Source organism: Folsomia candida, unplaced genomic scaffold (assembly GCF_002217175.1).
Source record: "Folsomia candida strain VU population unplaced genomic scaffold, ASM221717v1 Fcan01_Sc013, whole genome shotgun sequence".
Lineage (NCBI taxonomy): Eukaryota > Metazoa > Arthropoda > Collembola > Entomobryomorpha > Isotomidae > Folsomia > Folsomia candida.
Genome location: NW_019091205.1, coordinates 2,352,058 through 2,471,840, shown reverse-complemented (window position 1 = coordinate 2,471,840; position 119,783 = coordinate 2,352,058). Strand labels below are relative to the sequence as shown.

Below are 119,783 nucleotides of genomic sequence, written 5' to 3'. Positions count from 1 at the left end.
AAGCATAATGCTATAGAAATAGGGTCCAGTTATGTTGTCCTTTCGCGGTATGGAAAAACGCATACCAATTGAAAAACGGAAGAAATCTATCAAAGTGGCTTAGTGCATCTCCATTTGTTGTAGCACGATAGCGGCGATCTCGAAGTAGGCACTACAATTGGCTGTCCTGATTCTGCTAGCGCACGCACTAATTCCAAAGACAATTGCTGAGCTCGACAGATATCGCGGTGCACTGTTTGAGGGTAAAGTTGTCCTTTATTGTTTGATACAGGTATTGAAATTCCGAGTTAACCTGGACGTCTGGTTTTATTCGTTGGATATTTGAAATATCAGATAAATTATCAAAGTTTTCGATTGATTGTACATCCTGTTTCCATTTTAAGTTAGCTCTTTAGTTTTGGACACCTTGGGGTCAAAGTCATCTTTGTCGGGGCTGAGATAATTCCTTGCCTTGAATATCCAATATTTAAATTACACATTGGCTGGGTTGTCATATGGGTTGTATTCAGTTGGTCTCCAGAGTAGAATTGAATCATCAGAATGACATATACCAGTTTTATACATATACCAGTTAATCTTGACGGGCTTATAATTGTTATGTCAATATTATTCACGGAAATTTTTAGTTGCACATAAGAATAATACGTCAATTCCTTAACAATAGTTTTAGGCCACGAATACTCTACGTCATCTGGTAGTTCTGTTTTAAAGAATTCTTCAGTGTATTCTACTATTTTTTCATTAATTAGAGGGGTTTGCTTCCAACCCATTAGACCACACTCCGCTTCACTTACATCTTCTCTTTTAGTTTCTCTATCAGATGAGTAGGAGCCCGGAAATAAATAAGATTTGCGAACTCTTGTGATTATCTTGAGGCACTCATAAGCATTTAGGGAGTCTTGAGTTATTGATGTTCGCCAGAAAGTTATTTGATGCAGGTTTGAGCTAGCTGTATCTTTAATCAGTGACCAATCGATCGAAGGAGGAATTTTCCAAAGAACTCCTGATGAGTAGCCTTTACATATGCAGCAAGGCGTTGATTTCTTATCGAGCGTCCGAAAAAGGTGGTGGATTGTGGATGAGATCGAGTTTTCCTGTGAGTTTGCAGGGACTTCGGTGGGATTGAGGAGGACTATAATTAGGAGGACGAAGGAAAACAGTATAACTGCTGCCATGCTGGCTTTTTCTTACTACGGTTAGATTTCCTAGTATTTTCTACATTGTGAAAAATGTCATCATCACCTTCGTCTGATTTCGAATCGGTTAAAAATTGTTGTTGGGGATAACATAATATAAAGTCCCTCTTTAAAATATTCACATGTTGCAATATTTCAGCCAATAAGGTTTGTAAGTTTGGAATGAAATTTACCAAATTTAAATAAAAATTGCAAGCAACTTTCTCCAAAAAGCCATATATTTGGAAAGCGATTAGTAATATGAATAATAAAGTTGAAAGTGTCCATATTTATTGGGTTTCCGCGTGCTGAAGTAGTTATTCTATATGGGTCCTTGTACTTGTTTAAAGTCATTTGTCCAAATTCAGTGGAATATGAAAATTAATTAATTATTATGTACACCGGCTAAAATTGCAAGTCTAATTTTATTTTGAATTAAGTATTTTAACCAACTTGCTGATACTGTTTTAGGAATTTTAAATGTATTTCTGAAATAAAATGAAATATGGTCATCAGGTGGTCTTCAGAAAATTGTACTACTGAGCCAAAGATTAGATTTGATACACCTAATTTTTCTAAGAATTCCTTTGAAGAGACAGTATATTTGGTCCTCATCTACGATATTACTGTGAGTGATTACTCTTATTCGGTTTATGTGTGTCTTAACAATTCTCTCCTAAGACAAATCTTGAACTTCATAAGTTAGTAAAATTCATGTGTTTGTTTAAGGATTTTGTATCTGCTATGAAAAATAGATTCTAGCTTGTTTGACTGGCCATGGCCATCTTTTTGGGATATTTTTATTTCTCAACGTCCCCTTCTTTATAATTTTCAAGTTTATGCCACAAGTCTTCCGCATCCTTAAATGTCAGTTGCTCCTATTCAATTGTAGTTTTTATGCTACTCTATAATTTCGTAAACTCTGGTAGGTCGGCTGCCGACCTACTGTCGTAGTCATACTGTGAACTCTGGCTAATTTAGCGATTGGTTTAGATGCCAAATAAACGCATGAGAAAAATGGGTGTAAAAATGTCTCTTTTTCTTGCACAAAAACGTGTTATGTAAGTAAACGGAGGCAGTTTGGGATTTCTTGGCGTTGGTTAGGTCGACGTAAGTTTATTTCCACACATTCAAATCTCCATTTACTTGTACAAAATGTCCTCTCTGTTGGACAACCCAAAACAGAATATTCATAATTTGAACCTTTTGTTCATCCACACATACATGCCTAGACATACATACAGTATGTAACTTATTTAATGCTACGATTTTTAATTTCAAATTCAACTTCAATTTTCCCAAGAACAGGTTGATATTTCAAAATTGTTTTCATACCAATTCTTCACCATATATTGGACTACATTGAGGCAAATTTTCAGAGGGATGGAGATAAAACTGTAGAATACACAAATATTTTAATGTCAAAATATTGCGAATTGCACGTTACATAATTAATGCTACGATACACAACCGGTACAAATTTGCAGTCTTTCCTAAATACAGAGCAGAATTTCGAACGGATAAACAATTCTATAGTATTTCTGCTACAAATGAAAATAATCTGCCGAATTAAAATAAATAAATAACAAAGGACACCGTTATCAGTATCAAAATATTGGGAAAGTGACCTCCCTCCATTAATAACGCCTAACTTTAAGGAAACTTTGGAAACAATTTAAAATGCACTCAGGATCTGTTCAAAGGCTCACCTGAGAAAGGAAAACTACAGGACCTGTAGCGAATTGCAACCGTCAGGGTCGTAAACCCAGTAAAACACAACACGCGCACGCGACGATTGTAAAAACACACCATACACCTTAGCGAATAATCACAAGAAACGCTTTGCGTGGGCAATGTAAAGAGAAGATGATCCCATGGCTATTGGAAACAATTTTTGTTCTCAGACTAGACCCTAATTCAACTTTTTAGCTCAGATGGAACGATAAGAGTGCGGAAAGAGCCCAAATAAGTCTTAAGAAATTGATTTCTGAGACAAGCTATCAAACATAGCAGAGATAAGGAAATCTAGGCTATTTGTACCGCCAAATCCTGATGTGAAACTTTCGAAATCTTGCAGGGAGATAATGTATTGGGGCAGTTTATGTTGCCTCAGGGTAGTAACATTGACGTGCGTCGCTGGGATCATGACCAAAGAGGTTTACCTTGATTTGTTAGAAATAAATATTGGCCAATTCGCAACAAAGACAGACTTTGGTCAGAGATTTATTCTCAGAAACGTCAGATATTAGACAAATATTACAAAAATCATCTCAAAATGCATCAAGGACAATGATACAAAGGTTTTGCACTGAATTTCAAATTTCTTGACCTCAAGTCGATCTACTATAACCCAAAAATTCTGCAACGTCTGGTGACAACACTAAAGCTAACAAACACGGCTCCCCGGCACACCCGTCATCACAGAAAAGTTAACAAACATCGACCATAGCGTAACCGAAGGGTTGGTGGATTAGATGCCCAAACGATTTCAATCAGTTATTGGGGTCTGACGAAATATTGAACCGCTCATACCCCCGTAGCATTAATTATGTAACGTGCAATTCGCAATATTTTGATATTAAAATATTTGTGGATTCAACAGTTTTATCTACATTCCTTTGAAAATTTGCCTCAATGTAGTCCTATATATGGTGAAGAATTGGTATGAAAACAATTTTGAAATATCAACCTGTTCTTGGGAAAATTGAAGTTGAATTTGAAATTAAAAATCGTAGCATTAAATAAGTTACATACTGTACATCCATAAAATCCTAATTATACGTGCAACGTTGTTGCTCTCCATCCGGTGTGGGAAGGGTCATCGGGCCAAAGTCATAAAAGTTGACTTCTCACCCGAATTTGACGCCTCGGACTAGGATTGACATATCTATTAAATATCTGTTGCATGAATGCATCTTTGTTCAGTCGAGCTCGCTTACAATACGAACAAACGGGTTGTTATACGTATACGACTTTATAAGGGCTAGTTTTTGAAGTCGTTGTAGGGTTAAAATTTTATTAGAGTTCCACTTGGTTGACTCTGTAACCCAAAAGGTCATGGCCCTCAGAACTAGGTAAATGGTCAAAACTGTAAGATAAACGTTCCACTTTTTAATTTTTACAGATGTTTGACATAAAACCTAATATTATAATCAATTCAATTTATGAGAACCTATCTTCTCTCCTAGTTTACATTAATTCTAAAAATATGAAACTCTATGCACACATGTACATATAATTGGTGAGATCATTTGGCATCATTTGTGCTCCTTCTTTGACGTTACAATTTCTTCAGGAAAACTAACTACATTTTTTAGGGTCACTGTAAACTTTGTCCACTTCATTTTTAAACTGTATCCCCACCACGTCCTGTATATTTTGTATAAATACTCGAATTTCGCTTCTTTCTCTGTAAACCTCAACTTCAATATCCTCCTCTTGATCGCCTTCTGAGCAAATTACATATACGACTATTAATTAATTAGGTCAACGATTCATTTGAAATGTGTTAGAGAAAGATCTTTCTTCACCAGTGCAAGTGATAAGTTAAATCTAAATTACAAAAGTTCGTCATTATTGCTTAAACTTGTACTTAAGAAACGTGAATCGTTTTTGTTTTTCAACTTTTTTTCCAAGTAAATTGTTGCAATCTGTCAATTATACCTCGACAAATACGCATTGTTGTTGACACATCCTATAGCGAAAACGTGAATACTAGTGTCTAACTAAAAGTGGGTGAATTTCTACCTGACACCTGCAGTTCTTCATATTAGTTCATATACAGTAAATACAGATATATTTGGGGGATACGCAGATTCTTCGCATACTCACATCAGTGTCTGAAAAATAGAGATTGTAATTTTGTGTTAGGATACGATAAGATAATTATTTATTAATCTCTTCTCAGACTCATTAGCTGATAGAGAAAGTACTTAACATACTTTCTTAGTATTCCTTATTGATTAATTTCGAATGGACATCGAGTTATGCCTGCAAAATGAATTTATTTATTAGTTATTAGCTAAACATACATATTCACGAATTCCTTTCCTTATCCATGATTTCCCTTCTTCCATTATCCATTTGTTTTTCACAAGTGAATTGAAGTTAAAAAGAGTAAATTAAAACTTACTTATAAAATTAGTCACAATTTGACGTGGCTCCAAGTGTGGGTTATCTATCATTACATTGCAAAGAAAAAAGTAAACTATGTAGAATGAACACAATTTGATGACTTTCATGCTGGTAATGTTAAAATAATCTAGCTGCCTGTTTAACTGTTTTGTCACACGCGCGTCTCCCCAAATGTGCTTTCTTTAGGAAATTTTTCATGTATAGCAATGTCAAAGATAATGCTTTAAAAAAATATGATTGTCCTCTCTCATCTCTACAAAAATCTGTCAAATCCTAGTATTGATGGATTCGTGGGCAGATGAGTAAGCTCTTTAAATATCCTTCTAGGCTCTAACCCACTAAATTTTTATGATCAATTCATTTAACTACTAATCGCTGTATCAACCCTAAATTATAGCCGGTCGATTATACTATTTGATGAATAAGTTGACAAACGAAAGTTATTTGGTCGGGCTAATCAATGGCTTTCAATCTTTCTATTTGTCCTCAATGATTTCTTGGGACTCCATTCTGCCTCGTATTTGAGAAGCTGCAGTTTATGGGTAATTCCCTCATCTATCAGCTGGTACTATGACTTCCCATGGAAGCTCATTTCAGTGATGTATTATTTCCCATATATTCGTATTTATTATGGGAAACTATGAAGACGTACTATTTCTTAAATTAGTCTTCTGCTTAGTTCAACTAAGAGATGCAATACTAGTTACCGCCTGCACAGAATATGCATAATCTTCGGGTGATTCGCCCACTTGTTGCTTTCTGGACATTAATTGTTGTTCCGCGACCTCTTTGGAGGCCACGGTCTTGAAGGAATGTTGTAATGCCTCTGTAAATTACTCCCAAAAACTTTTTGCAGTATTGGGTACCCAGGTTGCGGCGGTTGTTGCTTCTAGGTTTCACTCTCTAATATAATTTAAATTCCATAGGTGAGCCGTGTCTACTAAATAGTTTGGAATAATTTTAATTTTGATTTCGTCTGTCCAATTGTTTGAAGTTGCTGCCAAATTAAATGATTGGAGGTACTTAAAGGGATCCTCATTGATCCTACCCGAAAATTTGGTTGGTTGAATCGTTATTTTGGCTGCTTTGACTGTCATTTTGGAGCGGATAATTTTCATGTATTTTGAGTTGTGCTAACTTTAGAATTAACAATAGAACGTACTGTTCCCAAGTTCCAAACTAATTTGGGATATATCTCCTTGTTTGGGATGATTGACGTAGTTTCAACATGCTCATAATGAAATTGCGTTTAATTTGAGCTGGAGGGATTAGCTTTGGCCTGTACTTTTGTCGAAGGGGTTTTCTTAAACATTATGAATTTGTCCTGTTGGCGAATAAAAGTGCACTGGTAAAAGGATTTCGTTTTTTTACTTCCTTGAAGGACAGAAAATATGTTTTTACTTTAGTTATATTTTAAAGCTTTACCACACTCCGATGCACATAACACAAGGTATGGACTTTAGCACACAATATACAATTAAAACTAAAGTAATGTTGTCGAAGATTGTCATGGACGTTATACATAATTTTTGATGTGGCGGTCCTTTGGGAGATTGTAGGTATAAATTATTCACTTAACTGTAGATGTTCTTGAGCAGCTAGTTCATGGACTGTACATTGTGGACTGGTGTGGCTAGGTCAGGACATTTTTTTCTTGAGGTTGAAGCCATTTTACCTATAAACTTTAAATGGTGTAATTTTATTCATTCTAATTAGCTATAATTTTATCAATATGAACTGCGCTTCAGAATATTTAATTAAGATTTTTTCCTATTTTTCACGTTTTTCGCCTAGTGAAAAATTGCTTTCGCAAGTGAGGTAAATTTGCGTAAGGAATATTTACTATATAAAATTATACGGAAAATATTTTGGAACGATTGCACGTTTATAATTTTGCTGAGATATGCATTGGAAAATTTTGAATTTTTATGTGTGTTTATTAGAGCTAGGTTGGCCAAACTTTACGCGTGGAAACTTACGTAGAGCCACCGCTATGATATTAATAATACTTACCCTTCAATATCACATTCGAATAAGAAATTAAAAGTTGTTTTTCATTAGCATCTTGTCCAGTATTTCACACTACAGGAGGTAATAATATATGTATGTATTGACATGGTTGCATTGCATATATGTATGTACATATAATGGATTAGAGATATTGTAAATTTTGAAGCCTTTGCCAGGTTTATAGATACTTTTTCATATAAAATTAATAAATAAATTGCCTTAAGTACATATGTATGTGGGCAAACTTATGCACGCAATTATGCACATATGTACATATTTATATCGCATCTTTCCATTTCCACAAATATGTACATATGCCAGATGAATTAAAAGACTGATGTACTGTTAGTCGCGGCAAGTATTACTAATTGCATGTAACTTGTTTGTTTTTTGATGTTAAATAATTAATTTTGAAATTCGCATAATCTGTTTAGGTATAAACTATACTAAATTTAAATTTTAAATTTATTTAGATTAAGATTAAAATTTCTGTGCTTCTACATATAAATACGTACATATTTACATATTCAATTAACCGAATACTTCTACTTACTTAATGCTCATATTTAATTTAGACTTGCAAAATTTCTATGTATATATAATTTGCATACAAAATTAAATGGAAAACAATTTATTTACGCCATGGATAATAAAGTTCTAGGCTCTCGAATACCAACAGACAAAATCGGGCCAATTATTCCTTACATTGTACAAATTTATGCAAAAAAAGCTTCAAAGAGTGAAAATTATTAGCTAATATTTAAAACATATATGCATTCATTATCCGTGTTATTTGACTAGCCTGTAAAAATATGTACCACATGTAATAAAATTATTTAATTCGAAACAGAATGCTAATTTGCGTAATTTCCTCCGTTATTTGTACTTTTGCTTTGATTATTTTTTATGTCGACAATTTAAACAATAAAATTTGGATTTCTTAATTTATGTATCCTGTCGCTCTCACTAGATAAGTAAAATGGAACTGCATATGGGTCTCTTTTCGTTTTGTACTAAATAAATACAGTGACGCGTTAAGAATCGTGAAAAAAATCAGACAAAAATTCAGGAAAAATTCAACACAAATTTAAAAATAAGCATGATTAACTCAGCCATCACCTGCATTTTGATGATTATTTGTGTCAAGAGCTCGGTAATTTTGCAAAACTTACTTAAACAAAAATTAATTTTCAAAAAAAATATCAAAAATATAATTTTGAAATGTGATTATAGTCCGGAAAGGGGATCGATGTCCAAAAAGAGATTGACGCCCATTCCACATGTAACGGTCAGTCGGTCAGTTTTCCGACGGAAATCATCACCGATGCTCTCTTGGCTGGGATTAGTTGTGCAGATATTGAAGATGAATATGTATTTTTCAGATATTTTTATTTAGTAGAAATCTGATATAATCGCAGAGAAAATGATTTCTCGGCATTAAATTTCTACCTATTGGTATACAAATTATACTGCTAGGTAAAAATTTGGTACAGATGTGCTTAACTTTCAATACTGAAATAAGTATGTATTATCAAACGGTATTAAATATGTACTTAGCAATACCGCTTTGGTAAGGTCATATACGTATTTTGGGTTGTGCATAAATAATGTAATAGATTAGAGACGGTCAAGATTTCCTACTTTACGTATCATAAATGACTTTACCTACGTGATATTGGTACATAAGTATAATACCATGTAGGATTGACAGACAGTTTGGCGAAAGCCCATTTGGCGAAAATAAATTTTCGCCAAAATGGTAGAAAAATTGTCCTGAAAGTACCGGATGGCGAAATTATTGTCACATATGGCGAAAATGAAAAACTCCTAAAAGCACATTTGGCGAAATATAAATTTCGCATTTATTCATGCCAAACACTTTAAAATTAAAACAAAGGCGTATATTATTAGGTGTTATTAATTAATTCAAATTCCAGAAAATGAAGACTTATAATCTGGAGCGCTTCTTGGAAATTTGCAAGCTTGGAACTTGGTTAAACCAAGTTACAAATTTTTCACTCGAGTCCTGTACTTACTCACTACTTCTCGAAAAAAGTGATTGAATCTCCTATATTTTTTCCTTTGTGACTTGGGCAAGACCGTACGGTTGTCAATTTTATAAAGAATATTCTCAATAGCATTTACTCGCGCTACAGACAATACATAAATTTCCAGATGGGTGGTTTAGGAACCCTAATCTTGTGAAACTTGAAGTTTGTGCAAACCTGTCCACACTTTTGCCCAGAAAATATATATCCGGCGTAACTAACCAAAGTATTTTTTCTACTAGTGAACTCAATAAATCCAGGCATGATTTTTGGGTGACTGACTGTGACTGTAAAAGCATTCCAGCGATATAATGATCATTCAAATAAATTAAGATATAAAAATCAAGAGAATATGTAAATTATTGTCCAATTATCTTCATGAATTAACATACTCGTGAAATCTTCATTTTCGCCAAATGTGACATTTTTTTCGCCAAAAGGTACTTTAAAACCCTTCTGCAAAAAATGCCGGAAAGTGGGTGAAATATTTTTTTCGCCAAATGGGATTTTTATTTGGCGAATTTTTTTCGCCAAAAGGGTTTTCGCCAAACTGTCCGACTTCCATGTAGGAATAGGTCGGTATTAAAGGTTACCAGATCAGTAGCAAATTTTTACGGAACGGTATAATTTTAATACAAAAACCAAAAAACAAGTTTAATACCCAGAAATCAATGCAACATTTCTAACCGTATGCAATTGAATTTCTAATTTATGTACCTTATTAGTGTGCCAAATTATGCGTCATGCGGGACATGGGTGGCATTAAGGGGAATAAATTGAACTTGAAATGGTTGAAGGATCAAATAAGGAGAAGTTCCATCGCAGAAAAAAATCAGGACACGAAGGCACAAATAATCAAGGGATTTGATACTTGTGGAAAAGATGGTACATAAAAAACTACGAAATTTTAATTTTTATACCGTAAAAAACGTTATAGGATATTTTCTTTTATGTTATTTAAAAAAAACTATGACAAAAATTTTATTTTTTATTTTTTCCCATAGATTTGGATATGCCATCACCGTCTTCACGAACTCGGTCATGCCCGGCCTGGAAAAAATTTAATATTTGCGCGGATAAAGTTTATGAAATGGCGTGTAAATCGGAATAATGTTTTTTAAAATAATTATTCAATTGGAAATGTAAGACGGCTTGCTTCAATGTAGGACTCGATGCATAAATAAATAATTGCTAAAATTAAAAAAAAATAAATTTAGGTTGGACAAAAACGACGATTCCTTGTGAATCTCGTATGTTGACCAATTGTAAGTATTTGTATATGTACCTCTAGTTCTATGGGATTCATTATAAGTCCTGAAGAAGGGTGTGGTCTGTGAATGGTAATTGTGTGACTTTGGATGAGGATGTTATATGTGTAATTGTGAATAGTGGAAAACTTTGATGTTAATAATGTGTAAAGCACAAATGGGGGCGTTTTAATTTTGATGTTAAGTTACAAATTTAATGGTCAAGAAAAACTAATGGTTTACAGATTAAGACCGAATTGACTCTCATAAATGTATTGAATTAATTGTCGAGGAGTGACTAATATTGGCTTCCGTGCTGGCTGACGGCTGGCCTGAGAGTGTCGAGCAAGTTGAACTTGCTGGGCAAAGTGGGCAAGAGAGACAAGTTTCATAATACATTTACATTATAATCAGAAATATGAAAATAAGACAAAATCATATATGACAGTACTGAACAAGTCCATACCTTCCATCACTCATAAGGCCATCCTAACCAATCATTAATAGGCATATGCATTTTATATGCATAATATAATATAGATGTATATACATACATATATATTATACTATACACATTTTGCAAACGTGCTAAATATATGTAAATATGTAGTACATATTTGTATTCTGCTCTTAATTATTGATGTATACACTCTAAATAAATTTGATTAAAATTTACTCAATTTTGAGTAAAATTGCCACCAAAGCAACTATTGAGTAAAACTCACCCTGACAAAGGTAAAATTTACTCAACGTTGTTCAACGTTGAGTAAATTTTACCTTTGTCAGGGTAAATTTTACTCAATAGTTGCTCTGGTGGCAATTTTACTCAACTTTATTTACAGTGAATATAAATAATAAATTTATTTACACAAATATTTATGTAAATACAACACATATCTGTCACCTTTAGGGATTCCAATCCCGGACGATTTTTTAAATCCCGGGAATCGGGAATCCCGGTTTTAGCCGTACAAAATCCCGGGAAATCCTGGGATTTTTTCCCAGAATTCAAAAATTACCTCATAACTTGAAATAAGTTAAATTTGGGTATACGAAAAAGTACAGACTATAAGCATATTTATAATACTTATGCACATGCATACTTGTGTTTTTTAGAGATCTGTGCATCCATAAGTATTATTATAACATATGGAATTTTCTGGCCTTCTCGAAATAAATATGATGGCAGTACAAATTAGCGATTATATAGTGGTGTGTCTGCTTGTAAATGTAAAAGTTCGGTGCAATGTGATAGTCTAATTTTCCGCCCTTTGTCTTGGGGAGGTGATGAGAAAAATTTTGAAAATTTCATTCCAGAAAACTTAAATAACTAATCAACGATTTGCTAGCATTTTAACCTGACCTGAAATGCATACATAAATTTACGTTTATTATTTGTGTACTATTATAAAAAACTACAATTGGACAATTCACAAATTTCAAGTTCAAATATATGTATGTATGAGCAACCTCGTTCATTCAGCCTTCGACTAAAATTCGAAATTATATATTTCTAACATGTTAGCTTTTTTGAGCATAACTGATTTCAGATTCTATAATTATACCGAGGGTTAGGTTTATTTCTTCCTTCAAATTTAAATCGGACATCCAAATTAGAAAATTTTGAGTTTCATTTTGTATTGCAAATTTACTTGCGAACTATAAGATTAAGATATATGTACGACATATGAAGAAATTTGGATTCCCATGATGCTTTAATCTTGGAGTTGATAATGAATTTTGACAGGTTATGCTCATCGAAACTTTTTCTTAGCACTAATATAACGAAAAATTATGTAAAACCGCTACTAAAAGCAAAATATAAGGAATTTTCAATCCTGAATGAAAAATTGAAAAATCCCGAACTCCCGGGATTTCAATTCTTAAAATCCCGGGATTTCGGGATCCCGTTTCCCGTGAATTCCCGGGAATTAAATCCCGAAAAATCCCGGGACTGGAACCCCTAGTCACATTATTATCACTAAATTCAAAATCTTAGGGACGACAACTTTGCCAAGTAAGTTAGCACAATGCAATGCATTATAGAAGCGAGTAAGACTCACTTTACTTTAAATACCATTCCCTTGCATTTTGTAGACAAACAATTACGAAAAACCATTTTTAATTAAATACAAGTAAATTAAATTGCACGTCGACACGAGTTTGAAATACCGTTTTGACACGTCGCACCATGAAAATTTTGAATATTCTACGCAATTCCTTGGTTTTACTTCAAATCCAATTATCGGCAACTTTTCACATCAATGATATACAAAATCCCAGGGCAAGAGCAAAAATTCGGCTAAATTCCAGTGTTTCAAACTCAATGTAGAGAAAAATATTAAGATTTCTTTCATTATTCGACTCAACTAAATTATCCCACTTTTACAGTTTATCACCCTTTAATGGGAAATGGATTGAATCACATCGCGTCACCAATTGTGGAACTTGGGGTCCAGCTGAATTTTGCCCGAAAGGAACACACGCTCAAGGGGTTATGGTCAAATATGAGGAATTAGGGACTACCGATGACAACACCGGGATTAACGGGATCGCTTTGCTCTGCAGCGAAGGTAATCATCAAACAAGCTTCAGAATTGCAAATGAGACCGGCTTTGAATTTATGTTGAGAAGTTAACCATCTTGATAGTTACATATAAATATATGCTGGCAGCGTGTAGTTTCACAGAAAAACTGTAATTACTTTGAATGCAAACCACCTATGTACATATGTACAGGCTTACAAATATGTAACGTTACCCTTTCGAAAAGTATACACGCTCTGAATTTGGTATGAAGCGATCAAAATCCAAATATAGCAAATCCAGAATAATGTATAGTTGATAAAGAGCAAAGTTTAGTTCTGAATTATTACAAGATTAGCATAAAATTTGTCCGAAGCTAGATAATTCATAAGATTCCTGTTGGATTGACTAACGGACCGTTCATAAATTATGTCACGCGAGAGTGGGGAGGGGGGGGGTCCAAGGCTTAATGATATCATGCGTATGTGACACATGTTAAAGGGGGGAGGGGAAGGGGGTCTAGAAAATATCGATTTTTGCGTGACATAATTTATGGATCTCCCCTAAATACTTTATTTATATTTATACTTAGCGAACGGCCTTCCCGTATATTCCAAGCCATCCAGTAGCGTTGCTCCCTGGGGGGAATGGAGGGATTGTCACTGTCCGACGGGTCTATTCAATCATCTCACAGGATTTAAACTCTGCACTCTGCCGGCACAAGGCTTGACGGACGACGTATCGGGTTTCGGATTTTATACGGAATGCTCAATTTCCAAGGTGCAAACTTGCCTCGTTTCGGAGATTGATATCGTGTCCAAAGCAGTATCCTCGTATTTGTGGGATTCGTACGCAAGTTGAGGCCACGTGGTACCGTAAGTTATCGGAGCTGAAACACAAGCTTGAAATAAATATAAGTAAAATTTACTCAAGGTTGAGTAAAAAAAAGAGGATGACACAACCAAAAGGTAAATTTTACTCGACAATTTGCAAAATTTACCCACCGGTTAAACAAATTTTACACACCTTTGGCCAAATTTTGCAAATTGTTGAGTAAAGTTTACCCTTTGGTTGTGTCATCCTATTTTTTTTGCTAAACCTTTTATTTAGAGTGCATTACATAAGAGTTCTGTAATTGAGCGTGTAAATATGCTACACTTTTATATTTTATATTTTACAATTTTAAATTTTAAATTTTATTTTATTTTATTTTATTTTATTTTTAATTTGATTAATATTTTTTAAATTTGAATAAAATTTGTTTAGTTTGATTAATATTTTTTTATTTGATTAAAATTTGTTTAATTTGATTAATATTTTTTAAATTTGAATAAAATTTGTTTAGTTTGATTAATATTTTTTTATTTGATTAAAATTTGTTTAATTTGATTAATATTTTCTTTCATTGTACCTCCCGGATATGAACTCGTCTCATTCGACGTAACATCTTTATTCACTCGAGTTCCAGTCAACGAAACCCTTAACATCATCAAGAAACGCTTAAATACCTCTACATAAACACTTAAATACCTCTATGTACAACCTGGAAATCAAGGACAAAATTAAGTACAGATGAAATTATGAAATTACTACAAATCACAATAAATACCAACTACTTCACTTGGAAAGACGCTATATATAAACAAAATGATGGTACACCAATGGGCAGCCCAATCTCTGGAGAATTCGCAGAATTCTTTCTCCAAGAACTTGAGAAAAAGGTCATCCTCAAACACCCAGACATCAAACTACACAAACGGTTCGTGGATGACTGCTTCTCATGCATAAAATCGGGAACAAAAGACAGAATCCTGCATGACCTCAATTCATTCCATCCAAATATCCAATTCACCTGTGGATCTGAAAAGGACAAGAAAATCGCTTTTCTAGATATCCTGATCTCGTACAATGAAAATGGCATAATACAACGACAAGTATATCGGAAGCCAACTCACACAGGGAGATATTTAAATTACTCATCTTACCACCACCCATCCCAGAAAATTGCCGTAATTGATGCTTTAGTTTACAGAGCTGTAGCAATTTCTGACGATAAATATCTGGAGGACGAACTGACCTTTGTAACCACTTCACTAGCAGACAATGGTTACCCAAAAAATCTTATACATAAACGAATATTAAGGATGAAACAAAAATTCACACACGTGACACCCCTACCAAATGACGACGAAGATAAAATACCTCCACGGATCATCCTCCCATATATGGGACCACTTACCCACAGATTAACCGGCTACCTACGGAGGAAACTTCAATGCGAATTTGGATATCTCACAGGGAAAAAGATGAAACAATTGATATGTCACTACAAAGAGAAACCACCACCAGACTTAGTAGGAATTTACCAGATTTTATGCTCGTGTAATAACAAATACATAGGAGAAACAAGTCGCCCCCTCATCAAACGCATAAAAGAACACCTAAATGATATCAAAAAGAAGAATATCAAATCAGCGGTGGCGCTTCACATTTTAGAAAATCCAAGTCATCGGGTAACAGAAGACTCAGCAAGTCTTATGATCCCGGAAAGAAGAAATTTTCAACGAAAATTTCTTGAAAGTTTGCACATAAGAAATACTCCCGACGCCATAAACCAAGACAAAGGCATGAACCTCAACCCCATCTGGTCATCATTAATGCTACCGCTTATTTAAACTCCATAACTACATTAGTGCAACAAACATCATTTTTAATTTGAGAAATGTACTGTTTTCGATTTCCAAAAAATTGTTAAAAGTCCTGATGTCCTGATGATGATGCAAGTTCAGCATCGAAAGCTCGAATAAATTGCTTTTATAAACCACACCAATGTATTCCGATGAAGCCTCCTCAAATTTACAATTTTATAGTTGGCGACGATACTGCGCTGAATAATGTGGATTTTTATTGCTGCTAGGTAATAATGCCGTATTTAGTGTGTGTAGTAGGAAAACATAAAATGTGTATGAAATTAATTTGATTAATATTTTTTAAATTTGAATAAAATTTGTTTAATTTGATTAATATTTTTTTTATTTGATTAAAATTTGATTAATTTGATTAATATTTTCTTAATTTGAATAAAATTTGTTTAATTTGATTAATATTTTCTTACTTTGAATAAAATTTGTTTAATTTGATTAATATTTTTTTTATTTGATTAAAATTTGTTTAATTTGATTAATATTTTTTAATTTGAATACAATTTGTTTGCATTCATGACGAGTTTGGATGTTCACATTGCACCCTTTTCTAAAGTATGAACTCTAGATTGCTGAACTAATTCAAGAAAAATGAGGAACTTCTCTCCACAAAAGTAACATCTAATCTTCGCTTCATTGTGTCATATCAAAGTGGTATTGGTAATACATATAATAAATTTTTACGGACCTTCATAATTTTAATATCAAGCGATAGCAACTTTATTACCGAGAATTGAAAACCTGCCTGACCATAATAAATTTCTAGCAGTAAATTATTGATAGGCTGATTTAAAATTAAGTCTCACCTTTCAAAATAAACATATTTACATTTATGCATAAATTTTATTTTTATGAAATTTAACAGGGCAGGCTTTAAAGTTTGCAAAATTACCCACCATTATCGATTTTTTTAAATTTTCTGTTACAGGTAAAATTTATCATTAAGTCGATAAAGGACAGGATGGTACAGATATTTTAAATGTCTATTTAAAATCTTGACTAAATATGTAAAAATAACGAATCTTTAAAGATTATAGTGTGCAAAATTATGCCAGTTGGGAAATTTAGTATTGAAATTGGACGAGTAAATAAAATTGCGGTTTTTGATTCAACAAAAATTTTATTTTCAGAAAATTAGGTACAAATGTACTAAATAATGTTGCATAGTAAAATAAATGTCAAAGAACCACATCATGCATAATTACAGGACGAATTTTATTTTTAGTTCAGGAATTTTAATCGAACTGAGCTCTCACGCTTAATAAATTTAAGTTAATTATCCAACGTCTTTAAAGGGGAAATATGTTTAATAAATAAATATAGCTTATTTTATCACGTCACAGTCGAGACATATGTAAATGCGTAACGAGGGCGAATTACTGCAACGATTGTATAAATATTTATAGCTATTGACAACCTTGCTTAATCGTTCCCATGGCAACGATTCAGACATAACCTGCCTTAATTTCTTGCGTCATTTCCAAAGTTCTTGCACTGCATGAAATTCAAGACAACCTAATAACAAGAAATCATATTAATACCCTCATTTGTAAATGATTCTAATCAAGAATTTTTCTACCTACAGTGTCGGACAGATCTCTACGTCCACATAGTCGCGTCAATTTCATTTTCAAATTGTCACTGAACTACTGAACCAATTTTCATCATTGATATATCAAATTCTCACAAATTTAACGTAATTTCATAAAACATATGAGTTATTTCTGAAAATTCTGGGAAAACTGAGAATCATAGTGCAGAGCGAGAGAGGATGAAATTTGAGCGGACAAAAGTCTACGTCCACTTCACTTTAATTGTCAACAACAAAAATCTCTCCAATTTATAAAATCAGGTAACTTAATAAATCTATCAATAACATATGCCGCATTAATTTTTAAATAATTTTCTTCCAGAAAAATATGATGGCGTCGACACGCAAGGAAATTCCTATCGCTATTCGAGATCTTGTCATTCAGGACTGGAAGGGTGGACAAAAAGGGGGGCTGTCGCAGAGACAAATAGGGACCAAGTATAAATTAGCAAGGACAACCATCCAGACAATCATTAAGAACTTTAGAGCTAATGGTTCAGTCCAAAACAAGGTCAGAAGTGGTCGAAAACCGATTTTAGCTCACCGAGAAGTACGCCACGTGCTCAACAAAGTCAACGTTACACCCTCACTTAGTGCTCCAAAGCTATCTACCGAGATCAAGGAGATGTTCGACAAACAAGTTAGTCCTAGGACCATCCAAAGAACACTGAACAAGGGAAATTTGAAATCCCACAGAGCAGTCCGGAAGCCTCTTATTGTACCGAGGAATGCAACCAAACGAGTGAAGTTTGCCAGAGACCACATTTCCAAGCCACAAACATTCTGGGACAGTATTTTATGGACTGACGAGTCAAAGTTCAATGTCTTTGGGTCAGATGGGCGTCGTAGAGTGTGGAGATATCCAAAAGAAGCATTGAATCCAAAAAATCTCAACCCCACAGTTAAGCACGGCGGCGGGTCGGTAATGGTGTGGGGATGCATGGCTTCAAGTGGGGCAGGAAAAATGGAATTTGTTGACGGAATTATGGACCAATACAAGTACCAGGGAATACTTGACCGTAATATCCAGGAATCTGTTCGAAAACTTGGACTTGGACGACGATTTGTCTTCCAACAAGACAACGATCCGAAACACTCTGCCAAGTCCACCATGGAATACTTCAAGAAAAAAAAATTTCGAAGCTAGAATGGCCTCCCCAATCTCCAGACTTGAATCCCATTGAGCATCTGTGGGACCACATTGAAAGAGAAATAAGAAAACAATCTTTTTCAGGAATTCCGGGCCTAAAATCCAGAATTCTTGAAGTTTGGGAAACCATTTCTGAAGATGTGACCAAGAATTTGGTAAACTCTATGACTCGACGCCTTGAATCCGTCCTTAAAGCGAACGGAGGCCCAACCAAATATTAAAAATTAATTGTTATAACATTCCTTATAAATTACAGTTTTTTTTGTATGTTTTCTCTGACTGGACGTTGACTTTTGTCCATCCAATTGTTTTCATTTTGAATTAAAATACATCTCTGGCCTAAAATAAATTTTTTAGCGGAAAACTAATAATGTGCTATGAAATTACGTTAAATTTGTGAGAATTTGATATATCAATGATGAAAATTGGTTCAGTAGTTCAGTGACAATTTGAAAATGAAATTGACGCGACTATGTGGACGTAGACATCTGTCCGACACTGTACATAAATTTTTGGATCTTTTGTGCATAATAGCAAAATACCTGAAAAGTCGTATTTTTCATTCTCAGCGTCACAATCGCTTGTTTGGCTTAATTAAATAGTATTCATGTTCGTTTTAAGTACGTATTTAAAAGGCGGCGTAGGCTGGAATGGAATTTGAAAAAGTTAAAACCACAACGACAATGGATGATTGTTATTTGAAAATAAAATATGTCACACGTCTCAAATTGGTTATGCATAAGGCATGTGGCAGATTTTATGGTACATTTTACTACACTCTTAGAAAACCGGTATTAAATCAGTACTGACCGGAGTACGTATGCATATGACTCTACCGGCACTGGTATTAACGGGACATTACCGTTCAGTAATGTTGCGATAATGAAAAACTTACCACTCAAAAACAAATCACTACCAATCTGGTAGGAATTTATTACCAAATAAATACCAGCACGGAGTGTATCTGCACTGTAAATAATCTGGCAATAAACATTACCGAAAAGCACAAGTATATGACTCTACCAAAGTGGTAATGATAACTTGTACCGTGTGGTAATGGCTTGGTAATGAAGTTTTACCATTATGGTATTTAATTTTTACTACGTGGTAAAATATGATTAACCAATTTATTACCGAGCAATCATTACCTGGGTGACTTTACCGGAAGTGTGTAATTCTACCAGATTTTTAACAGTGTATTTAATATAAATATTTAACGTGATCCAAGCAGAGGTCGACGCCGATGGTACCATCGGCGGCGGCGGCTTGAATTTCACTAAGGGTCGGCGGCGGCGGCGCGCCGCGCCGCGCCGGTTTTTTGCCGGCGGCGGCGCCAAATGTTAAATAGCTTTCTAAGAGCTTTTAAAGAGCTATCTTGTACTTTTTCGCTCGAAAAAAACGCAGTCGGGTAAAAAACATATGTGCGCAATCTTTTAGGTGTTTCCACATGTCATACATAGGTTTAAACCATTATGTGTACATAAAAGCGTTATGTCTCCCGGTCTGTTTCTGTGCACGTGGGTAGATAAGGGACTACTGATAACGTCAAAGGTAAAAAATGGAAAGCACTTTTTAAGCTAGAATCACAACATCTCCGATTTTGGCAAAAGCATTCTCATTTTTTAACGTCTAATCAAATTTTACCTATTTTTATAAAGCTGTAAGTTCGTTTTGATTATGTCGCATTACTTCAAGACATTGCTCAGAATTATTCGGGGGTTTTAGCACTACCGCGTTTTTCAATCTTTGTAATTTAAATTTAGCATTTTGAAGATTAAGATATCAATTCTTTAATTAAAAAAGATTTCCACCCGCAAATTTGGGAAATTAAATATATTTGCGTAGTAAACTTTGAAAATCTTTGGAAAGCTATTTCGGGTACAATTTCCCAGCTTCGTGATAAAATAAATCTTTATAATCGCGTTTTTAAGCCATTATACAGGCGCGAATTTAAGGTTACGCCAAAATAAGTAACTTATCTTCAAAAACGCAAATTAATTGAAAATGCAGCTGGTAAAAATCATGGAAAATTTCTATTTTAAAAAAATATTTATTCTAATGTTATTCTAACACATTGTATTTGTCATAAATAAGAGATCATCAAATGAAAACTCTAGTTTGGGACAGAAAATATTGTTAAAGGGTGTCTTTCGTAATTATAATTAGACCAAAACAAAATCAGCGCCAATTTTATTCCGCGGCAGCGTCGGCGCGCCGTTAAGTTTTTTCGGCGGCGGCGGCGGCGCGCCTTGAATTTTTTCCGGCGGCGGCGGCGCGTAAAAAAGTACCGGCGCCGGCGGCGTCGGCGGCGTGTGGTCGGCGGCGTCGACCTCTGGATCCAAGTTGCAGATGTTTAATGCTTAAAAGCATGATAGAAATTTAAAATATTGGCCAAATCAGCCCCATAAATTGTGCATGGTCCCTTATTCACCAACTTTCATTGTTTATTTGTCTCATTTAAATGACGAACATGTTTCGCAACACTTACGTCACCCGAAAATTTAAAGGTCTCCCTATTTAAAGAGCATTTTTGATCCTGACCTTATCCACACTTTTAGTCGCTCTCGACACGAAAGTAGGTTCCCAAAATTTTGAAAAACACAGAAAATGTCTCACTTTTCTCAATTCGTCCTTCTTCTCGTGGCATCATTCCTTGTAACTCATTCGGTAAGTTTTGGAAATCAAACTCAACTTCGCAATTCTTGAATCAAAAAACTAAAATTCTTAATTAGCTCAAATTCTAAATTCGAACTCAACCTGAAATTCTTAATTATCAATTTATTTTTTACTAATTATGATTTTTTTCCGTTTATTTTTTAGTTGGCGAGTTTCAACGTGCAAAAAGAATTTGACGACCACGCCGTCTGCAACGGGTGCCAGTCATCTGGCCGGCCGATCTCGTCGCCAAGGCGCTCATGTTGGGACCCATGTGCCTCTCCGTGGGGGACGAAAATGTAAATTTTACTAATAAATTGTTTTTGAAATTTTCCTCTCATTTTTTAAAAATTTGTACAGTGTGCAAAATTATGCCTTCTCCGCCAACTTGACGACGCCGTTAAAAATAACAAAGTAAACAAAGCCTATTTCGACGCCAAAGCCAAGACGGTCGACATTGGGGCGAAAAATGCCGACATCAAGGATAAGCTCGTGGATGGCTTGGACACTTGTGCGGATGCGGGTACGTCTAAATTGTGCCATTTTGAGATGAATTTTTCATTTTTGCTAATTTTCCCAATTTTTTGCACAGATACCGAATTGGACCCGGTAGGAGCGACGACCTGTCCCATCTTCACCAAGGTGCTGAACTGCATGGAAGATAATTATAATAACTTGTGTGGCAAAAAGTAAGAGTAAAAGTGTGGAGGAAATCTGTTTTGATTGAGTTCTGATTAAAAATTATGTGTGAAATTGAAGAAATAAATAAATAAAATTGTTTAGTTTCCTCAAAAATTTAGGAAAATTATCCAAAATATTTTCATATTTATGTACCCATTTAGTTTGAGAATTCATAACTGTTTAATGGGTTTTGAGTAAAATTTACATAGGAAATTATTTAAATGATTATTTAACGAAAATTAACTTAGGCTAGTTTAAATATTTAAATTTAGAAGTATTTAGTACATATGTGGCAGCCTAATTTTGGTACGTCACAATCCAGACGTAATTTTTAAATGCCACGTAATTGTGAACAAGGGCAAATTCATAGACAATGAAATTTAACTAACTACAACCTTCTTGGAATGGAAAAGATATAAAATGCATAATTAATTTTAACATTGATCAAAGCTTAGGCAAGGTTACAAATATAACAATGAGGAGAATGCCGTGAACTATATATTTATTTATGTACGTGTTACTCTCCGTAATAATTACTACATTCTAATTATTGTCAGAGGTATGTATTTACGGATCGTTGTAAGGAAAGACAGAGTGACAACGACTTTTGTGCAAAGTAAAAATAAGAGTGTCAATTTATTACGCAGAGGTTTTTGCTTTTATACATGAATGTACTTAATGCTAAAGGTTTCTACCTGAAAACTAATGTCTGGACAATCTACCTGGAAAAAGGCATGAGCAGGAAATGGCCTCAATTTAAGTAATAAAATCTTGTCCAGTCAAAATTCAAAACATCAAATTCAAAGAAAAGTTATTGCTGGAAAATCATAAAGACATAACAAATTTCCATGACCTAAATAGAGCTTTCTAGAATGTCATAAAATTAGACAAAGCATTTTTTATCCTAAAAACTATTTTCAACATATTTATGTACGTGTTACTCTCCGTAATAATTACTACATTCTAATTAATTTAAAATTATGACAATCTTCTTAAAATAGAATTAATTGATGGATAAATTTGTACGTACTTTTAATAAGCATTCTATTTTTTTGAAACCTTCCTAAAATGAGACAGGTTAATTTTTTTGACAAATTTATTGAATTGAATTTATTTAAATTTATTTACATATTTTAATTAAAAAATTAATTTATTTGGATAAATGACATTTTTCATGGACTTCATCAATCGTTTCCTTCTCACGTCTTTGCGGTATATTCGTACACTCTAAGAAACCGGGTAACTAAATTATTACCAGGCGAAGATTTATGTGACTCTACTGCAAGGTAATTTATTTATTATTGAGTGGAAGAAAATTAGTTACGAACTGGTAATATTTTCAAATTTCGCGATTTCCGCTTTGGGGTAGAGTCACATAGGCAATCCGCCTGGTAATAATTTTGTTACCGGGTTTCTTAGAGTGTAGGTAAATTTAAGCTAATCAAGTGCCAATAATGACGATGAGACTGGTATAAAAATATAAAACACGAATTCGAGACGAGGACATAAAACCAATCTAAAATGAGCAGGCATAATAATTATTTTAATATATGTATGTATTGCAGTTCCAATACGATGCTTATTTATTTAGTACATAATGATATCTTCGGTAGAATATTGTGGATTACTTTTGGCAATCTAAATAATTATTGTGAATATATACCGTCTATCCTACTTAAGTATTAAAACAACCGAGAAAATATGAATGATTATCTACGTACTCTCTATTTATTATAGCAAGTCGTTCAAAATCACAAGTAGGCTAATATTAAACGTCGGCCGTATCGCAAGAAAACTGGTATGGAGACATATTTGTGTAACTACACGGTCAGAAATCTGGCATAGTCAGGCTAGCTTGGTATTGCTTTCTCTACATTATAAATATGTAGGTGGTACCGCTTGGTATTACAATTATTGCGGTATTATTTTTCTACCGAAATTGTAAAACGTTAATACCGAGAAATTTTGTACTAATGACTTATACGTAAGCTATTACTTACTTATCCACAGATAGACTTTGATATATGAATACCGGCTGGAATTATTAAGTAGTGTCAGCTACTTGTTGCGATCGTTTTGTCCGTCCGTCTGTCTGTCTGTCTGTCCGTAGGCAGGATATCTCCAGAACGAGTCAACATAATCAAACCCCGTTCCCGCCATTGTGCTTCTAATTTTTAGTTCTCGGTCGAGTTCGAAAATGGGGTCAATTGGACCACCCCCCACCCCGCCAGTGGGTGTGGTCCAAAATTAAATTCACGTTAATTTTCATATGGGGTATCATTTTAAAGGAAATTTCGCCACGAATTCAACGACATCAATATTTTTGACCTTATGACCTTGAGGACGAGGTCAAAAGTCAAAATATACATAATTGTCATATGGGGTGTCATTTTAAAGGGAATTTGACTGCGATTTCAAGGACGGTAATATTTTTGACCTCATGACCTTTAGGAGGAGGTCATATACGGAGAAACGTTAAAGGAAACTGGAATCGCTCTGACGCTACTTATTTACATTCGTTTGGAGGGTTTATTTATTTTAATACTGGGACTCTGAAAGTGTAAATTACGTGGCTGGCTATAATAGATGTGGAGTACATTAGATACATATGCACATGTAATTTCTTTTACAAGAGAAATGTTAATACGCATATCTAAATAAATGCCGTGCCGAATATAATTGTTCTTTTTTGATAAGAAATGTCTTATAATCGCATTGCTATTGCTTACTCGACATACCGCCATCCTGGTACGAGAAACGTCCCCAAAAGACAAATAAAATGTTACGTACCAAAGAGCTCTTCTTTATCCTAATCTTTATCAATTCTTCCGTGAAAAGTAACCCAAGTTCCTTATCTTTCGCCGGGTTTCAAAAATGTACCATCAACTTAAATCTATTAAGCAGAATCGAATTCAAACTCGACATTGCAGAAAATTTAGTCTCAACTCAAGCAGAAAACATGAACTATTTGAAGTTAACAATTTACCTTGGCTACAATTTCACTGCTTCCTTATCCTTCCACGCTCCCAACAAAATTCATCTCGACGGCAAATTCTGTTCCGTCATAATTTTCATGGAAAAACGAACTCCAGAATTTTACAGATATTTCATAAAAAATAATTTATTAACGTCTCGAACCCTGACGTCATACATTTTCATACGCCATTATTCATTCCCTGAAAAATTTGAGTGGACCCACCCCGCGAGAAAATTTCACTGGGTTATTTCCCTCCTCTACAAAAGAAGACGGGTAGAAATCGCTGGAACCCGGATTTTGATGGAATGTCCGCTTTGTAAAGATGGGTTCATCGACGTCCCAAATTTTACCGAGATTCTAAGAGACCATATTCCCCCAAAAGAATGGGATGTTTCCACCGGTAAAAATATACTGGTAACGCATTGTCCCGCCGAAGAGGAGACCACTTCCCCCAAAAATTGTCCATCCTCTCCATGGATACTTCAATCCCCCGGAACTTCTACGATTTATGTACATGCAGTCGACCTGTCAAAGTGGGATGGTCACGTTTCAAATCATTTCCGAACATGTCAACATAACTCCCGCGCTTCGATACGTTTCCGACTTTGGTGGGAAATTCATACCAATCCATGGTTCCGCATTTTTTCAGGAAACACCCGGCTTATTTGAAACTTCGGGATCAAACTCGTTTCGTTTAATGCATTCCTACAGGATATTTTACTGTTATGATAAGTATTCCACGGGGGAGGTAGAGATGCAAATGGCCATGTGGATTTCCCCCTTCGATCCGTGGGTGTGGGGGGCATTGATAAGCAGCCTTATCACCAGTGGAGTCCTAATTGGACAAAAATTCGATCTAGTTTTCAAAATCTCACACTTTTTAGAAAATGTCTGGCTGCTTATCGCCGAACTATTGATACAACCTTCTTATCGCGGCACAAATGATAAGTACTTTGTCGCTCAAATAGTATCACTCAATTTGCTAATGGTGTCTTTACTTTACGAAAATTTAATTACGACCCGCGTCGTCGCGCCAAATTTGACGCAACCGTATCAAAATATAGTACCGCTTTTTAACGCCGGATTTAAACTCTGCCACTCCTATTGCTCATGGCTTTTCTAAAGAAATCGCGTTCAAATTTAAAACGGGGCCGCTTATGACTCTGCTGCAGGGTACCAGTGAGATTTTTTCTAAGGGCCGTATGAAAACTCAAAACCTACAGTGTAGACTTGATATAGCCCGAGTCAGACCAACGTGATTATCCCTCAATCCCACTTTTTGAATGAAATTTTATCGTAAATGCATATCAAAAAACAATTTAAAAATTTAAATTGACTTACTTTTCCAACTTAAAAATTTAAAATTGATTTTTCCAATTTAAAAATTTAAATTGATTTTCCAATTTAAAAATTTAAATTCATATTCTTCTAACAGTATCAATTAGCAGCCTATGTAGCAAATTTCAGCTTGATACGACGATTTAAAAAATCCGTAAAGGTCACCCAATAGGCTCCCTCCAGATAAAAATTGCCGATTTTAAGTCATATTGTTTAAGCCAAAAGCAACCTCGGCAATTTCAGCTCTATATGACAATTTTGAAAAATACGTATGGGTCAACCTACTCCAACTGGGTTCCTCCTCCTTTGTTACAAAACAAAGAATGGATTATGGGCCAGTGCATACGGCACTATCTGCATATTCACACGATGGTGGTGGTGTATGTACGCAAATGAGTTTAAGCGGTGAAAAACCCGATTTCTTTAGATCTGACAAAAGCAATACACGTACAAAAGCGACGACGCTTACTTTCAAAACGAGACAAATCAAGCCATAATAATTGAGGAGGATTACAAATTTGATTTTGAAAGGAAACAAATTTCGATTAAAAATTTACTAAAATTTGTCTACTTGGGGACAAAAGGTTCGGAATACGGGTCGTTTTTTCAGCAGAGGATGCAAAATAAGGAGGCAATTGTGGACCCGTTACCGAATCGGGCTTTATTCCGTCTCGCCCAGGAAAACGTATCAGCCAGCAAAAAGTGCAGCTTGGTGGACGATTTTTCCTTCAATATGAGACCATTATTTGACCTGTACGAGATTCATGGTTCCCATCATTTTGCGAGATTGAGTAGGCGCCTAGAGGAATTCGGGGTGTATGAGTTTTGGTCGAAGCTGGACCTGTGGGGGGTGAAATTTCGCAATAAGAGGGCTTATCAGAGGAATCATTTGGACAGAAATTTGTACAAGATTGAGTCGAATGATTGCTTAGTTCACCTGAGTAATTTGAAAATGGTGAATTATGTCTGCCTAGTTTTCTTGGTGGGGGCAGATGTCGTATTTATGCTGGAGAGCAGGGTGCCTTATTTGTACGTTATTTTTTGTCGACAGCGAAACTAGGGTAACTCCAGCTTCTTAAGTGGTACCGTAATTACATACTGTACATATTTAGATAACTGTACTTATCCTTAGTACATACGTGAAAAAATCAAACTAAAGTATGTTTGTATATTAATATAATGAATTTGTATAATGAGAGAAAAGTATGCATGCAAAATAAATTAATTGCACCACTCAAAGAAATAAGTGCATACATTTAAATAGATGAAACTATCAATGAAACTAGGTATGAATGGTGAATTCCAAATAAAAAATCAGTAATTTACACATACAGCAGTAAATCTGTCCAAAAAATTAATGAATCGGTACGTACATATTTTTCTACAAATTTAAATATATACATATGCACTGCCAAAACTACATAAATATGTAAGTTATATTTTTGAAAAGTAAATGGATTCTTAATTTTATATTTATCTATGTGGTTTAAACTTTACTGAATCCAGACGTTAATCAAGAGGAAACTTTACTCTGGATTTCGTATAATACGTATTCTTAATACAGAATTGAAAGTATTTACTTTCAACACTATTAAATTTAAAAGTGTTATGAAGTATGTAGATACATATGCATATCCTGTCCCTTATTTTCCCTTAATCGTAGAAATCTGCGGTTTTATCCTTTACAAACATGGAAAGACGCCCTTATTCAAAGCTTCACTTTGTTTCATTCACCTTTTCCCCTTGTCGAAGTGCGTTTCACCACTGATCTGACCCTCGGCTCTTTCCGGGTCTCATTTTGCTTTTGTGTGTACATAGCTATGTACATACATATGTACACACACGCAACACAGCTACGCAATTTTCAGTCAAACATCTGACTACAAAGACAGAATTATTTCCACGTTAAAATTTATATAGACATAATGTCTAAAAACCCATGTAATAAATATTTAAATATACTTATTTCATTTAAATTTGCACATTTTTATGTTCACCCTCTTAAAAAGTAAATGCACCCTGAATGTATTAAGTTTCTTAACTATTTTACTAAATCCTGAGTGAACTTTTCTCTTTATCTAGCTAACGCTACTCTGGGTTTAGTATATTTTACTTCGTTTAAATTTGAGAGTGAATCTACTGTTCATAAGTGTAACATAATTTTTATGGGAGTATATATTTAATTGCTTTTGCTATTAAAAAATACGTTTAATTTGAATTCGCATAATGTAATGTGTACATAACTGTCTTTGCATTTTGCAGTTGTCTCTCTTAAAATATCGGTTAAGCAGTGGCTCAAACCGAAACCCGACAAAAAATCGATCCCCTCAGGAAAAGAAAAGGACGAAGTGCAAAAAGTGAAAACATTGACGTTCGCAGATTTACGAGCGAAAGGAGGCCTAGATTCTGCCCTGGATTATTTGCAAACAAATATCATTGTTCCACACTTTAATCAGAAATTGTATGAGAGAGCTGGTCTGAAAGGGGACCATTATGCTGGGGATAAGCTCATCCTGTACGGTGATGATCATACCTGTTCACATTCATTTATTTGAATAATGTATAAATAAATTAATCATTCAATGAATGACAAGTGAATAATTTATTCATTCATTATTCATTTAATAATGAAACTTGTTCAAAATTCTTAAAAATTGAATGAAAATTAATTAAATATTTATTCTCTTCATATTCATGAAAAATGAACGGCTGACTTTATTCACCATTCATTCCTTACCATATGCTTGGGTTTTAGGGAGAAATTCATCTAATAAGGCGAATTTGTGATAAAACTAATATCAAATAAATAAATATTTATTCACAAATTTCGACTAAATGAAGGAATTATTTTTTACAATTATTAACTTAAATGAATAAATGGTTTCTTTGAACAGGTATGGCGATGATAACGAGGGAATAGCAAACATGGTTGATGCCCTAGCCCACGAATTGTTCAATCCTGACGGCACACGACATGACGGGACAGTAATTACCATTTCGGAAGAACAAAACGACTGGTTGACCACAGCTCAGAAGCAGTACGAGGACGTGCATAAATTAGTTGACCATGCAGCCAAAAATATGCCGGCAATCATTTTCGTGGAAAGTGTCCACCCTGAGTTTAAGTTTAAAGATGGCACGGAAGGTGAGAGACGGTCAAATTTTCAAATGCACATATGTATATACTAGTGTATAAGCCCGTCTCCCGTCGGGCGACGGGCTTATTTGATTTCCGTGAAAATTAATTACGATTGTTCATAATTCCAGCGAATTATTTTTTATTGTATTTATATTATTAGCTGGAAATGTCTGTCGGCAAGGAAATGAAACTCTCTCCACTTTCACTTCCGTCACGGAAAATTACTTTCACTTCCGTCACGGAAAATTACTTTCACTTCCGTCACGGAAAATTACTTTCACTTCCGTCACGGAAAATTACTTTCACTTCCGTCACGGAAAATTACTTTCACTTCCGTCACGGAAAATTACTTTCACTTCCGTCACGGAAAATTACTTTCACTTCCGTTGCAGACAAACATTTCAAGCTTATAATATAGATATTTTCCTGTATATTTCGAGTATTTTTCTAAATTTCAATACACACCAGATGTCAATTTTCAATTAATCAATCACAACTAACTAATTGACCAATTGTTTCCAGCATTACTATCTCACATTGCTTGGTGCTTGAACAACAGCTTGGAGAAGCTACAACCTGTCTCCAAAATCGTGCTGATTTTGGGCCTAAACAGTCTGATTGAAAAAGAAGAGATTTGTCTAAAACGTCGCGGATTCACTAAAATTCTTCATGTTAAAAAAGTGTGGACGGTGGAAGCTATTAGGAAGCAGTTGATCGCGACCACCTCAGATTGGGAGGGACGCCCTGAAGATGCAATTTTGGACAATATGTCGAAGAACCTATCCACTTTAGATGATAAGGACATGAAGGTGAAAATAGAGAAAATTTGTTCCACTGCGTTTCGAAAATGTTTGTTACGCCAGGCCGAAAAATATTCGGGGGCAGATGTTGCAGGTAGTTTGAAACCTTATCGAATTAATGAGGCCGAGATTAATCCAACGGAGAAAGATTGGGACGAAGCATTCGCTGAGGTTAAGAATGAGGAGAAATCGCATGGATAAAAATAATTTATTTATACTCTTGAGCTATCGTTACTGGCCGGAGTTATATGATTCCACCCATCGTAATAAGGGTATAATCTTTTAGTACTATTGTGGTAATGAAATATTTACAACTCAGGTACAAAATTAAGAATTACTACCAATCCGGTAGGAAGTTATTTCCAAATAAATACCTATACGCGATATCTATGTATGTATATGTTACTCTACAGATTTTTAACAGTGTAACGATGCGTATCTTACTGTATTTAATTTGCTGCTCATTTAACTCTTTTTTTAATTAACCACTTATTGTAAAATTTGTGTACTTATGTATTGCATATCAGCAAATTATTTTAATTAAGACGAAAAAGTTGTTAATAAAGTATGATAGACAAATTTGCAGAATTTTACTCACACAGGACTCATAATGCCTACATGATCGTAAATCTGTACATATGTATGTTTGTATCTATAAATAAATTTTTTGAGATATCTACATATGTAGAATATGAATTTTGAGAGTGATTTTCATGTGAAATGCGCACTCATCTCTACGGTGGACGGATTCCACCAATGTATTTGTAACCCTGTATTAAAGTTTCAAATAAAATGAGCGAGTATTTACATATATTTGATACACCTGCCGAAATGTAAATAAATAGATATTGTGTCCGAATGGATTTTAAATACATTTCAAATATGTACAATTTCCCGATGTATGTATATTTCGCAGATCATTACTAGTACGCGAGTTTGCATACTTAGGTGCACATTTATTTATTCCATTTTGAACAAAGCTAGCGAGATTTATAATACCTAAATCATGTAGATGTAGTAAATACAAACTTTTATAATTGTACCATGAACATCAATATATTTGCATACATATTTACATATGCAGGATATATTTATATGCACAATACCATAACCAGATACATACATATATATGTACATACATATTTCTTTTCATCCTCGGAATAATACGGAACCAATCACTGTAACGTAAATACATGGATGGTTCACTTTATATGCTAGCTACAAATACATATGTATGAATTTACCTGCATGCCGATCGTAAGCTGGCCGTACAAATATTACGTCAGCAGAAAAACGTACCATTTTAATTTCATGTCTAACCTAATGAAACTTTATCTAACCTTATTGTGTACATAATTAAATTGCTGACCAAATTGTCGACATAATTTCTACACGGCCCCTTTCATCAATCAGTTGTTGCCCGTGACGGTTAAATAATTTCCATCCTCGTCCACGTGAAGTAAGATTTAACCCACCTTTCTTTGAGAGGTTTCTTAGAAAGCCTCGAAAATATATACATAGCTCTGGTCGTTTAAGGTGATCTATTTTTGACAGGACCCTTCTTTTCTTCGAAGGATATTGTCCTTAAATTAAGAATATGAACTCTTCCCCATTACGATTCCAAACTTACTGCAAGAAACCCACAAAATTAAATCGTTCAAGTAAATTTCTTTAAAAATCAGTAAATCAAGTAATTTAAGAAATTTCACCAAGTGTTACAAAGTGAGAAGGAAAAAAATAAATAGTAAAGTTGCCAACTTGGAATAGAAATACGCTGACAATTCAAAACTTATTAAATAATTCAGCCGAGAAGTAAGTGCATACTTATTGACTTGAATTCTTTAAAGTCGTTCTCTCGAATTTATATATATGATAGAATTTATTAAATTCTGAAATTGTAAACGAAAATATTGAGGGTATGTTGGGTGAAATTTAGTTTGCGATTGCATGAATTAAAGTAAAATTAGACTAAATATGCAACTTGGATTTCAACTTACCATACAAGTATGTACTTGAAGCTGGATTTATAAATCAACGTTTATTTTTTTAAGTTATGTCTAGGTTAAACATAATAAATATACCTATATTTTTGAATTTCATTTCGATTTCGAATTCTAATTAGTCTTTTCCATTACAGAAATCCACCTTTTTCCAATTCCACTGTCAAATGTGTCCACCACACCACGAGGCAAAAAATGACGTCAGATTTCTCTACGTTTATATTTATCTCAGGTAAGCGAATTCACCATTCTGCTGACTTAAATTAAAGAAAATTTATGTACATAAAATTGTCGTTATCGATTTTTTTATCCGATTTTTTATCTTCCTTATGCTTTTAAACAATTATCTTTTGCATATAATTATGACGAAAAGATTAAGTCAGGTTTCATAGCTAGTAATTCATAAGCAGTTTGTATTTTTCTGTATTTTCCCATATACATATTTTTGTCCCTGTATTTTTCGAAAATTGGTGTAGTTCTACAAACCAAAGTTATATACCCTAAATAACATTTGTAAAATTCATAAGCAAAGTTTTCCTTGAATTTTGGATAAACATTTTATCAAAAATTCAAAATGGATTCCAAACTTGTATCCAAGAGTTTACTATACATAGTCCGACCATAAGTTCCCGTGAATGCATTTCCGGTGATAAAGCCCAAAGTATTAGAGCTATCTGATAGAAATTTTTGTGGATGAACAAGGTATTAATCTTGTTTAGAAATCATAACTTCGTTTTCACAATTTCCTCCACGGGCTTGTACACAAGACATAAGTCGTGGCGAAAACTGCTCGATCGCGGCACGCACGGATTTCCTGGGAAAAGCGCCAGATCTTCAGTAAGTGCGACCTCAGCCCTTCCACACTTGGGTGAAATTTAGAGCATACTTGTACCTATAATTTTGACCACCAGTCATAATTTAGGGGATTAAGGTCTGCAGATACTGAGCACCGTTCTACGGATTAAAAAAAGTCATGAAAATTCGTCTGAAGCCAGTTTTGGACAATTTTGCACCTTGCGCATGAGCAGATTCTTTTTGAAAGGTCCAATGGCGATTTTCGGAGGGTCCAGGGTTCAGGTTATTAATGTTTGTCTCTAGGACACTCTGAAAATAATTCTTGGCTTCAATTTGTACCCTTTGCGGTAAAAAACAGAGATTTCATTTCTCCAGCCAACTTGCTCCCATTCACACCACGGTGATGACTTCGTATTGACTTCCGCATACCTAAACGGATGTCAGACTTCTGTACAACAAATATCTGGCCTTTTTTTCTATTAAATTTTTTGCCAACGGTGAAAAGTCTGAAATACTTTTGGCACGAAAATTGGCGCGTACCACGATCGACCTGTGGCCGTCACGAGTTATGTCTTGTCTAATTGCCCGTGGACGAAATCTTGACAAAGAAGTTATGATTTCTAAACAATATTAATACCTTGTTAATCCATAAAAATTTCGAGCAGATAGCTCTAATACTTTGGGATTTATTACCGGAAATGCATTCACGAGAACTTATGACCCCACTATGTAAAAGCTTGGACAAAATGTTATATAATTGTGTGAATTGTTCCTTTTCGTACCAAAGGAATCACGGAATTTGCTTAGAATTATAAATTCTTAACACTTGAACTACTAGCCTAAAGTTTTTGAGGTGAGATTTACATATGTAGAAGTGTTGGAAAACTTATAAATTTAAGTTTTTATTTTAAGTTTTTATGAGTTCATGTTTTTTTGTGGTAACACAAATGAGAAATTCGCGGAATTTGGCCACAATTTGCATACCCTAGTTTTGAACATACCTTCTTCTCATAAAATTGTAATAATTAATTTTAGCAATAATTATAATTATCCCTTACATTTTTATCACTTCAAAACATGACACCAGTATTCAACGCCACAAAGAAATATGACAACAAATTGTTGTCAACAATTTTTGTGAATCTCCAAAAACTAACAAATTTATTTCTCAAAAAATCTGGGGACATATTTCATATCTTTTTCTACACGTGTCTTGGTAATGACTGGCAAAGGGAAGCAAAAATACCGACAAATAAGCGAACTTTTTCCTCTTTTTTATTCTAAATCTCCAATATTTATTTAAAAATTGATTTAAATTACAGTTTTAATGAACCTCTCAACCCCTCCGTCGTCTACATGCTTGAATGGCATTTCTCCCCTTGCTGGGATCGCCATACCGGAAATAACTTCGGCCACGAGGTCCGTTATTCATGGACGACATCTACATCGCATCATTTCGTATTTATAACATTATCAAGTTCGTGAAAAACAAGTAATCTACCATCGCCTGTTTTAAATTAGTTTTATCTTTAATTGGTCGATGCACACATTTATACACTAATTTCGTCCAACTGCTTACTACATAATTACACAACAATCAACACAAAGTAGTCTTAAGGTTAGACGGAATCATAAAGTTTAGAGTCTAAACTCCAAAATTTCCATGTGTGTATTAAAAAATTCGAAATGTCACTTTCGTCAAACTGGTGTACATATTTAGGTCTATATTTCTGTGGTATTCTACAATATTAACAATTACGCAATTTCTTCTGAATCGGAGAGAATATTTGTGAATCTAAAACTAACCATGATTTTGTACCGTCTTGGAAGTGGTGCACATTTGCAAATTTTTAGTTTTTATGGATGCAAATAATAGTGAAGGAAGGAATAACGTGTTCCAGCTCATTTTGCATTTGCATATTTATTCAGAATAATCTACATAGGTACATATTTTCCAATTACTTACACCATACAAATTGTATCTGTATGGCAGTCATAAATATATCCTTGTACAAGAAGAACGATTATCGTGTTACTTATCCATAGCCAATGGTAATTCATATTATTAAACGTTTAAGTATTTGATAGGTTTAGCTAAGAATTTAGATTCATTTTTGAACGTTTACCTTGTGTCAATCCACTTGCAGTTAGATGTATTTCGTCGTCGGTGAGTTTTGCAGAAATTGCCAATACCTTGAAAGATTTTGAGATTGAAAGATCAGATCTTTTCAAACTCTTCCTAAACCCTAAACCAGTGGTACACCTTACCCGAAAGATTTTTGCATTCGTACGAGAAAAATCATGAGAAATGTAGACTTACTAGTGACTAGAGCCACTAAATTTAAGAGTGTTTGAATTACCACGAAATTTCTTGGGGAAAAAATTGGTATAAAAATAAATAAAATTATAAATCATAAATCCTGTCGTCAGAAAACATTATCACATGAAAATAGGAGAACACTTTTTTAAACTTGGAAGGTATACACCAACTCGCTGAGTAATAAGGTACAAAAGTTAACCGTAAGTGCGTACATATGTATTTACAATGTGTATTCATACAAATAACTTTGGACCATGGTTGAATTTCAAACAACGAAGTACCTTATTAAAAATGTGAAATATTCAGCACAAGAAATCCGGGATTAAAATCCCCAGATATTACGACTAATTATTGTTTCTTTTCCGTTCCACCCTTCCTTGATTTCTTCTTCTTTACGAAAGCTTTACTTTAAAATTATTAACCTCTGTCCTGTTAGCGTAATAACAGTATTTAGACACACATACATATGTAAGATTTGTCAATTTGATGACATATATCCGCCCACCCCACAACATGCAAGGTCTCAGAACGATTAGCGTATTAGGTCGTGTGTATATATTCATAAGCAAGTTCAATGAACCGGTCCTTGCGTTAATATGTTAGAAGGAAGGTTTATTACATGGCGAATTTCTGATACGAACGGAATATCTGTAGTTAAAGGCCGCAGAGTTAAGTTACTAGCGCACAAAGGTATTGTGCGCTGAAATTGTATCTTAATTTAATTTTGGCAGATCCAGATGAATTATCGTGCAAACTAAATTAACATTAAAATTTTGGTTCATTAAGAAGCCTAACCTTGTGTTATGAACCAGCAGTATTAACTAGGATTTTCTTACGGCAGCATTTTTATAAAAATGAGTCCAACCTAATTTGCAGAATTTTTCTTCCCACACAAAAATGTAAAAAGTTACGTAACACTAATATATATATATAACAATTCATTTATATTTTTTAAAATTAATTATATGCGTAACATCTTTAGGTAGTACATACCATGTAATCATTATTTTTTTAAATTTGCATATGCAAATCTTAATATCTAGATAAATATAATAAAAATACTCGTGTATTAAAGAATTTTAGTTAGTTTTATGTATACCAAAATTAGTATTTTATAACGCATACTTATTAATTGGATAAGTTTTTAATAAAAACACATTGATAAGTTGGTTCAAAGGAACGAGATTTGGTGAATGTTTTAACTTTGACGTGCGTTTGCATGATTTTATTTGCTATGGATGTATATCACGTATATGTATGTATAGGTATGCATTTATTTTCCATACGCTAAATGTAAATACTATGTATGATTACTAAACAATAACAAAAAACCTTAGTACATCTCCTACAATAACAAAATACATGCAAATAATTTGCACTAAATTCGTTTACATAGTCCAGGAAATATCTAAACGCGAAGGTAAATTAGGAAAATGCTTGAAATCTTGCAATTAAATACTTATGTATAATGAAAAATTTCACGTATGCGCATACATATGTACATACGAGTATTTAAATGTGGAGATTCTCAGATTATTTCGTATGGAAATATTTCTTGCATTTGTTAATATGTAAATGTAGCGATAAATGTGACAAAGAATATCCGAACAATATGTAATTGTACCATGCATTTAAGTTACATTAATCCCCACATAATTTTGTTCGTCCTAGGAATAACACGGGACGAATCGCTACAAATATGGCATGGATACCAGTTAAGTTAACATGTATGCAAACTGTGCTGGAATTATGTAATACAAGATATGAACAAATCGGTAACTAGGCCGCCGTACAAACATTGTGTCATCAAAAAAGGCAGGGACATGGTAACTTCATGCGAAACGTTCAAATTGAGTGATTTAATGTCACATTTAACCTTCGACCCTGTGCATCAGATAAACATGGAAGAAATAAAAATGACGACATCATTTTTACCGCCCCCTTTCTTGCGACGTTTTCTAGCCACGACGACGGTAACTCACCATCGGTAAGAGATTTCTCACCCTCGTTTGCATCAAGCAAACTAGATTTATCCAGTTTTTCTTAGGAGTTGGTTAGTAGAAATGGATCCCTTTCTTTTGAGGTGACTCTTCTGTGGCAACGCCCTTCTAGACTGGATTTGTTCTTCATTTAAGGAAGTAAATCATCCAAATTTATTTTCCCGTACAATCTAAGCTTACTCCAATACACACAAAAAAGTTAGTTGTAAATTTACGTATTTGGAGATGTATCCGTCACTTAAGGCAAGATATTCTTATTACCAAATTAAGCGGAAAAAATATAAGACAACGTAAAATTTGGCATTCTGCTGAATTGGTGTAGAAATATTATTAATAATTTACAGATTCATTCATCCGAAAGGTAAGTACTGATTTGATTGAATTATTTATGTTTCTTCAATGCCATTGATAAAAAGTGATTTATGTAAATCTCAGATTTTCCTACAATCGGCGAAATAAGAAATTATGCCACAATTATATAGCTCTTAAAGTTTGGGTTAAATTATATTCATTCAATCTTAGGATTAGCTGGGATTAAATATATTTATATTTTAAAAATATATTCTTTACTCCAGCTAAATATATCCTCAATTTTCAAACTTGGTTTTAAATGCTGTACGTCATTAAAAGTCTTAATTCGATTTTTTGCTGTATAATACAGAAAGTCCAACACGTTCCAATTCATGGCGTCCATTGTGTCCACCACCCTTCAACCGCGTTGCAGAAATGAACTCCATTTTTTAAAAGCCCACAAATTTATATTTAGCAAAGGTGAGCAAACGGATTATTTAATTATTCCCCTTTAAATGATTTGACATTCGCTTTTAGCCAAGTTTTACAAATTTTGCGTACACCGTAATTATTTTCCGAATTTCAATATGACGATGGGTTTTGAGGACATACAAAAAAATCCGTAAAGTAAATATTATAGGTATGTATTTATTTAGTTCATGTAGTATGCATTTTTTGCCAAATAAAAATTTCTATATATACATTATTGCGTAAAATACAAACATATGTAAACCCGTTTTTCTTTATAATTTTCAGATGATTTTGTTTAGTAAAATAATGCCAAATGAAGTTGCGTGAATGTCTTTTAAAAAAATTATTACATGTTTCTAAGACCTAAATACATACACCACAATTTGTGTAATTATTTCATACAAAATTTTACTCGTGTATTTAAATTACAGACTTAATGAACCTATCACCTCGTAAACCACCATCCACATACATGCTGCTGTCACTAGCCCCAAAACTTCTGGACGACCTGGCTCAAGGATTAAATCTCTCATCATCTGTTTTAATTTCGTTTTATGCTTAAAATTCAAATACGAAAATTCATGTAGTCTCAATTGGTCACCATTTTCACCGAACAACTTAAAATAATGCAAGGCTTTCAAGCAATGAGAATCATTCATGCTGCTGTGAATTTGGCCACCCGTGGTCCATTTTCCCAGCGGCCCGCAAGGGCCGCTGGGAAAATGGACCACGGGTGGCCAAATTCATATTGTTTTATTTCTATAAATTACGATGCGATGTCAATATATGCGCTCGAATAAAAACACGGTGCAGACATTTTGTTCCTCTGTTTTTTAAACAATTTCGTGTTTTTATTAATCCATGTAGTGCTTAGAAACCATTAATACGCCGGTAAAATCAAATGTGGGAATATGAACATTGTTTTTGGCTTGTATGATAGCTTGTTTCTCATAATTGCATTTCTTTATGATCTTAAAGTTCCTTTTCAAAATTTTCGGGATTTCGGTATACCAATATTTCAGTGTGCACATTACAAAATAGTCTTTCCTCACAAATGCACCCTGGTCACTAAGTTCGAATCCTCTATCGGGCCAACCGATTTGATTAGTGCCGGCAGGTTTTGGTGTAGGTGAAATTCCGAATACTGCGAAAAAGACCTTTTGAGCGTTAGTGATACCGTCAGGTTTCCCGTCGTTATCACCTAGAAATAAATAAGATTGAACAATTTTTGTGTGTGCAGGAAACATTTTATTCATATTTAACTAAAATCCTATTGTCTAGTAGTTAAGTCTAAAGGTCCGTCCAAATCGAAGAGATTGTGACACTCGATTTTCATTTCATTCAACACTTTCAAAAACTCGCCAAACTGACTTCTGTTCATTGAAATGAACTCAAAAAGCGAATTTCCGCCAATGGTGATGGTAATTTCTTCACCGATTGTCGTACATTGCAAGTAAGACTTTCCTCCGAACCTCTTATTAAACACGATACAATCATTTAGCAAATGATCTGGAAAAAGGTGGTCTATAAGATCTGCATTTACAAATATTAACTAATTATTCTAAGCCTTTACAAAGTTTTTAATATTTGAGCGGAGCAGTTTGTGTAGGAAGTTGGGTTTCATAAATTTTCGGTATTTCGTTCAAAAAATTAAGTAATTCATGTAAATAGTGCCCTCGGAATCTCACATGATTATTATAGTATTCTGTACATCTGTAACCGCAAAGCTTAATGTCTAAAACGATCTCATTGCCTAAGGTGTACCACTCAATCGAGTGATCATCAATTCTAGCGCTCAACCTTGGCTTGAAAAATGGCTTTGGCATAATTTTGCTCATACCACAAACTGCGGTAAGGTCTGTTCCATGAGCCCCTTCATTGTCGGATGATGATGCCGACGATGAAGATGTTCCAGACGATGAAAATTCAACACCTACATATGAATATACGATCCTTAGCCAAGCAATGATTCGGAAGAATTCTTCCTATGAAAAACATGAGTACCTGATGCTAACGGAGCTTGTGAAGATTTTTCGATTTTCCTTCTTTTACAGATGAACTTTTTGAGTTTCTGCGCAGTCGACGGTTTACTCGAAGAACCGGCTTTCCCATCCAGATCGGGCTTACCACGCTTGGGTCGCTCATTTGCAGAAACAGGCGCATCTTCAGGCACTTGTTCAGATGTAATTTTTTCGTCGTCTGAGGCTAAGTCCTTCAGACTGTTTTCCATCTTATAGACTTGTGAATAGGTTCGAACTCAGCGAACAAATGCGGATAATACTCGCAAATTTTCTCCTTAAATACTATTGCCTCTATTTATATTTTTATTCGGATATTTTTTTTATGTATTTTATGTTTATTTATTGCTGCTTATTTCATTTTCAAAACCGGTTCGGGAATGCTAATTTAAAAAAAAAAAATTATAAGCCTCATAATTCAGAGGTTTCCGAGAAACTTTTTCGGGAACTAATTTCAAATTTTTACGAGAGATAATTCCTCAGGATAAAATACACCTAAAATTATTTCCCCTGTATTATCACTTAACTTATATGTCACAGGTATGCTGTTTACGATTTCTCGAATTTTGAACAAGTCAGTGGTGAACGTCGAAGCGTAACCTTTCTCGAATGTTGCTTTTTGAATCTTAATTCTAACATACTGTCCGATTCGAAATTTAGGAGTAGACGGCTTTGACTTCTGCAAATCCTCGTAACTCTTCATCCAAACATTAAATTGATTGGAAGGCTTTACATCTTTTGGTCGACAGTTTATGGACCTATGCACTGAAGAATTATAGGATTGTACAAAGTCTTGTAAATTGTCTATGTATTTCGTATCATTTGTAAATGTGAAAAACTTATTCAGACGAAGCATTAGCGTTCTATTAAATCTTTCTATCATGGCAGCTTTGAGTTCGGAATGATTATGAAACAAGTTTATTTTATTCATATCTAATATTTTGAGAAAGGCTACACCTCTAAACTCAAGACCTCGGTCCGTTTGAAGATATTTACATTTACGACCACTGGTGTCTAAAATATCTTGAAATGCTTTTGCTACGACGGAGCAGGTTTTATTTGACAACGGTCTAACAAATGCATAACGGCTTAATACGTCGATTACGGTTAGTAAGAATTTTATACCCTTATTTTTTCTGCTAAATTTCGTAACAGTAATCAAATCACCTTGCCATAAATAGTCAATTGACGGTACAACAATCTTGCGTCTTGGAAATTTGTGACGAACGTACTTATTCCTTGTATATGTTTGATGGCCTTGCAAAAACTCTTTCGCCTTCTGCAATGAAATATGAGCAACTTTAGAGAGTCGTTCCGGACCACCGAAACTTCCGGGGTTCGCAGGATCGAAATAAATTTCATTTAACTTTTCGAAAGACATTGTTAGTGAACTTTTAGCCTAATAAATATTTTCGTGCAATGTTTACTGGTTTGAGTACACACACCGTTTAAGTCAATCCCACGTTTCATGCACTCTTTCTGACAAACTTGCTCACAATTAGAAAATGAAGGGAATTTAAAGTTTATCGCCACAAATTGCTTTACAAGGTTATCATTACTGGTGAGTTGTGTTTCTGAAAATTCATTTACGATATCTTCGTAGTTGTATGCCATAGATCTTTTAATTAAGAAATTTAAGCAATAATCACCACATGCATCGCTAAAATTCGACTGATATTGGATTTGAGAATACTTTATACTTTTACCACGCTCACGACAGAACGACAACATACGTTTGGGGTACATATTTATTGGCAATGCAAAGCTATCGAAATATTCAACAAGGTCGGTACCTTTACTTTTCCTGAAGCAAACCCAGTGCATTCCAGGTTCGGTGGATGTTTGATTATCACAGATAACTGAGAAAGAGTCTTCTTTGATTAATTTTAACTGATCTATTGCACACACAGCCGTAAAACCCTCGATGGAACAAAGCAGGGCATATCTTAGTTGATATGAATCCATTACTGGACGCTGATTTGTCGAAACTTATCTATTTCGAGAACACGTTGATGCTCAGAGTATACTAAGCAATTAACTGCTTCTGGAACTGCTGAGGGGAATTTTATTTCTACTCGTACTGACCCAGTTTTTTCTAGATGTAACGTCGAATCCGCACTATGGTTTATCTCGAAAGCAAAAAATGTAAACATTTCAGCAAACTTCTTCCGGTCAAATGTTAATCCTTGATCTTGTCCGGCAATTCCAAGCGAACAAAATAGCATATAATACGGTAGTAAATACGCATTATTATCGAAATCGAGATTTAAACCTCTAATTGGGATTGGCACATTATTTACCGACAAGGAAATAAAATTAATTTTATAATTCTTAAACACAAAAGGATTAATTTTATAATCGCCAATAAAACCCGAACTAGGGACGAGACACAATATAATTCTGGACGGAACAGTGCTCATGAAAACATTTTCTTCAATGAAGGATTGACTCGATTTCGGAATTGAAAAGAATTTTACATCAGATTTTTTAAAAGGATATCTGGCACTCTGGCCACTATCTAAGAGTTTTTGATGAGAGAGGACGATACTAGGATAAAGGACATGTTTTCTCACAAATAAACTTGCATCCAAAAATTTTATCTTTGGGTTCAGATCAGGATCCCCACTTTTAGGTCCTGGGTAAAGTAATGAGAACAGTTCTGTGGCCCGTGTTAAGCTAATGTTTACAGTGGTGTCATTTAATATATAACGTTGTTGATAGGACAAATCAAATTTTAATTTATCAATTAGCTCGAGAGGGCTCGAGGATGCGATATATTTTTTTCTTCCCTCATATCCAGTGTTTGCTTTATCCAGTTTTCCTTCCTCGGTATCTAAGATAAATAAGGGACAAGTTCCCTGAGAATTAATGTAGTCCCTTCCAAACCTCAATAGAGTTTCCATATATGCCTTGTACATGTAACAATTATTACTCGTAGACACCAATTGTTGATTGATACTAACATCACAATTCGTAAAGAGTGAATGCATGAACAAATTTGCTGTACTAACGTCAGCATCGCCAGGTAGATCTTTTCCGTCCCCGCAGATTATTTTTACACGGAAATAGCAAAAATGATCGAATAAATCTAAGTACTGTGAAGAATTTCCTACAATTCTGAATTCTATCTTAGCGTCGCTATCCTGAATATTAACCACTGGTTTATATTCGGCGAAAAAGCTCGATTCGACGGTGGTATCGGTCGCAGGCAAACTGAAAAGATCGGCTTGCCCGCGAATTGATGGACTTGAATATTTATTAATCATCGCCATTATCCAAAAATATCACTTCTGCTTCTTGGCTTGGCTCTATTTGATGTCTTAGTTTTAGATATTTTCTTGATTTTATTATTTCTTTTCTTATTATAACCCTTGGTTTGTTTCGATCTAACAACCGAGCAATGTTTCTTTGCCGGCGACCTAAGCGGTAATGAACTTATGGAACTAGATTTTACTCGCTTTGTTCTTACCATGTTGCCTCCCGCTTGACGACCAGCTATATGATTACCAACGTTATTTAACAAACTCGTTGCGTTTGATTTAATTGAGCTCTTTAGAGGTACACCGCTCGTCACATCAGAAATAGTGTTAATAAGAGCATTTTTAGCATGCGGAAGAATATATTTATTTAAAAGAGGCAGCGCATATCGACCTATATATCCTAATATACCTCCTAAACCACCACCCTTCTGTCGATAGCCGTTAAATACCGGGATTCCATTTCCAATTTGTTCGTGTATAGCCTTATGATATTCGGAATGATCAAATATGTGCAGACATTTCATTTTGCGCCTTAGTTAGTACACTACAATTATGATCTTTTCATAAGCGACGATTCGACACAATATATCTGTAAGCTACAAGCAACGATATAAATATGAGGACATATCCTCAAAATGTCTTCATTAATAGTTTAAAGTTTTATGGAACTCTGAACTCTCGACAAAATGTCCTTCCATTTATTCCTACCCTCAAACGTTAGCCCTCTTTACTTTCCAGATAACAGAATTTCTTCCTTTAAGGTAAAATTACCGAAACGTTTTCAATTTTTACCTGACGAATACGAAGTTGCTCTAACAGAATTAACATATAATCACTCAATGAAAACGTTTTTGCGAGATAGCGATAGACTAATTCGTTTTCGTACCCTTGTTAGCGAGCGTGAAATTTTTACTGGGGTTTTAGAACCACACTGGCGAGATACCTATGTATTACCGAATCTAAATTATTCATCCATAGTTACATTATGTACAGAATTAAATAAAGCACTTCAAGTCGAAAGCGGGAAGCAGATTACCACTTTCAACTACGATTCTGAGGTAAATCGTGTATCGGTAAACGCTGAACACAGTGAAATTCAACTATCGTCCTTATTGTCAAATTGTCTGGGTTTTCCCGATATTATAAAATTTACTGGAAAAAATACTGCTACAAATCCACCTGATTGTTTCGGGAGTATGTACCATATGTTCGTCTATTGTGATTTTGTACAACCTCAAATTGTTGGTGACAGTCTAGTTCCTCTATTACGAATCGTGGATATCACAGGTCGTGAGGGTCAAACCGTAACGCAAACGTTTCGTCCATATTATTTACCAATCAGTAAGTTGGAATTCGACACCATCGAAATATTGCTATGCAATGAATATGGAGAAGAAATCCATTTCACCAAAGGAATCTCAGTCGTGACAGTGCATTTCAGAAAAAGATCCTTTAAGCATAACAATGGAAATTGACCACGGTAATACATTTCAGTTGTTACATCCTTTTTCTATGAGTATTTCGGGAATTACGCAATCAGGCAAGACACAATTTTTAAAATCCTTGTTGCTAAATTCAAATAAGATTGTCACTCCAGCACCAGATAGGGTTGTAATATGCTTCACAGAGGAACAAGAAGCGTATAGAGAATTAGTGTCAAAATTACCTCATGTCGAACTAATCAAAGGCTTGGAATTCGATCTGGAGGAATTTAATCCGGATATCAATAATATTATTGTAATTGACGATCAAATGAATGACGCTGTTCAAAGCGAAAAAATTCATCAACTACTTACAAAGGGGTCACATCACAAATCAGTCTCTGTAATAATTTTAACCCAAAATTTATTCCCGCAAGGTAAACACGGTAAAACCATGAGATTAAATACCCATTACACAGTAATTATGAAGTCGCCTACGTTTGCTTCACAAATTAATTACTTAAGCAGACAAGTTTTCCCGAACTAATCACGCTTCCTTCCCGACGCTTATAAAAAGGCTACAAAAAATCCTTACTCCTATTTAGTGTTAAATTTGCACCCACGTTGTGACGATCAGTACAGGGTAATACAAGGTATTTTAGGTGAAACGGATAAATTTGTTTATCTACCAAAATGAAATATATTATTGAAATTGAGGGCTTTCAGTTGCACAGTGCATTTATTATAAAAGAATTGTCAATCGTCGCCTCTGATCTCGAAAATCATTTTTTTGTCAAGTCACCGTATAGTTTCGATAGATTGCACATGAGCGATAGAAGAATTGTACGGTATTGCGAAAATCGTTTGCATAAAATTTATTGGTCATCTGGAAACGACAAATTTATTACCGTACGAGATTATTTACAAGAACTTTTGAATAGAGACGTAGATAATATTGTATATACTAAGGGAACGTTTTACGAAACTTGTTTAAACTAAATTGCAAACTTATTGACATTAATACTATGGATGATAACATTAATCAATTATGGGATCAGCTAAGATGTGAATATAACGACTTGCAAGAAATGACAGAGCAACAGTGCCCGTTACGATTTCATAAAGCAAATCCCCATTGTAGCCATTTCAAGGCGGCTGTAATTTCGTTTTATTTCGAAAAACTGCAACATCAGGATGAGCAAATGCTTACAGAGGAATCAAGGTTTTCTGAAGACGTTACACAAATCCAACGACCAGACCAGGAAGAAACTCATTGAAGCGGCAACTCCCGACCAAATTAGAGCTCTCACAGAGATTGCTATGAATATTGTATGTGGAAATTTTCCGGTAGCAGAACAGAAATTAAAAAAGTTATCATTGCACAAAGACTCAATAAGAAAATTGTCAAACCGAACTTTATCACACAAGAAGAAAAAGCACTTATTATTGCAAAAGGGTGGTTTTCTACCTTTTCTGATTTCACCAGTTTTATCAGCATTAGGTGCAATTGCAGGTAGAGCCATTGGCTCACAATTGGGGTTATAAAATGGCACAAAGAATGCGACTGGTTGAAGACGACGAATACAAGCGTTTGCTAAAGAGACATACCCCTCTATCTCAAGTCAAAGAGCATTTCTTTCGTGATGCAAGTGGTCGAGCCGATCAAGTACTTGATAATTCTGAAAACCCTGATGACATAAAAATTCAACTTTATGGTTCCATCATGAAAAGTGTAAAGCAACAATTGAATCAAATACTAGCTGATCCTATAAAGGTCAAACTTAGCCTAGACAAACCAGATGCAGCGATTAATGCCGATAGTAGTGCAGACTTTAGCTCCCTAGATCATTTTTCATCTGCTATATCGTCACCAAACTCAACCTTAAACCAGAGTTTCGCGTCGTCGAAAGGTTCAGCGACGGCGTGGGATCCAGATACACTTAATGAAGTTCCTCAAAGTTCTCCTTTAAATTTGGACGATATTATCTTACTCAGAAATGAGCCCGCAAACGTCAAAGCTACGAAGCTTATTCCTCTCATGACCATGCTGAAATCAAGGCCCGATCTTATCAAATGGGACACAAATGGAAGGGTAACTTTTTTTGGAACAGAATTTGCCCCGGAAACCAACATAATTGATTTGGTAAATTACGTAACACGAGAATTGAAGTGGAGTCATAATCCTGCAGGTATTAATCGTATGTTAACAGTTTGTAAGATGGTAAACGTTCCAACGACAATGTTGTCCAAGGATGTTAAGCAAGACTTAATGGGTCCACTGGAAGGAATCAGAATTCCTTCTAATCAAACCGATAGCGCTTCTAGGATGGGAGGCTTTAAAAAATGGAAACCTATATCAAGTAAAGACAACTTAAATTCTAACTCAGACTCAGCTCGTTCATCGAGGGATACACATGGACCTACGCCGATGCGTAATGTATATTCGGGTGCTAAAAGAAAACGACGCCGAAATCAAAATGCAAGCACAAGTTTCGGAACACCTAACTTATAAACCTTTCAAGATGTTTAATAAGGACATGAGCACTTTCCAAAAACGGCTTCAATCGTACGAAGGATGGCCGACCAATAAGGCGCAAACACCCCATACGCTAGCCGAATGTGGATTTTATTATTCCGGCGAATCAGATAAAGTTATTTGTTATTTCTGTGGGGTCGGCGAGCACAATTGGTTGCCAGAAGATAATCCTTGGATTGAACACGCTCTTTTTTCGAATAAGTGTACATATTTATTGGTTAACAAAGCCAAAGCCAATCAGAAGGTAATTTTATCAAAAAAAATTTCAAGTCAAATTTGTATTAGTAATATTAGAATTACAAGCTTTGTTTTATTTCTATAGAAAAATTTTTCTGTTGATACCGCCTCTGAAGAACCTCATTCTGAAAATGGTAAAAATTTTGTTAGTTTCGCTACAGAAAAAATCAGACGATGCAAAATATTATAATGATTACCTTTCAGCTGCAGCTGCTGGAACTCCAATTCTGGCTACCGTAATGGTTGATCCTATCTGCAAAATTTGTGATGCATCTGAAGCGAGATTCGTGGTTCTGCCTTGTGCCCATTTAAGTATGTGTTTAGACTGCGTGTGTACACAAGATTATTGTCCACTTTGTCGCAAAAGGATCAAATTTCTTTTGAAAATATTTATTGCATAGACTCGACTTACATGTTTGTACAAATATAAAACTAATATATATAAAATGAAATATAACCATTTTCGTTTACTTCATGCAATTTACAACTCTTAATTTTATTATTTCACATATACACTTAACATAAATTCTAACCGATGTAAACGGTTTACGCAACGATGCGACAATCATGATGGGCTATGGTATTAATCCCATCAGCTAAAATGTATCTCTTTGAATCAAAGCAATGGAGTGCAACTTTCGAAAAGTTTCCAGAATAGAGTTTGTGATGCCGTGAACGAATCAGATTCATTCTGCATACCAATTTCTTTTGTTTGAATAGCACTGATTTAAATCGTTTATGATTAATGTACTTATCAACTATTTGTTTCTTGACACCTTTCACCGCTTTCTTTCTTATACCTTTTCCAAGAAAGGAATACATCTTCGGCGCAACACCTACGAAACTCTCTAGAACATTTCCTTTTGCTTCATCTGTCATCTTCCCTATAACTTTCTTGTTGACGTTCGAATAAAGAAAGTGTGATTGGTCATAATTACTAAAATCAAACTCGTCAGCGTGCTCAGCCAAGTCCTCGTACAAATCTTCAGTGGTTATTGAATATGCTAATGAATCAGTATCTGTAAACAAGAATTTCGCTCTTTCCCCGAACCACTAGCCAATTTTATCATAGTGCCACTCATACATAAAGAGTTTACTTAAGTCGAGTACCGTGAAGGCAATATACAACGGCTTATTTAATTTCACCACTGCGCGGTCAAGAAAAGTTATGACGAGGTCAGGACTTAAAATTTGATAATTTTTGAAATTCGAATGTCTAGTCAACTTCTTCATCTGCTCTAGGTTACTCACAATTCTAACATCTTCTCGATTTCGTACTTGTTCTGCGGATTTCCCGAAAATGCTATTTACAATAAATTTGAACAGATTTTGTTCAAAAATGGTTCGTGCTTGTTGACGCAAAGAACCGTTAAATAAGACATAATTTTTCAACCATGCAGATTGACTGAACTTAATTACACTGTGTACTTTTTCTAAAGTCATTCCTTTCTTTAAATAATATTTTAAATTCCTATAATGAACAGCGTACCTTTTACGAGGGCCCAAATGCGGTACGAGCTTAGGTTGCTTCTCAGAATAAGTCATATTATAATGCGAAATAAGGTCTGTCTGATACGAAGAAAGTAGTTTACTGTTTACACAAATTTTCTCGGGGGCAAGCGGGTACTCTGAATGTTTGGGGTGCAATGCCGACCCGTACCCTAGGTCCACAACTAAAATTCGCCCGATATTATCTTCATCGCCCCATTTTAAAATTTCTTCCGTCGTCAAATTCTGAACGAACTCTGCGTCTTCCCATTCAAAATCTCCTGTGGGCAAATGCTGAAGAAGAGCTTCAGCATATTTCTCGAATATTTCAATTTGGTGTTGAAAATTCGTATCAATCTCGTTTAAAACGTCAGTCAGATAAAATTTGTTCAATACAACTTTCATATTCGAATTTATAAATTGTGTACAATATTCCTCTTCTTCTTTGTCGCAAAACGGGGTGTCTCTAATAAATTTACATTTCAGGGTTATTTGAATTTTTACGGATTTGTAGTCATTTAAGCATTGTTTAATAATGCCATAAATACAACGCTTGTTTTCTGAAAAATATTCCATTAATGTACGATACGGAGCATTTTTCTTCTTATTTCTATGTCGATATGTTCTGACATATCCCTTAAATGCAGCTCTCTGAATCTCTTTAAAAGGGTATGCGTCGTTTTGTCGCTTTCTCGATCCCGTCTGTCGACTGCTTGCTGCCGTCGTAGAAGATTTTATGTGCGTCAAAATATGATTATTTACAGCAAAAATATCGCTGTCCTCATACATGCAATGCGGACATCTATGTGAATTTATATGAATATCGTACGCTTTGTGTTGAGTGAATTCTAAATTACATAACTTGCATACATATAATCTAAAAGGCCTTCTGTGATTCGCAACGTGTTTTTCGAACCGCCTTGCTGAGGCGAATTGAAATCCACATGGGATGCATCTCGTACAAGATTTCCATGAATTCATCTATAAAATTATGACACGAAATGAGGATAAGAAAGATTAAATATTGAATAAATCATAAATTCGCAAGGACGCACATTGATCGACCACTATTGGTCATTAGTAAAAGCGTTAGAAGAAATGCGCAACGACGTTGGTAGCATGCTCCCGGCAAAACCGGACGCTTAGAGCTTTATTTGATGTTAAGCTCACTAAAAGTTTTAAAATTCAAATTTTGGTTACAAATACTAGATTATTAGTTATTGCTCCATAAATCCTCTCAATACTTACCTTCAAATTAGCACCGGATCAATTCTGAAAATAAATAAATTCCAATACTTCATTAATTAACTAAAATTGTTGTCTATTAATTTCTCACACAGTTGGCGGACTTATCTTTGTTCGTCGTCATAGACGGGCAATGTTTCCGAGGAAGGCTACGCCTGGATCAGCAGAATATGACCTATTTTCTCAAAACTATGGCGAAATCAGTGGTGGCGGTGTTGGTGTGGTGGAGACGGGGATCCAAGTTATACTGCCCCTCAACCACTTTGGTTTGATTAAGGGGAGGTCAGGATTGGCCGCAGCAACAATGATATCCACAGCAGGTTTGTTGCTCATTATTACATTACTGTTACAAATTGAATAATTACAAATTTATAAAATTTATCTAAGGTGGCATAATCGACCATGATTATACTGGGACGATGAAGATTATCTTGCACAACAACTCGAGCGAAAACTTCGCTTACAAAGCGGCGTCACGCCTCGGGCAGCTTGCAGTAATCCCAATGTACCACGGACCAGTGCGATACGTTGAAGGAACTAAGAAAGACGAAGAACACGGCGTTCAAAGAAGTGAGTTCTTATCCCGCGAGCCGCGCGGTGATAAGGGATTCGGTTCGACTGGACAATAACGCGTTTGTGGCATTGTTCATCACTTCACATATATCACTTCCAACTTGCTAACAATTTTTCATTTAAACTGTTTTGAATTAGTTAATTAATTAATAAATTAACTTTTTAACCGTCTGGTCGGTATTTCCAGTCTGTTCACTGGGTTATCACAAGCACGATCATATTCATCTGAACATTTTGGCATTGTATAACAACTAGAGTTAAAAACAATCCCATGTTTAGACGATCTCGTTCACTCAAGTGTCGCTAAAACTCCCATTCTCATATGAACATTTTGACATTGCATACATGCTTACACTTTAAACAATCCCATGTTTAGTCAATCTCAAACATTGTAGAAGCTCTGATTCTCATATGAGCATTTTGGCATTGCGTGCCCACTTGCATGCATGCACTTTTGATAATTTCATATTTGTTATAACTTGGCCTAACAATGGTCAAGTTATAACAACACATTCACAGACATAATTTCCCTCTAAATATGCACAAATTTAATGGTCTATATTTCTTCAAGATGTTGATATACTTATTAAAAATCACGTAAAGTTCTTTGATCAGGGGAGAATATTTGTGTATCTGGAACAGATTTTAGACTCTAGTGAGATGTTTATACATTTGAAACTTCAAAAAAAACTGAAAACCTTAAATATGTACATACTACTCATAGAGTAGTAAGTATCGTTAATATTTGTAGCTAATACGTTTCTTATCACAAACAACATGACAAATTTTCACGTGGTTCGTGAACTTTTGGTGAGAAATATTTGCGTAACTTTACTTCCATGGCTCTAGGCATCCGCTAGGGAATTCTGTACCAAATCAATCCTCCTATAATTATTTCTCTCCTAATACATATTTACACAGTTTAGAATTCCCATTATAATGTAGCCTCAGGCTATTTTATTCGTAGTCTATTTCGGTGTTTTAGTAAGATGGCTTTTGTAAATATGTGTGCATGAATATTTCTTAAATCGGTTTTCGAATATCGATATCTAATGTTTGGGGACGGGACAAGTTCAAGGATAGAGCCAATCGGCCTACCCCCGTTAACGCTAGGGGGTGTGATAATATACTTAAATTGTTGATTAATTTTATTTTCGAATAGTTATATACATTGTGCCCCATTATGATCATAAAACTATATGTGATTCACCTGCCACGTGCCGTTACTTCTGGGGCGTGGCTGATTTGCCTGAATACAATAAATATACACGCCACAATGTAACATACCGAATAGTTCTAAACCTAGCAAAATATTACAAATGAAGCAAAACCAAGTAAATTTTACTTGTAGTAATTAGAAATAATTCAAGTCATACAAGGAAATATGTATGATGATTTAGGTTAGGTTAACAGAAATTCTTTAAGTTTATTAATTACCCGAGGATGTGTTTATTTATGTTAATAATAGGCACACTATGTGCACAGCAAAATTAACTGAATTGCATCTGGAATCATAGGCGTTGCTCTTATCTCTAAAGCTTACTGAAGTCGTTCACTACAAATAAGTAGCAAACCCTGTTATTGCTAGTTTATATTTTAATTGATGAGTGCGTCTACCTGTGCATTCACTAACAATTTTTCCTATGTCCTGTTGGGCGATTGTAAGCCCTGCAGTTGTGCGACCACAACACAGAAGATGTCCTGCATCCAAACGACTTCAATTTTTTCTGGTTCAGGCCAAAGCCTGAACCAGAAAATCCTACCCTACTCATGTTGAGCTCAACACGAGTAGGGTAGGGTAGGGTATGATAAAAAAATATTTGTCCGGGGTATGGTAATGTATCTATGTGCTAGATACTTGGAAAATCGTTTTTGAATCTGTCCAAGAATCTCTTTTTTAATAGAGTTCATAGGTGAATTTATTGAAGGAAGGTGGATATGGCCACTAAACATTGAATCATTTGTTAAACATTTACGCTTAATTGCACGTATAAAGCGGTAATTGACGAATTAACTTCAGTTGGCACCGGAAATGTATCTTCAGGTTAGCCTTTGAAAAAAAGTCGGGTACTACCCCGGAATGAATTGTAAAACTGCTGCATTGGAACTTTTGGTTTTGTCTTATAAATCTGTTGATAACTTGAAATATTGGTATCATTAGGTTAGGTGGCACCAGAATCATTTAATCCAAATAGAAATGTTGTAAATGGGGTTTCTTTAAATACGGATACGTACCATCGAACGCCTTTATAATATGTTAAAATAACTTGACAACTAAGAAGTTTTTTGCTGCAAAACCCGGCCTGGTTTGTGAATCCGAATTTAGTATATCAAGCGGAGCAAAAGATTTCAGCCTTATAGGGCATTTACAGCACCAGGGCATAAATTTAAACCCACCCGTATGCTGCCCGCCCCGATAGCTCAAGCTTATCAGTAGATTTTATTCAGCCATCGGGTTTAGGTTTATGTTGTACAGAATTTAACTGGCTTTCCAACGGTACTACATTTGGTTATAAAAAAAACTAACAGGTATGCGTAATTAATCATACAAGAAAAAAACACAAAAAATTTAGCTGCAAAAGTTTAAACCCACTCCCTATTAAAAATTACTTCATAACGTAGGGGGGTTAAGGCAAGGGTTTAGCAATTATTTGCATTCGTCCTAGGTACTTTACTTGCAGAAAAATCAAAAAAATGGGAAAAAATCCGGAGTTGACCATTGCGATAACAAATTATTGTAAATCTCCGCGAGCGAGACCTAAGGCACATAAGAATTAGTGCTATTACCAAATTTAACAAAAATTCCATTAAAACTATTATTGGGAAATAGAAAAATATAGGTACTCTACCAAGTAATCCTAAATCGGGACGACCAACAGTCAAATCTAAGCGAATTGACTGAAATATTGTTCCAAAGGCAATCCAAAATCGTGGGTTGGCACTCCAAAATTTGACCTCCGACAGCAAGGGGCATTGTGAGATCCAAATTAGCGCATGAATTGTGAAGAGGAGACCCCATGGACCAAGTCTCAAGCGACGATGAGTTAGAAAAAAAATGTGCCTACCTGTGAAAAGCTTAACCCGAAGCCTGAAATGGGCTAATGAGCATTCTGGATAAACCACCCAAAGCTGAATCAAGGTATCATGGTCGGAAAAAATAAAACTTGGTATTTTCGTGAATTAAGTGGTGAATTATGTTTGGGGGAGACCTGGGGAAGGTCTTAAAAAGCAATGCCTTGTACGCAACGTACAATACATTCATTTTTCAGATTCAAGATATTTCAGAATACTCATTGGCCCATTTCAGGCTTCGGGTTGAGCTTTTCACAGGTAGGCACATTTTTTTTCGAACTCATCGTCGCTTGAGACTTGGTCCATGGGGTCTCCTCTTCACAGCTCAGGCGCTAATTTGGATGTCACAATGCCCCTTGCTGTCGGAGATCAAATTTTTGAGAGCCATCCCACGATTTTGGATTGCCTTTGGAACAATATTTCAGTCAATTTGCTTAGATTTGACTGTTGGTCGTCCCGATTTAGGATTACTTGGTACAGTAGCTATATTTTTCTATTTCCTAATCATTGTTTTAATTGAATTTTTGTTAAATTTGGTAATAGCACTAATTTTTATGTGCCCCAGGTCTCGCTCGTGGAGATTTAAAAATAATTTGTTATCGCAATGATCAACTCCGGATTTTTTCCCATTTTTTTGCTTTTTCTGCAAGTAAAGTACCTAGGACGAATGCAAATAATTGCTAAACCCTTGCCTTAACCCCCCCACGTTATGAAGTAATTTTTAATAGGGAGTGGGTTTAAACTTTTGCAGCTAAATTTTTTGTGTTTTTTTCTTGTATGATTAATTACGCATACCTGTTAGTTTTTTTATAACCAAATGTAGTACCGTTGGAAAGCCAGTTAAATTCTGTACAACATAAACCTAAACCCGATGGCTGAATAAAATCTACTGATAAGCTTGAGCTATCGGGGCGCGCAGCATACGAGTGGGTTTAAATTTATGCCCTGGTGCTGTATGCAGAATTCTCAAAATACAATGTAGCATTTATAGTTATGAGTCGAAGACATTATTATTATTATTTAAAATATTTTATTGTGTGTTAAAATAACTACGCAAATGACTACGTTAAATATCTTATTTTGCTGGTTGCTGAGGGATGGATCCATCTTTTCAGATTTTTAAAGGCCGATATATCTCAATGCCTAAATTGGCACCTACATTTGGTTCTTTCTTAACGTACTCGTAGTTAACGACGGAAATAAAGAATTTCCAGAATTTTTTGAAATTTGGTATGAATTTTTTTTGTGTTACAGATTTTCATGCAACTTATTTTGTAGACTAATTAAGTCATCCAGAGCGTGAGTTTGAATGAATTGATGGAAAACCTACATAAAGTACAACCCAGTTGAGAAATTTTGAACTCTATTTAATTAATTTAATTTGTTCATTTATTAATTCCTGATATTATATGAATGACATTTTTATTTATGAACATACAACATTTGTATATATGTACATATTACATGAAATATAATTATTATCAGTAATTATGCAAACGAGTAAACAATTTTAATCTCTATTATTTTACCATTGACATTCATCATTTTAGTTATACAAATATGAATATATATAATAGTGCATATGCAAAATTGACCATACTTTACATACATCACTTATTCCCCATAATAATCTAACGATGGAGCGTGACTGTCATTATCGGAGTCCGACTCGCTGTAGAGAACCTTGGGCGTAGATTGGGCATCTTTCTGATTGAGCAAATAGAAATTTTTTCTGAATCACTGGTACATATCTTCTTCGTCTTCCTGTGGCACCCTAACATGATCTTCCATTCTTTGTTTGGTGCCAAGGGGGTGTTTGACTCCAAGTCCATAGCGAAGTCATCTGGTTGATCCAGGTTAGAATATTCGTGCGATTGACGGCTTGTCATCTGTTTCGAGGTACCAGGCTGGGGTTCATTTTGATCTTGCATAACGGTGTCCTAGTTCCAAAATACTTTCTTCTATCACACGCCGTATTTGCTGTTATTCCATAATCCTGTCTCGTTCTGCTATTTTCTCCTTTCATTCCGACCTTCTCTTCTTATCTGCTAATCTCTTCTGATCCAAACTGGCCAAAGCATTTTCATACTCCACTTGTTCTCTTTTTCTGAAATTTACCCGACAGGGGGTTTCATTAACCCGTTCGAATCGTCTCGATAGATTCCAATTTGACGGATTGGATCGATAGGCTTTTTTCAATGACGCCTCGAGGAGAGGATCATATTTAGAATTGGCTGGTGGACCGGTCCAGTGTACGAAACTTTCCTCAGATAGACGCTGAAGAGATAAAGAGGATCTCCCTCTCACATGTTCTTTCACAACGCTCCCCATCGCTTCCACTTGTGACTCATTGCTTAAACGAAGGGTTGACTCTGCAATTAATTGATTTACGTCAGAATAAGGTCACACGTCCGGTATTCCTTGCACCAGATTGGTGTAATAATTCCTCTCCATGTCCCTCCGTTCAGAGACAGTCTTGTTGGCGTATATATTCTTGAACGCCTCGTGCGCGTCCGAAGAGAACTGTTTGTATTGATTTCTCACGTCCTCATAGTTAACGTCTTCTTCCAGACATTCACTACTTTTGGCTTTTGAAACATAGGAATCCAGTTCTACAGGAACTTCGCCGGAACAACTGGTTAGAACTTTGGAAAGTGAGAAACACTCTATTGCATCTTGATTCACGTCTTGTTCTCGGCCAGTAAACTAGCGTTCTATGCATTCTTTTAATGTTTGTGCATATTGTCCAATTATCGAACGGGATTTCGAAATCACGGAAACCACATCGAGTTCGCCACCTTCTTCATCCAAATGTTCTTGAGTATAGCTATGTGTCCCACGTGCCCCTGATCGATGTTCAGTTATGAGAACTGGCTTCTCGAGAATACTCGAGATTGAGATTAATCTCGACAATACTCGAGATTACTCAACAAACTCTAGCTAAACCCGTGGTTGAGCGTGAGTAAATCACACAAACCAGCGGCCCCTTTGGTTCAGCGAGATTAAATAAATCATACAAACCACTAAACCCTTTGTAATGTGCATGATTGGACAGTAACAAATTAAATCGCGATGGAAAGAAAGATTTAAAATGATCTTATCTTCTCTTTCCACGGCCAGGTCGGGCTCTGGAGGAATTTCTCCCACTATATATGTAAAAGTATTGGCAATGGTTATTGAAAATAATGTCCGTACTTACGGGACAATATTTTGGAATGTTGTGTAAACTATGTACGAAAATATTTACCTCATTTTTTCCAGGAGAGGACGGAAATCCAGCAAAATTTCCAACGTTGTTAGATTTGGAGGGACTTTGTTCGTAATGTGACAGTTTGTTCTTGAGCATTAAGATGCATGATGACTAAGTCAGTCAGTATGTCAAGTTAAGCGGAAGACGGATATGCATTTATTTACCAAATTTTTTTATTGCGCCACAAAAATCTCAAGAATCCAAAGCACTATATTTCAAAATACTAATTTTTCTAAACATTTCTTATTTTTATGTAATTTTGTGCATATTTTTTAAGCATACTCGCCTACTACTGAAAGTCAGTTGCAAGAGCTACAGCGCAGCTAGCCTAGACTGACAGTTACAAGTACATAGAAATTTAAATAAACAGAAACATATTTTTATGCTTAATTTACTCGCGTATTACAGAATAATATTCCAAAGTTATGAGCTTTGTAAAGCATTATTATTAATTTCAGTGGATATTTTTTTAATATAAACACATTACCTAATTGAAAGTAACAAAATTTGGTAAATGTTATCCACTTCTGACATGTGGCAAACACTAAGTATTTTTACCGGTAGATTTTTGTCTTCCTGCAATTTGTGTGGAAAAATGCATATGCATGCATATGTAAATGCATTTACATACGTGTTTTCCACATGTCTACATGATACCAAGTAAAACATGAAATCATTGAATTATAATATTAATAATGTTGTAAATTTAATTTATCAATAAACTAAATAGGTCTTAATCTGCCAAAATTTTGTCGTGTATTTTGTTTTAACCAGAATTTTGTAATTATTAATAATTAGTTTATTTAGTTGCGTATGTATTTACTTTTGAATTAAAATTTGTAATTAAATAAACAAGTATCGTTCCTAACAAAAAAGGAGCATATTTATATCTAAATACTTTGCATCTTACTCAGGCACTCTGCGACTACATTTAAATTTAAACTATATACAATGCTCGTCCTTAAAACTCGATCACTTGGTATTTTAGTGGGGAAGGGGTCGAAAAATAAAGTTAGAAATCTGAAATTTGTGTAGTATATGCCAAATATATCTAGTCATATAAATCCGCGACCAAACAAGACTTGAATCCATTGGCCATCTCGTAATTAACTTTTTTTTTATCACGACCGCCATTAGTGCTTGTCTGGAAGACGTTGCAACTTCATTGTCAATTTTCAGAGACCGGAACTTAAATTTTCTTAAAGTATCGACTGTTTCACAAAGCTTGGACTACTTCTTCCCGGATAAAGTCCAAATTCTGATTTTGGGTTGAAGATGATGGGTCTTTGAGATGCTTTCATCTTCTATGTAACCCCAAACTGACATTTTTGTCAATTTCGTCCTTCGCAGTTATTGCATGGTGGATGATCGCAAAAAAAATTACTCCTTGATGAAAGGAATCAGACGGTCTATCTCACATTTCTGAAAATAAACCTTTGCGCCCACACAGCCCTTGTGAACTTATGGGTCCCAAAAATGCCTGTATTCGCCCAACCACGGATAAATCTGGAATTTCTTGAGAAATTTCGAAGAACATTTTAATTTCTCTTCGGTTATCAGTTGAGAGATATATTTCCCATTAAAAAATTTCCTTCCCGGAGCTTCTGGCACGTTTTCAAGACATAAGACTCGTCATCAATGGACATCTTTTTCAGTGAAATTTTGTTTTAAGGCTAAGGAGGTCTTGCGTTTATCATTTTTTCCTGACCTTCGGTATATTTTGGTGCAGATTTTTGTGCAGAAACTTTGACCCACAATTTATGGGCTTTAATATGATACAAGTAGTTTTAATTAATCTTTAATTAACCTTGGCCGCATCAGGCACTGACGTGGAGTGGCACTTTCCAAAAATAAATTCACTCATTTTCACTGTGGACGGGTCGAGATGATGGTTTTCTCTCATGGTGGTGATTAGAAGTTGAAATTTTCGGATTCCCCATATTTTTGTATGTATCTTTTAATTTTTGCACGGCCAGCCCGTTCCTTGAAATATAGGGAGGCATTTTCCGAGTCTTTCTCAAGCAAATTCGGGGACTTACATAATTTTATGTAAGTCATTCATATAAATGAATGAGGACGAAAATAATTTTAAACTAGTTTTAACTAGTTTCGCAGGTTCGCCGCTTTGAAATGGTGTAGGAAACTTATTACTCGTTGAAAACGATTGAAATTTTGAGGGTGCAGACCCGGATGCATTTAGCATATTCTATGAAAACTTCAGATTTCTACACTTGTTTTTCGACCCCTCCCCCACTAAAATACCAAGTGACCGAGTTTTAAGTCCGAGCACCTTATATAATTTAACCATAATTTTCCTATCCATGCAATAATATACATATATATGTATTTCTATAGCATTGTTATATAGGAAAACTGGCGTGACATCATATATAAATATAAACACAGCTACAATCAGGGTTCGCTACCCCGGGTTTTTGTGGGTTGGGGTTTTTGGGGTTTTTGTGGGTTTTTGGGGTATCAAATCTCCGGAAAAACCCTAATGCTTAATGGGGTTTTTGCGGGTTTTTGTGGGTTTTTGTGGGTTTTTCCGGGGTTTTTGTAGGATTTTGAGGTAGATTGAAACAAAATCCCTTAAACTACAACGTAGATCAATGCTAATTAACTTTTCTACTTCATCTTGAAATTTTGAGAATCTTCATTTGCGACTTGAATTTCCAAATATCATTGCATATATCCAGATTTACATGTCAAACATAAATTTTCGATGTAACAGTCCAAATCAATGATAACGGTTAAAATTGCATGTTAAAATTGTATATAAAATTAGTTTATCTCTAATATATAATTTTAGGAATTCTGGTTCAACCTGCCCCAAAATCTACAAAAACCCACAAAAACCCACAAAAACCCAAAAACCCACAAAAACCCCAAAAACCCCGGAAAAACCCCAGGGGTTGGGTTTTTCTACAAAAACCCCGGGGTTTTCCAAACCCTGGCTACAATATTTCGGCATGTATAATTATAACCCCATAAAGTAAAATCACCTAAAAATCATATTGGAAATGGGGAATATTGCGACTAGCATTGAGCACGGTCGACCCGCACGTTAAAAAACAACAGACTTATTTACACACATGTTTACTCCGTCGTGAAAAACGTTACCGATTTTTCTCTCAAATTACAAATTATAAGCAGTCGTCGTCATCGACTCGTTAAAAAAGGTAAGAAAATTAAAATTTATGTCAAACTTATCCTTAACCAAGTAACATTTAACGATGAAGTCCATTAGTTTATAATGATGGGTGATAGCATACGTAATTTATTATCAAAAGGGGAAAAAACTAGATCAAACTTGAAATTAATGGTGAAATATGAATTTGTGAAACGTTTTATATATGTAAATGCTATTTATTTCCTAAAATTTATTACTTGTTTACATACTTAGCGGTCAATTGTTGTAAAAAAAATAAATAATCCCATTTTTCCTTCCTTTAATACTTAGGATTGTCAGGATAAGCAAATCTTCATTTTCGAAAAATGAGTGGAATTGCGATTGGTCGTTTGTCCGAAGAGCGAAAAGCTTGGCGAAAAGACCATCCATTTGTAAGTAGTTAAATTAATTACTTAAATAGTTAATAGCAGAGTAAATGACGGATTTTATTGTATTTCATCTTTTAACAGGGATTCGTGGCCAAACCGACTTACAAAAATGACGGCACGATGGACCTCATGCATTGGGAGTGTGCCATTCCGGGAAAGAAAGGGGTAAATAAATCTGTCATAATTAATTAGCTAATTAATCAGATTTACTTACATTCTTAAAGATAATGCTTAACTCTTAACAAGTCAAGGCACTTGGATTTCTAAATTAAATATGCTAAACTAAATCCAGGGTCAACTTTTTTCTTTATAAAGTTAAAATTACTCTAAATTTGTGTTTGCTTAATATCAGACTAATCGCAAAAATGCAAAATCAGCGCATGTTTAGTCATTTCTAGGAATGTATTTTTGGGAATTTACCTATTTCAAAAATTCTGGATGACAAATTTATAAACCATGTTGCAGGTCGTTTTTAATTTTAAAAAATATATGTACACACCAGATTTTGCCAGTTTTTGTAGTAGACAAAGGTTAAGAAACCTTCAGAAAAGTTGGAACTCGACTAAACTGACGTGCAAATTTGTCGTCCAAAATTTTAAAATAAATTCCACAACGGAGAAGAAATAATTAAAAATGTGCATATTTTGACGATTTACGTAAATGATTAGTTATCCTGTGCAATAATAAATTAGACTTCAGAGCTCATTTACTTTTCAATAAGGTTCACATTATTTTTATGAATGTGAAATTATCTCATTCTTTTTTCAGACACTTTGGGAAGGGGGGATGTACAAATTGCGAATGCTGTTCCGGCCAGAGTATCCAGCCACGCCGCCAAAATGTCAATTCATACCGCCGCTCTTTCACCTGAACGTGTATCCGTCTGGAACCGTGTGCTTATCTTTGCTCGACGAGGCGAAGGACTGGCGCCCTGCGATTACCATCAAGCAGATCTTACTGGGCATTCAGGATCTGCTGAGTGAGCCAAATGTCAATGATCCCGCGCAGGCGGAAGCTTACGTCGTTTTTACGTAGGTGGAAAATTTGAGTGGGAAATATTTTGGAAATATATTAATTGTTTTTTGCATTTTTTGTTATTTACAGTAAAGATCGGACCGAGTACGATCTTCGTGTCCGAGCCCAGGCTCGAATCATGACGCCAGCAAATGATAAGTGAACGGTAAAGAGAATAATTATGAAGGTCACTCTTACATAAAAACGATAAGGGTATTCATTATTTCTTCGTATCCTTATATAGTATACGAAGAAAAAATAAGGGGTCAGGTTTAGTAAAAACCGTAATGTGATTTTTTATGACAAAATCTTGCGACGCTTACAAAATTTAGCAAACTAATTTTACGATACGAAGAAATAGTGAATACCTTGAACAAAAAATTCAGAGTGCATTTACTTTTCAAAATGGTGCCATTATTTTTAAGAGCGTACACATGGATAAATTCGACTTATTGAATAACTGCAGATTTCTAAAATGTTATGTTCTTGATTTTTTTCAGGTGCTGAATCTAAATTTACAATTATTTTCTTCCTCATTCATTTATATGAATGACTTACTTGCTTTATAAACATTGGTTTATTTTATATGTATTTAAATGAAATAAAGGGTTGAGATTTCCCCAAATATTCAAAAGACAAAAATCGTATGGACTACAAATTCATTCCTTAGCAAATATTTCCACATCATTTTCTATCGAAAATCGAATACGCAACTTGCTTATTTCACAAAACGAAGTTCATTTTACATATTTGACCCACCCCAAAAATTGGTACTTATTAAAATAAATTAGCAAAAAAGAGGTACACAAACTTGACGCATTAAAATTAAAACTAACATTTCGCCTTAATCATCCTAAACTTGGACGATGACATTTTACTCGACGCTACGAAATCCAATATAATATTTGTAGATTCTGTGCTTAACTGCAAAAAAGAATTCATAGAAAATATTTAAGGTTGCGTACGAAGTCTATAATTAAATAATTAGTTAATTATTAATCATACACCCAGCCCGGCAATCGTGACCCGGTCCATCTTATCCATACGAGAAGCAGTTGCTTAAACAGAGCCATCTCGTCCTCGGTAAAACTTCGTGTCATCTTCATCCTTTGATAATGACGCGTTTTAATTTCGAATGTTGTAAGCCCTGAAATTTAAGTGGAAAGTTGAAACATGAAAAGAAGTTTGCATACATACATAGGTAGATTTGATTAGAGTAATGACGATGAACGAAATACATATATAAATTTGCGTCCGTATTTAATCCCAAGCTCAAAAATACGCCAAGTATGTAAGCGCCATGTGCCCACTGCGAAGCAGCTTCCTTTGTAAGTTGCTTCACTCATGTTGACGCAGTTTTCATTTTTGACCCAGTTTTAAAAATTGGCATACACTTTTTCATATTTACCGGAGTTTTAAAATTTTGTATGCGGGTTTTCATATGTATATATATACATATTTGTCCCAGTTTAAAAATTTGTACTCACGCTGAAAGAATTCCCTGCCTTGTAAAAGCCCCTGGAGAAACTCCCCCATTTTTTCCGGATACTTCCATAAGGTCACCTTAAAATGTTTTAACCCACTCCAATCCCGACACGCCTCCAGCATAATGTCCATCTCCACTTTGTCCACCTGCCCCCACAACCCCGTCGCGATCCTTTGAACCATCTCCAATCTCTCCAAGTTCGGAAACGCGGTCGCCACTCCGTCCAAAAGTTTGGGATCGTACAGCTCGATAAGCTCCAACTTCCGGACACTTGGCAAAATCATTTTCGCGTTGCAAATTCCTCTTAAAATTGCATCCACACCTCGCAACTGTTTCAGGTCTCTTCCAATCACCAAAGTTTCCAGGAACGGCATCATTTCAATATTCTGCAAGAAGTCGGCACTCCGAAACATTTCGACGATACGGTTGCAAAACTTTCGTAATTTCGGCATCCTTCTCAACAAATTAAATCCGATTGGAGACGAGTTTTTGAAATGGTAGTATTCAAGCGGTCCTAGCAGATCAGTCTTTTGAACCGTGCCAAAACACAGGCTGACCAGTTGGCCATCGACTTGGTGCAACATTTCCGACAGTTTTGAAACGTTTTGCACATCTTCGATTTCAAATGGGTCGACGTCATCCAGCGAAATGTTTAAGGATTCGAGACACTTGGAATTAGCAAAATCTGGGTAGAATCCCCACGGAATTGTGACGCCTCTCAAATTTGGCGAGGCGTTGACCACCAATTGAATAAAATTTGCGAGATCCTTGAGAAATTGAATTTCCGGTTTGCAAATCATGCAAGTGAAGGCGAACACGGTCAAATTCGGTTTTCTTGCCAGAATTCCTTCCCCTCCGAATGGAAACAGATCCACACCGATAGAACGCGCAAATTCGCCTTCAATTCGCAACTGTTTCAAATTGGGGCAGCAATTTGTTAAACCTTGACAAATAGATTTTAAACAATCTTCGTCCCATATGAGAAGGTGTAAAATTTGCACGTGATCACTGAATTTTTCGCAAATGTGCATCAGCCTCGGTGGAGGTGGTCTCTCCTTTAATCCGTTTCGGAAGTCGGGCATTTAATGCGAAACATACTCCGAAAAATTTTACGGCTTCATCATCATCACCGTCATCTCCGTTATGCTCGAGGTTTAATGTAAGTCTCCCATTTGGAAGGGAGAGGACCATATCGTTCCAAAATTGGCAAACTAGTCGACAGATTTTCAATGGGGTAGAGTGGTATTGAAATATTTCGGTCAAAATCTGCAAATTTTGGAAATATTTGTATGTTTAAAATAATTTGGGAACGGTAAATTTTGGACATATTTTCAAATATTTTTGAATCAGGGTTTAAAATTAATTGGCTTACGACAGGATTACTTAGCGCCCTATCCTCCGCGCTTCTATCCCATGGATGACACTCCATTTCACCCGTGTTGAATTATTATAAGCGAGAGAAATTCTAAAAATTTCAACACGGATTTCTGAATTTATAAGTAAATCATGTTATTCTAATTTTTCGAATCATTTTTAATTCTTGAAATATTAAATGCTATCTAGAAGTTACCTTCCTTTGAGATTGATGAAAATTCACGAGGCTTATTAAATTAATTTTAATAACTCCAAAGCGATGTATAAAATATTTGCACTTTTGTTTAATTCTTACTCATATCGTGAACAACTGATGACAGAATTATTTTTTTTCCACTTGCCTCTGGAGGTTGCACATGGTCGTGCATAAAGTATGTCAGCAATTTGTTGTGCGCGATGAGACTATGAGACACAAGCATCAGGTAAAAAATGTCCATTATAAAATCGTTCGTAGCACATTTGGGACCCGATTTGGTAAAATGTAGAATTCTTCCAAAATCCGGCTCGTATGTACAGATATATCTACATACCTATGTAGATGCACATCTCAATTTGAGATTCTCAAATTGAGATTGTCACTGTGTTCATGAAAAATGCTTAGGGGCCCTGCATAAATTATTAAATGCAAAAATGCGATTTTCTAGACTTCTGCCACCTCTATTTATTAACATGTGTCACATTTGCACGATATCATTGAGCCTGTAGACCCACGACCCACTCCCCCTACTTCCGATACATTATGAATGAACGATCCCTACATATTGAAGTTGAATAATTGAACTGAAAGTTATTAAAGGGAATGCACGTACTTATCATAAATAAACGATGCAACAAAGTTAAGTACGGGAGATCATTTCACATTAAATACATATGTGCACTTCAACGGGATAGGATCGTGGAATTAATAAATAACCTTTTCAAGAGCAAATATGTATGTATGTATGTACATGTCGATTCGCAACTCGATAATCTTGAAGCTTGCAAATTTTTCAAACTTGTGAATACATATGTACATGTATTCGTTTATTTTCAATATATTACATACCTATACGAAACACAAATTAAGTACATTGCACGATAAGATATTTGTTCCACTTATTACTCAACTATTAACTATGATAATAAATTCTAATTTTAGTAGCGACTCCGGATCTGAATAATGTATTGTTCTATTAACAATTTCCGAGAACACATTTACTCGTACCAGCGTTAAAGTAGGATCCACTTGGACAGGTCATAACATAGGTGTATAAAGATGCCCCAATTTTGACACATCTGTAGTATTGGCGACAATTGTCGTGCTTAAAGGTGCCCTCGACCTTGCAGGTAAACGGGACTGGAGGGGGCTGTACAGGACCCTGTTAATTATACGATCCAGTTAATACATAATACAGTTTTCTTATATTCTTATTGAGGGTATTCATGATTCTGTAGTGATTTTGGCATCTGTTACATCTCAAAATATGTAATTTTAGCTATATCGAAAAAAACTGCTAGTTCAAAAAGCTAACCTGTCCATTGGCTCAGGTTATTTCGAGTAACGAATCTACATGTAACGGAGTCTACATGAATACCCTTAATGTAATTTTCCTACTTACCTCGACCCCGACACATCTGCCCAGTTGACATTTCTGAAGGGACAAAAATATTTTGAGAATCTGTATATCTAAAGTGTAAATTCTTAGCTTACCCCATTTGCCCCACAGGGAGCCCCATCTGGCCCGGGAGTTCCTAAATCTGTCGTCATAGTACAGCTAGCCATGTCGATGGGCGGGTTGCAAGGCGCGACCCACTGGCACCGCACATTGGAACAAAGTTGATCTGGTCTCGCGGTCGGATCCACGGCGGCATTCGGTCTGCCGATAACGTTCCTACAGATGGCGTTCAAGTCGACCAAATCTCCTGGCAAGTTGGGCGGCGAGCTCCAGGGCGTTCCGAGAAAATTCTTTGTGGAAAGGCAGGACGCTCGGGGTAGACTAACAAATAAATTTCAGTCAGTTAGGGAATTTTTGTGATTCAAACATCGGGGTTAAGTAAGATTATTTTTTGCACGGTCCAACATCTCATGTTGCCCCGAATAGCGTCTTTTAACTAGTGCCATTTATTCTTTAGATTATGCAGTTTTAGCGCGGATTTGCTTACCTTAAGAAATTTTGCATCATTCTTTTACTACATTCGCTAAACCGGAACCGATTTTCCCCACCGAGCGGACCTATGACGGGATGCATAATGTAGCGGTCTTGTTGTGAACAGGCGGCCCCGCCCAACTCGCCGTCATGGTCGGACCCCAACCTGTTAATTTACATATGAATAAATAGACCTGATTATTTCGTTATCTTGGCGAACATCTGCTTCGACTCACTTGTGTCCAAGTTCATGGGCGAGGAGACGGACTCCGATAAAACTGGCGAAACGATCCTGACTGACGGTCCCTTTATAGAGGGGGTTGCACCCTCCGCCCACGAAGGCAATCCCGATCGGCTCCTCAGGCCCGACGGCCTCCGCGGTCATTAAGGCGGCCACGTCGTAACCGGGGTGATTAGCGGCGTTAGCGACGAGGTAGGTATCTGTAAAAGAAGAGAGATTTTTAATGACTAACCGATTACGGTTATCTGTTGGGAACGAATTTGCTTGGCTGCAGGTTATTGTGGATAAGTAATATTTAAGACATTGGTACGTAACTGACTAATTTAAACGTAAGAAATTTCGATACAACTGTCCGTTCAAAAAAATTGAGCCTAAAAAATCTGATAGGTTACCTGGCAGATTTTGTACATGGTACACAAAAATTAATTCAGACAAATTTGAAGACGGTTTTCGGTTTTTTGAACGAACAATATATGTAGATACCAAGATTCTGGCGCTGAGAACTGAGAACCAGAGTACCAAAACTGTGCCGGTTTAAAAACACTATGATGTGTTTTTTAATTGAAATGAGTGCTACTTACTAAAGTCGAAGAAAATTCCCTCCAATGAAACTATCACCCCACCGGCTTTATTATTTTCGACGAACGGTTGGTCGGCGGGAGACTGGAAGAACGGTTGACAAAATTAGTCGGGAATCTTTTTTAAGGAAATTTTGATAAAAAATTTGAACTTCAAGAATTTCTGCCCATACCGTTATAACAATCATTGTGACAATCTGCAGAGTGACGGTTGGATCTGCGTTGGTGGCAAAAATGGAGCTGACTCCCTTAATAAAAAGTGCCTTGTATTCGGCAATTCGGGCAATATCGGCGCCGAAAAGTGTGTAGGTGGCGAAATCGACGAAAATCAGGAGCTCAACGGTGGCCATGGCTTGAATACCGATTCGGCTCGAGGAGGACCTGGTGAAATTTGGTTGAAGCCAGTCCTGTGTGTCGCCAGGAATATTTCCTGAAAGGGTGGTAACAATTTTGAAAATAACGAAAAGCAATTGAAATTTGTCGAATAAATGGACTCAGAAACTATGAATTTCAGGCACAATTATTGACACCTGAATCGGTAACAAATTGTTATCGGGAAGTGTTAAAGGAAACTTAAATTATTTACGGTAGTCGGTCTTCCCGCCTTTGTCGACGTGGTCGGTAACGTGCGAAATTTCATGGGCCCCGTCGACCTTCTTTATTCTCATGTTGCCCACAATTCCGTGCTAAATAAAATATTCAAATTCATAACTAACGAAATTCAATCAGATAAAACTCCGCCTTGATACTCAAGCACATCCAGGGTAACGCGAGATCATCTACAATTTTCTTACCAGCTCAGTCCCATCCTGCCCCACTCTCAGAACTGCTCCATTCTCGGGATCTTCAAATATGGAATTTTCTATCCCCTCCAAAACCTCGACGGGTGGGGTCACATCGGTCTGAATGTTCCCAGAAATCGAGGTAATTTTGAAATTGGGGTGGAACACGGGGGCAACTTGATACGTAATGCAATGAGACAAATTAAGACTGGGTACAAAGAATAATAATTTTTACTAAAAACTTACTCGATTTTTTCAAATTAAGCTGAACGCTATCCCCATTTTCGACATGGATCTGTCCCCTGTACCCGTCCGAAACTTGGGAGAGGTCCACTTTGGCCGAGATTGCGAGAATCCCAGCAGTTAGGGACGAAAATATTAGGAAATTTACGAAAAACATTACCATTTTGGGAGGAGGATAATTTCTCTCGGAATTAGGGAACTGTACCAAAACTTCGTCTCGGACACGGGTTTATATTCAGCTTTATTTCGACACGTTTATATATCACCCAATTAAGCAAAACTTTGTAATTTAGCCGTGATTTAAGACTGGGCGACCAAAAGTATGATTGCGGATGGCCGTGAGAGTATGTGCCATTGTCTCGCGATGTGGTTTACAACTTAAAGGGTTAAAATTGCCCGAATTTATGGCCGGATTAAGATTGTGGAGATATAAATACGCGTTTATTTGTTTGTTGCAACAGATTCGACAAAACATTTTGTTGTGTTTGATATGGAAGAATTCTGAGAAATTAGTTGTAAAAATTTTGCAAGGAAGAGTTTCTCAATTTTAAATCCATTGTGATATGGATATGTAAAAGAGCCGGGTTGAAATGTTAGATTGAGGAAAAATGTGACGAGTTATTTTTAAATTACACCTGCCTCTAATCCAGGTGTGGGTGTCATCAGTGATCGTCTAAGCTTTAATTTGAACGTGCCGTATTGTACAGATTGTACTAATTCGGCAAAAGTTACATAAGTTCTTATATAAATCTGAACGAGCAGCTTGAGCGAGATACATACATAAGTATGTACAACACTGTTAGAAACCTGGTATCGTCAGGACGGATTTGATTCCTCTGTGTTAAAGTCGCTACCAATATGGCTAAGCTTTAATATCTCGAAGCTACTACACGGTATCACTTATCAATACAAATTCGGTCGAGTCATAGATATGTGAACACCGTTTGGTATTATTTTAATACTGGATTTCTAAGTTTGAGCTGTATAAAATAGGAATCTCTCCCAATTAAAAGATTGTAATTTAAGGGACAAACTGCTTCATTTTTGCTATATTTTAATTAAAATTCCATTACCAAAAAGTTCGTGTTTAAGGTTTTGATTATTAATAATTATTTAAGAATCTTTAGATAAGTAATTAATCGATTTTTTTTATATTTCCCGTCGTGAGTGATCCTCTATAAAAAGGACGAGAGTCAAATTTCGGACTTTTCATAAATTATGGTAACGACAACATGCGGACGCAGAAGCTTATGTACATAAATCCAAATGCAATTTCATCATTAGAATGTATGAAAAAATTGCAGTTTACGAAGCTCAAAAAATTTATATGGCTTAGCAAAATACAGGTGACTTAATAAATTCCACAAATCTACTCATAAAAGCACCTACCTATGTTGATCTTTTTTCCATAATTTTTCTCGCTCGTTTCGTGGAGGATCAGTTTGCGAAATGACTTTGAGAAATAGGTATGCCCAGTTATTAGATGGGAATTATTTTTCCAGCAAAACGTTTGCGAAACGATTTTACAAATCTATCGAAACGATAGACATTTCGTCAATTATATTGCTGTTTTAAAGGCGCTAAATTTGTGAGATAATTATGCAAAAGTTGGCGTGAGTATCCCCCAAATTGATAGTAATTGATATAGCATAGAGCAAAACTAATTCTTAAACCAAATATTCACATAAATAACATGACTGAATAACACTACCCATTAATTTAACATGATTATACACGTCAAACTTGTACTAATCCGACCCACCTATCTACACATTTTACTTAATTTCATATCTACATGTTGGTATTTACATATTTATGTAAATACATATGTACACGACAGACGAGCAAAAAACGTAGCCAAGCTCATGATGACTTGTGATGAGTATGTGATGTACAACGTATCACACTTTATAAATACATACGACTTATATACATTTTTGTGCCAAAAATCTTCCCAATAACCTGGACGCAGTCACAGCAAAAACTTCTCTGCCCATCATCATCATCATGATCATCATGCCGGCTTATACATAATTCACAACATCTACATATGTATGGAACTTGCTTATGAATTGCATACGTATGTACATACATGTGGTAATAAACAATTTGCAAGTTTTTGCACATGTCAACGTATTTATGTATATCCTTCTCTGCTGGAGTGTCCTCACAATCAAGATATTCCACCCCTCGCAAAAAGTGAGTCACGAGCATGAGGAATATGTATTCTTAAACTGTATATAATAAGTCGTACAGATTTGTAGGAATTTAGGTAAGTGGAATATTCCTAGCAGACCAAACTTGATCTGAAGTCTTGAAGATCTTACACCGTGTTTTATTACCATGTTATCCGTGACTTTTGTGCGACAGTGAGTCCATCATTTTAAAAATAAGCTAAAAACGTTTTTTTGCACTTTGTTGCCAAAATCGTACATACGTCAAGCTAAAATACAATTTATTGCAAAAATTACTAATTTTCAAACCATCCAAATATTTTTTTATCCTAGTGGAGAAACGGTGGCAAATGTGGGTCGCATAATACAAGGCCACTCCCATGGCGAACTGACAGAAAGAGGTATTTCCATGGCGGAACATTTAGGTCGTCACCTCTCCGAGGAGAAATTCACCCGGGTTTTTTCCTCCGATTTGAAGAGATGTCACGATACGACGCGGCACATCTTAAAGCACTCCAGCGATGGAGACGTACCAGAAGATCTTATCGTTTTGGACCAAGTCCTGAGAGAAGTGGTGTGTGATTTCAAAAAATTATATCACGTAATTTGCACGTATACGTTTATATGAAAAGCTTTGCAGAAAGCGTACACTCTTAGAAATTCAGGATTAAAATAAGACCAAGCGGTATTCATATATTTATGACGCTATAAAAGTGGGACTGATAAGAAATACGATGATAGCTCGATATTAAGGTTTTACCATAAAATCAGCTAATTTTTAGGAACCTTTTTTTTACAATTTTAATCCCACGTGGTAGCAACTATGTATGTACATATGTATGTGATACCGGGCAATAAATATCTACCTGCGTGACTCCACAACATTTTTTAGCAGTGTAGCACAAGAATTTGGTTTTACAAATTGTGAAAATTTTTTTAGCGAAGAAATTTACCTTACAAAAATTATTTTTTTCTTAGTGTTGCGGTGACCTTGAACTCCAGCCGGAATCGGAACTACTGAAGATTTCACGCCAGACCGGACTTTACTTTCCATTCGTGCAAATTCCGGGTGGCGAAAGCTTTCAAGATGTGAAAGCTAGGACGGGAGAGTTCTTTAATGTAAGGAATTTTATGTAAAACGCGTACCCGTATTATAATAAAATACGGCTATGAAATTATATACACTAAAAAATAACGTTACTTTTTAACAAAATTTCTGGATTTCACATTAAGTAAACTAGACTTAACCTAGCGTTAACGTGATAAAGAGTAAAGTTTGCTCCAGCCAGATTTACATATTGTAGTTTCCTTACTATTGAATTTATCTAGATTGTACACTCTAAGAAACCCGGTAACTTAGTTATCACCAGGCGGAGTATCTACGTCACTCTGCCACGGCTCCCCGACAGCAATGCTCCAGACAGATATGCTTCCGGCAAGTATGCGCGGACAAGAATGCTCCCGGACAGAAATGCTTCCGACACAAATGCTTCCGTCAAATATGCTTCTTGACACAAATGCTTCTTGACACAAATGCGCCGACGTAAGTACTGCACAGTAACTCCTACCAGCAATTATCTCCTACCCGTGATATTATTTAGCCAAGAAAATAAACACCTTATATAATTGTGAATGATGCTCTGCATTTTCTTTATAATATTCTTCTTGGTACATATTTAAAAAATCAAAGATTTAAATAAAATTAAAAATATCCTCAATCAATAAAATTAAAAATATAATCAATCAATAAATTAAAAATATCCTCAATCAATACATTTAAAAATATAATCAATCCATAAAATTTAAAAAATCATCAATCAATAAAATTAAACATAAGTCAATAAAATTAATCTCATTTAAAGACAATGCATTGAGCCACTCCACGATTTTTTCGAATTTTATTGATTGATGATTTTTTTAAATTTATTGATTGATTATATTTTTAATTTTATTGATTGGGGATATTTTTAATTTTATTTAAATCTTTGATTTTTTAAATATGTACCAAGAAGAATATTATAAAGAAAATGCAGAGCATCATTCACAATTATATAAGGTGTTTATTTTCTTGGCTAAATAATATCACGGGTAGGAGATAATTGCTGGTAGGAGTTACTGTGCTGTACTTACGTCGGCGCATTTGTGTCAAGAAGCATATTTTCATATTTTACGGAAGCATTTGTGTCGGAAGCATTTCTGTCCGGGAGCATTCTTGTCCGCGCATACTTGCCGGAAGCATAACTGTCTGGAGCATTTCTGTCACCAACTCCTCTGCCACATGGTAATTTATTTATTATTGAGTGGTAGACATTTTGTTACCAAACCGGTAATAACCCCGGTCGCGAAATTTGAAAATATTACCAGGTGGTAACTAATTTTCTACCACTCAATAATAAATTATTTACCATGCGGTAGAGTCACATAGATACGTACATACTCCGCATGGTATTAATAATTACTTATTGTTAGTTACCAAGTTTCTTAGAGTGTATTAACTTTTCAAAAGGAGAACATTATTTTTAATAGGGTATTTACATATTTGTTTGCATAATTTTTTCAGCTGCTTTGCAAACTCGTCGACGCCACGGAGGGCGGAGAGGAGAATGTCCTTGTAGTGACGCATGGGGGTTGGTTGATGTGTTTCTTGCACTGTTTGGTGGACCTTAAGAAAACCGAGGCCATTGACCTTATCGATTTTGAAGAGAAATTTTGCCGCTTGCGGGCACATAACACGGCCACGACCAAGATTACAATCAACAAGTTGGGTGACAACGATAAGAGGAAAGTTGTCATGAAGCAGGTCCATGCCACGGAACATTTACCGGAACATTTAAAGTAGAAATAGAGGGTACTTTCTTTAACCAGGTGGTTCTGTAGATATTATTACTTGCATACCTACTTGACCATAATTTTACAAATTTTGCAAATGATCAAGTAACTAATAAGCAATTTTATGTTTGTACCGATTGATAATATTTTGTACTGATGACAGGCCTTTAAATAGGAAATATAATATCTTTGGCTGATCAAGACTTGCATGTGCATGTATTTTAGTATGCACATATTTCATGCATGTATACACATAATATAAACGAAGTGTAGAAACTTTGAATTCCTTCCACTACCATTGGAACCTGATTGGAAACAAATAGGTACGGGAAAGTGTTAAGTATTAACACTAATAAAATCGTCCTAACGACTGTGTATGCAAATGTGGAACCTACCTAAAACCCCACGGCGTTCCTGAATTTTTTTTACTCTCGCAAAGTTATTTTGCCCTTCGCAAGTTTTCGAGATATGCGAAGATTGTCGTGAGAACGTTCAATGTCAAATTATCAAGATGTGAGATCCCAAAGTCAATACAAAAAGAGGAGAAATTTTAGGAAAATATTAGCTGTGCTGTGGGAAAAGTGCAAATTCTAACTAATGTACTTCGTTTAACCTATATAAATATGTATGATGATAAATCGTCAGACATGCATTTAATTATTTATGCAAGATATAAAATAATGCATGATTATTGTGGCTTTATCAAAATCGGAGCTATGTAGACCGCCGCTGGCGTCATCGCATTGTACGTGACACCACCCACCCATTATTTCAAAACATGATCATGCACGTCAAAGTCTAACTAATCCGACCCATCTGCATATTTAGATATCTATAAAGATAAATACACGTGCAAAAAAGGTGACCAAACCCGTGACAGAGTAAGTAAGTATGTACATAATTTATACATTTATACGTTTAATATACGTCTTTGCGTCAAAAAATCTTCTCAATAACCTGAACAATGGCTAGAGCAAAACAAAACTCCCATGTCCATCATCATCATCCTCATGATGCATATTTGTCTGTGATTCGCACGATATATATGAATGGAACCTGCTTTTAATAAATGCATACATAGTTTAGTTACAATGTTTCACTCCATAACTAAATATGCATATCCTTCCCTGTTAGAGTTTCCTCACAATCAGCGCATTCCATTCCTCGCAAATAAAACGAGTCACGAGGATGACCAATGTTCCCACGCAGTATAAAATAAGGCGTACAGATTTGTGCGAATTCAGTGCAATCTAATCTTCCTAGCTACATAGCTAGAGCCCCAAAATTTCTGTAAATTATTAGAAATCTTACAAGTTGTATTGTCATGCTGTCAGTCACCTTTGTACGACAGTGAGTCCGTCATTTTAAAAATATCTTATAAAACTTTTAGCGCACTCTTAAAAATGTTCTTCTTCTTTTGAAATCCAAATGCATTCTGACTTTTAAATTGAGTAAACTATACTAAATGCTGAGTAAGCTCTACCCTTAATTCACGCTACTCTGGAGTTAATGTAGTTTGCTTAATTTATAATTCATAATGCATTCACTTTTCAAAAAGGGAACATTATTTTTAAGAGCGTACTTTATTGGGGAAAAAATCGACTTAAAAACAATTATTTCGTAAAATATATTTCCAAATAAACCGTAGTAACGTTAGAAGTAGCTCACCCTGCAATAATTTGAATATCACTTTGCACCAATGGTGCCGAATTAGCCGACAAAATAAGCATTTGCAGGGTGAGCTAATATGGTTTTGATTTAAATTCAGACCAAAGGTGCTGAATAACCGCAAGTATAAAATTTATATGTTTTAGCATCAATGGTGCAGAATAATGGAACAAATAGATGTAGAATTTTCAAAAAATTTTGCAACAATGGCGCAGGATAATCAGGTAGAATACCTAAATACAGGTCATGTAGTTTTGCACCAATGGTGTAGAATAAGGCGACAAAATAAATATCCAATTTTGACATAATTTAAATTTTTTGTCAAGAAATCATGATTCCGTAGTGTCAAATTTTTGTTACTATTTTCATCAGTTATTCTGCAGTTTTGGTGCGGTTCGCACCGATTCCCCCAATTGTTTCGCATCAGTTTAAATAACCGATTGTTCGGTACCAACGGTGCTACCTATTCCAAAATTGTAGTCCTTTCTCGATCTATTTTGCACAATTAATTCGCACAATTTGCGCCACGGATTGTTCGACCCCAATGGTGCGTCTAATTTATTCAATAATGGTCATGGGGATTATTAATTAGCATCAATTGATGCAAAAAACTCGTGAACACACAGACAGACGGACGGACGGACAGGAGGAATTCAATAGCTCTCGTGCTACGCAGTGTGAGCTAATAATTCAAACTTTTCTTATCCTAGTGGGGAGACGGTCGGCAACGTGGCCCGCATAATACAGAGCCACACCCATGGCGAACTGACGGAGAGGGGTATTTCCATGGCGGAACATTTAGGTCGCCATCTCTCCGAGGAGAAATTCACCCGGGTTTTTTCCTCCGATTTAAAGAGATGTCACGATACGACGCTTCACATCTTGAAGCAATCCAAGGATGCTGACGTGCAAGAAGATTGCATCGTTTTGGACCAAATCCTGCGAGAAATGGTGCGTGAATTAAAAAATGTATACAATTTGCAAATAATTTGCATATTAGTATTCATGAATACATACATACGTAGATAAAATGATTCCGAAATTTACAGATAAAATTATAATTGTCCTCGTAAAATTTCACCTCCAAATTTCCTTTTTTCCAGTTTTGCGGTGATCTGGAGCACCAACCGCAATCGGAAATGTTCAAACTCTTTAATCAGACTGGACTTCACTTTCCACACGTGCAAATTCCGGGTGGCGAAAGTTTCCAAGATGTGAAGGCCCGGACAGAAAAGTTCTTTAACGTAAAGAATTTTATATTAAACCTGTGCCTACATACATAGTTAGTTGGTATGGTTTGGTTAAATGAAATTCTACTGGGTCGGCAAAAGGTGGGTGAAAGTGTGCTAAAAGAATCTTGCATTTTTTGCATGGAATACAATTTTATGTTTAATTTGATGCAATTATTCTCTATGCACGCTTAAAAATAATGGTACCTTTTTAGAAAATAATTGCACTATGGCTTGATCTTGAGTCTATGTTAAGCAAAATATACTAAATCCTGAGTAAGTTTAATAGGATTTAGTGCATTTTACTTAATATTGATTTGCAACTTTATTTACTTTTCAAAAGGATTACATTATTTTTAAGAGTGTAACATAAAGCTTAAACACATGAATTTGATATACTTTTTACGACATTATCTTCACAGATGCTATGCAACCTTGTCGATGCCAAGGAGGGCAGGGAAGAAAACGTTCTCGTGGTGACGCATGGCGCCTGGCTGATGTGTTTCTTGCACTGTTTGGTGGACCTTAAGAAAAACGAGGCCATTGACCTTATCGACTTTGAAGAGAAATTTTGCTCCATGCCGGCACACAACACGGCCACGACCAAGATGACGATCAACAAGCAGGCTGACAACGGGAGGAGAAAAGTTGTCGTGAAACAGGTCCATGCCACGGACCACTTACCGGAAGATTTAAAATAGGGGTTTCTTTCTTTGCCCAGTTAGCTCAACAGATTTACACTTATTCACTGTAATTTGTCAAATTATGTAAATTAAAAAATAACTACATGCATAATATGCAATATTACGTACCAATTGTTTGTGACAATTAAGAAATTTTTTGGCCGATTATGTAAGACTAACTCCACGTAATGGAAACCCAGTGATAAATATGATTAATCAAGTTCACTTCAACATTACCTTGACGACTTAATAAGTAAATGAAGAAAGTTTCTAAGTATTTATGAGAGATTCGACAAAAATATGAAAATACATTTTTCAATTCTGAGTTCCCGAGAGAAATAATACAATTGTAGCATTAACTTTAATTGCTCCAGTTTATTATACAATAGGTATATATTATTTTATTGTATCTAAAAATAGAATAATGCACCAATACTTTTTCGTGTAAGATTTCTATTGAAAAACCATCAAAATCTAAATAAGTATATGTGTACCTTTCAACATGAAGCACTTTACATTCATGTTAATTAAATAATTGAGCGGATTAATCTCGCCACAAAAGGCGAAGTAGATATTTACTCAGGTTTTGCATATTGGATTTATGTATGACGGCTTTACGGTGGTGAAGAATGCATATGTACGTATGTACATAAATTGCAAGCGCTTTTCCAATATGTTATTTATGTACACATGAACGCAAAAGGTTACACTCTTAGAAATCCAGTATTAAAATAATACCAAGCGGTGTTCATACATATTTGGCTAAAGTGGAATTGATAAGTAATACGGACCATGTATGCATGTATGTACACTATTAGAAATATGTATGGTTTACGATTATTATATACCAAAATATTAACGTATATGACTCTACCGCCGTGGTCGTGGTTATGAATTTGTCACCAACTGGTTATCAATTTATTAGCTCCAGTGACAATTTAATACCAAGTCGATGAAACTTTACAATTAGTCGGTGATAATTGTAACCACTCGATGACAAATTTATAACCAAGGGGATAGAGTCACATATGTAGGTTTACTTTTATGTTAAATCGTAACCCTATTTCCAAGAGTGTAGTAATATATCGATATAAAAGGATTACCATATCGGTAAAGCATATTCTTAGGGACGTGTATAATTTTAATACCAAGCGGTGGCAATTCTAATTCCGAGAAACCAATACCTGCGTTACACACTAAATATACCAGGTTTCTAAAAATGCAAATACATAAATTGAGGTACGTGATACATAAACCGCAACTGGGCCCACTTTTACAAATGCACATGTATGGAAATCTACATTTCTGGCAACCTAAACAAATCTGCAAATGTACGTAGGTATCAGTAGTTATACATACATACGTATTCTCAGCACGTACACACATTTCTCAGTAAAATGCACATAAGATTTGTTTGGACAGACGAACACATTTCTGAGAAATTTTTCCTACACATTTGCATGCTTGCTATTTTAACCACACACTGTAAATAACCTACCTTACATAATCTCAATTGCGCATAAAATCTCATTTTTCTCAGACTAATAGACTGCGCAACTGCACAAAATACAGGGTACTCTAAATACGTTACACCTTTAATAAAATAAATACAGTTATTTTCCATTCATGACTTCCTCGAAGGTATTAACATGAAAACCAGTGGTGACACAGGTGTGCTAATAAGTAGTATAGCACTGTTTAAATTCCCCTAGGAAGATAGACTTCTCGAATTTCAATCTGTCGCTTTGAAATCAGCTTCAATTCACGGCCCCATAATTTTCAAAATGTCTGGTACACTTAGAAATTTTTGTTCCATGAGGTGTAACCAGTACTTGATTTTTGTCACAAGTCTATTTTTCTTCTGGTTTTTCACCTTCGCAGCAAATCCCATCAACTGGGACGGCAATATTGTGTAAGTTAAGGAATGTTCACTCATAAAAATAATGTTACGCTTTAGACAACAATTAAACTCCGATTCGAAAAATGTTAATTAAACCACATAAATATACTAAATCCATTTTAAACTTCACGCCTGATTAAGTTAAAGTTACTCTGGATTTAGTAAAGTTTAATACAAAATTTCGAATGCGTTTATTTGTTAAAGAGGTGACATTGTTCTTAAGGGTGTAGCGACATATTTTGTATGTATAAGTGTATGTCTAATTTGGCGAAATAACTTGCAGTACTACTCCGCCGGCAAAACCTAAATTAAATTCCGTTACGGACAAATCGTACTACGTAACGTCATCTGTGTCTGGGAACGCCTTGACACCTTTAATAAAACCGCACGGTGTCCTACTCGAAGTTAAGGGTACCATTGGTGACCAACTTTTTGAATATGCTTGTCACTACGGCCTCGCTCGGAAACATAACGTCCCGCTCTACATCAGAGGACCGATTAGCTCTTTTTTACCCGGCAATACGACAGGTCACCTTGCCCCATCCCTTGGCGCGTTTAAAGTTCCGATCCATTCGTGGAACACGATCAACGAATCGAATCCCTTAGCAGACTTAAAACTCGTTCACATTTCCAGCTCGAACCTCCTTTCGCAAACTTATTCCACTATTTGGCTCAAAGATTCTTTCCTGAGTTTATCTCAGGGGGAAAATTGTCGCTCGGAAATTTATTTTGCCCCGTATAAGAATGAAGTCAAATCTCTGTTTGCCCCGAAGACAAACTCAACGGGGGCGGCGCTTTGGTGGGGACAATTTATCGAAATGGAAGGTCAAATCGGGGAAACTGTAGCAGTTTTTCTTGACCCGGGCGACTTTCATCAAGAAAACGACCCACTCTACTATGCTTCCGGAATTTCTGAAATTTTGAGGACATTAAGAGACCGGAACAATGATAAAATTGGTCCAATTTCAGTTTACGTTTTTGGGGACGATTTAAATTTCCTACGACATAAATTGCTACGTAAACTGAATCATTCCCGGGACGATTATAGTTTCCACGTTGTATCAAATTTGACGAAATTACAAGAATTTCAAGTGGCCACGAAATGTAAGCATTTTATCATTTCGACGCGCACTTTCTCCTGGTGGGTGGCTTATCTCGCAAAATGGGAAGACAAAATTGTGATAGCGCCCCACTGGAGTATGACTGCGGCAAAAGTGTCTCACTTTTCGGATGATTTGGAGTCCGAGTTGTTTTATCAAATGCAATATCGATACTTGTACTATCCTTTGGAGTGGAGGACTATTCAGTAACTGTAAATATTAGTGTCAATATTTGTTCTAAGGGGGCGATCTTAAATTATATGTAGCGCAAAACTGCTGTTGAACTAGATTTAATACATTTCATTAAACTAAAGAAATCTGTCAGAAATTAATTTAATTTTTTTAATGGTAGCATTATTTATGGAATTCTTTTAGTAAGAAGTACTGATCAAATCTATCTTTTATCAATAATTTTTAAAATGCTTCTAAAATGTTACCATTAAGGAATTTTGTCGTATGCATATTGTTCTTACCGTTATTAAATTAGCTGCGCGGAAAAACTAAGAAACACCAACTTTTCTCGTAATTTACGAGTCGTAAATAAATTTCGGTCTGCATTAATCAACCTGTACCTAAGATTGCAAAGTAAAGGAAATATTAATCAATGTACCTATCACACAGTTATCATTTTCTATACACTGATCGTGACCGGTAAATAACCGAATTAACAAAATACAAGCTTATCGATGTTTTTCCATTGCGTCATTCATGATCCATCTTATGCGATTGCCATGACAGGTTCAAGGATAGGATATTTTTTGAACGTGCTTAATCCCTACATATATTTATTCTGAAGTAGTGTTTACGTCCATCAGTTTCACTTTCTGACAGTTGTCAGTTTAAATGCAGTTTAAATAGAGAGTTGTCTCAATCGATCAAAATTTTTGCTCGGGCATAAATTGATGCTCCAGTTTTTCCGTTATATTTGTATCCAGCCTGGCAAACTAAAGATAGAAAAATACAGAAATGTGTGAAGAAATTACGGTAAGAAAAATAGAAGATTTGTTCAGGTAAAATATATGTTTTAATACCCGAATCAGGCATACGGAACCGGCATGCCCGTCCGTCCGTCCGCCAGGCTGGCACGGTTAGGCTAAAAGTGGTTCAACCGGTTGACTTATAATTTGGACTATATGCATAAATACGTACATATTTGGGAAAGTTGAGCAACAACTGTGCAGTATATTTCAAAAATTGTCAGGATGTGAGATCGTATAGGAAATGATGATCCACCCTTATTTATTTTGAAAGATGGTGATAACAAATCGAAATTTGTCATATTCACAGTTCTAAAGTATGCAGGTCACAATTTACCCAGTACTCCCTTAATTAGTGTTACAAGAACAACTTGTTGTAGCGAACCCAGTTTATCGAATTTGGAAAAAATAAGTCCAGAACTGAAAAGCCAATGAAATTTCGTGTAGGAAACACTATTCACGTATCAAATTGTCAATCTTATAAGGCGACGCGAGCCGGGAGTCTTGGTATCAAACACTCGATCGGAGTACGCACGCGTTCTAACGGAGATTGACCTCATTTCTATACTGTTGAATTTTTTATGGATTCCAGACTTGTGTGGGGTTTAGCACAGGCACCTAGCTCCAGATTTGAAAATATATCATATTCCAACAGGGTTAGGTTCGGCGACAGTGAATTTTTTTCTTGATCCGAAATGGAGTCAGGAATTTACGATTTTTACCACTCAATTAATATTTTGATCTCATGAGCAGGACCCGAGCCTTGTTTGAAAGTCGTGGCGCTATTTTTGTATAGGTAGTGGTTCAGTGGTTCCACAATTCGCTCAAGAACTTGCAAAAATTTTTTTGATACGAAATTTCACCCCCAGAGGAAGAAAATACACTTTTTCGACCCAAACCAACTTATGTCCAATCAAAAAATCGTAAAACCAGGATGGTAAGTACGATCAACATTTTTGAAATTTTTACGAATAGCCCAGACTTGTAGCGTGTTGAAACGGTATTTTTGATATTTTATTTGGCCTCACCCAAAAATGTGGCTGATGTGTTAAAAATATCCGTTTCCAATTGTCAAGCGCGTACCGCATGATCAGCGCCCGGGTTCTGATGGGTCTGTTTTTACTTTGCGTGTAGCTAGGAAGTAGTTCTCCTCAAATCTTGAAGTCCAAGGTTTAGTTTAAGGGCTCGGGACTTACTTTTACTTCATCCGTTCATTTGTGAATGAAATTTTCTTAGAGCTCGGCATGAGTTCGGAGGAATCCATTTTTTCGTGACTTGGTTAATTTTGATGACCTTTTTGACCGTCTCCCGCCACTTCTTTTTTGGTCATCGACACTATTTGTGTCAGTGCACCATGTCATGGTACGGTCGACCACCTTGCAATCAATTCCGATTTTTATAGAGCAATTTAAAAATGTCGGATTTTTTTGTTTATCAAAATGTGGTTGAAAAATTGCAACACGCCATGTTTGCTGACCTATCAATTTGGTACCTTGGGACACAAAAGTTTTTGAAACATGGTTTCTGACGGACAATTGCATGGGGATTTAAATAAAAAATAGTACAACTTTCCAAAAAATTGTCTTGCATGCTTAATTTACCCGGAAAATCTTGTAACAGCTATTGAGGGAGTACTAGGTAGTGAAGATACATACACTTGATACGATAATTTTTTATTTAACACATGTACATTGGTTGGCCGGTGACGATAAGCCTTACTCGGAAGAAATAATGTCTAGACGTTTTTATTTATGTACATATTTGTTTGAACAAGGAATTTGAATACATATGGTTTATTTGATCTGTTTCTACAGGTCGGATACGAGACGGGATATCCAAACGATGGGATGGAAATTTCGTTTCTACAATATTTCAAAAATATAATGACCGATTTGGAATTTTCCTTGGGGCTCTGGTAACATATTTACATATTAGAAGACTTTGAAAGAAGGATATGAATTAAGTATATTTATCAAAGTTGGTACACTGAACGGAAGGAGTGTACATATGAATGTATGTGGTTTTATCACAATGGCGATAAATTGTCACCCTTTGGTGACATCAGGGCGATATGACAAAGATCGTCAGCATTCCGGTGAAGCCACATATTTATGCACACCACCCCGTGACAATCGTCACCGAAATTTGTCATCGAAATGTAAATTAGTGTCCGCAAAGAGTCAAAGTTATGTATATATATTGCCAGAGGGATTCGGTGTGTAATTTAAAAAATCTGAATAATTCACTTTTTGCTCCTACAGCCAGAAAAAAATCGTCGTGGACATTACTGAACAAACGAAATGGGGAAATGATTCCACATTGATAAAAAAGATTCTTTTCATGATCGCGAATTCCGAGGTGGATCTGATTTCGACTTATGTCCCTCTCACGAATATTTTATCGACTAGGGTTGCAAAAAATGTGAGCTTTTTACAGTCAACAATTCCGAATGCGGGGTACGTCCAATTCTAATTCGAGCTAAATATAAAATAAATTTTATAATTTTTGAATCCGAAGCAATTTTAATCTCAATTTTTATAATGGTTTTAAACAATTCAAATCTAGGAGTGAACTCATTTTCCGACAACCACGAATTCATCGGATCAGAAGCATCTACTGGGAACCATTCCCATTAGAAATTTGGTTAATTTGGATACTCCTACTCGTATTAATTCATTTGTTAGTCCTTCATAAGACGAAATACGCGGGTGAAGTTGTTATGAACTTTTTCTCCGACTTGAGTAATCAAGGTGACCAAAATTATAAATAGCGAGTTTAAGGTAACATGAAATTAAGAAAAATTGTGTAAATTTCGTGCATTTTAGGATATTCAATGCCTGACAAAAAGTTGACTTTGATTTCCTGGTTGGGATCGATTTTGTCCACATGTCTCCTCTTCGTGTACAGTGCCAGCTTATATTCTATCATTACCGATGCTAGAATCCCGGTTAAAGATGTCAACGATTTGTTGAGACATTCTTATTCCTTTCTGACACACGAGTTTAGCCAGACTGGGCGGAAAGAATTTATGGTAAGGTTCAACAGAATGAAAATAAGAACGTTCTTCCCGTCAAAATTGGTTAAAACGATAGCCAAAAAAAGTTTCTCAAAAATTATGCAAATTTGTCCGGCACACATATTTAAATGCTCGGAGTTTTAATTAGGAAGTCTGTACTCACTCGCTACCCGCAGAGAAATTACACGGAAATTAGAGGAATTTAATATTCCCAGTAGTATTTTCGGACATTCATTTTATAGAAATATGTACTTGAGTTAAAAATTAAATTCAATGTTTTCAGACATTTAAATCATTTCAAATTGCGATACTTCTAATTATAAGGAATAATCAGCAAATTAATGTATTCTCTTAATTGAATTTTATATAGCTGCTAAAGAACAGCTACAATTTTTCGCAAGAAGTCGTCCTTACCACGGATACTGATTCATTGATGAAGACCCTTCTCGATGGGGATAAGAAGATGGCGTTAATTTTAAATTGGGGATATTTTTATCGCATCGCGAAATTGCATCGTTACCACGAAAGTTTGATTTGCGAAAGTTTTACGAGATTCGCGTTGCCCGAGGCGAAGAGGAGTATTGGTTTGATTGTCAGGAAGGAATGGGAACAAAAGGAGGGGATCAATTTGAAGTAATTTTTGTAAATCAAAAATTATATTTTTTGAGGAGTACACTCTAAAAAGATGATGTTACTCTTTTGAAGAGGAAATGCACACTTAATTTGACATTTACTTTTCAAATGTTGGTTTTAAAAGTGTAATTTCAGCGTAAATTATTTTAACTCTACTAAGGCGTTCGTTCAAAATTTTTTAGTTAAAAGTTTAATAATTCTTAATTTAGATTGCTCCAAATGAAGGAACGCGCCCTAGTCGGGCATCACTTGGGTGTGCGAAATGAGCTGTTTTATGCGAAATCTAAGGAGCATTGCAGTTCAGGAAACTACATAAAATTGACGTCAATGGAGGCAAGGGAGACTTCGTTCGTCTCTCTGATTTCCTTAGTTGGAATATTTGCCTCAATTTTAGTTCTTGTAGTGGAACTAATTGTTGGCAAATATTACCTGTTAATTGTATTCATGATCAAGTTCACATTTGCAAAATTAGTGGATAAATTTTGTGCGACATTCAAATCCACGCATAAAATATTTGTCTGGTAGAAAATATTTGTATTTTTACGCTACAAAGATGTTTTTAGGCACAAAAATGATTTTGTATGTAGACAGAGTTATGCAAACTCGACATTAAAAAATAATAGTTCTAATTGTAATCTATGGGGATTTGAAGGCTCAATTTTTATTTACTTTGTTTGACAATAACTATTATTTTATTTATTTTTTAAATTTTTTATTATGTTATATTTAATACATTTTCAAAATTGACGCAAATAAATCAATTGAAATATCAGCTTGCCTCGCTCTCTACAAGGGCGTCCTTCTCTCCACTGGATATATCCCCTCCAAGACTACGGTCTTGATTAATCAATCTGTAGTGGCCATTCTTCCTTTCATATCGAGTGGACGGAATGGGTTTGCAGTAATTTGATCTCCGTATTTTATTGTTGCAAAAATTTGCAGTATTCTCTTTGGCTGTTGAAAAGAGGGAAACTTATTTTACTGATTTAACCAGAAGCCATAATATTTTAGATATATATTTCCAAGTAAAAAATTATATCCCTTTCAATATCTAATTGCCTTTTAATTAGGTTCTACAATTTTTTTTAGATATTTGCTGAAAATAAAAATTGTTAATTGTTCCCTGAACGAAAAGTCCCTCTATGTATAAAACATAGCCGCAAGATTGCACCGAGTTGGGACTATGTACACATAAACATCTTTACAGATTCATTACTGTAGGAGAAATCTTTGATGACATTGTACCTACCTAAACAACCTGCAAATTTCAGTTCGCAGAATACTTTCGTTGATGACGAATCCTCCGGTAGAATTCCTATTAAAACCGAATAACCATTTAGGAAATTCATAGAAAAAGATAAGAATTAAAGCATCAATTCCTCACCAGAAAATGCTACTGCCAAAAAGATATATATCCACACAAATCTGTTGATTGTCTCCATGGCTTAAATTTAATTGACTGGTAACCAGAGAATACAGCAGGAAGGCAAAAATATTTAATAAAATGTGAGACAATGCATACATTAAATTTTTTATTGTGTCCCAGCAATGAGTTGAAAATAAGTAGGGAACAAAATAAGCCATTCCAATTTGCACATTTTAAAACGAATTTATCGTATTCCATTATTTCGTACTATTTAAGTACTTTACATTGGTGCACTCTTAAACTAATACTAAATCATTAGAATAAATGTGCACAGTAGCAGATCCATTCTTCATTCATTTAATCACTTTTAAATTTTGCTTTTTATTTATTTAATTGGCAATACTTAAATATAATGAAGCGCTAATTCTAAGTTTACCTAATACTTTAATATCTTAACTTCAGGCTGGGTATGAAATAACACTTCAGGCTGGGTATGAAATAACACAATAAATAATTATAGTTTTGAAATATCCATGGGCCGTGAAGCATAAATAATTATGTAAAAGCATTGGTAATGTGGGAAGTGTGGTTAAGTGTATCAAGAATCCGTCAGAGAAACGATACAGGCAATTTGCAGAAAATTTATTCAGCTGTACGACCCTGCAAACTTGACATTGTACGACCTTATCCTAAGTCAACTTTGGCACCTTTAGTCACCCAAAACATACTTAAAGCACTAATTGGCAACTCATTTCCTCCTAAACTTCTTCCGCCTCACTTTCTTACATCCCAAGTAAATGCACAACTTGACAAGTGCAGAACTGGTAGATATTGTTACAAAGGTAACAAAATCCCTGACCCCGTCCACTAATCGACACCGTGTTCTTTCGTCGGATATAAGCTCCGCTATATAAACAACTACAAGCAGGACCATTATTATGCCAGTAGCGTTGAAGAAGGGTGACAGTGTGTTGATCGAAATGTAGGGTGACGCCACTCGCATTGACGGCCATTTCATTGTTCTCACCTTTGATAAATGTTCCAACTGCTGCTCCCATAGATGAGGGAACCCTCCCGTCTCAAGACATTTGATCCCCTGCCCAATTTCAACCCTCAATATGGTGTCCGCAATGGCAAACCACACATAGTTTAGGGCTATGTTATAAACCCTAAAGCACTCATATTGCCCCGTCAATAGGCGATTTTGCAAGTGAAGAAAAAAATGAAGGGCCTTGTCCTTGCTTTTATGTAGGACGACATTTCTTGGAGTATGCTTCGTAACGTAGGCAGACAAATTGGTCCAGCTGTGCCTGGTAAGAAAGGTAATTGCATGAAGTACTCAATTTAACTGCAGAGAAAATAAATGTGATAATTGGGTAAAAATCGGATAGCAACCACATAAATATGTATGACAAAATAATCCGCGACATTCAAATTTGCAACAAAGCTGAAATAAATTTCCTCTTGTAATAAATTTGAATATAGTGGAGTCTTAGGTATTCATGCACATTGTTGCCAGTTCGTTTGAGGTGGTACATACCTACATACCTACCAGTACTATTAGTGCCATCACTTGATTAATTTGTTTATGACGTATTATGCTACCGTATTTGTACATAGTATTGGGACATAAAATTATCCCCAGTTATTCATTCATACCTTATTGGGATGGTTTTGTCATGCGGGAAATTGCCCAAGGACTTCTGCTTATATTCCTGCTGCAATAGCGACGTGATTGAAAGGAGATCGTTACCTTCCTGAGATTGCGCCGCGTAAACAAGAATATAGTCATTGGCAAAGACTTTTCTAAGGGTAAGATATTTCTCGTAGCGCGGTGGTATCACCAGATTAGTCGTCAGGAACAATTCATACTGTGAAAGTAGCATAAAGCTTGTGAAGAGCAAAGGTACCAATACCAATTTTGAGAGATGTTTACTATTTAAAGCTTGTTTGATAAAGGTCGCGAATATTGCGAAGACTACTTCTCCCAGATTTTTTATCAACTCAAAGTTCACAGCAATGTTACCACATTCAACGACGTCTTTCAAAACTCTTAATATCACCAGAGTTACTAGGATTAATGCACAACTCGTCCATACCAGTGAAGTAAACGGAGACATCCACATACCTAAATTGGAATTTTCTGACCACACGTTGAAGTTACAGTATATCGCGTGATGCCCCTCATACCGAAAGGAGTACAGCATATTTAAATCCTTGTAGAAGTACTCGCTATGCATCAAATCCTGGTGGAAATAACCCCAATTATACATTGCCCAGTCTGAGTCGGGAAATTGGAGAAACGTGATATTTAAAATGTCACCTACTGCTAAATACTTCATTTCATCGATATTGCAATTTTCTCTGAGTGAAGTAATGTAGTATTGGCCTTTCCCACAAATTCTATTTGGTTTAAACTTTTGTGGTAGAATTGCTGCAATAGAAACGTCGTTTCTCCACTGGTGTACTTGGAACATCCGTAATGTCATCACCTTAATGTTCACATTGTAGCTAATAGGGATGAACTCGTCTTTGCAAAAGATACAGAAAAAGAGCCATTCCATTTCCAAAGTATACGGCAAGTTTGAGGAATTGAGATATGGTTTTAAATCGACAACAAAAAGTCTCAACGGCAAGCGGTATTCGAATCTATACAGTATTGACATTACGTGTTGATTGGGAACTTGAGATATAAGAATAAATATGGAATGCTTCGTACCCCTGTGAGCTTCTCGCATAAGAAATACATAATTTGCACGAAATTGGTTATCTTCAATTGCGAATTTAGCGAAAACTGTTATCGTGCAAGCCTCATAGAACTTAATGTCTAGTACTCTCTTCTTCTCATGGTTGGCTAGGTTTGAAAAGTTTAGCCTACCGTTGACCGTGAAGATCAGGTTAGTTGGATTGTTGACATGGATGAGGTGCTCTATTAGGTCAACATAATCGAACGTATCGCTCAATCGAATGAATTTGATTATGCAGTTACCAAAGAATTTAAAATTACCGGAAGGGAGGGACTGGACTCTGATAGCACTATGGCTAGCAGAACTGGTACGAGATAACGTTTGGAAGACATTTTGATTTTGAGTTAAGATTGGAGTGAGTTAGTTACTCATTGTCAGTGCAAAATTATTTTAGTCCAAGGACTAAATTATGTAAAAACGAGATCAGGGGGGGTCTAATTTGACGCTTTAAAGATACGTAGTTTCTCGCCAACCTGGGTTAGTTTTGTTGCAAAGTTGGAGTTTAATGATCCGACGAATGATTTATATATGATTGTAGCTTGTATGATAGTTCACCTTGAGGACAAAGTCGACTGACGGCGTATTGGTCGGCTTGTCTAAAGCTAAGTTTTGTCGTCCTGGGTTAATTTCTCATTATTTCGCGGAATGAGTTTTACTCAGACAGATAATTATCCTTATAACACAAATTCGATCAAAAAATGTCCAGTAGACTTCCTGACCAGTAATGGTCACTGGGATTAACAAAACTTATACAAGTTGGTAGTTATGTAGTCATAACGAAACTTTAAAATTTACTTAATTATGTAAAACGTAATTCAAATGTATAGTGTCTGCGTGATTTAATAAATATGTATTAATCTACTAGACCTTAGGATTTCTGATTTACAGAGTAATTTAGGTTTTCATGGCACATCGATTTCGTCCAGAACCCAATAGCTGCAAAAATATTGATCGGGTCGAATTGATGATTAGCGGATATGCAGATGCTACGTAAATATCCAGGGATAAATGACTTAATCTCACTCGCAAGACAATGAGGTTTCCAATCTCATCAAAATATGTTGGTTACGAGAATTATTTATGCAACATGCAAATTCATAAGTGATGCATTAATTTAGCTTTCGCACGTAACGTAACTTATTAGTTTTCCAAAAATTATAATTATGTCCATATATGTAGGTAACAGAAGGCTTATATATATGTAGTCAATTTGCATAATAAATACATGGAGCTGTCTTTCAAGAAACACTTGGATGTGTCTGAGGTACATATACAATTGCATTTAAAAAATTTGTGAATATGTTATTTATTCGAGCTGGTGATATGTAATACCGATAGATACATATTTCATAACCGTGCAAACTTGATCGACTATGTTTAAGACGGATTATTAAAAATATTCGTCTATGTTGTTCTCGTGTATACCTTGACATTAAATCAGACGCGATGAACTGACAAAACAAAATCTCGGCCAAACATGAAATAGTGTAAATTGCTCCAAACTTTTATAACCAATCACATTCTAATATGCAGACGGACTCCGACGACAATTAACACAGCAGATAAATTTCGTAAATTTTGTGAATACCCAATTAAATAAAATTGATGGTCTTCAAACAAAACTTAAGTTATTTGTGCGACAAAACTGTTTTAAAATAATCGTGTTTATTGCACTTATTCTTAGTGAGGCAAATACCTAACAACGAAAAAAATTTTTTACATTTACATTTGCGACTTATCGAGACGACCGTATCAAAACTAGCGACATGGTTTGAGCCAGACAAAAATTTTGAATAGCCAGCGGCGTCCCTTAGTTCGAGCCAAATTTGACCTTCAGACAATTTAATGCTTTCACCTCCTTCCTTAAGTAAGAACCTTCCCCTCCCCTGACACGGTCCACATTCTGTCCATATTTTTGCAACATATCGTTCGACCTCGAATTCACCCATGATGCCAGCGTCAAGGTAAGAACATTATTTACGAATGTCTCCGTCAAGAAGAGGGGAAACATGAGAAACCCCGGCATTGGAATTTGGTCGTGCATCGTTACAGACACGAATTGAGACACAATTTGAATCGCCGGTATAAATAGGACGACGGCTTGTGTGATTCTACTCATTAGGTAATCGTTAAACATTTTCTCCAAAATGTGGACCTCTCGGTACGTTCGAATGCATAGTTGATGGTCGACAAGTTTTTTGGCGAGGGCCATTTTGCTATTAAAATTAAGATTCTTTTTTACCTAGTAAATATTTTGGCATGATTTTTGTTTATATGTATACCTGCATATAATTTGCAAATAATTGAGAATACAAATGGTCCCCACGAAGAGGATATAGAAGACCCACATTGCCCCAGAATAGATCGATTGAGCGGCCATCCACGTTTCAAACACGAGGATTAAATTTTCCGGGCCCAATTTCATCCACTTTATGTTGGAACACGTGGTCGACATCGAGAGGAGGAAAGGTGGGAAGCATGGGTCGAAGAGGAGCAGGAAAAAGATCCCGACAGGATAGGCGACCAGGGAATAGTGAAGGATGTTCATGAAGACGACCATAATTTTAGCTGGGGTAGAAATTTCCATGTTTTCTTCACCTGAGGTCAAATTTGATGAGACAAATTATCAACCCGTTTTTCCAATCTCGTAAACTTAATGGTTCCCTTTTAGAAAACTTTGAATTTTATATTGAGTGAACAATACTAATCCAGGCCAACGTTACTTTAGTTAAGAGTAAAGTTTATTCTGGGTTTATTGCGCATACTCAGCTTTATATTTATAGAATTCAAAGTGTGTCTCTTCATAAAGATCATAACATTTTTTTAAGAGTGTATGCAGATATATTTACAAATTTAGCATAGATTTGAAACGTCCATACATAAATATATTTGCATGAATTTCATAATTTTACTCCATGCTAATAGAAAATCAGGAAGGATTTTAAATATTATACCAACCTTTTATAAGCTCCCTTTCAAACTTCACACACGAGTTGACCACCTGAATTGGTGCGATGTCCAATTGATAATTCCATTTTCCCAGCAACAAGATCACATAAATTGCAAAGAAACTGAATCCTTGAAACTTTCTTTGTACCGTGAGTGGTCCAATCCAAAGGTGGACAAACATAGCGATAACGTACAAAAGTGTAAGTATGCATTGAATTCTGAAGATTTTTATATCTCTGGGGCCCACGATTTGCGCAAGTTTCTTCGATTTTGTATCGAATTTGAATGGAACGGATTTGAGAATACGGCAACGATTAAGATGCCGCACTAACAGTGGAAAAAATTGGGTCGTATACATTTCGATGTCTTAGAGAAATATTCAGTACCTTATTAACGCAAATATTTTGAGGAACTTATTATCGGAGTACTCATATATTTAATAGGAAATTTTTAAAATAAGTCAAAAAGACAAAATTTCACAGGAGCAGGTTTACAAAATGCTACCTATTTCTGACTGATAACGATTAATTCATGAAACAATTTACTAAATTCACCGCATTTCGATGGAAATGAATTTCAGGAACGAATATAATAATATAGCGGTTGTGAAGTGCCTCTCTCATGTATGCGTTTTGAAATGACATTATCATAATATGACTTACAGTGACGGATGCATACATAGTAAACTCATTGTTATATTAAAATTTCGTAGGCACTCTTAATGAAAATGCATTCAATTCTGTTTTCATTGTGTAAGCTATACTAAATCCGGAGTAAATTAAACTTTATAAAACTATGCATTTTTTGCCCGTATGTAGTTTAGTAAAGTTTACTTAATAAAAAATTGAGACTGCATTTATATACTTTTCAAAACAATCAAACTATGTTTAAGGGTGCGCACAAGCCGATATATAAAAAATCTTTATGACAAAAAAAGGTTTAAAGGTTGGACATATGGACGGACCATTTGCGCCACGGATTGTTCGATACCAATGGTGCGCCTAATTCATTCTATAATGGTCAAGGGGATTATTAATTAGCATCAATTGATGCAAAAAACTCGTGAACACACAGACAGACGGACGGACGGACAAGAGGAATTCAATAGCTCTCGTGCTACGCAGGGCGAGCTAATAAGTATTAGCTCTTTTGTTTTGATAGGTGCTTTGAGATAATGCTACATGCGAAAGTAGGACAGGGATATAATTATGTAGCTGGATTTTAATAATTGTTTTTGAAAACAAACTTCTGTCTATGCGTAAAGTTAATGCCGATTTGCAGACTTCTCAACACCCTTTTTATGTAATGCGTTACTTCAGTTTTATGAACAAGGTTTTATTTATAATTAAGATAACACACTATGTACATATTATCTTAATTATGGTACTATACATACGCACTGTTATTATATTTCCTTCGTTTCAAACAAAACATTTAAGTACCGTAGGCCTGGAATTAAAAATAATCTGTGTATATATGTACATTACTTATGTAAGAACCCTGAAAATTACACTTAATTAGATGCCATCATGTCACACTTAATTTTAAATTAAGGAGCAAATTTGAATGCAGGACAACTGAAGCAGAATTTCGTACATACACAACGTGGTTTGAAAACATCGTAACCTTTCCAGCAATTATCTCATCATAAGGGATATTTATGTACCTCCATTTCAGCATTAATGATAGATATATCTATCATTAACTTGACGTAAAAGCTGGAGCGTCATAATGCTAAAGTTAATTGGCAGAGTTCTCAATACCCTTTTTGTGTTATGTGTTCCTCCTATTTTACAAGGTTTTCCTTATAATCAAGATACATTCTTAATTTCTCGACTGCACGTTCGTATATTTCCTACGTTTAAAACATAATATTTATACAGGGTAAGACGAAATTATTAAAGATTATGTGTAGCCTTTTATTTTAGAACCCTAGCTATATGTAGAACATTACCATAATTAGATTCGATTGCGCAATGTCACAATTAATTTGAAATTAAGGGGTAAATTTAAATGGCAGAAAATTAAGGCAGCCTATAGAGCAATTGCACGACATGATACTATGTATTTACTTATATGGGTATAAGTATTTAGAAGTTATTACCATGCATTACTAGAATTGTGCTTAATTTGAAAATTCGATTTGTCGCATAGTAACGTGTGTAGCTATAATTTGGAGATAGTGTCATCAACACTAATTTTAATTTAAGTCGGCGAATATACACCTTTATTTTGGCAGAAATATGTACATAGATGTGTAAGTCGTACTTAATTATTAAGCAGGTCGGTTCCTGATCAACCTTTAATGACCTTAAATATTACGTTATCCACTGCTCGTCATAAACAGTTGGCTTGTTGCCATTTGAACCTTCAAACAATCCTTTTCCAGCACAACTTTACATAATCAAGTTAATATTTTTACTAATACATAATTTACATTATTCACATATTTCTTCCTAAAATGTATACGACCCAATTTTTGCCACTGTTAGTCCGTCATCTTAATCGCTGCCGCGTTCTAAAATCCGTTCCGTTCAGGTTTGATAAAAATTCGGGGAAACTTGTGCTCATCGAGAGTTCGGGAGACATAAAAATCTACCGAATTCAATGCATACTTACGCTATTGTATGTGGCCGCAATGTTTGCCCACCTTTGCTTTGGACCACTCACTGTACAGAGAAAGTTCCAGGGCTTCAGCTTCTTTGGAGTGTATGTCATGTTGTTGAATAACAAATGGAATTTTCGACTGGATATCGCACCTGTTCAAGTGCTCAATTCATGCGTGAAATTTGAAGGAGAGCTGGTTAAAGGTAACGGTTTGGCACGACGAAATTTTAATTACATAGAAACTAGTCAAATTGAGGTATTATGAAAAATTGATTCGAATATTTTCGTAACTGAACAAATTTAAACCGGTCCAAGCGAGATTTATAGATTTCCCGTTAAATAGTTTATAAAGTCAGTACTATTCTGTTAGAAATCTGATAAAGCCATCGGTGAAGCCACTGTAATCTAGACTCTTTCCCTTCAAGTCGAGTGGTTTGAGTCTGATCTTGCCCTTATTTGCGAAAAGAACCACCGAAAGCCCTGAGACTAGCGAACTGCAAGAGACAAAGCGTACTGTCCAAATTACTAACAGTACAAAGCAGGGCCACATCATCAGCATAGCCCTGAGATGCATACCTAGCTATTTATTACTCCGTGGTAGTACTTATCAATAGCGTTTCGGTAGAGTCATACGTGAGTATCCCTTGGTAATATTTTAATCTTGGATTTCTAATAGTTAAATATATAAAGCATTTTAGTTACTATTTTTTATTAACATATAAACTATGAATTTAACTCCAGATGAGAAACCTATGGAAGCATCGACCCAAGCCAAAGTCATGCTCTTCTTCATGATGACATTAAACTATTCCGTGATCGGCTTCCCTGTCGGCATTTTTTGCCTCCTCCTCTTTGATCCATGCTTCCCGCCCTTCCTCCTCTCGACGTCGACTCAATGTTCGACCATAAAATGGACAAACATGGGCCCGGAAAATATAATTCTCGTGTTCGAAACATGGATGGCGACACAAGGCATCTACTGCGGTAGCGTCTGTTCATTCTACGTCCTATTTGTGGGGATTACTTGTACGTTGAATTATCTCCAAATCGTTGGAAGGTATGTCGTAATAGTGACATAAAATTGTTCCAGGTGACTTTGCATAATGTGCACATCTTGCATAACGTCTAAATTGCCAAATTTTTTCATGTTGCATAAATATCATTTCACATCAATTTGGGGATGGGATTGCCAATCCCGGATTGGAAAATTATGCATAATAAGCGATCTAAACATACTTATGCATAGTTGGGTTTTACATAATTGATTATTATGTAAACCGACCTGCGTGAGAAATTATGCAAAGTGACCCGAAGCCCGTAATTGAAGATATTTATAAATAACAATATTTTAATTTCTAGCAAAATGGATCGTGCCAATAACCTAGTCGATCACAAACTCTGCATCCGAACGTATCGGGAGGTACACATTTTGGAAAAAATGTTCAACGATTACCTCATGACGAGAATCACCCCAGCCATCATTATCGCCATTCCAGCGATTCAAATCGTATCGCAATTCGTGTCTGTAACGATGCTTGATCAAATCGCGATGCCGGGATTTCTCATTTTTCCCCTTTTCTTAGTGAACGCTTTGATCAATAATGTCGTCACCTTCACGCTGGCGTCATGGGTCAACTCTACGTCGAAGGGAATGCTGGAAAAGTGCGGACAGAGTGTGGGAAATTTCGGTGGGATGGGAAGTTCCTACTTAAGGAGGGAGATGAAGGCGTTGAATTGTCTGAAGGTAAAATTCGGGTCGAACTATATCGATCGAGGGACGCCGCTGGCGATTCAAAATTTTTGTTTGGCTCAAACCATGTCGCTTATTATGATTCGATCGTTCAGGTAGGATTTCGACCATGTGTAAACATTCAGGGTAAAGTTGGCGGGAAGTAATTTTTGTTAAAAAGTAGTGTTTCATTCAATTTCATGGACGGTGAACAGATTTTTATATGCATTTTTCCGTCTTGACGATAAATTTTTGAGTCTATAATGTTGTGCACATACATAGTATTTCGTACAAAATATACTTACTTAATTGCTATATGTATTTATGTATGTACATATTTTATTGCAAACTCACATAATTCAATTTAACTAAATAGTAAATAGTAGTTAGGCTGTTAGGCTCATCATTTATGAATTTATGTAAACACAGATACATAGCTGTGCATCTTACAATGGAACCTTTTTTCAAGCTACACGAGATAAGCTTAGTGACCTGTGCTAAAAAATCAAGCTAAAAATTAGAAATGACGTGGTACTTATCTTTCCGTTGAATGGGCACTTGGAGGTCAAATATTTGAGGGCAAAGTTCAAGGTAGCGGCCTGTTTTTTTCTCAAGCGTGCGAGCGGAGGAGTGAAAATTTTCTCCTTCGAGGTCACTCCGCTGCCTTCACTCTCGCACGCTCGCACTTCATTCAATGCATATTATTTTTGACAAAATTTCACAATCTCGTGAATTGGTGCATAAATTCATATAATTTTATAATTGCTTTTTAAAGTCCTACTATCAACTATCCACCGATCCGTAATGAAAAAGTGACGATGGGTTCTATAAGTTATACATAAGTGCGTCTAATTAATTAGTGTATTAATTAATTAGAAATCATAATCCGTAAAGTTGACTTATTTTTATTGCCACATTTCGTTGTATATTTTTGGAATTGCATATTGATTGCATACTATTGATGAACGAAACTAGCGCGAGAGTGAAGGCAGCGGAGTGACCTCGAGGAGAAAATTTTCACTCCTCCTCCGCTCGCCCGCTTGAGAAAAAATCAGGCCGCTACTGTGAACTTTGCCTTCAAATATTTGACCTCCAAGTGCCCATTCAACGGAAAGATAAGTACCACGTCATTTCTAATTTTTAGCTTGATTTTTTAGCATAGGTCACTAAGCTTATCTCGTGTAGCTTGAAAAAAGGTTCCATTGTTAGTTAACTATTTCGCAAAACACGTTCATGGATAAATTGTACATGGACGCATATATAGATACTTGCCAATAGTAAATAAATATTAATACGTTTAACTGTCGTAAATATGTACTTTCGAACGCATGTAATTTGAAGTAATTTCTTGTAGGTATGGAAGCAAATGTCAGTATAATCAAATAAATTATATGATAATGAAATTGACGATAGATTAGCTTGTGTACAATTATTGTTAAATATTAGGTTACGTTACGTTGTTGGTGGCCAGAAATATACTAACACGATGCTTTCTATTTGCTTACCTACATACATAGTTACAACTTTACTTCATTACGATTTGGCTTCATAAATCTGTTACTCCACCGAATGACAGTAATTTTCCGCTAACGTGAATGCCATATTTAGGTAATAAGTCTGAAATGTTCACGGGAATCAAGCAAGGAAAATCCGTTTCGTATGGTCCCACAACTTCAACTCTTTTCAGGGAAGGAAATCTCTTGCGTAAGGTTCCATTCTGTACCAAAAATGATTCACTTGTAATTATTTCTCAGATAATAATTGGCAATTGGCTAAACTCTTAGAAATCGAATATTAACATATTTAGTAGAATTTTAATACTAAACGGTACCGAGAAATCAATACCAGGTTTCTAGCAGGTGAATAACATACATACCTTTATCGATTCCTTGAGGCCCAAAATGTCAACGCTACATGCTAGCGCAATTCCAAAAGTGATATTTGTTTTCAAGTAAAATCGTTGTAATTTAGGGAACTCTAAAGTCTGAAATCTACATAAATCTGTTATGCCGTCTGTTTTACCAAAATCCAAATGCAAAAATTCTAAAGTTGTGGCATGTATGGTAACGCATTCTTCCAAAGCTGTCATCGCATTTCCTGATGCTTTCTCATCCTCACTTCGTACTCGCAATCTTCTTAACCCCCACATTTCTGTGAGGGCTCGGATTTGCTAAAATTCAAATTATACAGTGCATCAAAATATAATTAACCAGTTTACTTTATAGTGGATACGTTCTAGAAATGTAGACGATCGGCCAAATGTAGCGATTAAAAATACATTCTTAGAAATCCAGTATTAAAATAATACCAGCCGGTATTCAAATAGATAAATATGACTCTACCAACGTGGCATTGATAAATAATACTGTGTAGTAATATGTAACCAGGTATTAAAGCTTTACAATATTGGTATCAAATTTTTACGGACAGGTAAACTTTTAAAACTAAGAGCTAGCAACTTTAATATCGAGAAATGAATACCTGCGTTACTATACCGGATTTCTAAAAGTGTACACTCTTGGAAATATGACATGCATGCGGTAACACAGTAATTGATTTCTCGAAGTTAACGTTGTTACTGCCTGGTTTCTAAATTGCTACCGATATGGTTGAATTTTATTACCGAGCTATTACTACACGGTATTATACGAGATACTGAACATTTTTAAAGTTAGGATTCTCCAGAATTTAGCACAGAGGCAGATTGCGACTTTATACTGCACTCTATCGAGAATAAAACTCAAAATTTTGACCTATCGACAACATTTGTTTAACGGTGAAGAATTGGTTCGCATCATACCTTAAGCTCCGTCATAATTTTTATGTCAATTTCCTCCAGGTTTTCAAATTGTTCCCCATTTTCAACAATGGCTCGAACAACAGTGTCCAAATTGCCTAGCCAAGGGTCATCAAAAACAATTTTTTTCGTGTTGACCAAATTGGAAAAAAAGCGGGTCAAATCCTCGAAGCTGGATTTAGTATGGCTAATTCGCAACGTGTGACACGACATCTTTGGCAGGTGCGAGGTGTCGACTACAAAAAAGAACAATCTTTTTGTGAGATTTTATCACTGTTTAGTTTCTTGCTGGTTTGCTACATTTTTTAAAGTGCAATGAAAAAAAATGCATGCACTATGTACATGGTGCAAGAAACTGCAAGAAAGTGCACGAAATTTACACCATCTACCGGCGGAAAGTAGTTTCTTGGGCCATGCATTTCGTGCCGATCAAAATATATACATAGTTGCAAAATACAACAACTTTCTTGCAGTGAGTGCTTGCAAGTGGTAACATTCACCCTAAAAACGCTTTTATGAAGTTTAGTTATTTCTTACCAGTGCACACGTATCCTTTTGGATCAATTTCCACATGCGAAAATGCATTACACCCCGAAATAATTGAGGTTAACAGATCGCTTAATTTCTTTGTAAACTTAATCGTCAATAGAATCGACAAGGAATGAATTAGTGATGCATTCGGACGCCATAGGTGTTGAATAAGTTGGTTCAGATCTTAAATTAGAAAACTAAAATGAGCTGGTTGTACACAACGTGACAATGTGGATATTCACGTCAACTTCCTACACGTCGCATCTCAATATAGTTACTGTCGTTGCCATGGGTACGAAAAAAACAATTGGTTTTTAGTAAAAAAAATGTTTGCAAAGCAAAAGGGCATCTTGTGTATATAAAACTATTTTTGTAAATGAAATGAATTTACATTTAAAACAAAACCTCTGCGACACGATTTTTGCAAACACGCAGAAAGAGACGTTTTTGAGCGTCGGGAATTTTTAAACAAGAAACTATGTTAGTTTGACTCTTCCTTACAAAAATACGCTTCTTGCAGCATCTCAGTATTCCTTATGGTGTCCCTAGAAAGTGAAAACTGCAACTTGAAATTTCGAAAAGATGCTAGTTGATCATTCAGTGCTAGTTTGATATCTTCATTTAATGCAAGAGTATGAAAAGGCTGCTTGTTAAGGTCCAACTGTACTTGAACAGCGTCACGATCAGCGTGGTGTTTAAGGTGGACTAACACCTGTAAGAACATAATTTAATCGATACTGCACTAATTTCCGTGTTTTTCTTATAACATGACTAAAAAAATACGAATCCGTTGCACAAAACCGAAACATTTTCGTACCACACTAATCTCGGCGAATCTTGGCCTCGCTTCTCTTTCCCATTGTGTGTTAACGAGACGAACTATTTTAATCGTTTCCAGATCCATTGAAGAGAATATTTTTTCCAGCAACTGTCAATTTACCAAAGGAGTTACAAATTATTTAAAACTTAATTACTTATATAATTAACAACGACCAAAACGAAATGTTTTTTACCAAATCATTCCAAAAAATTGATTCCATTAAGCCCATGCTTGCACCTGGTTCCATTTTTGTAATCCCGTTTTATGTATCTACAAGTATGTATAATATGGAATTGTTAATTTAAATATATACAAGATATGAAATTAATAGTAAAATTATATACCTCGTTTCAACAGCAGACTGGAATATGCGTCATGTTCACGTATCTACGTATTTACATACACCAGTTTACAAATAATGTGAATGATCATAAGTAATCCGCATATGCCGAAAAGAACCACAACACATACATACATACCTCCACGTGCAGGCCTGATAAGTACTTATCTGCTTGATGCCTACAAATTTAACACGTACATATATATATCCATATATTTTTTTACAAATGTATGAGGATAATATGGGATTATACATAGTATGTATTACATACGTATGCACATAGATAAATCTAAAAATCTTGTAACAAGACTTGTGGTTTATTTTTTGAGAAATTTGACAAAAATACTTGAGTCAGACGTAATATTTCCCAGCTAAGGATACATACATTCCTATAATAAAACGTTATTATGTGTTGAGATGGGCACCTTCTTGAATAGATACATACATACAAACACGATATAAACCCTGTCCTGCAAGAGGATGGAGATTGTACATATCCGTTTTGCGGCGTTGAGTCACAAACATATTTTTTACCCCCCAGTTATTTTATCTGACATGCCTGGTCTGCACATATATGACAAACAACATTAATTGCATATGAAGGCAAATTATATGTGTAGCAGAGTTAACAAAACGCGAGTATGCAAGACGTGTATATTCATAATTCAGGACAAATTTGTATTAATGAATGTGCATAAGTTAGCAATTGCTTAAATGCACGCTAATTTATATACCTAGTCTTCCCATAAGAAGTGATAGTAGAGCGTAGTTTTTGAACCGGTCAGCATAAAATTAAGATGTAAGTTGCAGTTTGTACATACATTCAGTTGCTATCACTGTTATGAACCTCTTTTACCTGGCCTCCATAGGTCAAAAGATGGAGGAGCTTTACCACACGCGCGCGGCAATGTTTTTCCAGGTTTTTCAGAGACGAAAAATTCACAATGTTAGATGTAGTGTAGCAACTCAAGGACAACTACGATCTGGTTGCCCAAACTATTAAAGTAACCCTAGAGACAGGGTCTAACTATGATATAAAGGTTCCGGTGGTCCAAGGTCAAGGAGGACTACAGTGATGTCCGAAGCTTTGAACGCCAGAATAGCACAAAATCTACCTTTCACGCTGAAGACTTTGTCCATATAAATGACCTTTCAACTTTAGGAATCAAATGAGCACTGAAAAATAACCTTAAAATGGAGGCCTTTTAGAGTAGAAAGCGTCACGCGCTACAGATTTCCCAGACCCAAGCTAAGGTCATTAAGTCGATCTTCCTCTCCTAGCGGTACGGTAAAAAATAAAAACACAACAACCCGTTTACCGATGGGAATTTCTTTAAGATGGAACCATATTTCCACAAAAAAGAAAGTAGAATCTATGTTAAATATTCTTAGGATTGATTACGAAATGGGGGTCGAATGTTACCTTATCGGGTTGCACTCATGGTTTTGGCGGGAATCGGCGGAATTGGTCAAAAACCGCCCAATTTCCTCGATTATGGAGAGGAGATAGTTTTAAAAAATATTTGATTAACGTCATAGTGAAGATGGAACACACCCTCAGTCAGTCCATATTGGGTGGAAACCCGCCGACCTTTGTGCAAGGCTCTACATAAATAAATACAGCGAAATTCGTGCAAAACTGGCCGAAGAAATCTATTTCTGACTTCATTTCCATTTTAGATTTGACCTCGCATTTTCGAACCCAAATCGATAACACCACCAAATATTGATTAAAGTCGAGGAAAAGCTTTGTTCTTAGCCCCATATATGCGGCAGGATCACAAAAAAATTTCTGACCCGGGAATGATACACTTTGTCAATTAGTTCCGTGAGTATTTTTGATGCAGATTTCTTTTTCGTGACCAATTTTTCATTGTCACAAGAGAAATATATTTTCAAGTCTAATACATGTTTTCTACGTGAAATTTAACTGGCTTTTCACTGGAATATAAAGAAATTTGGAATTCCTTAAAACCAAGTAGATATGGTCGTCTACTCTACTATCACTTTTTAAGATTAGACTAGGTACATTCATTAATACAAATTTGTCCTGAATTGGCAGATTGAAACAAAATCCCTTAAACTACAACTTAGGTCAATGCTACTTAAATTTTCTGATTCATCATGAAATTTTGAGTAATTTCATGTGCGACTTGAATTTCCAAATATCATTGCATATTTTCAGGTTTTCATGTTAAACATGAATTTTCGATGTAACAGTCCAAGTCAATGATAACGGTTAAAATTGCAAGCTGAATTCGTATATTAAATTAGATTTTCTCCTATATATAATTTTAGGAATTCTGGCTCAACCTCCCCCAAAATCTACAAAAACCCACAAAAACCCACAAAAACCCAAAAACCCATAAAAACCCCAAAAACCCCGGAAAAACCTCCGGGGTTGGGTTTTTCTACAAAAACCCCGGGGTTCTCCGAACCCTGTGCATGAGATTAATCATCATATTTTAGTAAGTCGGACAAAAATTATCGGATTCAAAGTGACATACTTATCAACACCAAAAGAGGCTTTATAGCAAATTAAATTACCGATAAAGAAAAACTCCCGCATTTTAAATAAATGCGAATAATAATTTATTTAATTAAATGCCTACATAATTCTTATTCAAGATTTTAGATTAGTCTTGTTCAATCTTCTTTAATTTTAAATTAATTTTCATTGTAATGTTCTTTAATGCATTTGTAATTTTGTGTTTTTTAATTGCACACACATTTAACCCACCACTTGCATCGTCCTCCCGTCTTTCCTTCTCGACAACAGCGTCGTCGACATGCAGACACGTCCGGGCATCGGATCCCTATCAGGCTGCCATCTCCGCCGCATTTGATATCGAGTGGATCACTGGAGCAGATGCAGACCCCGTTTTGACAAACGCCCATCGTTCCTGGGTGCGCTTTGGTGCATTCTTCTCGACAACGGTCGCCTTGTTTAGGGCCGACGCAAACTATACCTAAGTAGAAAGCAATCGGGATAAATTATGTATATTTTTGTGTTTATGCACGTTTTCATAAAATAACTTTTCAGGTTATTTGACTTGATTCGGAATTTTCAAGAGTGTGGTTGTCGTTTTATTATCGTGATTTACCTGGAATTGTGTTCCCTTGACTGTGCACCGTGCTAAGGGTGGAGATTACAAGCAGACTATATATCCAGAAGAAAAGCATTTTTCTGGCTGTGTGTATTCAAATGTGCGACTAGGTATATAATTTTTGAGGTAAGGATACTTTTGCAAATCAATTTTTGTATGTAGGTGCCTTATGTACGAACTTCTCACAGTTCAATTTGGTGCATTTTTATACAGCCCAATATCAAGGTTAATTACCATCTGGTTGTCAGGTAATTACATATGTAAATATAATTTATTAATTTAATTAAAAATTGAGAGAAAACCTTAAGTATACTTCAACAAGAAATTGGCAGTAGACACACATTTTTGAATACATACATTTTTAGCTGGATGTCCATAAATCCTGTCATTTTTTCATGTTAATGTAATACTTAATGCATGAGACATAAAAATGTATTTATGTAACTGGTGGAGGGTTATTAAGCGTAAAAAAATATACCCTGGAGGTTCATCACTATCTTTATGCACGATCCCTTAGTCATGTCAGGCTTATGTAACATAGAAATTACGTCGTAGAAATTACGTCGAACATGTCAGCTAAATATTAATGTAAAGCTGGTGCCTGGTATGGTACATACATACATGAGGTTATTGAGAATTATTGCGTGCAAATTTTCTCATAAATAATTCCTTGAAATCCGGGAGTATAAAAATCTCTATAAAATTATAAAATTTGCAATTAAGGATTATTTATTGGATGGGATCTGCTTCACGTTACCGCAAATTTAAGTTGAGGTAGCATATTTATAAGCATATGGCGTAATTAGGATTTTAAATGTACAATTTTTAATTGCTCGGCGTTATATGACCAGAAGTAATGATGAACACTAGCTACCATCAATTCAACAAATGCCTGTGCTTCGTTAACGTTCCCTTGTATTCGGGTTTTAGAAATTTAATTTTTGTGTCTCAACTTCACTTTCTTCCATGTATTCAAATGGCGAGTTTAAAACCTGTTAGTCGCGGTGTGTTTTTTAGAAAATTATGATTTTATTGCAACTAAAAATCTATCTATATTATAATTTCGAAAAGTCCGTCCCGTGAAATTTCCGTGACATTCCAGCATTCTGATTGGCTATCAGAATTCAGGCTCCACCTGACATAAGACATAAGTCGTGTCATAAGACATTCGGTGTCAAACACTCTTAGAAATCCAGTACCAAGCGGTATTCAGATATGACACTATGAAAGTGGTACTGATTGATATGGTGTATGTAGTAATAGCTCGGTATTAAAGTTTACCCTATCAGTAGGAAGGTTTTACGGAAAGATATAATTCTAATACCAAGCTGCAGCAGCTTAAATACCGAGAAATCAAAATCAATACCTGATTATACCAGATTTATTACAGTAAAATAGTTGCAAAATTCCTTATTGTGTCCGGTTTTCTACTAGTTTGCACTCTTAGGTTATGGTAGTATCGTTTACTATTGGTTACAAAAGCAAGAGATGGTGTTAGAGGGTGTTCCGGAAGTAATGCAACTTTGGTAAAATGCATATATGCAAGGGTATCAATTTGCCCCAAATTCGAAATTGGGTGAATATTGTAGTCCACACATTTATCTAGTAGAATCCGAAAACCAGAAGTCGATATCTCTATCCGTTCCAAAATGAGGTCAAATACCACCAAGCAACTCGCAACCATCGTCTGCCACTACCTCCAAAAAGTGGGTACGCGCTCCAAGAAATTGAGCTGTGTTCACTTTAAAAAATAAGAAATTCCAAAAGTGACGATTTGTTGTATTATACTAAGGTATGAGCTGCAAAAAACGACTAATCGCAAAAAATATCTGGTCGGTACATTCGTGTGGCAGCCCCGAAAGTAATAAACTTCGTGTAGATAGAAATTTGTTATGTCGGAGCGAAATTCGCTGAAGTACTTGAAGTTCTCACCGAACACCATACATTATTTGAAAGCTTAGAAGTTGGACATCAAATCCTAGAAGGTTCTAGAAGCTTATAAATATAGTCAAGAGTAAAATAAAAGTAGCAAGCAGGAGGGCAGAAAAAATCCTTGACCTGAAGTAATTAAAATTAACCAAAATTGATCGTCCTGTACAAGACGATTTACTGCTCAGATTATCAAAATGCTTTCTTTTGCACATAGTACAACTCTCCCACCTTCAAGAAAACCATTTATGCAAAACTGGAAATTAAATATAAGCCAAAGTATCACGCTCCGCCTTAAAACGGATCAAATGCAATTAACATGGGAGAGGTGAACGTTCCGAAATTTGCCAACTACAAGACCTATTGAACAATTTTAGTTCCTATCCTAGAAAAAATATTGTAATCGAAAAACTTCAGTCAAAAATTTGAACTTATTTCAACACATGTGGTAAAAAATCTCAATAAAGGTGACCAAAAACAGTGGCGAAGCACTAATTGTGAGCGCCCAACAAAAACGTCTCCAAATTTGGCGGAAGGGGTGTACGGACCATTGGAAGCAAAACTTAATTAGCTTTAACCTTTGTCCCTTTCTGACCAAAATTTCGCTTTAAAAAATTCATTCGTTGAGTTTATATGTGCATTTGACCAAAGTTGCATTACTTCCGGAACACCCTCTATTTACCTGAAAAGGCACCATATTAATGGGGTTTTGCATATAAATAAACGCATAAGTTATGAAATTCCGTGTCTGATGGATTCAGTTATAAAGGTTGTTTTAAGGCATATAAAGTACTGGAAATTCAAGTTATGGAATTTCAATATATTTAGTTATGTGATTTCAATTAAAAGTCTGGCCCATTAAATGAGACCCCGTCATTATTACGGCTATGATTTCGGTTATGATTTCGGTTATGATTACGGTTATGATTTCGATTATGATTTCGGTTATCACTTGGGTTATGATTACGGTTATGATTACGGTTATGATTTTGGTTATGATTTCGGTTATGATTACGGTTATGATTACGGTTATGATTTCGATTAAGATTACGGTTATGATTATGGTTATGATTACGGTTATGATTACGGTTATGATTTCGATTAAGATTACGGTTATGATTATGGTTATGATTTCGGTCATGATTTCGGGGAAAAATATCTTCAGCAACATTAACAAATTTCCTTAGCAACGTTATACAATTTCCCTAGCAACAATAAAAAAAATTCCCTGCCAACGTTAAAAAAATTTCCTAGCAATGTTAAAAAAATTCCTTAGCAACGTTAAAAAAATTCCTTAGCAACGTAAAAAAATTCTTTAACAACGTTAAAAAAATTCCTTAGCAATGTTAAACACAATTCCTTAGCAACGTTATAAAAATTCCTTAGCAACTTTAAAAAAATTGCTTAGCATCGTTAAAAAAATTCTTTAGCAACGTTAAAAAAATTCCTTAGCAACGTTAAAAAAATTCTTAGCAACGTTAAAGAAATTCAAATAAGGCCTGTCTTCAAGACAGGCTTATATTCTAGTAATTACATAAGATAGATATGTATATACAATTAAACAGTGTTTTTTTGGGTTAGATGGCTTAAAATTTGCGTAGTATTGAGTAGATCAGTTATCCGTAATAATATTGGGGGAACGCTTAGCCAGTGCTTGAGGTAAAGTTAAAATGGGCCAATTTTTGGCTAATTGTAAGTTTGAGATATTCAGGTTTTAACTAAACCCGAGCATATTTTTCCGCAATAAATATTTAAGACACTTACAAGGGAACCTTAAGTACTGTCACCTCTCGATTTCCTTCCAAATAGCCTTAATCGACAGATAATTTAGTGAAACTTAAACTTTGTCATAGAACATGCGGTGCAAAATCGCGTTTTCGCGAAATATTTCGCGAGAACTGCACCAAAACCTGCCATTTGCCCAATGCTTTTAACATAGCCACCAGCCTTTCGAATGATGAAATGAACTTCATATAATCTTATTAAATTATATTTGTACCTGTCCGCGTAATTTCAGCCCGATCACCAATATGCATAAAACAATGCAAAGATTCGCAAATTTTTTGCAAATTGCGAAAATCTGAAAACTTGCAAATTTGAATTTCTTCGTTTCTTTAAATTCAACAAAGTTTAACAGTTTAACTGTTAGAAAATATATTTTTCTTCTTGCAAAAAATTTGCAAAAATTTGCAAAAACTGAACTTCGCAATTTTTCATGAAAATAACTTAAATAACCTAGGCTAGTCTATTTTTACGTATTTTTCGAAATTATTTGCGGTATTTCTTTTGGTAAGTTGCAAAAACTTACAATGTGTGCAATTTTTTAATTCAATATTATTATGTAGAATTTGTTTGCAATGTTTGCATGTTTAACAAATTGTTTAACAAATTATCTTTCCCTTTATTCGCTCATATCTGCATATATGACAATTTTTAAGTTTCTCTAAAATGCGAAATTTAAAAAATGTAAACTTTAATTGTTACAAATTTTTGCAAATTTTTTGCAATAAGAAAAATATATTTTATAACAGTTAAACTGATAAGTTTGTTGAATTTAAAGAAAGAAAGAAATTTAAATTTGCGAAAGTTTTCAGATTTTCGCAATTTGCAAAAAATTTGCCAATCTTTGCATTGTTTTATGCATATTTGTGATCGGGCTGAAATTACGCGGACAGGTACAAATATAATTTAATAAGATTATATGAAGTTCATTTCATCATTCGAAAGGCTGGTGGCTATGTTAAAACCATTGGGCAAATGGCAGGTTTTGGTTCAGCTCTCGCCAAATATTTCGCGAAAACGCGATTTTGCACCGCATGTTCTATGACAAAGATTTAGTTTCACTAAATTATCTGTCGATTAAGGCCATTCCGAAGGAAATCGAGAGGTGACAGTACTTAAGGTTCCCTTGTTAGAAGGATTGAGATTTTTAGTAACAATTTTGCTGAGAGTGCGTGTATGTATGTATGTATGTATAGGTACACACGGAGATATTTTTAAGTAATTAGTTCTTATGTATTGTCATATGAACAGCCTGATGATGAAGTTTTGATGATGTGAAGATTTAAATATAATCAACTTGATTATAAAGCACAAGCATTTAATGTCGTAATGAAACCAGTTTTATCCTAAGTACGTCAAGCTGGTTACATTGCAAAATTATGTAAGTGATTGAAAGATAAGATAAATCACATAAATTACTGGAAAGTACACAATGACGCAGCAGGGGTGGGCAAGATACTTATGAAACTGACCATGAGTACTGAAACAAGATGCTAGTTACATTTTCTACCAGTCGTACATACATACATAAATATGTATGCATTATGTAAGATGTGAATTTTATGTACAAAATTTGGGGAAAATTATATTGTATCTATTAAATTACTTCCGATCAGTTAACATGTAGATAAGATAGATACAGAAACAATTCCAACTTGGAAAACTGGTACTACATACATACATACATATGTAAGTTACATACATACATATGTAAGTTACATACATAATGTATGTAACTCACTTGTGACCGGAGCCCATATTTGACTCTACCGGGACAAGTAATAATATGCATTAAGGTTTAGTAATATTATGGTAGTGACAAATTTATCTGTAGGATATCTTTGGATACAACGATGATACTAAACATCAACATATTTTGGCCACGCCTGTTCATCCGCCTACGTGCCCAAATTAAATATAAGACCGAATCTAACTCATTTGTATCAATCAGTTAAATAAATCAATCAAAGTGATTACAAAACCACGGAGGACAGGAAATACATATATAAATTTTTTTGTAACATGCTGTTTCAAGCCCAACCTTTTCTAATATTTTCATTGCTTTCCATCGTGACGGTATTAATTTCATCACGGAATGAGAATCACGTTCAAGGGGCAATTGTTCCTGTTGGGTCAACAAGCAATAAAACTTACTTTTGGGACAATGAGGATTTTAATGTATGCATTTATATTTTTCCTGTAAATCGTCCCATTGCAAAAATTATACAATAATTTTCTTCTAAATAGTCTACCTGGATCGATAGTGTGAGCAAATGTCATAAGGAAGGGTTGTATATTGCAACCATAGAGACAGAAGTGGAGCAATTGCTTCTGCAAACGGTTGGAGTATCGCGTAGTAAGTTTTTAAATGCAGTTAGAAAGCTGGTATTACATAAATTATTACCAGCCGGAGATAGACTCTACCTGCATGGTAATGACGGTCATTACCGTGGGAATATTTAGTAACACACCATATATATAATTTTTAGACTGGACAAAATACCTGAACATTGGAGGTACCGATCTCTTTTCGGAAGAAACCTGGAGATGGATAAGATCCGGAAATCCGATAACTTATTCGAATTGGTATCCCGGTTCGCCTTACCCGGACCCAGATGGGAGAAACTGGAATTGCATGGGTCTCGATCCGGGAGCAAATTGGACATGGGTGGATATCGGTTGCAACGAATATTTTGTTATGACACTTTGTGAATTTCCTTAAGTGTAATAAATATTATCAAAATATAAAATCTATGAATGTTCCCCAGTAAAAATTTATACGTAAATAAATAAAACGCAAGGAAATGAAGTAGTTGCAGAAAAAAATCATACTGCGTATACACATTAAATTGTACCATATTTCATGACTAGGCTGGATTTTATTCATGTCTCAATTTTCCCCAGACGCACATCCGCAGACGCGGGAAAATTAATTTTGTCATAATTCATCGACATATTTAGTCAATTTCATTCAATGAATCTCATTTTGCATCTACATCTATATCATTTTTCATTTTTTATAATCTCATTTCATAAATTCATCATCTCAATTATGTACGAACGTACACGACCATACCTTTCAATAGACATCCCACATGACAAAAGTCATTTTTTCGACATTCGACACCTCCCACACGGTCATGGAGTCGTCGCACGTCGAAATGATGACGATTTCTGAAATCCCCGCCAAAAAATACGTCTAAGACGGTGGCAACAAAAAATTCGACAATTTTCGACTTTGGTGTCATCTACACGGTCACACGGTCATGGCACGTCGAAATGATGGCGATTTCTGAAATCCCCATCCAAAAATACGTCTAAAACGGTGGAAACGAAAAATTCGACACGTTTGACCATTGGCGTCATCCCCCTGACCTTACGTCCTGCTTACCGTCCACCTGAGTGGGCTGAATGGAGGTGCTGGGTTCAAGTCCTAGTGCCTGCAGTGGGTTTTTCTCGTTTTTCCCCACTGCCAAGCTCAGGTACTCTTCTCCCTCCCTGGGTAATGGCCCATTCGTGGGGTCCAGTGGTTGTAATAAAGGGGTTTTTTTTTTTACGACCTACAACGCCCATCTTCGAACTCATCCATACTTCAAAAATTTGAAACACGTTGACGAAAACCGCATCCCGAAATACGAAACCATTCTAAAGGTATCGTGGATACAGACGGACAGACGGACAGACAGACGGACGGACAAGACATTCCCATAAAGGGGTTTTCACCCCTTAATAACTCGGTTATGCCAGGTATGTATGTATGCATGACATTTGTTAGATATAAATATGTAAAACGATGGTACATATTTTTGAGCGTGAATTTACACGGGCAAATTTTTGTTTGGCAAGATTATTTTGCAAACTTTATTGTGATGCGAGAAACAAAGTTATCGCTAGTACATACATACGATGTAAATAGGCTCACAAATTTTTGATTCCATACTTATTTGTTTACTTGCCTTAAAATTTATGGATGTTTCGAATTTTATATGGAAAATTGTATTACCAATTTGATACGAAATTTTTACCAACAAATATGTATCTAATCCGTAATGTATTTTTTCGTCTCAAATTAAGTACATATACATATGTCAACCAGTAAAGGTTAAGTATGCAGATGTCTATTTACGTGCGGACGTATATTTTGTGCAGTTCTACGAAAAAAGGATTGAAATTCCATTTCATGGCGACGTTCTTAATAATTTTCCATGTGTAATGAAATATGTGTGAATATGTACATATGTATCCAGACATTGTATTTTGTTATGGAAAGGGTTAAAATAAGGGTCGTTGGGAACAAAAGTATGCACCGTGGATTTCAGAGCACCTGTAATTCCTACCTGTCGTATTTAGTATTTAACAGCTAATTGGTGTCTAAAGGGTAACCATGCGCTGACCGAGTGTACTGGAGACATACATGTACATTTGTACCTACCTTTACATTTCATTGCCTGAATCATGTCTTTTGGCACAGTTTAATCTGTCTGTCTGTCCGTCCCGTTGGTAGTGAGTATACACATATAATGCGTAAGTCCTTGATGAAAGTCTATATGACTCGGGCTGAACGAACCAAAGGGTCCTTTTCATTTTATTTATAAATGTGACACTTAAGGAAGTTTATTTAAATCCTTTCCACTCCACGCCAGTAGGTCACTCGTCCCTGAACTTTGGTCCGGTAAACTGCAAGCTCTCTGCATAACTCATTTGTCACGATGAAATCTCACCTTATTGTCACCTTCGTCGTTTGCACGATTCTTCACGGGGGCTCAACTTTTACGATCCGCAAGGGCAGAGGTAAGATGTCAAATTTTGAAAATTTTGAGATAATGAGATTATTTATAACAAATGTAGGGGTCTAATTTCGGTTAGAAATTTAGAACTTAAGGTTGATCTGATATTGGAGAATTTAATATTAGAGGACAATAAATTATTTGGAGAATGTTTAATTCGTGAATTAATTTTCTTTACTGGAAATTTATGATCAGAAATTTATTAAGGTATATAGATTTTAGACAGTTAGGTGTCTGATTAATTTTTCGATTTGATTCATTTCTTAAGTGGTGATTTTTGCATTTTTGAAACTTTTGGTGGATGATTCTTTTAAGAAAATTAAGAACTTATTTCACTTATAAAAAATTTGCATCTGAAAAAAGTCAACCTTTTAGGAAATGTTGTTCAGAAATGTGTAAATTTTTCTAGATTCAAGTCAGACCAGTGCTTCTGCAAATGGTCAAGCGAACTCGTCCGTTTCTGCCTCGATCACTTCTTCTGGGGGCTCTAGCTCCATACAAATCAGTGCATACGGAAATTCGGGCGAGTATGGGAATGTAGATTCGAATTATGGAGTCGGAAAGTAAGCAATTAACTGTTCATAATTCAAGTATTTGATAATCTATAGTTTTATGTTCATATTCACATTTTGGCGTTGGCATCATATTTTTTGCGAAGAATTTTTGCAACTTAAAAACTTCGCCAAAATTAATTTAATTAACTAAATTCATACACAGTTCTTACGCTGGGACAGGAGTCTGGGCTAGTGCGACCGGTCAGCATGTGAGCGGTCAAGTTGAGCAAGAATCCAATGCGTCCGGAAACGGCACTTATAACAACGAAATTATCGCTGAGCCGACCACAACTACTTCGGCACCTGAAACGACGACGACTTGTGAACCGGAAACGACCACGACCGAGGCTCCTACTACAGCCCCACCAACGACGACCGAGCCTGCTACCACGCAACCACCCACAACGACCGAGGCTGCTACAACGCAACCCCCCACAACGACCGAAGCTGCCACCACGCAACCACCCACAACGACCGAGGCTGCTACCACGCAACCACCCACAACGACCGAGGCTGCTACCACGCAACCACCCACAACGACCGAGGCTGCTACCACGCAACCACCCACAACGACCGAGGCTGCTACCACGCAACCACCCACAACGACCGAGGCTACCACGGATCCACCAACAACGACCGAGGCTGCTACCACCCCAGAACCAACGACGACCGAGGCTCCCACGACCGTAGCACCATCCGGTAAGTGTATCTCATAACATAACCAATATTCAAATCTTAAACTTCGCCAAATAATCAGAAATTTCGAACCCAGTCAAATTCTGATTAAAAATTATTTCCAAATAGCTGGAAACTCCGCCGAAGCCGTGGCCAGCGCCAGTGCTAGCGCCACCGCGACCGCGGGCGCTCGTGAACCTTCCGGTAAATCCACTTTACAACAAATCCGAAGACGTAAGTTTACACAAATTCTTCCAAAAATTCCAACATCTATTCTTACCTAAAATTTACAATTTTTTAGCCGACACAGTCAACGCTACCGGTCAGGGTGGCGCCCACGCCGTGGCGGACGCCACGGTGTCGGCATCTTCCTCGCAAAACGGTACCTCATCCCTCTCCATTAACGGGAACACGTACGCCTCCCTCAACGGGGACGCGTTCAATTCACCCCCCAGCGTCAATGGGGGCGTCTACTCGTCCGGAAATATGGCCGTGAGTGCGACCGGAGACAATGCCCAGGCCACGATTAACACGTTGAACGAGATCACTCCGTCCCATGGAGAGGCCGCAATCGAGGGGAAAGCACCTGCTGCTTAATTCGGCAGATTAATGGACCTTTTTGAGTTATTTAATTAATTAATTAATTATTTATTTATTTATTGCGCTATTTATTTAATTATTTATTGTCGTCTTTACTCCCATTGTTAATTTTGAATGTGACAGATTACTGTAAAATAAAACGGTGCTGTAAAATGAGGATGCAAAACTGTAATCTTGTGTAGAGATGGGAACCCGTTAAATCCTAAATTAAGTGTTATTTGGCATCATGGATCCCGTTGTCATCTTTCTAAATTTGGGGAGATGTCACAGTAGAACTAATTTTACCGTAGACGGAAACATGATTACCGTTTGTGACGATGGTAATTAACGAGATCTGCACCTTTGTAAAATGGATGACCCAGATTGGCTGAAATCTTCCCTAAAATTTTTACCTGGAAAGGTTGGTCAAATTATTAAATGGATCTATTTTAGGAAACCTTCACCCTTTCAAAATTCGGTTAAGTACCACATTCACAATCACACGTGCAAGGAAAGGTTTAGGTGTGAAAACTACCTGAGAATAATGGAATCGTAGCGTGACAACCTTTTCTGTCGGAAAGCATTAAGCTACATATTTATTACTTGATGGGATATTTATGCATGTAGGTCAACGTTAAGGACTATTCAAAGGTTACTTCTATTCTTTTTCATGGGCGACGTTTTAAGGCATTAATTTCAACTTTGAGACTATGTCTCACGTTGTTGCACATATGTAATTCTATGCACTTGATTCCAATTAAACACGGGGAGTATAACCAAGTGGTTGAATTTTTCAGGAGTGCTTTGAATGGTAAGTTTATAAATATTCATGGAATGAATATCGTCATAAAAGGTATGTATGTATGTACACATACGCGTATGTACTTCAAGTTTTTACCTTGAATTTTTTTAAAATTCTAATGGAATGTACATACCTAGTTTTGTACTCCTTAATTTGTTCAACCCTTTAAGGGGTATGATTAACAACAAGACAATGCATAATGCATTAAGTATGTACTTAGGGGACATTATAAATATGTATGTACATAAGTATCTTGTTTTAAATAAAACTCGGAAAAAATGAAACATCCTGAATTCAACATTGCATTATATTAAATATTTAAAATTTTCGGGAAGAAAACATTAAAATTTAATTACCTTCTAGAAATGACAATTATTTACTTCCCGCATCATGACCTCAATTCATCAGGACGATTTTAGTTTAAAAAAATACTGAATGTATGTACACTCGTAGAAATACTTAGGTTACGATTATTGCCAAAATGTAAACATAGGTATATGACCACCCCCGTGGTTATGAATTTGTCACCAACTGGTTATAAATTTATTAGCTCTGGTGACAATTTAATACCAAGTAGGTGAAACTTTATAACTAGTCGGTGACAATTGCAACCACTCGATGACAAATTTATAACCAGAGTCACATAGAGGGTGTTCCGGAAGTAATGTAACTTTGGTAAAATGCATATATGCAAGGGTATCAATTTGCCCCAAATTCGAAATAGGGTGAATATTGTAGTCCATACGTTTATCTAGTAGAATCCGACAGCCAGAAGTCGATATCTCTGTATATTCCAAAATGAGGTCAAATACCGCCGAGCAACTCGCAACCATAGTCTGCCACTACCATGAAAAAGTGGTTACGCGCTCCAAGAAATTGAGCTTTGTTCACTTTAAAAAAGAACAAATTTTAAAACTGACAATTTGCTGTATACTACTAAGATATGAGCTGCGAAAAACTACTAATAGCCAAAAAATATCTGGTCGGCCCATTCGTGTGGCAGCCCCGAAAGTAATAAACTTCGTGTAAACAGAAATGTGTTATGTCGGAGCGAAATTCGCTGAAGTACTTGAAGTTGTCACCTAACACCATACATTATTTGAAAGCTTAGAAGTTGGACATCAAATCCTAGAAGGTTCTATAAGCGTATAAATATAGTAAAGAGTAAAATAAAAGTTGCAAGCAGGATGACAGAAAAAATCCTTGACCTGAAGTAATCAAAATTAATCAAAATTGATCGTCCTGTACAAAACGATTTACTGCTCAGATTTTCAAAATGCTTTTATTTGCACATAGTACAACTCTCCCACCTTCAAGAAAACCATTTATGCAAAACTGGAAAATAAATCTAAGCCAGAGTACCCCGTTCCGCCTTAAAACGGATCCAATGCAATTAACATGGGAGAGGTGAAAAACGTTCCGAAATTTGCCAACTACAAGACCTATTGAACAATTTTAGTTTTTATCCAAGAAAGAATATTGTAATCGAAAAACTTTAGTCAAAAATTTGAACTTATTTCATCACATGTCAAAAATCGCCAAAAAGTTTACCAAAAACAGTGGCGAAGCACTAATGGGAAGCGCGCGACAAAAGCTTCCCCAAATTGGGCAGAAGGAGATGTATGGACCATTCGAAGCAAAAAGTAATTAGCTTTAACCTTTGTCCCTTTCTGACCAAAATTTCGCCGAAACAAATTCATTGGTTCAGTTTATATGTGCATTTGACCAAAGTTGCATTACTTCCGGAACACCCTCTACGTTTACTTTTTGGTTATAATCGTAACCCTGTTTTTACGAGTGTATACACGTAAATATGTATCTACATACATATGTATGTATGTAAATATTTATGAACAACATGTGAAGACGATTAAATATTTATTGCAAATGGATATAAAGGGTGTTGATTTAATTTCTCCCCACTTCCACCTGCAAAAAAACGAAAGCGTATTTCTGAAAACTGTGTGACGCATCGGACCAAATTTTTTCTTCAAATATACCTTAGTATTTGGTCTTTCGATCACCCATGAGAACCAAGTCCTAAACTCTTTGCTTAAAGTTCTGTGCTAATTTTTCCAAAGTGGTTTTTAGTATGGAATTGAATTTTTCTTGAACTTTCGTTGATAGCTCCTCTAATGTGCGTGGTTTTGGATCTTTATGCATATGCTACTTTAGTATGGGTCATGGGTTAACCAAAACACCCACATCCGGATTTTTATCGGACCACGCCCCCTTGCTCCAAACAGTTTTACCCTGCCCTTCACATAGCGGCATTGTTGTTTTTGCCGTGTGAGTTGCACCACCATCCTGCATGAAAAGTCCTGACTAACAATTGGAAAAAATTCCTTGTTTCTCATGTTATCAAAGTGTGTAGGTTGTATTTTCGCTATAAAATTCTTTGCATTAATATGTACCATATTTATATAATATATATGTAGAGGATTGTCACGCCATGCGCAAAAAACTACCCGCTACCATAACTTTCGATCCACATTTTGAAACACGCAGATGTGATACATGCGACTTTTGCCCGGTCTTGTATATCATATGTTGTAGGTTCAATTCTGGATGTGGCTCATTTGAAGATTCATTTGTCCCGAGGATATGACGCCATGGTTCTTGACCTTGCCTTTTTTCAAGAAAATCGCCACTTTTTTGGAATATTTTTCCAAATTTTAGGCCGGTATTAGTGTTGTTTAGAGATAGTAAGCTTTCCTGACTTAGTTTATGAGTTGTGTGACTCCAATTCGTCGATTTTGCAAATTTCCCAACTGTAGTATGGTAAATTTACGTGTTAATAATTTTGATGCGTTTTGGCCCATTTCACTCTTTTGCAGAAATTAGTACCGAACTTCCTGTTCTCGATGAATCTTGGGCAGAATTGTTGTGGCTGTAGTAGGTGACATCCTCCTAGGGCGTTCAGACCATTTGTTGTATTTAAAAAAAATTCGGCTGGTCCGTGGCCTTAACCTTTTCCCGCCACGTCATAATTTCTCCGATTTTTCTTATATTTTTAATTGCTGCGAAACTGAAGTTTTTATCGAATCTCTACGATGGTCACGATCGACCTTTAGTATTGGACTACTCATGGTAAAATTTTCAAAAGTAAACATTAAAAGGTACAGGAATTATAGCTGAATTTGTCGTCGTCCGTGTAGTAAAAAATGACTGGGGAGAAATTAAATCAACACCCTTTATAGGCATATGTGAGACGTGAAATCTTACTTATTATGTAAATATGATCATTTTATTTAGCCCTTATTTTTTTGCAACATTATGTATATACATCATCTTAATAATTTGTGAAGTTGACGTTGGTAGGAGTCGTGTATTTTATTTTTACTCGCAGAGTTGGAAAGTTTCATAAATTACGTAAGGCAAAAATCACCATTTCTAGACCCCCACCCATTCCCCCCTTTTACATGTGTCCCATAGGCACGATATCATTGGAGCCTTATGGCCGCCTTAATAATCACCTTAACTGTTAGTGCCCCTTCACATTTCAATCTTATTTAAAAAATAGGTCTACGGCTGTTTGGGACACAGGCACAAAAATAATTTCTTAAGAAGGATGTTAAGAGCTCATTTTTGGACAGAATGGAAAATATATCCATAAATATGTGGGGAATGGGTTTCTCCACAGAATTACGGATCCGTTTTCCATTCTCTCCAAAAATGAGCCCTTAACATCATTTTGTAGAAATTCACTGTCCCAGGCACCGTTAAGTTGCCATTTACATTTAAGATCATTACTAATACGGGCCTTAGACTCCCACCCCCTTCTCCCTCTCGCGTCGAGTAATATATGAACAGCCTCTTCCCACACGTTTCATTGCCCATGGCTTCCACTCGAGTTGACCCAGTTTCCCCGTAGGTCATACTTGTAGGTGGGAGGGGCTCTATGCACGTCACCTTCCCTCAGGGTGAAGTCGAGCTTATTCTGCGCCACGAAGCTACGAATGGTTTGATCCATGGTGGAAGAAAACTGTAATATCGAAAAGAAAATCTGTTACAAGGAAAGTTTATAAGAACCAAACGTTCTGTCCGTACGTCGCTTTATACATTCTGATCATAATTTCTTTACCTCACAATTTGACAGTTCCATGTGACATCGTTTTGTCAGATTTACAATAACATTTTCCAATCTTTCTTGCTCGTTAGCTGCGAAATGCACATATTTCGAAATTCGTGGAGTACGATAGTAGTCGTTCGAAACACTCGCATTAACGTTCAAATTCCGCAAAGCTGTTAAAATTTAAGTAAGGAACTAAATTAATTACTTATCCTAAATCAGACACTGTTATCGCATCTGTACATATACTATTATTTCATGTACCTGGCTGTGCGGACCGGTCAAACCTCTCGAGACAGTCGATCAGCCTGGCCAACTTGGCCGGAAACGGGGATATCATGGTGACCCTTTTAAACCTCAAATTTACCCCCAGTGCCACCACAACTGCGGTCAATTCTACCAAAATCGTATCCACTGGTTGCCCCCGTTGCGTCTCGATCTCCACCGTGAGATCTTGCACGTGTCGAAAACGTGTCCAGAATCCGGCACGAAGAAACGTCGGGCTTGTAATACCGATCAGGTGCACTTTTGTCGCAGTACTCACATGGACCGGCGCCACCCCCAAAATTTGCACTACATCGGCGTCAATCACGGTCGGAGCGCTCTACATCTGACAATCATTAGCCAGCAGTAGTTCCCCTAATCTCGGTACGATTCTCCTGGACATGCCTTCGTCACACTTGAAAACGTCAATCCGCCAATTCTTGAACGTCTCAGGTTTCCCCATTCCTTCTGGGGGGAAGGTGAAGCCATCCGCGAGGGTATCAATGAGCCCCCTACGGTGCAAAGTGGCGCTAAGTTGGAGTTCTTCGAGCGAATTGCGCGCCGCCTGGAGGAGTTGGGTGAG

At 35.7% G+C, this 119,783-nt stretch overlaps 12 protein-coding genes and 4 long non-coding RNA genes across 20 annotated transcripts; 9 read left to right on the top strand and 7 right to left on the bottom strand.

The window, feature by feature from the left end:
* Nucleotides 1-28,026: 28,026 nt before the first annotated feature.
* LOC110855543 lies at nt 28,027-30,853 on the top strand. Its single transcript, XM_022103949.2, has 4 exons — nt 28,027-28,174; nt 28,496-28,748; nt 29,128-29,378; nt 29,895-30,853. The coding sequence occupies exons 1-4, from the start codon at nt 28,159-28,161 to the stop codon at nt 30,371-30,373; spliced, it is 999 nt and encodes a 332-aa protein (XP_021959641.1). The 5' UTR covers nt 28,027-28,158; the 3' UTR covers nt 30,374-30,853.
* A 501-nt stretch (nt 30,854-31,354) lies between these two features.
* Nucleotides 31,355-36,555, top strand: LOC110855765. Its single transcript, XR_002548520.2, has 3 exons — nt 31,355-31,984; nt 32,310-32,404; nt 34,290-36,555. It is a non-coding gene; the product is annotated as an uncharacterized LOC110855765 (long non-coding RNA).
* Nucleotides 36,556-37,291: 736 nt separating this feature from the next.
* On the top strand, nt 37,292-38,703 carry LOC110855743. The gene is made up of 3 exons (XR_002548507.2): nt 37,292-37,648; nt 37,949-38,058; nt 38,481-38,703. It is a non-coding gene; the product is annotated as an uncharacterized LOC110855743 (long non-coding RNA).
* Nucleotides 38,704-38,870: 167 nt separating this feature from the next.
* Nucleotides 38,871-41,011, bottom strand: LOC118437360. Its single transcript, XM_035856315.1, has 3 exons — nt 40,054-41,011; nt 39,890-39,982; nt 38,871-39,250 (listed from the first exon to the last, which is right to left on the bottom strand). Exons 1-3 carry the CDS (start codon nt 40,277-40,279, stop codon nt 38,904-38,906), a joined length of 666 nt encoding a protein of 221 aa, XP_035712208.1. The 5' UTR covers nt 40,280-41,011; the 3' UTR covers nt 38,871-38,903.
* A 1,020-nt stretch (nt 41,012-42,031) lies between these two features.
* Nucleotides 42,032-43,339, bottom strand: LOC110855542 (uncharacterized protein F54H12.2-like). Its single transcript, XM_022103948.1, has one exon. It carries the CDS (start codon nt 43,337-43,339, stop codon nt 42,032-42,034), a length of 1,308 nt encoding a protein of 435 aa, XP_021959640.1.
* A 6,739-nt stretch (nt 43,340-50,078) lies between these two features.
* Nucleotides 50,079-50,807, bottom strand: LOC118437338. The gene is made up of 3 exons (XR_004836035.1): nt 50,667-50,807; nt 50,258-50,597; nt 50,079-50,178 (listed from the first exon to the last, which is right to left on the bottom strand). It is a non-coding gene; the product is annotated as an uncharacterized LOC118437338 (long non-coding RNA).
* On the top strand, nt 50,388-50,904 carry LOC118437337 (deoxyuridine 5'-triphosphate nucleotidohydrolase-like). Its single transcript, XM_035856284.1, has 2 exons — nt 50,388-50,574; nt 50,642-50,904. The coding sequence occupies exons 1-2, from the start codon at nt 50,388-50,390 to the stop codon at nt 50,881-50,883; spliced, it is 429 nt and encodes a 142-aa protein (XP_035712177.1). The 3' UTR covers nt 50,884-50,904.
* Nucleotides 50,905-60,173: 9,269 nt separating this feature from the next.
* Nucleotides 60,174-62,360, top strand: LOC110855548 (SUMO-conjugating enzyme UBC9-B). The gene is made up of 6 exons (XM_022103953.2): nt 60,174-60,331; nt 60,613-60,713; nt 60,792-60,875; nt 61,479-61,741; nt 61,815-61,890; nt 62,225-62,360. The coding sequence occupies exons 2-5, from the start codon at nt 60,648-60,650 to the stop codon at nt 61,885-61,887; spliced, it is 486 nt and encodes a 161-aa protein (XP_021959645.1). The 5' UTR covers nt 60,174-60,331; nt 60,613-60,647; the 3' UTR covers nt 61,888-61,890; nt 62,225-62,360.
* A 113-nt stretch (nt 62,361-62,473) lies between these two features.
* LOC118437451 lies at nt 62,474-64,918 on the bottom strand. Its single transcript, XM_035856458.1, has 5 exons — nt 64,781-64,918; nt 64,583-64,697; nt 63,212-64,476; nt 62,730-62,871; nt 62,474-62,648 (listed from the first exon to the last, which is right to left on the bottom strand). The coding sequence occupies exons 3-5, from the start codon at nt 64,290-64,292 to the stop codon at nt 62,645-62,647; spliced, it is 1,227 nt and encodes a 408-aa protein (XP_035712351.1). The 5' UTR covers nt 64,293-64,476; nt 64,583-64,697; nt 64,781-64,918; the 3' UTR covers nt 62,474-62,644.
* Nucleotides 64,919-65,662: 744 nt separating this feature from the next.
* Nucleotides 65,663-69,264, bottom strand: LOC110855541 (venom metalloproteinase antarease-like TtrivMP_A). The gene is made up of 10 exons (XM_022103947.2): nt 68,558-69,264; nt 68,324-68,487; nt 68,116-68,215; nt 67,703-67,959; nt 67,533-67,614; nt 66,947-67,151; nt 66,727-66,876; nt 66,275-66,560; nt 66,183-66,215; nt 65,663-65,942 (listed from the first exon to the last, which is right to left on the bottom strand). The coding sequence occupies exons 1-10, from the start codon at nt 68,715-68,717 to the stop codon at nt 65,757-65,759; spliced, it is 1,623 nt and encodes a 540-aa protein (XP_021959639.1). The 5' UTR covers nt 68,718-69,264; the 3' UTR covers nt 65,663-65,756.
* Nucleotides 69,265-70,756: 1,492 nt separating this feature from the next.
* Nucleotides 70,757-77,432, top strand: LOC110855705 (fructose-2,6-bisphosphatase TIGAR). 3 transcript variants are annotated; one of them, XR_004836105.1, is made up of 7 exons: nt 70,757-70,923; nt 71,062-71,302; nt 71,707-71,847; nt 73,289-74,907; nt 75,936-76,176; nt 76,329-76,556; nt 76,877-77,432. XR_004836105.1 is itself a non-coding variant. In XM_022104115.2 (7 exons), the coding sequence occupies exons 4-7, from the start codon at nt 74,882-74,884 to the stop codon at nt 77,153-77,155; spliced, it is 687 nt and encodes a 228-aa protein (XP_021959807.2). In that variant the 5' UTR covers nt 70,758-70,923; nt 71,062-71,302; nt 71,707-71,847; nt 73,289-74,881; the 3' UTR covers nt 77,156-77,432. The 3 variants fall into 3 exon arrangements, 2 of the variants coding, with proteins under 2 accessions (XP_035712322.1, XP_021959807.2); XM_022104115.2 differs by having other exon boundaries at nt 70,758-70,923; nt 76,329-76,469; XM_035856429.1 differs by lacking the exons at nt 73,289-74,907; nt 75,936-76,176; nt 76,329-76,556; nt 76,877-77,432 and adding an exon at nt 72,058-72,411.
* Nucleotides 77,433-78,794: 1,362 nt separating this feature from the next.
* LOC118437366 lies at nt 78,795-80,742 on the top strand. Its single transcript, XM_035856321.1, has 2 exons — nt 78,795-79,049; nt 79,321-80,742. Exons 1-2 carry the CDS (start codon nt 78,922-78,924, stop codon nt 80,345-80,347), a joined length of 1,155 nt encoding a protein of 384 aa, XP_035712214.1. The 5' UTR covers nt 78,795-78,921; the 3' UTR covers nt 80,348-80,742.
* Nucleotides 80,743-97,283: 16,541 nt separating this feature from the next.
* Nucleotides 97,284-102,861, bottom strand: LOC118437397. Of its 2 annotated transcripts, XM_035856366.1 has the most exons (9): nt 100,789-102,861; nt 100,654-100,696; nt 100,503-100,579; nt 100,307-100,417; nt 99,991-100,201; nt 99,496-99,672; nt 98,962-99,194; nt 98,038-98,331; nt 97,284-97,878 (listed from the first exon to the last, which is right to left on the bottom strand). In XM_035856366.1, the coding sequence occupies exons 3-9, from the start codon at nt 100,554-100,556 to the stop codon at nt 97,708-97,710; spliced, it is 1,251 nt and encodes a 416-aa protein (XP_035712259.1). In that variant the 5' UTR covers nt 100,557-100,579; nt 100,654-100,696; nt 100,789-102,861; the 3' UTR covers nt 97,284-97,707. The 2 variants fall into 2 exon arrangements, with proteins under 2 accessions (XP_035712259.1, XP_035712260.1); XM_035856367.1 differs by lacking the exon at nt 100,789-102,861 and having other exon boundaries at nt 100,654-100,774.
* Nucleotides 102,862-103,192: 331 nt separating this feature from the next.
* LOC118437331 lies at nt 103,193-103,941 on the bottom strand. The gene is made up of 2 exons (XR_004836024.1): nt 103,754-103,941; nt 103,193-103,618 (listed from the first exon to the last, which is right to left on the bottom strand). It is a non-coding gene; the product is annotated as an uncharacterized LOC118437331 (long non-coding RNA).
* Nucleotides 103,942-109,118: 5,177 nt separating this feature from the next.
* LOC118437432 (perlucin-like protein) lies at nt 109,119-110,226 on the top strand. Its single transcript, XM_035856425.1, has 3 exons — nt 109,119-109,645; nt 109,715-109,823; nt 109,957-110,226. The coding sequence occupies exons 1-3, from the start codon at nt 109,490-109,492 to the stop codon at nt 110,187-110,189; spliced, it is 498 nt and encodes a 165-aa protein (XP_035712318.1). The 5' UTR covers nt 109,119-109,489; the 3' UTR covers nt 110,190-110,226.
* A 1,869-nt stretch (nt 110,227-112,095) lies between these two features.
* LOC110855708 (mucin-19) lies at nt 112,096-114,255 on the top strand. 2 transcript variants are annotated; one of them, XM_035856553.1, is made up of 6 exons: nt 112,096-112,258; nt 112,664-112,817; nt 112,972-113,221; nt 113,420-113,507; nt 113,613-113,717; nt 113,785-114,255. In XM_035856553.1, exons 1-6 carry the CDS (start codon nt 112,177-112,179, stop codon nt 114,078-114,080), a joined length of 975 nt encoding a protein of 324 aa, XP_035712446.1. In that variant the 5' UTR covers nt 112,096-112,176; the 3' UTR covers nt 114,081-114,255. The 2 variants fall into 2 exon arrangements, with proteins under 2 accessions (XP_035712446.1, XP_021959810.1); XM_022104118.2 differs by having other exon boundaries at nt 112,098-112,258; nt 112,972-113,507.
* Nucleotides 114,256-119,783: the final 5,528 nt, after the last annotated feature.

Excerpts from the sequence above, each read along its gene's own strand:
- LOC118437451 (XM_035856458.1), bottom strand. The coding sequence starts at position 64,292 with ATGCCCGACTTCCGAAACGGATTAAAGGAGAGACCACCTCCACCGAGG. Across the intron at positions 62,872-63,211 it reads AGGCAGGGAATTCTTTCAGC|GGCTTACAACATTCGAAATT; the intron begins GTGAGTACAAAT and ends CTTAAATTTCAG.
- LOC110855548 (XM_022103953.2), top strand. The coding sequence starts at position 60,648 with ATGAGTGGAATTGCGATTGGTCGTTTGTCCGAAGAGCGAAAAGCTTGG. Across the intron at positions 60,876-61,478 it reads CCATTCCGGGAAAGAAAGGG|ACACTTTGGGAAGGGGGGAT; the intron begins GTAAATAAATCT and ends TTCTTTTTTCAG. Across the intron at positions 61,742-61,814 it reads GAAGCTTACGTCGTTTTTAC|TAAAGATCGGACCGAGTACG; the intron begins GTAGGTGGAAAA and ends TGTTATTTACAG.
- LOC118437366 (XM_035856321.1), top strand. The coding sequence starts at position 78,922 with ATGTCTGGTACACTTAGAAATTTTTGTTCCATGAGGTGTAACCAGTAC. Across the intron at positions 79,050-79,320 it reads AACTGGGACGGCAATATTGT|TACTACTCCGCCGGCAAAAC; the intron begins GTAAGTTAAGGA and ends AATAACTTGCAG.
- LOC118437397 (XM_035856366.1), bottom strand. The coding sequence starts at position 100,556 with ATGGAACCAGGTGCAAGCATGGGCTTAATGGAATCAATTTTTTGGAAT. Across the intron at positions 100,202-100,306 it reads GATTCGCCGAGATTAGTGTG|GTGTTAGTCCACCTTAAACA; the intron begins GTACGAAAATGT and ends ATGTTCTTACAG. Across the intron at positions 98,332-98,961 it reads AAATTATGACGGAGCTTAAG|CAAATCCGAGCCCTCACAGA; the intron begins GTATGATGCGAA and ends TTTGAATTTTAG.
- LOC110855708 (XM_022104118.2), top strand. The coding sequence starts at position 112,177 with ATGAAATCTCACCTTATTGTCACCTTCGTCGTTTGCACGATTCTTCAC. Across the intron at positions 112,818-112,971 it reads TCGAATTATGGAGTCGGAAA|TTCTTACGCTGGGACAGGAG; the intron begins GTAAGCAATTAA and ends ATTCATACACAG. Across the intron at positions 113,718-113,784 it reads TTTACAACAAATCCGAAGAC|CCGACACAGTCAACGCTACC; the intron begins GTAAGTTTACAC and ends ACAATTTTTTAG.
- LOC118437432 (XM_035856425.1), top strand. The coding sequence starts at position 109,490 with ATGCTGTTTCAAGCCCAACCTTTTCTAATATTTTCATTGCTTTCCATC. Across the intron at positions 109,646-109,714 it reads GGGACAATGAGGATTTTAAT|TCTACCTGGATCGATAGTGT; the intron begins GTATGCATTTAT and ends TCTTCTAAATAG. Across the intron at positions 109,824-109,956 it reads AACGGTTGGAGTATCGCGTA|ACTGGACAAAATACCTGAAC; the intron begins GTAAGTTTTTAA and ends TATAATTTTTAG.
- LOC110855541 (XM_022103947.2), bottom strand. The coding sequence starts at position 68,717 with ATGGTAATGTTTTTCGTAAATTTCCTAATATTTTCGTCCCTAACTGCT. Across the intron at positions 68,488-68,557 it reads GCTTAATTTGAAAAAATCGA|TTGCCCCCGTGTTCCACCCC; the intron begins GTAAGTTTTTAG and ends TTACGTATCAAG. Across the intron at positions 67,615-67,702 it reads TCACAATGATTGTTATAACG|TCTCCCGCCGACCAACCGTT; the intron begins GTATGGGCAGAA and ends CCGTTCTTCCAG.
- LOC110855705 (XM_022104115.2), top strand. The coding sequence starts at position 74,882 with ATGCTGTCAGTCACCTTTGTACGACA. Across the intron at positions 76,177-76,328 it reads ACCAAATCCTGCGAGAAATG|TTTTGCGGTGATCTGGAGCA; the intron begins GTGCGTGAATTA and ends CCTTTTTTCCAG. Across the intron at positions 76,470-76,876 it reads GGACAGAAAAGTTCTTTAAC|ATGCTATGCAACCTTGTCGA; the intron begins GTAAAGAATTTT and ends TTATCTTCACAG.
- LOC110855542 (XM_022103948.1), bottom strand. The coding sequence starts at position 43,339 with ATGGCGATGATTAATAAATATTCAAGTCCATCAATTCGCGGGCAAGCC.
- LOC118437337 (XM_035856284.1), top strand. The coding sequence starts at position 50,388 with ATGTTTCCGAGGAAGGCTACGCCTGGATCAGCAGAATATGACCTATTT. Across the intron at positions 50,575-50,641 it reads AACAATGATATCCACAGCAG|GTGGCATAATCGACCATGAT; the intron begins GTTTGTTGCTCA and ends AATTTATCTAAG.
- LOC110855543 (XM_022103949.2), top strand. Across the intron at positions 28,749-29,127 it reads GCTGGGGATAAGCTCATCCT|GTATGGCGATGATAACGAGG; the intron begins GTACGGTGATGA and ends TTCTTTGAACAG. Across the intron at positions 29,379-29,894 it reads GTTTAAAGATGGCACGGAAG|CATTACTATCTCACATTGCT; the intron begins GTGAGAGACGGT and ends AATTGTTTCCAG.
- LOC118437360 (XM_035856315.1), bottom strand. The coding sequence starts at position 40,279 with ATGGAAAACAGTCTGAAGGACTTAGCCTCAGACGACGAAAAAATTACA. Across the intron at positions 39,983-40,053 it reads ACAAGCTCCGTTAGCATCAG|GTGTTGAATTTTCATCGTCT; the intron begins GTACTCATGTTT and ends ATTCATATGTAG. Across the intron at positions 39,251-39,889 it reads AGACCTTACCGCAGTTTGTG|GTGATAACGACGGGAAACCT; the intron begins GTATGAGCAAAA and ends ATTTATTTCTAG.